Source organism: Neodiprion pinetum, chromosome 1 (assembly GCF_021155775.2).
Source record: "Neodiprion pinetum isolate iyNeoPine1 chromosome 1, iyNeoPine1.2, whole genome shotgun sequence".
Taxonomy (NCBI): domain Eukaryota; kingdom Metazoa; phylum Arthropoda; class Insecta; order Hymenoptera; family Diprionidae; genus Neodiprion; species Neodiprion pinetum.
In genome coordinates, this window is record NC_060232.1 from 21,172,122 (window position 1) to 21,275,186 (window position 103,065).

Genomic DNA, 103,065 nt, shown 5'->3' on the forward strand with positions numbered 1-103,065 from the left:
GTTTTCATATTAATCAATTCTGCCTCGCTGAGAGTATAATTTTCTTTAACTGACTGAAAGGCTTTCTGACATACTTGACACTTATTTTGCTTTCTTAATTTGCGGTACAAAAACCCAGTCACGTAATATATAATGTAATTGACCACTAAAGCTGACACATAATCATGGTCCAACCTGATAATATCTTCGCATTCCCATTCCGTTGTTTGGATAATAGAGCCTAACTTCGTCTTTAATTCCTGCAAGTAGCAAGTAACGGTTGAATTAGTGTTACACAAATTTTTGGATAATCTGTATGAAACTCAGTCCACTATAGGATAAAGGATAATCGACGGTAATTTCTCAGAATTGAAGACTTCTTTTGAACATCAAGAAAAATCACGCTTAAATACTAGTTTTTCGTCAAATTAGTAAATAACCTTTTACATCATATAATTGTAAATAATAATATACTGTAACGTTTTAAGACGTTGCAAAATAAATATGGCTTCGCAAGCTTATTTAGTGAATCAATTAAAGGCGCAAATAAAATGTTATGGAAAGACTTTAATAGCAGAGAATGTGTTTCTAGTTTAAAGTCTGAAACAAGACTGTTTTACAGTAATGTTGGTTGACGCAGCAACCTTATTCTTTTAACCCTTTCAGTCATAGTGGGACCGCTACGGTCCCACCTTTTAAAAAACCACCTCAGAGCTCTAGTATTGAACCAAAGCCTCTGAAAATACGTATCTAGGGGTTTTTTGAGTCGCTGATCACGAATATGAGGTCAGATTTTGAAAATTCAAAATGGTGGATCCGCTATAGTCGATCCAATTGGGCAATGTGACAATAAAAATTTCAATCACGTAAAATCTTACTTTATCAAGAATATTCCTTCAAATATACATTAGAAATAAATATTTCAGTTAATTTGAGATGAAATTTGAGATAATTAAAATCCGTGGTTTCTTATCATTATCATTGATATATATATGTATATGTGCGTACGTGCATCATAATAGGGATATTGAAAAAAAACAATAAATAAACACAAAAAACAAAAGAAAAAACAGAAAAAAACAACAAAAAACACACAGAAAACACAAAAAAACAGAAAAAAAACAAACAAAAAGTGGAACTAGATGCTCTCCACGTCCTCGTCGTTAGTTTCGAGTAGGGCTAAGAGAGAGACACGAATATAGACAAAGAAAGATAAGATGGCATTTGCCATCTTAGATTTAGAAATTATGAATTTATGACTTTAGATTCGTGATCAGCCATTCCAAAATCCCCTAAATGACTAAATTCAGGCCAAAATATTGAGCAGAAAGATATAAAATATAAAACTTGACGTCCACCACATCGGATCCGCCATTTTGAATTTTGAAAATCTAATGCCAGATTCGTAATTAGCGACCCCGAAAACCCCTGAATACAAAGTTTTAGAAGAATTAATAAGTATTTGGAATTTCACGTCCGCCATATTGGATCCGCCATTTTGAATTTTGAAAATCTAATGCCACATTCGTAATCAGCGACCCCGAAAACCCCTGAATACAAAGTTCTAGAAGAATTAATAAGTATTTGGAATTTCACGTCCGCCATATTGGATCCGCTATTTTGAATTTTGAAAATCTAATGCCGGATTCGTAATCAGCGACCCCGAAAACCCCCGGGTACCAATTTTCATCGAAATCGGTGCAGATGAAAAATGCATGACTGAAAGGGTTAAAAGACATAAGAGGTTTATAAAATTCTTTTATCTATGATGACTACTAAATCATTAAAAGGGGGTAAAACGGGTGATTGCACTTTTTGTAACAATACTTTAACGTACGTACAGTAACTCTTATCCTTATTTCCTTACCTCATAAGCGAATATAGCAAATATGGCACCACCCATCTATTGTCTATTTCAACTTCATTTTCACTACATATTTCTCATTCTCAATAAACATGTATGCCTTCCGCTTTCTGGTTTTCTACAACGGTACAATTGGTAGCCATTGACTGCATTTATTGTATATAGTAAAAATAATTTTGGAACTTACCTTACCTTATCTTACCGAATGAAAAATTAAATCGTCACAACATGTACAAGGTGTCTCATTTTAATCAATCCAATTAAATATCTCGAAAACCAAAAGTGAAAGTGAAAAATGTTCCAAACAAAAGTTGTAAGGTTTGAAGGGGGAAAGAAAATGAAAGTGTCCGATTTTTCGTAAGCGAACCCGCCAAGGTGTGATGAAGGTCAATTTGGTTTTTTTTCAAATGGGACAGTATATTTTTTTCACCGGCATCTGAAAGGGCATCAAATGCTGCATCAAAAAGTACTACATATTTACCACTTAAGCTTGACTGGTGTTGAGATACGAGGCGGTCAAGTCTCTCAGAGGCCACAAGGGGAACGCTGCCGCTGTGGCTCCCTTTTATTTTTTTTTCTAACTGTTTATATTTTTTTTTCTAGTTTTATCTTCAAAAAAAAGGTAAAAGAGGGCCAAGCAGGTGTGTTCACGTCATGGCCCCTGTCAGAAGCTCGCCTCTGCGAATCCTGCTTAACGTGCAAAACTCATGAACTAGACACGATGGGAACTTTCCGTCCAACTTGACCAACTCGTATCTTATCACCAGTCGAGTTTAATTGGTAAGTATTTGTATACTTTTTGTTGCAGAATTTCATGGTTTTTAGATCCCGACAAAAAAAATATCGAAAAAATCCAAGTTGACCTTTATCTGACCTTAACGGGTCCACTTACGGAAAATCTGACACTCTCATCTTTTCTCCTTGTAACGATTTTGTTTTCTCGACAATTTATGCAATCAAATAAAAAAAGACATAAACACAGAAAATCAGATACTTAAAGAAATTGAGTTTTTTGTACAACTTTTGATACTTCGATTTCTTTTTTTTACTTCTCCACTCTTTCTTAAATTAGTTATTCTAAGGTTACAGTATAAAAAGCACACTACTCAACGCAGGTCTACCGAAGTTAGCCTGAGAGTTTAAAAAAAACAAAACACATAATAAATGACAAATAACATAAAGATGTATAAATAAAAAGATAGAAACGAAGAGTGAGGAGAAAAATATCCGTAAAATAAAATTGAGACGAGAGAGGTGTTTTTAAGGGGAAATATAAATATGTACAGAGGACGGTGACGGTGTTAAAAATGAATAAAATAGATAGTGATCGAAGTCTTTCAATGCTCGGTTGTATATTTAGTTAAAATTTCTACCTGGCCAGGATTTCGCTTAGAATCACTATTGTCACACGTCTTATCTTATCGAGCTACGTAGATTTACTGACTCTTTCGACCCAAACTCATCTCTCTCTCTGCCTCTCTGTCTCTTCTCCTATTTCCAATATAAATCGTCATACCCCCTTCGAATCTCAAAACTTTCGTCTGAAGCATTTTTACATTGGATTGATTAAAATGAGACACGCTGTATATTTTATAAACCAAATTCATTAAATCAAATGATATACATTTTAATATAATGTGAAAAGAAAAAATATTATAAGGCACGAGCAGTATTTGTTCTTATAAAGAAATAATGCAAAACATACAACTAGGACAAACACTGCTTCGTAGAATTCTTTGTATCTTATACCATGAAATAAATAAATAAATAAATAAATATATACTATACTATACTATATTATGAAATTTTTATTGTTGTCTAATTTCAGTTATTATAAGATATAAATTAATTCATTGAAAAAAGGATCAAGTAAGCAAAAAAATATGGAAGTTGTTCAATATTTGGATAGTTATTGTTATATAAGTTAAATTTCAACTCCTTACTAAGATTTAGCGACTTCTCCAGCAGAGTACTAAAAATTCGCCAATTTTTCTTGGTTTTCCACATATGTGACCCGGTTGTTAATAAATACTTTATTGATAAGTAGTCGCGGTCCCTAAATTATCTTACAAGTAACGTTTTCATAAAATTTAATCTAGACTCAAACCAACTGACTTTGTTTTGTGGAGAGTAATGATTCACTGTCAGATTCATTAGTTGTTTGAACTTTTGGATGCGTATTCTGCACTGGATTTTGAGAGTATAAGAATACGGAATAACTTACAACTGCGATGGCAACAACAGTATTGACATGAATCGGAATATTAAACAAGATCCAGCAGAGGATAGCAGTAAATACGAGTTCCAACGCACTGGCAAAGGTCTTCAAAATCGAATTCAAAGTTTGCAAGAAGAAGCTTGTTATTATACCCACAGCTGCATTATTTACTATAATTAAGATGACTTTCGGCTCAGTGAAAATGCTAAGACCGGTATGTTCAAAAACGTCTGTCAGAATACCTTGGCCTATAAGAACTATAGCGTTGCAAAAAATACTATCGATGTACATGAACACATTTTGTACAAAAATGTTTATTCGAGCTCCATGACCCTTGAGTAAATATTCATTGTATACTCCGGCCAGACACGAACACAGCGCCTGAAATATGTGTAAAGTAGAATTGAGCTTCAACGACTAAAACTATGTTCTGGTAGAATCCAAAACTCAACTATCCGACGAAATACGAATCACAATTACCTTAATTGTATTTCAACGTATAGTGAAACAATAGTATAGAAATTATATCAATCCACGTGTCGATCGACAATTTCTGGACGACAATGCGGCCTACCATGCATGCTAATCAAGATGTTTTTTAGTCAAGGTATATGATACTCATGTATTCCCTTGTTGGATGAATTTTTACAACATTTTGTAACTCTATCTGTGCCTCATTTTTAAAACCATTGCAATCCTTCTCGCAACCAAATACACGGATGTCCAGCTCTTTCTATAGTTTAAGTAGTAAAATACTCTAATACATGATGAAACGTTTTAGCATTAAAATAATGTACAAAAGTTATTATTGAATAAATCAAAGTCCACCGACAACCTCGCCAATTATTAGATTTCAAATACTTTTTCCTTCAAAACATCGGTATCATATACCCTGCCGGTTCAATGTAAAAGTATTAGAAGGTAACTCAAGCATACCTGGATCAATATAAACAGGGCATTCATATTGAAATGCAAGCTCTTGAACATGCTGGAACCATATCCTATGTTGACGTGTTTGACCATACAGCCGAATGTTAAAAACATTAGTGAAATCCACTGTTTGGTTGATAACTGCTGTTTGAAGACCATCTAAATCAACAGTCAATCCAATGTTATTTTATGGAGTCATTCTTGAGGATACCACCTTACGAAAGTCTTTCAATCCGTTTATCTCAGAATTGTCATAATAAAAACATATAGCTTGCAATTAGTTTTAAAAAATTTTGTTGTTTTATTAATACAGACGTAATGATTAACCCTTCATTACGCACGTTAGCTTTCGCAGCACCTATAGGCGCGTGGGGTCTTGGGAAACCACATTTTGTTAATGCAATATTTTCATCTGCAATACAAATAAAAGGTTTTATACTGGACATTGTATTCGTCTATCCGTCTGGCAATAACGATTTACGGCTTTTATATTTCAAATTCACTGATAATCATAAATAAACAATATTTAATGTCAGAGGTCAAGAAGCCTGAAAATTTTACCACTGTATATGATATCGCGAAAAAAACTATTTCTATGTACACACATATTTTTTTAGCACAGTTGCTGAGACAAAGATATAAATAAATAAAATATTCCATGGCATTACATTTTTTTAATAAACGAATACAGTTTTTATTAACTTAGAAGAAGCACATTTTTCGACCAACGGAAATGTACATGTGATGAGAAAAACAAACTTAATAAATATTTATACATTCCCAACTTTATGTTATTAATATGATCTTCAACTTTTGTTAAAATTTAAAACGGTATGCACAAACAAATGGATGTACGTTTAGTTCTGTACCAGAAATAATACTTACTCCTGTGATTGACCACAATCAGTAACGCCGGTACACGCGAAGGGTCCGTATAGACCCCAGCGAAGTTTAGCGACTCGTAGCTGCGGAATAAATGGCAAAAACAGCATGCCAACATAGAAATGGCTGTATTGGAAAGTTCATATAGGAGGTACTGTTAATGGCAGCGCCAGCAAAAATTTTCGGAGCAGCGGAGACAAAAATTAAAGACCTGGGGTTTATACGGCCCCTACGCGCCTAATGAAGGGTTAAGAGTTACAGAGATGTTTCTCTTAGTAAATAGTTATAAGTACCTGAAAAATAATCCCCGTGATGACAACACGAAATTGGAGTAAAAGATAATACGTTGTTGGATCAAAAGCAGCCAAATTTACAAAGGCCAAATTGTTGTAGAGGCAATATAAAAATGATGGAACCATATACAGCAGAAGTACTGAAACATGCAAACAATAATCAATGTGAATATATAATTTTTGAGCTTTAACCAATTAGTTTATGATCTGCTTACCTCTTTTATATTTCCTGATTTCTTGGACAAGTGAGATAATAGAGTGACTGAAAATCATAATTACAAAATCAGTTCTTTACAACTCCAGTATCTAAATTTATATGTGCAGACGATTGAAGTAGCATATGAATATTACTTTGATTGTAATTCGAACACAGACAAACACACGCATATCTTTTTATTTACAAACAATTAAAATTTTCCAATTACGGCATTATTCTCTTTTTGCTACGGTATTCTATCCCTTTTATTTTCTGAATCCAAAATCAACTCTTGAGGGTAGAGATTCTTATCTCTTGTGTGATACTACATGGGACTTCATAGGTTGATTGTAAACATAAAATTGTAATTGGTAATAAAACACGACAGAAAAAAAAAAAAGAGAAGAAAATATTGAAGAATAAATATTTTGTTCCTTATACAGATTTATTATTTTCACGATTTCCGATTACCTCCATTTGTAATTTTTTATTGATATTTTATTTTAAAAGACATTAAAAATCATACTTATATCATGCTAATTGTAAGTCATATCATATCAGGTTTTTTTTTGAAATTTCCATAATTTTTTAAAAATCTGAAAAAATAGAAAGGATTGTTTACCTAAGACGGGACCAGGCCAAAAATTTGTGAAATAAGTAGTAGTTTTTTTGAGAATTTTTCAAAAAAAAATGAAGCACACAACCAATGTATAAAATCGGATTCCAATCTAAATGGAAAACAATCTAGTGAATAATTTTTTAATATTTTTTGCATCAAATTAATGAAAACTTTATTGAAAAACACACAATTTGAGAAAAAAGAATTCAAATTGATACAATTTTGAAAAAGTGATGAGCATTTAAAAAAAATACAAAATTTTGACATATTCACATCTCATAAGCGGCTGCACAAAAAAATTCGAAAAAATCACGGAGCTCTTTGTCACGGAGTGCAAAAAGGACAAAAAATTAGGATCAAATTAAAAATGTCAATTTCGATGGTAGGGTGGCATGGAATGCCCCATATATAGGTATACATGTTATGTACATGAAACCAACACTGCACCCCTGGATCCGCTTCCTCCCATTCGTGACCACCCGATAAATTGCAATAATTTATGTCCAACTATTATTTCTGTTATTTTTATTACATCGAAAAATTTTTTTATGAATTTGATATACACTTGGGGACAATGAATCTGACACAGCTAATTTTTTACACTAGACGGTTATGTTGGCATCACAGAGAAACCTACAGCGCCATAGTCAGCCGAGCGCGAAACAAACTCAATCTCAGTAAACATAATATAACCCATGACCGTCGAATCTAACCTTAAAATACCGCGGGGATGATGACTTGTTAGATTGACACCACTGAACTTCAAGTTCAGTGATTGACACGTAGCCTAAGGTTAGATTCGACGGCCATGGGTTACATTATGTTTATTGAAATTGAGTTTGTTTCGCGCTCGGTCGACTATGGCGCTGTAGGTTTCTCTGTGATGCCAACATAACTGTCTAGTGTAAAAAATTAGCCGTCTCAGATTCATTGTCCCCATGTGTAGACTGACACGAACGAAGACTTGGATTTGTTATGTTGTGTTTATTTTTCTTGCCTCCGTTTCGGGCAATTTTAGTTATTCTTCAATCAATGGTTCAGTGTTTAAAATAACTGCTATATAAAAAAAAATTTTTTTTAACCATACAGTATGTTATAGTACATACCGGGACAATCTCTTGAAACTATACATATAATGCGCATGCGCGAGTTTTATCGGCTGCTCGGGCAGGTTGACCACTCCGAGTTTCAGCTGTCAAACTCTGTTTCTGGCGGCGTTGTAGTTCATACGAATTTTTGAGGTTAGAATCTTAAACAGTCGAGGTAGTGACTCGGAAAGTTGATGCTAATGCTCTTTGAAAATTGGCTTTATTCGACTAAAATGAGAAATCTGTTTAAATGTTGGGTGCTTGGAAGAAAGGCAGCAGGTAGGTGCGAACACTTTATTTGATCATTTTTATTATTTCGTACATTAGAAATAACAATGGAATTTTTATCTATCAACAGGTGATACGGCTAAAATAATTACATCTCTGATATTCACTGTTATCTGCCCATTCAATTTGTCAGACGTACAAAGATCATCGCCACTTTCAAGCAACTAAGCAACTTTCTCACTCTTTTGTGATTTCAGGCGGTAATATTGAATTTTATCATTTTCGAAAGTGAGACATTAAACCGAGCGTTCAAGAAATTTAAATATCTCACTATCTGTAACGGAACTGTGAATCTTTTTTTTCTTGAAAATAGTTCAACAAAATTTACGAATAGTCGATAGTCAATGTATTTTTTCTGATTAACAAATTATTGCTACTACTATTTAAAATTTCCGAATGATTATCAGAATTTATTTCGCAAATTTTCAATGATGTTCGATTAAATAAATGAAGGGAACCTAATACTCAAATTGAAAATTCAAGTAACATTAGATTTATTAAAATGATTTCTGTATTTCATGTTAGTGCGGTTCGAAACAAAGAAAATCTAATCGAAAGCGTAGAACTCAGGAATGTAAATCACATCCTGTGACACAAGTTGAAAATCAAGTTTCTCAAAATGCGCCTCAATGTCACAATTAGCTTCAAGGACAATCATGTTTTAGAGTAATGTCAATTTTAAAGTAATGTAAAGATTGTGTCCCTTGTTCCATCAAAATAAATGAATATCTAATTTTTAACAAAGTTTACGAAGATTTTTTTCCAAATAATTTAATCCGATACAATATCTTGTTCATAGTCCTCCGAACATCACCTTCTAACAAGGATATTTGGAAAGAGTCCCTTTGTTGCAGAAACCATTATAAAATTCTTGGTTTTCAATTCGAGCTATTGAATAACTCTGTGTTTCAGGTTCCATTTTCAATCTCAAAATGGGATTTTTTTTGCTCCAGATAATGCTAACATGAAATGCAGAAATAATTGCGGTACATGGAAATTCACAAGCTTTCAGTCTTAGCGTAGGACCCTATAAAGAGTGTAAAATTGAATTTGGTTTCAAGTTATCGTGCAACTAGCTAGCCAGATGACACCGTCAACTAAGATTAAATTTAAAGACATTTTTAACTGAACTTATTTAACAGTTCTAGATTTAGATTGATTCAGTTTGCCTAGCAAAATTCAACCCTACAATCTAATTGAGGACTTGAAAAACTATTCATCTGAATTCAATGCCAAAGAGAGTAAAAGTAAGCTTCAAAATAAGATATCAAATCAAATGGTATAAAGTTTGAAAAACAATGCTGGTCAATAATAATGCTTAAATTACAATGGTGCACAGAATGATTCCTCGGTAGAATGAATTGGCAGCAACGGTTAAGTAACAAACTTATCGCTATTGGCTCGATCAAAGTAAAATGATGGAATATTCAGCCATTATGATCTGTAGTATATCCCGCTCTTCAATTTTGCCTCAACTGATGTTAAGAAGGTGGCGATGGCCTGATAAAATTCACTCTGGCACCTGATGTCTGACGAAACAACCAGGTTCGATGGTGCTAATGATTGCACCGCTCGAGAAACCAGGATCCTTGCCACCTAAACGTTTTGACCATCAGGTAAGGCATAATTGTCCTCGTGTTAATTAAAGTTTAAACTTCGAGCCTGCTGAAAAAAAAACGAATTTTATCATTGAATCCATGTTAAAATATTGTCATTGTCAAAGATCACGTAATTGGAAATTTACTTACATGCTTCCATGCCTGACAAATTTAGTCCCGCTTTGACAATGAATTATTTCGTACCTGAAAATATTAGAAGCTATTATTATCAAACAGGATCTTTCGGTATTTTTGAAGGCAAAAAAAAAGGCAGCACTTTTTGAAAGGCAACCAATGGCCAGACGAGGGGTGATCAGAAGAGTGGAGATTGGTCTCCCAGTGTTATCGGACGATTGTCTTGTAAGTTATTGTTTTGTTTCCTAATTTTTCATTAATAGCATGATTTACACTGTAATATTAACTGTTGTTCTTTTTCTCTTTTTATTCTTGGATATCTGGTGAACCCTCTTTGTTAACGGAACATTGATTATTGTACAATGGAGCTGCAAAAACTTTGTCAACTAATCAATGATGTCGGCGAGGGTTTTTGTGAGTATTGCGTCGGGTACGTTTTCTGTTAATTGCTACTCTTTGTCCTCCTAAGCTTCGTGTTTAAGATGAATAATTTCTTTATTCCTTGTTACTCATTTCTTTTATTTATTTCATGTTCATCGGCACTAATTACTGACTTCTCGAGCACTGCACCGTAACGAATCTACTCTGGAAATATCTACTGGGTCTCAACCATTCATTTATTTCTAATTTTATGTAAATAAAGAATCTGTTCACAATAAACATTGTTTTTACTTACCTACTTCTGTTTGTCCAGACTCCCACTTGTTAATGACATTTCACTTTGAATTTCAGATTTCTTCTTTCAATAAATAACACCCAATTTCTGTATCATTTGATATTTGCTTTTCCGTTAAATTCTTTATTGCGTCGGTTGAATATCTTCCGAAATCAACCACGGTATTGCTGAACGATACTATTCTTCTTAGACAATTCACGCTACGTAAAAATAAACAGCAGCATAACCTCAATCCACGGCTTTACGCGCGAGAGAATTACAGCTTTTGTTTCATTTTGTGTACGTTGGCGCCTTGCTCAGCAGATGAAAACATCACCGCGGCGCGATCTCCCCGACCAATGAGATTAAATTATTTGGCGCATGCGCGTTATATGTATAGTTTCAAGAGATTGTCCCGGTATATAGTATAGTCTTCAAGCTATGTCCTAAGTATGAACCGAACCACTTAGAGAGGAGACCACAGCTATGTGATATACCGTACTTAACTGGACTGTTCTCGAACATCAATGTCCACGATGCTTTTGTACACCTACCAACCTAATCATACCATGACTCGAGTAATATTGTGACTAATTCTGATTTGACGACGCAAGAGAAACTATTATGTGAAACGCGACTCTGACGATGAGATATGTAGGTTGTTCTGAGGTCAACAGAGCATAAAGAACACTCACGATTCTCAATAGTTCTCATCTCTGATATAGTCCAGACGAATAAGCTATAAAATTGACTGACTTCTATTCTGGAATAACGTAGTTTAGCCGATTTTTTTATAGGTTCATTAGAGACGGACGAACATATTTTCACTCACCCCCCAAAAAGTTAAGTCCGGGTTTGACCGTAACGATTGTTTAAACTTTTGAGATCCTACATTTTGTTAAATAACGTCTTTTTTATGGGTCATACACGAACAACTTTTGTTCAAACAAAAGTTGTTCGTCTCATCATTCTCGATAAAACAAGCTGTCGTGAGATCAATTTCCTTTATTTGTTTAGTTGCAAAATGCAAAACGCCGTGGATAAAAAAATTTTACATTTTTTGTTATAAATTGATGAATAAACAACGTGTGGCTTTGAAACTCATGGTACAGGTAATATGAAATGTCTTCAAAACTATCGTGCAAGGCTTTTTTGGCTGTGTTATATAGTTGTGTTATACAACAATCCGCGACAAGCCAAAATCCGTATATCGTCTGCCCTTTCTTATGTGATTGGCCCACGGGTTGTCAAAAAATCATGGAGTCAGTTCGTTACTAGTACTTTCCATAAATGAAAAAAAAATGTTTATGCTCAAAAATCACAATTTTTGGGCGAATAGAAATTTTTTGCTTTTAAACAAATAGAGATATCTCCGAGAATATTCATATTATTGTGAATTTTATGATGAATTGTACTTGCTCTTCATTTTACGAGTAATTTAAAAAAAAAAAAAACACGAATATCTTGATTAGAACCGGAGATAACGGTGTTTAAGTGTTATTTTGTTTATTGTTGTTGTAATTAATATTGAGGGGGAAAAACATATCAGCTATCTCTCAACACCCCAAGGCATCACCGTGAATTTTTTCAGATCTTTAGGTGCGTTGTATCTACTAAAAAAAAATTGCTCAAAGTTCGTCGAGCGCCGTTAGTGGGAGGAATGAAGCCGGGCGGCGTGGTGGGGGGCTCGAGGCTTCGCGCGCCCGGCTGTTCTCACCGCTCAATTAACAAATCAATAACTCCGTTAATAATTATCGTAACACATTTTTTTGAATCTGTAATTAGATTTTTAATATTTGTAATATTTTTTTTTCTTTTGGATTTTAGTCATATTCTTAGGAAATATTGCTATAAATAACTTTAGATATATAATATCTGTGAATTTTAAGATAAAATGAAATTAAAAAAAACTTAATTACGGTGGTGTGAGTATGTATTAGGGTGATTCAAAAAAATCATTATTTTATTCGAAAAAAAGTGGTAGTGAAAAAACGATTTGAAATGACGAAAAAATAATGCCTGCACGCGAAAAAATTTTTTACTTAAGATTTAGAGGTAGCGCAAGTCGATTTTATGTATTTATTTAGGGTGCCGCAGCTCTGTAAAGAGTTTCAGTCTAAAATGCAGAAATTCGACGTTCCTCGCAACCTTAACATAAATTTAGACGATATGGACAGCCTTCTTTCTAGAAATATAATCACAGCGGCCAGAGAACTGGGAATGATCTCATGGCAGGGGGGAACCTCGTTTGAAAAGTGCCGAAAAAATAAAGAATGTACTAGGATAAAGAGCCTGCTCAAAAAATCTCTAAAGATTTGTAAAAAATAAAATTTTAAAAAGCCACAGGTTGATGACTATCTAGTTCTTAAAAACCAATACAAGGAGGTATGCAAGCGCAGTGAAGAAGAATATACGGAAAAAATTATTAACGGAGTAGTGAACGCAAAAAATCCATAAAAATTTTGGAATTCGGTGAACAGGTACAGAAAAAAGCCGATGAAGGAGGCTGAGAGTATTAGTTTGAATGAATGGTGTAGTTTTTTTCAAGACTTCTACGAGGTTAACAACCCGGTAATAGCTCCGACTCCTGAGCTCACCAATGGGGTTGAGCTGTTGGATTCTCCAATAAATTCAGATGAAATTTACAAAAGTATTGCTCATTGTAAATTAAACAAGGCCCCTGGTATCAATTCGATTACAAACGAATTTCTGAAAAATCTTACTCCGAATTGGGTTTTATATATGAATGTAATATTCAATAGGATTATGGATACAGAAAAGACTCCAAACAACTGGTCCTGTATACTAACTAAAATGCTGTCTAAAAATAAAGGAGCAAATAGGGATCCAAATAATTACAGGCCAATTGCGCTTGTAAATACAATTGTCAAATGCTTTACGTTTATTCTGAATAAAAGGGTTGATGCCGGGTGCGAAATCAATAATATTCTCCCCGAATGGCAGGCGGGTTTTCGGAAAAAAAGAAGTTGCTTAGATAATATATTCTCGCTCAATTCAATAACTCAATTGCATATACAGAAGACAAGAGGCAAATTACATGCGGTTTTTGTTGACTTTAAAAGCGCATTCCTGTCTGTAGATCCTGCAAAGAAAAGGGCTTAGCTCTAAAGTTATAAAAGTTCTTCAAAGCTTGCACTCGTCGGCAAATATCAGAATTGGAAATTCAGACGGGATTTCAGACCCTATTTATATTACAAAAGGTGTATTGCAGGGTGAGATATTTTCCCCAATCCTCTTTTCAGTTTTTATTGCATTTTAGAAGATTTTCTGTTAACAAAAAAGTATATTAGAGGAGTATCAATTACTCATTTAGTAGAAATTGTGTTTCTTGCATATGCCGACGACATTGTCGTTTTGGCCGAAAGCTGTATTCATATGAAGAGAATAACTGAAGCCTTATATGAGTACTGTGTATTAAATAAGTTATCTGTAAATACCAAAAAAACAAAAGTAATTATTTTCCGAAAAGGCGGTCTCATGCATAAACATAAAGAAAAAAAAATTCATGTTCGGGGATAGCTCTGTTCAATTGGTCAAAGAATACGTTTATCTGGGGATGACCTTTTCCCAAACAGGGTCATATGAATCTCATACAAAAAAAAATAGTTTCCAAAGCCAGAGCAGCATGCTCTTCTACAATAGCGTTAATACATAGATTACAGGTGAATTCTTGGAAAGTTTACGACGATTTATTCGGGGCGCTTGTACAATCAATATTATTATACGGTACAGAGGTGTATTCATTGAGGCATCTAGATAGTGTGGAAAAGATACAATTAGGTTTTTTCAAAAAACTCTTGAATTTACCTCAATGCACACCAAGTTATGCGGTAAGAAGAGAATTGGGACTTAGTCAGTTTTCGTTCTTAGTCTTTAAGCAAGTCATAAGATGGATTAATGAAATTTTGAGAATGGAAGATGATCGATATCCGAAAATTTGTTTTCTTAGACAGCTACAATGAAGTCAGTACAAAGGTGCCCAGGATAATGCGAAATATAATTGGGTTGTATTAGTGAAGAAAATGTTCTTTGAACCAATTGACAGGCTAGACCTATGGAGTGAAACGTCACCAGGCGAAATAACGTTGCAAGAACCTGAACTATTAGAGAAATATAAGGAATACTTGAGCGATATGGATGGTGAAAAAGTAGCACAATCCTCGTCACTTATTATGTACAATTGGTTACAGGCTGAGAATCAGGTTCAAAAATATTTGAAAGTGTCAATACCTTTGAAAATATTAAAAGTTATCTGTCAATACAGGCTAGCGAACTCCTTCTACACAAGATTAATAGTCGACTCTAGGCATTACAAAATATCTAAAGGAGGATACTGTAACTATGGCAGCGAAATTATAGATTTAGGTCACCTGACTGTTTCATGTAGAGAGCTATATTATAAAAGAGTTGGACTAAAATTACCTCTCTTAGAAAATGGATCGCTTGATATACATATAATTTTCTCTCTCCCAATAGATGTTAAAATATTGAGAAAGTTTTATGCTCTTATATGTTTTGCGCTTGCTCATTATTCAGTGTACTATAGCCAATAAGCGAATTTTAGTATAAAAAATAAATTGGAACTCTGTTGTACAAATATATTGTAAAATTTCGAAAAGAAGAATACAATAGACTACTACTACTACTACTAATAAACCACTCTTCCCTCCATAGAATCACTCATAAACAGCTAAGGCACGTCTGAGGCCAATACTTCAACAAGAACGACGAGCTAATTTTAGATGAGATTTATATATTAAGCTAATACCTGTCTATTTTCTATCTTCCGTACCGCACTACAAGAACCACCTCCCAGAACATCACTTGGAAAGAACCAGATATCGCAAGGCAGAAGTCACGGACCGGGTTGACAGCGTCATACTGTCAGCCAGAGGACAGCCTATCTCAATCCAACTCCAGGTGGATGTCTGCAAGGATTGAGAACAGGGTGATGCTTGGTGCCAGGCGCAAGGTGCCAATACAGACCTCCAATGACCAGACTTATCGGCCAGGAGCCGAATCACCCAGATTAACGCTACAGCCACTTGGATGCGTCGGCGACGGATACGCGAACCGCCGACGACACTTATCACCCAGGAGCTGAACCAGCCGTATCGCCTATTTCGCCGTCAGCCATCAAGTAAGAGCATGTTCGTCTGATGCACATGCCTCATCGAAGGATCGCAGCATGGTCGCCAAACCCGAGTAGCACGGGATGGGCCATGTCAGACTGGTGAGTTTTTGATGAGTGGCCCATATGGTAATTACCACCACCAGAACGTCTCGGTACAATGGTGCCGTAGGGCGAGTACCGAGCTGCGACCAATAATTCAATATATGTCAACGAGAAAGAAGATGGACTACTGCCCAACTTACCCGTTGACCCGTTTCACGTGACCTGCTAGCCCAATTAGCGCTCACACAAGACAAGGATATGTCACGTGACAGCAGCGCGCCGAAAATCAGCCGGGATCACGAGGAGCATCCCTCGATTCGGCACATTCTACGTTCAGTGCCTACGTTTCTACCTTGTTTCTCCTGTTACTTCAACTGTTCTCTACCTTATCTTCTTTTCACATAAGTGAGGTTTTCTTTGTTATATTGTGCAGTCCGAAGTTATTTGCATCGTATCTTGACTTTATCTTTGACCTATTTTCTCTTTTATCTTTTCTCGCAGCTTGCGCTGCGTGGGCCACGTGGGCTCGTCCTTTACCTTATTTCTTATCTAATACCGCAAATAATTTCGCGACTAATTAGGTTATTTATTTCATTTGTAGTGACTATTGCTTCCTTTCCTAATTTTCCTTCGCTTATCTAATATCACTGAATCGCAGCATCTTATTATCGCTTTGCTTATGCTTCAATAGTAATTATTTCATTACCAGCTTTATTTGATTAGCTGACTATTGTTCTTTGTAGTGATTGGTAAATTAATTAGCTTATGGGGCATTCCATGCCAAACCGACCTACTATCGAAATTGACAATTTTTATTTCGTCGTAATTTTTTTATCTTTTTGTACTCTGTGAAAAAGAGCTCCATGATTTTTTTCGAATTTTTTTATCAAGCCGTTCACGAGATATGAATTTTTCAAAAATTTAGTCATTTTTTTTTAAATGCTCATAACTTTTTCAAAAATGCATCAATTTGAATTTTTTTTTAAATTGTGTGTATTTTCATGAAGTTTTCGAAAATTTGATGCAAAAAAATATCGAAAAATTATTTACTTGATTTTTTTTAATTCATAGATTAAATTCTGATTTTGAACATTGTTTGTATCTGTTACGGGGTAGATTGCGTAGGCTCCGATGAGCGGTAATCGGAGCTTACTCCACGCCCAGCCAAGGTGTTATTTGGCTATTATAGGGTCCCTTCACGTCGACTATGCACTCGCGTGCTACTACTCCCAATGCAGGAAGTGAATGGAATAGAAAGGGATCGGTATTAAGGGAAGGTAAACCATTTAAAGTATATGATTGTTTATTAGTAGTCAATGCAACGGAGTCGGTCGAGCGAAAAGGGTATGGTCTTGGTTTAGAGGGATAGGTGTCTTGCTTGAGCGCTAGGATGGATCTGCCTAGTTTAGCGGGATGTAGAAGGCAAGCTAGCCGCGAGTTACAGAAGAATCTGCTGACATGCGGACGATAAGAGTAGACTACAGAGCGTAAGGTAACTAAGAGTGTGGGAAAGGAATAAGAAGTCTGGAGGACGTAACATATCCTTCGGTTTTTTTTTGAAAAATTCTCAAAAAAACTACTTTTCATTTCACTAATTTTAAGCCTGGTCCCGTCGTGAGAAAACAATTTTTTCTATTTTTCAAAATTTTTCAAAATACTCGAATTTTTTTTTAATCAAACAACTTCAAGCATTATTTTCACTGTGTTATAGAAATTCTTATTTTCAATCTCAGTATGCAAAATAATTAGTATTTTTGAGTGATAAATGTGGGAAATATGTATTTGCTCCGGTAGCCGCTGCACAGCGCTACAGGCGCTCAGCTGTTTCCTGGCATCGCGGCCAGCTGTTTTCTAGCATTCATTTATGTTTCGAGTCACATCAAAATATTACGGTGTCGTTAGAGAAATACTAAAGAAAACATTGTTATTTATCTGTGTTATTTTCAGAAATAAGTAAAAGTCATACTTATATCAGATTATGTTAAAAAAAAATGTTCGATAATTTTGAAAAATTCTGAAAAAATAGAAAAAATTGTTTTCCCACGACGGGACCAGGCTTAAAATTTGTGAAATGGGAAGTAGTTTTTTTGAGAATTTTTCAAAAAAAATCGAAGGATCAAACAATCTTCAAAATCAGAATTTAATCTATGAATTAAAAAATATCAAGTAAATAATTTTTCGATATTTTTTTGCATCAAATTTTCGAAAACTTGAAAATGCACACAATTTGAAAAAAAAAATTCAAATTGATGCATTTTTGAAAAAATTATGAGCATTTAAAAAAAAAACATCTAAAATTTCGAAAAATTCATATCTCGTGAACGGCTTGATAAAAAAGTTCAAAAAAAAAGTCATGGAGCTCTTTTTCACAGAGTACAAAAAGATAAAAAAATTACGACAAAATCAAAATTGTCATTTTCGACGGTAGGTCGGTTTGGTATGGAATGCCCCTTATATATTCTCTCAGTTTGCCTAGGAAAAGAATGGCGGTGGGTAGTAGGGGTATATGTAAATGAGGATTTGGAGAGAAAAAAGGAGTTAATGAGAGGATGGATGGAGGAAGTTAATACGGATAGAAAAGTGATAATAGGGGGAGATTTTAATGTTAGGACAGGGACAGAAGGAGGGATAGAATATAATGAACAGGAAGAAGGGGGTAGAAAGTCGAAAGATAAAGTAGTGAATAAGGGAGGCAAAGAGCTGTGTAAATTCATCAATGAAAGAGGGTGGGCAATAGCGAATGGGTGTGTGAGGGGGGACGAAGAAGGGGAATGGATATTTGTAGGGGGGAGGGGATGTTCAGTTATAGATCTAGTATTGATTGATGAAAGAATTAAAGAAGTATAGTGGAGTTGAGAGTAGAGGAAAGGACTGAATCGAATCATATGCCAGTTGTAGTTGGGGTAGAAGTCAGGGGGTCTAAAAGTTGGAGAAGTAAGGCAGGAAGATGGGGTATAGGAAGAAGAGTGTGGACGGAGGAGGGGGCACAGAAATGTGAGGAGGAATTTAGAAAGAGGATTAGAGGAAAGGGAAGTGTAGTGGTCGAGTGGGAAAGTCTAAAGGACAGGGTGAGAAAGGCTGTCGGGGAAACGGAGAAGGTAAGAGGGAGGAGCAAACAGGCATCGGGATGGTGGGATGAAGAGTATAGGGAAGGAAAAAGAAATCTGAGGGTGTTCTTGCAGAAGTTTAGAGACGGGAAAATATACAGGGAGGTGTATTGGGAAGAAAAGAGGAAATATAGTAGACTGTGTGAAGGAAAAAAGGAAAAGGAAAGAGAAAAATGGGAAACTTGGGTAGGAAGTCTAAGGACAGAAGGACAAATCTGGGGGTGGTAAACGAAGGGAGAAAGAAAAGAAAGGGGATAAATAAGAACATAAGGATGGAGGAATAGGATTTACATTTTAGAGAAGTTTTGGGAGGTTTGAGAGAAAGGAGAAGTAGAGAAGGTAATATGGGAGAGGAGGATTAAGCGAGAAAGGAGGAGGGGGATATTACTTTACAGGAGGTCGAAGAAATCGTGAAAAAGTTGAAAGATAATAAAGCGATGGGGGAGGACGGGATACCTAATGAAGCTTGGAAGTATGGGGCGGCAGAAATTACAAGGGAGTTGTGGGGAGTGTGCCAGAGGGTATGGAGAGGAGAAGGGTGGCCAGAGGACTGGAAAGAAGGGGTGGTGGTACCAATAGTGAAAAAGGGGGAAGGGAAAAGTGTAGAAGAATATAGAGGAGTTACGTTAACACAGACGGCGTATAAAATATATGTTGGAATACTGGAAAAAAAGATAAAGGAATAGGTTGAGAGTAAAAAATTGTTGCCGGAGATTCAGGCGGGATTTAGAGCAGGAAGGGGAACGATAGATAACATACACGTGCTAAATTATCTGATAAATAGAGAAATTGCTAAAAGTAAAGGGAAAATGATAATAATGTTTGTGGATTTCAAGGCGGCTTTTGACTCGGTCGTCCGCAGGAAGTTAGTGGAAGACATGAGGAAGAGAGGGGTGAGGGAAGGGTTGGTAAGAAGATGCAAGGAGGTGCTAAAAGAAACGCGTGGAAGGGTCAGAGTGGGGAAAGAGGTAGGGGAAAAATTTTGGACGGAAAAGGGAGTAAGGCAGGGCTGCCCACTAAGTTCCTTGTTATTCGTACTGTTTCTAGCGAACTTGGAGGACGAACTAGAAAGAGGGAGGTGGGGTGGAATATGCATTGACGTACGCAGATGATGTGGCGTTGTTGGGAAAGGATGAGGATGATATGAAAGGTATGATTAGGACGTTGGAAAGGTATGTTAGTAAGAAAGGGTTGGAGGTTAATACGGGGAAAACGAGAATAATGAGGTGTAGGAAGGGGGGAGGGAGAAAAAGGAAAGTGTTTGGAAATTGGCAGGGTAGGGAAATTGAAGAGGTGGGCAAGTATAACTACGTAGGATATGTGATGAAAGTAAACGGGGATCAAGATGAGCACGTTAAGGAAAGGACTAGGAAAGGAGCAAAAGTAATGGGGCAGTTATGGGGATTAGGAAAATGAAAATTTGGGAAGGACTGGGGTAGAAGAATATGGTTGTTTGACAAGTTGGTGTGGTCTGTGATTAGTTATGGAGTTGAAATTTGGGGGTGGAAAAGAAGAAAAGAAGTAGAGGATATGCAGGAAAGATACTTAAGATGGGTTCTTGGAGTATCCATCCAGAAGGGTGGCAAGGTACATGGTTAGGGAGGAATTACAAAGGGATATGTTGGAAGAAAGAGCAGGAATGAGAGCATGGGGTTATGAAAAGAGGTTAGAGGAAGGAAAAGGCGGGGAGTTAGTGTGGAGATGTAGAATGGAAATGAGGAAAAGGGTGAGAGCGGGGAGAGGAGCAACGGGGTGGGAAGCGGAGAGACGAGACTTCTTCGAAGATAGAGGATGGGAGATGGTGGAGGTGGAGAGAAGATGGGAGATGGGTGCAATGAGAGGCGAGGATTTAGTAAAAGTAGAAAGAAGGAGGCAGGAGGAAGAGAGATGGGAAAGAATTGTAGGTTCGAGAAGCAACAAGGAATATAAGTTTTTTAAGGGAAAGGGAGTGCCAGGATATCTTAAAAAAAGGTGGAGTAAAGAAAGGTGGGGAAAGATAGCAAAATATAGACTAGGAGATGAACTGAAGGGATATAGGTTTTGGGAGAATAGAGAAAATAAGTTGTGCGGTATATGTGAGATGGAGGAGGAGACATGGGAACATGTGTAGGAGGGATGCTCGGGGCTAGGGATTGAAAGAGGCTGGCAAGAGATGAGAGGGGAAGTTTTGGGGGAGGAGGGACAAGAAGAAAGATGGCTGAAAATAATAGGGAAGTTAAGAGGGGGGGAAGCAGAGTAATAGGGAAAGTAGAAAAGTTTAGCGGAAACGGAGGTCCTTTGGCTGGAGGGTGTAGGTGTGAGTGAAGAGATAGCGGTTTTTGTATTTTTTATTTGTTTTTTGTTTTTTCCCTGCTGTGAGGATGTAAGAATCTGAGTGTGATAGAGTGAAGAGGGAGAAGGGAAGAGAAAGGAGAGGCAAAAGAAGGAAAAAAAAATGTAAAACAAAATTGTAATACATATAGTTTGTAAGTATAGAGTCCAAGTGTAGTAGTAGGTTAAAAGTGGTTGTGTAAGCGGAACGGGAGTCCGCAGATGTACCCCTGAAATTTTGGGAGTAAATAAACGTCAATATATTCTCTCAGTTTGCCTTATTCTTAGTATCTTATCTCTACCTTTCACCGTAATTTCTATTAGCTTGTCTATATCTTTTTCTTTTCTTTTTTGACTATAAGTTGCCTTAGTCCCGACTATTTTTGAGTAATTAATATCGTAAGTATACCGCGTGCGCGATCTTCCATCACTGCGCGGTGTAACACGTAGTTCTCGGAATCTGGAGTATTGCGCCGTACTGAATAACATCTTTCTTATTTACGTCTCTTCTTTATTATCGCTGGCACGTAGTTTGTCCATAGTCACTCTCGCTTGTAATATATCGCGTTATAATATCTTTTCTTGATACCTACATTGTGAATATCTGTCTCTTTTCTATATTTTACCGTTATCCCTTTTCATATCTATCGCATATATTTCAGGCTAGACACTACGTATTTCTTTATACTCTCTGTTCTTATATCTAATTCCTGAATATTTATTCGAAAGCCTTATTTCTTTAAATTTATGAATCTCTGATTAATTTTGATATTATCTGATTAACTTGTATTTCTTGCTTCCTTTTATCACTTGCAACATTTCTTACTTTTGTTTATTATTAGTAATATTTCCTGCTTCCTTTATTGTTTATAACATTCTCTGCTTTGTCTGCAAATTATATTGACTATTTTTTTCTACCGTGCTAATACTATTCTTTCGCTGTATCATTTTGTTTTCGCTTGCATTGTTAACCTAATTTAAGAACCTTAGATTGTGGATTGTATGCTAGCCTACCTTAATTCATTCTTGTGAATCTTGCTGATTGTTACTCCAAATAATAGTATCGTGAACATACGCATTTCTCTCGCTTATCACGTTTCCCTTGTCGCGTTAATCTGTTAATTCTCACTCATAACTGTTTCTCTGGCTGTATTTAAACTTCTTATATGATTTAATTTTATCTGAATTTCTTGTGTTGCTTGCTTGTAATTAATATCTCTCGCATTTTGTTAATATACTTGATACTGTTATCTTTACCAATTTTATTGTGTTTATCTATTGGATACGACCCCTCCCCTCTACCATTATCTTGTCTATACTGAGCCAGCTGTGCAAAATCGACGTAGAACCTGATCTTTTCCTTTCTTGTCTTTTCTCTAGTTATCTTATATCTAACGCTACGGCGTCTGGCGCCCAACAATAGTATCTTTATCGTTAATTATCTGGGTATTCAGATCAGTACCTGCGCTGTAGGGTAACCGGACTTTCCGCCCTCTCAACTATCTAAAAATTTATACGGTTACATTGTATATTCCAATAGCCTCATCTTCTAAGAATATTTTGAGCCCATGACCAATAAAAAATTCGAACAATTGTTGAAGTTACACGAATTTTAGTGAGCCAGTACACCTGGCCGGTCGGGTCAGGTCATATGACGCCCGTACCGCGAAGCCAAAACAGCCGCTGGTCGTGTCTTTTGGAAATTCTCCCCTACGTTCGAGGGTACAGTTAAACCGGTTATTCGATTATTAGATTATGCTCAGTCTACGTTGAGCCTTCGCGAAACTAAGACAATTTTTCCAGTCGAGAAATTTTGAAATACAATAAAATGAGCGAGAGTGGTGAGCGAGCGTTTTTGAGAAAAAGGGTGGAAGATCAAGCGCATTGTTTCATATCAACCAGCACACTAAACCAGAAAGTCAGGATGTAAACAGCGGTTCGTCTGCGAGGAAAATTAAAGTCGACAAAATCGGTTGACTTAAATATTGAGCACAGTCACGGCGGAAATGTGATTTTGAATTTCATTTCGGTTATGGCTGCGATTAGTTCATATGTCATGTGCAAAAGTGCAATAGTGATATTCGATTCTTGGAATCACACGTGAGAGGATTAGGCTTCGCATTAGTTCTGAAATGTGACATGTGAGCAAAAGTCCATAAGTTCGTGTTCCTTTTTTACTAACATCCACAGCTACGAAATAAATACCAGATTCACTCTAGAATTAGGTTGACAGGAATGAAAATTTTTGCGGGTATTATAGATCTTCCGAAATGCTGTTGTCAATCAACTTACGACAAGATTACGCGAAACGTACGAAATACAGCAGAAGTGGTTGCACATTCATATATGCAAGCAGCAGCTGAAGAAGAAAAGCGACTCACAGGAATAAACGAGAACGTCGATGAACCTGCTGAAATAATTGTCTCTGGAGACGATACTTAGAGAGAAAGAGGATTTTCGTCGCTCCAAGGTGTAGCAACTCTCATAGGAATTTTGTCTGGTGAACTTGTGGATGCTATCGTAAATTTGTCAATTTGTAAGATGTGCCAATTTTGAGAAGACAAAGAGGAAGCCGTAGAATACAATTAGTAGTATGAAGGTCATGCGTCTGAGTGCACAGCAAATCATAAATGAAGTTCAGGGAAAATGGAAGTTGATAGAATTGTTGAGATTTTTGCTAGATTTGAACAATTACACGGCATAAAGTATTTTCTATTACGTTGAAGATGGCAATATAAAAACATTGAAATTTGTAACAGAAATATGACCGTATGGAGACATAATTGTAATAAACGAAGAATGTACCGGACATGTTCAAAAATGCATAGGCACTCCGGAACACTACAAGACAAAATAAAGGTCTCGGAAGGAAAGGAAAATTGACAGCAAAATTAATCGACGACTCGACAGTGTACTACGGACTGGCTATAAGAAATAATTACTAATCCATCGCCGACATGAAGAAAAGTATGTATATGGCAATATATTATCACAAATGTTCAACTTACAGCGATCCTCAGCATGATAACTGCTCCCCTGGCGCGGAAAGTTGATGTACGTGGCGACAAGCAGAAGCCGCAGGCTCTTCGAATTCATATACCTACTCACAAGCCTGCACTCAATGCATCTGTAGCAGAAGCGATTAAACCGGTATATGAAGCCCTTAGTAGCGACGAATTATTAGAAAAGTGTTTAGGAGGCTTTACCCAAAATAATAATGAGAGTTTGAACTCCAACATTTGGGAAATCGCTCCAAAAATATTATTTAACGGAAACGTGATTGTTGAAATTGCTACATACATTTACGCTAGTATATTCAACGATGGAGCAAACATTTTTCTCCAAATCCTGCAACAGCTTAACGTCGTTATCGTACCAAGAGCGGTAGCAGCTTGTGAAGCATTGGGCGATACACATTTGTCTGTCGCACGCATCCAGGCTGAAAATGTAACAAAGGAACCAGCGTTGCTAGAAGAAATAAAAAAAAGGATGCTGAGGAAGCAAACAAAAACTCATTTGAAATATTAAAATGTGCTAGTCTTCAATAGGAGCAACGATTCATCCATGCTTCTATACACGTACTTGTATAACTCTTACAAATATTATCGTTTCTACTAACTGAAACAATTGCAATATACCGTACTGTACTACAATTTCCTGTAATATCTTGTGACCTGTTGTGAATTTGGGATAACGATTATGTTCATTGCATATCTGACTCAAAACATGCAAATTATAAAAAAAGGCATCCATTTCCGTCAAATAGAAGCCGAGAAATTCGCAATGAAAGAGCGCGCCGAGAAAATTTTTTTTGCAAAGACGGCTGCGCTCTTCCCCCACCACCGCAGCGCACGCTGCGATTTCGCGCGACGGCGTTCACTCTCTCCTGCATTCTAAATGCGAATGCGTATTATAATATTTTCAACAACTTGCACGTGGATAGGAGTTGGTTTACCGAACCGATCGGCGTTCTGCAGATTGTGCTAGCATTTATAGTTGTCTAAAAAACCAGCTCTAAAGTTAAAGGCCATTATCTCGGGATTTACCTATTGGATTTCGACTTTTTTTTTTGAAATTGTGCGTCTTGAAAACAGCTTTCTAACCGTGTACTATAAAGTAACACTTTATAGTATATAGTATAAAAATCAAAAACTGAAAAATTACCAAAAAGAGTCGCATTTTTTCGCATTCATCGTCGAATATCTCGGAAAGCATGGCTCTGAGGCAAAAAATGTACAGAGGTAAATCTGTTTAGAATTACATTTTCCGCAAGATGCACTTGGTCTTGAATGTGAATTTTCGAAATTTGATTTTTTTTTGACCATGTTCCGCCACTTTGCGCCCACGGGGACTAGGATTTTCGAAATCAGCGCATTTTTTTACATAAAAAGCACTTGGTCCCCAAGTGTGGTAAGCCAACAACCAACCCAATCCCTAATTTGACTGGAATAGTATGCCGTTCTGCGGACGTGGGCTCGCTTCGGCTACAGGAATGGGGAGCGACTTAGTGGGGGGTCGTGTAGTGGGGACCGGTTGAACGAGCACGTCAAAATGTTCCGAACGCGACACTTCTCGGCACATCTCTGGCCGCTGGCTGCTACTCGGAGCCCACAAGCTGAAAAGCAAGCGAGCGCTCCTTTCCTATCATGTGGGGGCCAAACGGATACTCTTTCTATATTCTAAAATCTCGTTCGCTGTATAGCGTCTATGCTGACCGACTAATTTTTACATATTTTGATCATTTTTGTTCTAAAATTAATCATTAGAATTTTTTTTTCGGTCGAGTCTCATGGCGCTCCTCACTCTTAGGCGCCCGGAGCGACCGCTCCAGTCCAGTCCAGTATATGAAATTCTTTGAATGTATGTTTGTTCGGATTTAACTTGACGTCTATTTGACGAGTTTTGAGGAAACTTTTTTGAAAATGCTCCTTATGATTCCAGAAGTGCTGTAAGCTATGTTACATTCGACTTTCTACACAAAATTTTGAGTTAATAATTCATTTAAGTTTTGTGCGTTCTCTACTACTTGAGCTGTCACTGAGACCAACCGTTGTCCCACCGCTCCGATCGTTATAGTGAGGGTAAGATTATTAGTATCGGGGAGGTGGAAGAAGCGGAGCTAGATCTGTAATGCTGCCGGTTACGGGCCAACACACACGAACAGGTATCCCATGCGGATCTCTGGGAGCGTCCATAAATGACGACATCTATTTTAGGGAGAGGGTAGTCAGATTATTACGAAAAATTACTGAGTGGAACTGCGTGGGGGATCAGATATGATTACGTTATATGCAAACAGCGAAATTAACAAATAAGAATTTACGTTTGATAAGAATGAATACTACTCATGATTATTTCTTCCTGGTAACAAAGGGAGTCTATTTTCGGGAGATATGAATTTGCAAAATTGGTGATTTCGAAAAATTAACGATGGAGCCAGGAATCGAACCTGGTATCTAGAGATGCTTAACCAGAGCCTTACTCTACTAGACCACCTAGCCGCCCTGACTCTGTTGTCGTTAATTCCTCTCATGACCAGTGAGTTCAAATTTGTTTTCTTGTGCTTGGTATGTGTGAATAGAAAGTTTTCGTCTCTTAAGCACCCGATGTCAGAATGTATGTAGATGAATGTTTACATGTTGAAATCTTACGCTTCCGATGGGAAGCACACGCAAGACGGTCAAAGCCGTCAAGTAAATGATATGCGGATGTGCAGTATCATTAGTTACGAAAAAATTCATTGTTGGGAGATATAAATTTAAAAAATTAGTGATTTCGAAAAATTAACGGCGGAGCCATGAATCGAACCTGGTATCTAGAGATGCTTGACCGGAGCCTTACCCCACTAGACCACTAGGAGTCTATTTTCATTTGCGGGGGCGGGAGGGGGAATCTTCATTTTATTGTTAATAATTTTTATGTAGTTTCAAGGGGTGGGGGGGATCTTTAAATTTGACAGAAGTTGGCAAAAGCCGGGGGAGGGGGAGAAAAACCCTGAAAATTCGAGTACGTAATCTATGGACGCTCCCTCTTCTGTGAATGTAATATTTTTTTTTACGACAATCTTCCAAGTAAATAAATTTTAAGGATTAAAGAAAAAATCATAACCCGGGTAACGCCGAGTATTTCTGCTTGTATTTTTATTCGTATGTAACAGTTTTGTTTCATTTTGACACCCAAGCGGTACATGAGATCACCAAGCACAGCCGAAATGCGGTAGAATGAGAGAGTGCAATGGGATAAATAACAAAAAGTACACCTGCTCCATCTCATTATCATTCTTTCCATCATTTCCGGATTAGGAACAGCGACGAGACCGAACCCGAATGACTCAAATAACATCTCGGGTGGGTATTAGAGGTGATTCGTTAACCACTCGTCGAATCAAACCTCCTAAAACCCGTAACATCGGTGACAGCGGTGGTCTTCGCGTTCCGGAACCCATGTCGCCGTAATCAAATAGCACGGTACATATTATCAAATACACGTCAATTGGCAGACAACAGGCCAACAACCACTCAAGATATTCAGAAACGACATCATATCGAACCACATTAGCATCAGCAACAGCAACAACACGCAACCTCCCGGTGTGACTACATGAACACCAAACTAGTTGACAACAAGCAAACAATCTTATCATGTCATCATCACAGCTTGATGCATACTCAGCGTATTGTCACTAGCCAAGCACGATACAACACGACTCAATCGAAAATCAAGTACGAAACCCATTGGAGCACCCATTTTCCACGAACTGGTTTTTGACGTCCATCTCTGCTTCACCGACGATTCGAGACCGGATACCGGAGACACCACTACGCACTAATCTCAGGACAACTACACCAGCAATCTACAAGCCTCGCAACTAGTCGATTGTGCGTTTTCTCATGATCTACGTTTTGCATCCACCTGTAAGTCTTAATATAATCTATCTTGCTAAATTAATCTATATTTCTCACTACCGCAAAACATCGAACACTCAAGTACGATGGCTGACACCCAAGACGATTATCATGTCATATATATTAGCCAAAGACGCCATGCAATGGGTTCCGCCCTTCGACGGGCATAACATCCCAGTAGACAACTTAGTCTTCACAATACCACACGCAAACTCACTCTTAAGACCGAACAAAAAACCAATATTCCCTAAAATGATCTTGTTCAGAATGACTGGATATTTACTAACAATATTACATGGCAAAGAGTTCATCACGATAGATGATATTATTAAAATTCTCGAACGAGCTTTCCAGACTCCTAACGATATAAGCAACATGTATATTACACTTACGGGTGGCAGCATAAAGCAAGGCTTATACGAGAGTGTTCTAGTTTTTGACGGGGAGTAGATCGATTAACAACGACATTGTTAATTACGATTATAGCCAAATATCCCCGCCACAGATTCGATGGTTGGTTGGACTACATTAACCAACAGACCCTACTGACTTTCATCAGAGGTCTTCACGATGAGCTAGAATTAAGGATAATCAGTTATAGACCGACCACATTCAGTGGCGTGATAGAAATTGATTTCGGTGAAGAACGTGAATTGATGAGGCAGCGATTGCCGAGCGCTAGTCAGCCCAGTTCGGCCAATATTTCTGCTCTGTGGCCGTTATCGGGTTTCTCTCTTCCATCTGCATCTCCGCCTCCGACATCATCTCTAACCTCAAAATAACCACTACCTATCCCCTCCCTGCAATCACGGCTTCTGCCGGCCACTGCATTCCAATTACCTCACTCTCCCTCACACTCCCATGCCGGCTACATACGCACAAGCAACATTCTAAAAGCAATCCAGTGACCAGCCTGACATACAGTAGCACTCGAAAGTATTCTGACAAAGATAGTAATTGAGTTAATTACTTGCAAGAATAAACTACAAGAATCAATAATATTATTTTTTGAAACAAATTCGATGTTCTACACAATTGTTGAAAATTAACTCTCGATTATTCGAAAATAAAGATGAAATAAAGAAAAGTAAGAAAAACGATTGATCAAAATAATAACGAATTTCATATTATTAAAATACTTTTGAGCGCTACTGTAGTTTGCCAATTTTGTAGTCATTTAGATCACTTGGCCGCGGATTTCTGCCGCATTCCCAAAGAATCCTGAACACAATGTAAACGAACCGGTCATTCACACAGAGATTGCCGATCTACCGATACTCGTACACAAGATCGGAGTTTAGAAAATAATTGTAATTACTGCAGACGGTTCGGGCATGTAACTGACGAATGTAAACCTCGTGCCTATAACAATGTTAACAGTAGTTTAATCTGCAACAATGCTCAGAGAATGACCGAGCAGTCTTCAAACTCAAATGGTGCCTGTGCGTTCTCCCAGCGACAACAACAACCAGCGTTCAGTGTACCAAATCACGTCCTCATCACAAGATCAATAGACGATACTCCACCAGAGATTCAAATTAATGCTCCAGAACTGCACGGGAATTCGACATTCGTAGTTGACGAAGATGCTGAAGTAAGTCTAGTGAAAAATAACGTCGATAGACCAGAGTACCGCGTACAACAAATAAACGACTATCCATTACCGGCAATACCAACCAGACAATTGTCACAAGCGCTAAGACCCAAACTCACACTAATGAAAACAGCCGCACGTTTCATACGATCCCGGATAACTTCCATATTCAGCAGGACTGTCCCCTCAAGGCGGTCAAACCTGCCGCAAAACAAGACCCGTTACGTTCGAACATTTCCTTTATGACTGTATCTCCGACGCTACCAGATCAGCTGAGATACTACATATACGCGACTACGACCTTGCTAACTCTAACGCAGTTGCACACCTTACATCAAGTAACTTTAAATCCTTTCACAACACATCTCAGCAAATTTTTCAAACATTAACGCTTGGCCATACCGAACTATTCTTTTTAAAGACCATTGTAAGGCTACGTTATTATGTGAAATACTAACATATCCCTGTGGAAGCAAATATTACTATGAATCATCAACAAGTGTGTAATTGACTCATTCTTTTGAATTGATCATGCTGTTACATGCTTTGATTACATGTGAAGTAGTTTTCTGTTCCGGAATACAACACAGAAATAAAATCAAAAAACTATACATCGTTACAACTGAATCAGTATGTGATACCGAAGTATTAATGTTCTGTACATGTTCTCGTCAAAAAAATTTCAGAAATTTAGGACCCCGAAGGCACCATAAATGATTTTGCATATATGTTCGCTCCTGACTGAGGAAGTTCTTACGTTGACCACCAGTGAACTCTGCCGTAGACTACAAAGATGGCGGCCACGGTGGTTCACCGTACCATAATTATCGTAGATGTAGCATAATTCTGGTGTACGTACAATGTAGCATAACGCTTGTACAATATAATGCAAATCTACGATAATTTTCGCGAGACCGAATGAAAACAACATATGCAAATTGTAAAAAAATGTATGGTATAAGTTGAAAAAGAAAGGGAGAGAGTAGACGTTCATTTTACATGTCACGAGCGCCGCATATTTACACTGTATATATCACAGATTATGTCAATTATTATTATCTTTGGAGACAAGGAAGCATAGCGTAAATATATTAGTTAGTCTATATAAAATATTTCATTATAAACAGTTCGTGGAGTAACCGAGCGCAACGGCGTAGTTGGACGGCCAGCAACGTCAGCGTCTTCGCACCCGCCAGATCCCGGGTGTAATTAACACCGGGATGAGGCGAGCGCGAGATCACGCGCTTCGAGGATGACCGTCGCGAGGCGAGCCTTTGTTCCAAAATGGTAAATTCAGCAAAAAAACCTCGCTCGCCGCCCGACGTTTCAAGGGGTGTCGGACGAGCGAGCGAGGTTAGTCCCGTTTGAGACCGTTTGAGTAACGACATCGACGGAACCCGGCTCCTTCTAAGCTACCGCGTGTAGAGCTATAAGCCCTTTTTCGACACCGACGATTAGAGTGTAGTACTCTAATCCTACACACGGCCGGAAAGGCTTCTCGCGTCGCGGTATAAGTCTTGCGAAGCTAGTAATAAGTGCAGAACGTTAAGCCACGAACTCCATAGAGCAGTGTAGTTTGTAAGCAAGTGTGAGTGTGAAGGTGTGAGCTCTTCAGCGAGTTCGAAGCCGAACCAGCGAAGAGTAAGTGAGAGAGAGAGAGTGAGTAACATTAAGATAAAGATAATTGTAAGCTGCCTTGTCTCAAAATTCTCTGCTTCTACTTCATTTGATTTTATTAAACATTTTCATTTGGCTTTCCATCAAAACATTTTGGTACGATAAATTGAAATCCTCCAACCCTATTCCCGGGGAACGCCCTGTAGAGGACGTTCACCTCCTAACCCACATAAGAAAATAAATATAAACCTCTGCGAGTACCTAGAGGGTTTTAAGTCGTCGCGTGCGAGACCGCTCCGCACGTGACATACATACAATTGCAGCAATACTAGCGAGAAACGAAGTAATGATAAGGTAATATTGTGGGAGATCTGTTCAAGCGGGACCGGGATCCCGGTCCCTCACTTGTGACACATGCCCCTAGAGGGCGATAGCCAAGATGGTACTTACCACGCCATCTGGAGGAGAACATACCTCTCTCAATATTACCTTAGTAATGAACTAATGACAGACAGCCCTTGAGCCTGTAACGTAAATAAACTTTATACCAGTAATAAAAATGGATCCCGACGAGTTAGCAGATGAAAATAATACTCCAAATTTCCGCCAAATAAAAAAGTTCTGCTCGACACCCGTAGAGTACAAAAATTCCGAGAAGCATGGACACAAGATAAAGATTTTACGGGTTAGCTGGAGTGAGACCCGGAAAACAATTTAAAAGCCAAATGCCGCTCATGTTGTACGAATTTTACCGCCGACTTGACGGTGATTCGCAATCACGCTTAATCACAGTCTCATGTGGCAAAATCGAAAGCTGTTACCAATCTACAATCGATTGGCAGCTTTATAAATCGAGCGCAAAACGTTGATCGTTCTGCCAGTACATCGGTCAAACGAGCCGAAATAAAAATGTCAGCACTCATGGTGGACCATAACATCCCATTCGGAATTATGAATCATTTGGCGGATGTTATGAAAGATTGATTCCCGGACTCAAAAATACTTGAAGATGTACAGCTAAAATCAACCAAAACTTCGGCGATAACAAAGAACGTAATTGGTGAATCTCAAAAAACGTATCTTACGAAAAAGTTGAGGTCTACAAAATTCAGTATCCTTGTAGATGAGTCTACTGACGTTTCTGCTATAAAATCACTATGCATTGTGGTTAGGTGAGTATATTATTTATAATCTCGTTGAAATTGATGACCTTGAGAAAGGTATATACCGACAAATGCATTTTTTTCATTTTTGTTTTTGAATGACCCAAACAACACGAACGTTTTAAAAACAATTATTTGTAATTTTCAGATTCTATAATGAAAACAAAGGACAAACTGTTAGCCGTTTTTGGGAACTTCGCCAAGTTTTTGAAGAAAAAAGTAATGTCGAGTCCGCGACTGCCGAAGATTTACTCAAATGTATGAAAGATTCTTTTGAAAAAAATGATGTACCGTTCGAGAATGTTATTGGCTTCGGATACGACGGACGCAGTACAATAATGGATCCCAATAATTTCGTAGCGAATAGATTCCGTACAGCCTGTCGCGGAATATTAATTTTCAAACGTATTTGCCATTCACTACATTCGTGCGCAAGTAAAGCTTGCAAGGTACTGCCCATGATGTGCGAGGATTTAGCCCAAAACTTGTATAATTTTTTCAAAGCCAGCACAAAGCGTCAATTTGAAATTCGAAAATTTCAAAGTTTTCTGGATTTATAAATCCATAAAATACTCCATCCATCGCAAACGCGATGGCTTGCGCTGGAAGCTGTCATTTTGCGCCTCTTGAAGCAGTGGAATGCACTGCGACTCTACTTTATCGACAAACAGTATTCCGAGAGACTGCACGCAATTGAGCATATTCGTGATTCTCTCAGTAATCCAATCATCAAACTTTTCTATTTGTTTCTTGAGTACATTCTGCCTAAATTCATGCGTTTAAATCAACATTTTCAATCTGAAAAATGTGTCAGTAGATAAACAAGGCCGATTCTCGATACAAACACCTTTTTTACCGACCAAGCCGCCTATCCGCGCATCCCAGACGCAAACCCTTGATGGTTACCCCCCCCTCTCGTAATATAAAACGTGCTCTGCCGACCGCTCGTCGGTAAGAAAATCTCCCAAATGACCATGATCGTTGGTAAAAAATCCTCCAAATGACCATGATCGTCGGTAAAAATCCTCCAAATGACCATGATCGTGGGTAAAAAATCCTCCAAATGACCATGATCGTTGGTAAAAAATGCCTGAAATTGCCGTGGTATTACCCTTTGTGGGATAAATTGTGCTCTTCGACGGTGTAGAAAATCATGCTCATCGAGCGGGATCGATAACTACATTACCGAGCGCACTCCGTGAATCCTCAGGCGTTCGAGCGGACCCCGTGGATCCTCGGCCGTTCGACCGAGAATCCTGGCATGTGTCAGGTTTTAAGATTTTCCAGAAGATTCTCCGGCGATCGAGAGGTTTCGAAGGCGGAGGTACGACGTTGGAAGGCTCATGCAACGGCCTTGAACGAATCTAGGCTGACAAACAATTCGTCCGACGTGTTTCGACTCGACGTTGAGCGGCATGCAGTTAAAGGATTTCAGTGCGACGTTGAATTCTGAAAGACCCGCTCTGGCCTTGAACAAATTTCAGGTCGAAAAACAATTCTCAGAATCGTCCGACGAAAACAATACTCGGAATCGTCCGACGAGTTTCGGCGTGACGGTGAGCGGTCTGCCGATACGGATTGAAGTGCGACGTTGAATTCTGGAAGGTTCTGAAATTTGTATGCGGCTGCTTCGACCCTGAACGAATGTAGGCTGACAAACAATACGTTCGACAAGTTTCGATTTGACGGCGAGCGGCCTGCGGACAACGGATTGAGGTGCGACGTTGAATTCTGGAAGGTTTTGAAATTAGTATGCAGCTGCTTCGACCCTGAACGATTCTCGGATACTTATGCTGACAAACAATCTGTTCGACAAGTTTCGATTTGACGGCTAGCGGCTTGCGGACAACGGATTGAGGTGCGACGTCGAATTTTGGAAGGTTCTGAAATAATCTCTTAACTAGCATGACAGAGGTTCTAAATTAACGGTTGATATTAATGATTAAAAATATTTTACTGAAAAAAAAACAACTTAAGATTACAGTTGTACATAGAATTCGTAATGCTAATATACGAGTGTAATTACATGTTTCTTACTCAACGATATCGTACCCATTAGGCTGATTCAAAAAAAACGGCTAATTTTTTTTTTCAAAATCCTCACATAAAAACTTCCGAGAAGGTGTGAAAAGACGCCTGTAAAAAGCAGAGCCCTTAATATTATTATTAAGAGGTAGCGCATCGGGAATTTCTATTTCCTGTTTAAATAACACAGGAATAAATTTTTTTAAATTTTGCAATTTCGTATTTTTGCAACGGCTCATTGAATTAGCGGACCAAAGCATATTTTTGTAGGAGATTCGACGCTCTACAGAAAAAGTCCTCACAAAGTTTTCGATAGTCACACTCCTTCAAAAGTTATTCGAGGTCAAAGTTGAACTTACAAAAAAATTAAATGTTTTTTTTTTCGATGATACTATGAATCTTTTCTCATTATTTTGTTATATTAGTTTATGTTTATATATAGCCCAATTGGAGTAAGATATATTTATTAAATATATTTTTATAACAAAATAATGAGAAAAGATTCATAGTATCATCGAAAAAAAAAATCATTGAATTTTTTTGTAAGTTCAACTTTGACCTCGAATAACTTTTGAAGGAGTGTGACTATCGAAAACTTTGTAAGGACTTTTTTCGTAGAGCGTCAAATTTCCTACACAAATATGCTTTGGTCCGCTAATTCAATGAGCCGTTGCAAAAATACGAAATTACAAAATTTAAAAAAATTTATTCCTGTGTTATTTAAACGGGAAATAGAAATTCCCGATGCGCAACCTCTTAATAATAATATTAAGGGCTCTGCTTTTTACAGGCGTCTTTTCACACCTTTTCGGAAGTTTTTATGTGAAGATTTTGAAAAAAAAAAATTAGCCATTTTTTTTGAATTAGCCTAGTACCCATGCTTTAGGCAATGGGAATAAATAACTGTTCGAGTGGATACCGATTGGTTTTTGTGTTTGAGTAAAAAATTTCGCAGTAACAATACGTTTTGAGCTGCACATTTTGGACATAATATAGCATGATGCGTACAGTTTGAATTCGTATCTGACATTTTATTCAATTTCTGCAACGACGGACAATCCAAATCCATCAAATCAACGACTTCCACCTTTTCACCCAAAATTTTCTGCAGCCAACTTTTCTTCTCCAAACATTTTACGTAAACTGTTGAAGCATTACGCAGCGACATAGATTCGATGGTGAAGTTAAGCTTCTCGAAAGGTAAATCACCACCTTCCCAGGATAGTCAATGATAATTCCGTGACAGCCACAAGTTTTCGCTTTTGAATGGAACGAGTAAATAATTCCAACCGTGCGGAGGTTCAAAGAGAAAAATTGACGGGTAGGTATCTTCGTCGAGTGACACAACTGCCAACTCTTTTGGTGTAAAACCGGGACCCGGTCTTCTGGATCCTTGTACGCCGACTATAAACTCCATCGTGAAAACTACTGAATCGATTGTCACAACCTTCAAGGTTTTTATACCAAAATCCTCACCCCACCACTCAACAGGTTATATTCAATTATACGATCATGTAAAATCGAGCAATAGGTAGATGTTCCAGTAGGAAATTTGTTTTTGGCCTCAAATTCGATACGAATATCTACCGGTCCAGATTTCAGAGCCTCGTTTTGTTTCGAACAGTCGATAAAAATCAGAGGTTCGAACTATAGAAATTCGCTCTTCGTCAACAGAGGCTCGGGTTCTTTGACGTAATAGGTGGCTTAAAAGTTTGCGTACATATCGTACAGTAATGCAAAGCGATTGTGACTCATGTCCAAGTTCAGGTTACCGTACGGATAATACTCGAAATTCAAGAAGAGCTTGACGTCAGTGATGTTGCAGTGATCAAAATGACTGGCATTTTTGCCGGCTTTGTTTTTTCGATTCGTTTGAAAACCGAGCATGACAAATCGTGGTTTTTCCAAATGGGTGGAGGTTTTCACAGTCCAAACGTGTTTCATGGTTACCGGTAGCAAAGGATATTCGTACAACTACCAACTGCGAAAGCTCATGGAGACAGGTGTATCTTTCTCAATGCAATTCAACAGTACGATTTTTGGTTGATCCGAGAGCTTCACATAGAGTACTAACCGATCCACCTGATCGATCGCGATTCTAAAGTCTTCGTCTTGATTTTGAACGATGGGATTTAAATCACTTTTTGATCTTGTAAGAATCAGCTCGTGTTTCGCGTTAACGATGATCTTGCGATAGTCTTCAGCGAAGCCCAATATCATGTTCAAGGGAATAACTACGTCAAAGTTGCCATCGGCATCAGTTAATTTTTTCGTTTCCTGAACATCGAGCCATCCAGCATTTTCCATAAGCCAACTTTGACCAGGGTTGAGCGGAGCGAAACCTTTCAGCAGGCTGGTCAGACCAACGTTTTTACATTTATCAATCTCTACAGCGTTTAGTTCGTACCGTACATCTTCGAACAAATGGCAGATGGCGTTATTGACTAAAGTTGTGATCGCCGCTACAGTGCCATCCGATTTCACCAATTTGCCAGAGATATGCAGCGAACTCTTGCTCGGTAATATGCATGAATCCTGATGCTGAACGGTGATTCGAATCTCATCGCTGTTGTGGAAAGTTTACGATGCGTACGGTTTGTGTGCGCGTATTTCTTGGTGGGCGATTGATACGTCAAGGACGACAGGTGTTTGAATGCTCAAGATTTCCTCCTCCATGGTACGTAGCAGGCAAGGAAACAGCAGAATCGCAGTTTTATTTGTCGACAATTCCTTTTCCAAAAAGGTGTCAGCTTGAGACCCAAAGCTATCAGGAACTCCACGTTTTGACGTATTAGCGGTTCGGGAATCGATCAATGACTGACTTGATCGAGACATGCTGACTGACTAATATAACTCGTTTTGGACAATCTGTTATAGGTATACAATACCCATCTCTTATTGCGATTTGATGTGCAGTCTCACAGTTATAACTTCTCCGCGAAAATTAACCAGATCTCCGTCTTGATCGACTAACCGGAGCTGTATGTGATCTATGGTCTTGATGGTGATCGGAAGGTGAATGACGTGCCACGGCACTTCCACGATCTTATATCCCAGCGGAACGATAGGGAAAAATTCGTGAATAGTATGCACTTTGCGCTCGTTGACGTAGGCACCCGTTGTAATGCTGCATTCGACTCGCAACGCGTTAACCTTGAGAATAGCTACAGGCATATCCGAATGGTGAGTTTGGTTAGCAGCCAATAGGCGCGGCGTAAGTCCAAGAAGCTGACCAATAGAATCCTCAGGTTCTAAATTTACGATATGGTTACATTTGATTTCGCTGCATAACGTATTGTTGTCAGGCTTTATGCTAATTTCAATGTTGGTATGTTTAACGCGTCTTGAACATACTTTTCAATATCCTCAATTTCGTAGCTGCCAGTGGATATAGCGACTTCCTTATCGGCTACGTATAGTTTATTGTGACCAACATCAACGTTAGGAATGGAATTGAAGGATAACAGTTCAACGAAACCGAGAACATAATTTTTGTTTAAAGCAAGTTCGATCGGAGGAAAATATTGGACTTCGAGAATCGAAGACGTTCCTGATATCGCTAGCGTAAACGAATCATCTATGACTGCGAGTGTTAGACTGACGTTATCAAATTACGTGTCATTTTTATATAGCTTATCGCTTAGAAATTTCAGACACAACTGTCCGCAATCGAATGTACCGTAATCCTGATATCTTTCATCGTTGTACTTAACGCTACCAACACCGAGATATTTCACGAGGTCTAACGGAGGTTGAAGATGACCGAAACTGTCGAAGTAAACTACATCGTTGCCGCGTTTCTTATATGCAACCCAGTGTGTCCCAGAGCCATCTTATCGTCGAGATTGACTACAGCTGTCTCGTTTTTCGCGGTCCGGTTTTGGGCATTTCGTTGCGCATCAAAACACCTCGGAAGTATGGAATTTTCATGATTTTTGCATACTTCAGTAAATCCCAGTTGGTCAACGCTCGGCATGGTAGCTTTAAACTTAGTTTTTTGAAAGATGAAGACCGAAACCCTTTTTATAAGGTTTGAGATGGAGACCTTTACCTAAGGCAATCGCTTCCATCGTTTTGTTATGCCGTTTGCTTTCCTCCAATTCTCGTTTAGCCGCACTCGCATCGTTTACAGCCTTTGCTATAACCGTAGCACCCCCCGCTAACGGTCCCGTAGCGCTGAGACCGGCAAAACTAGGAATGATGAGGGAGAAATCCGCCAACTTTTGAGGGTACTGGTAGAACGCGCAGTGATCTAACATTATATTTACCGCCTTCTTTTTTCACAGCTTCTCGAGCACCTTTGAGTGCAGACTTAATGCTCGTTTTCGCGTCGTAGCTCCGAATCATACGAGGTGTGTTCAAAAAGTAAGGTGACTTTTCTAATTTCACGGGCTATGTCCGTTCGATCTTCGATTTTTTTTTATGTTATGTTGGTACACTTGTCCCGAACATCTGTACACAGTTTCAAGTGTATAGCATGTTTAGTTTGTTTTTGACAGATACAAAGGTGAGACGTATTTTGGTGTGCTCGGCGATTTTTTGCTATCAAGAAAAATGGATCAAAGAATTTGCATCAAATTTTGTGTAAAAAATGGAATTAAGTGCTCCAAAACACTTGAAATGTTGACAGTGGCATACGGTGAGTCTACTCTTAGTAAAAAAAACGTTTATAAGTGGTACAAGCTCTTCCAAGATGGCCGAGAAGATGCCAATGACGAACCTCGCTCTGGACGCCCCAGCACGTCAACAACAGATGAAAACGTTGAAGCAGTGAAGAAAATTGTTTTCGAACCAACCGATATGCCAACATCCTCAGCAACTTCTCTGATAGTGATTCGACGATTTTCGAAAACAATTTTCTTCACTGCTTCAACGTTTTCATCTGTTGTTGACGTGCTGGGGCGTCCAGAGCGAGGTTCGTCATTGGCATCTTCTCGGCCATCTTGGAAGAGCTTGTACCACTTATAAACGTTTTTTTTACTAAGAGTAGACTCACCGTATGCCACTGTCAACATTTCAAGTGTTTTGGAGCACTTAATTCCATTTTTTACACAAAATTTGATGCAAATTCTTTGATCCATTTTTCTTGATAGCAAAAAATCGCCGAGCACACCAAAATACGTCTCACCTTTGTATCTGTCAAAAAAAAACTAAACATGCTATACACTTGAAACTGTGTACAGATGTTCGGGACAAGTGTACCAACATAACATAAAAAAAAATCGAAGATCGAACGGACATAGCCCGCGAAATTAGAAAAGTCACCTTACTTTTTGAACACACCTCGTAGACTGTTTTGCTACTCCTATGATTTTGTTCAAGGAAACGTTCTTTGGTTTTCGACACCCCATGCCTAACTTTGTTTTCACCTTCATCGTGTTAGCTACAGCCCAAGCGGCTGCCTTCTCACCCAAATTTGCGTCCTTTGCGAGAACCCGTTTCCAAGCTTTTTCGGCTAATGTTTTATCCACGACGCTTCTAGCTTCGAGGTTCTCACGATGTTTCGAATACGCTATATCGTGTTCCTTACACGCTGCATCGAGAGGATTGATACCGGAATCGCCTCTCGCGAGTCTTTTCGTCAACTTCGTACCAGGACCGCAGTGTTGGTAACCGGGATCATGCAACTCGATCGGGAGTTCGTTGATAATGCTATTTCCTAAACCTTTCCCACTTGATCGCTTTTCTACGGATCGCTTACGATCACGTTTGTGCACAATCATGTTCGCTCTGCGACTGAGAGCAAGTTGTTATAAACGATGCATTTATAGAAAATGCAGCCAGTCACGGTTGAGATGAGGTTCGAGACACAATCGACCAAGCTGCCCGTGATGAATTTTGACAAATTTACGCAGCAGAGTACAAAACGGAAAAAACGTCATGGCGAATTGTTGCCGAGTAATGTACGTGCGGTATTCTGCGGACCATCTAACTGTGGCAAAACCAACGCATTATTTGCGCTCATAACGCATCCAAACGGTTTGAGGTACGAAAACCTGTACGTTTACTCAAAATCTCTCAATCAACCGGAATACAAGTTTCTGAGTCAAGTGCTCAAAACTGTCGACGGTGTTGAGTATTACCCCTGTAACGAGCATGAGCACGTCGTTGCACCGAACGAGGCGCAACCTAACTCGATCATGGTATTCGATGACGTAGCGTGCGAGAAGCTGGATAACATACCCGCGTACTTTTGTATGGGTAGACATCACGATGTAGACTGTTTCTATCTTTGTCAGACGTACGCTCGAATCCCTAAGCATCTCGTGCGCGACAACACCAACTTGCTGGTCTTATTCAAACAAGACGAGATGAATCTAAGGCATGTGTACAACGATCATGTAAACACCGATATGTCGTACGTAGAGTTTAAAGACTTGTGTGCGGCATGCTGGAACGGTGACAAATATGGGTTCATAGTGATCGACAAGGATAGTGAGCTCGGGAATGGTCGGTATAGGAGGGGATTTGACAATTTTATGAACATGACAGAAGAATAAAATACACGATCTTTGAAGGCGACGAAACAGTAGCTCTCCAGAACTAGTTGTGTCAACATGCAGGAAATTCGTAAGGAAAAAGAAGTCTTGCATCGTATCGCTCAAGCGAGTAATGCGATTCGTCGTAAGCACAGAATCTTCAAGACGGGAAAAGAGTCGCTGCAGGAAAGAATGAAGGATGTCTTCAAACCTGTGGTAACCCCGCTGCAGGAATTAGCCAATATTTCTCAAGGCACGAAACTTGTCAAGGAAGAGGTGAAGGAAGAACTCAAAACTGAAACGGAAGATGAGCCGAAGACCGAAATGGAAGCAGGAGATTCATTTGCAACTGCAGAGGAAGAGGATCAAACTGTCACGGAATCGTCGGTGAGATCAGAAAATGAATATCTTGAGATGCTCAACGATAAACAAAAACAGCACGAGTTGGATACAGTGTACGAGGTATGGAGTCTTTCTACGGCCGGGCTGATAGTTGGTGACTCGCCGATAAGCTTCGAACGCGATTCCGTTCGCATAGGCGGTACGCTCTATCCAAAAACTCGGGGACTGCTGGAGCTGTTGTTTAAAAAGATGCCCAACAGCGCTCACGTTACCCGCCACGACAAGAAGAATTACTGAAATATCCTTCTCGCAACAAATGCTCACAGAAAGTACTATAGCGCCACCGAGCCTATCCGAAACGCTCAGAGCGCCAAATTCGAGCATTTGATTGCTGAACTGCTCAATATTTCTACGTCAGGCAAAGGCGTATCACCATCGTCACAGATGTCGAAGCGTACGGGCAAAGGTGTTCTGCTACCTCAGGCTTAGGTTACTCGACAGGGTGTAAAAACAGATGATATTTTCTGGGACGACGCTAACGAGCTGGTGGAACGTCTTCGTTTGCTTATACTATCTCAAGCGGCTGGGGATACAAGTCACAACAATGAAATTATGTTGATTCTCGAAAAATTACGGGAAGCCCGAGTCATTTATTAGCCAATTCTCGACGACTCAGCAATCATTCACGAGATGAGCGTCGACGTGTTCGAACGTCAGCTGAATAAAATCACAGCTACGAGCAGTCGCGGTCCTCCGGGTGTCGGATTTCAAATAACAGCGGACGGGAATTACGATGTACAGAACAAGAGACTGTGCAATGTCGCAGATCCCACAGAGCCGAACAATGCTGTAACCTTAAAAATCTCAAAATGATAATTCAATGTGCTGCAAAAACAAATCGACAACCTCGATCAAATGATCAAAGCTTTGGAGATCACCACGGAGAAAGCCTTGGATACCTTTTACACAGACTTTAAAACAGGCAGAGACCTATCGATTCGAAACGCTGAAATCATTTCTAAATTGGACACCAGACTAAGAGCGTTGGAATATGAACGAGAGAAAGCAAGCAGTGGTGACGGAACTGCATAAACCTGCACGCCGCAATTACCCGCATCGACGTGTAGACGTGCGCGGCATCGACGAGACCTGGCAGGCGGATCTTGTTGATATGATGTCGTACGCTGGACAGAACAAAGGCTACAAATACATGCTCACAAGAGCAAGTCTGGAGATGATGTTACGAAAGCAATGTAATCTGTGCTTGTCCAAGGACGGGTGCCGGAAAATTTACACGTCGACAGAGGAACGGAATTTTACAACTCGAAATTTGAATTGCTTATGTCACGCTACGGAATCAAACTTTACTCCACGTACAGTAATTTGAAGGCTTCGATCTGTGAACGTTTCAATCGTACGCTCTAAGGTAAAATGTGAACACGGTTCAGCATGCAAGGAAGCTACAAGTGGCTCGACATCTTACCCGATTTGATATCAACCTACAACAGCACGAAACATCGAACCCCATACGAATGAAACCGTCGGATGTCACCGTTGTGAACGAAAGGCTGATATTACGTCAGGCGTACGGAGGGCTTCGAGCGATACCTACCAAATCGGCAAAGTTCAAATCCGGCGACAAAGTTCGAATCAGCAAATTCAAAAATGTCTTCGAGAAATGTTACACTCCCAATTGGACGACTGAAATATTCACGATAAGTCGAGTGGAAAATACTCATCCTGGGACGTACAAGCTCAAAGACTACCGAGATCAACCCATCGCTGGTGGATTCTACGAACAAGAGCTCCTCAACGTTGAACATCCGGATATCTACCTGGTGGAGAAGGTGCTCAAGAAGCGTGGAAGAAAAATATATGTTAGATGATTAGGTTTTGACAATACACACAACAGTTGGATAAACGAATCGGACATGTAACATTGAATAAATGAATTTTTGTAAAAACGTATGTGCCTCTTTATTTTATACCCGATACATAACATGTCTGCATCTTCATTTTTCAGACAATCGACAGACATATGCATCGTTGTACAATTTTTATATTTCGGAGCGTTCTTATTCACTATCCTACATAATAATATTTTATACATCACGGTACAGTTATAAATTAAATCCTACATAGATTACAATACGGTAATTACAAAGCTAACGGGCAGGCTTGTAGCCCCACGGAAGCGTGTCGGTTGTGTTTTGAAACACGATCCGCTTGTCGTCATTCCAGCTCAGTGCCACTTTCTGCTGTTCTGCAGTGTATACCTCGTGTTTTTGACTTGATATCAAATGCTGATTTGTAGACAAATTTTCACGGTTCAAAACACATTCCAAATAATCGTTGAAAGTTAATTTTCTCAACGCTTATCCTCTGACAACTTTGGCCCGTTTACTGTCTTTCTCATCCCCCAAGACTCGGAATGCGTATAATTTAGCTCCTAATCCTACAAATTCCAACATTATTTTCCCGTTATTCTCGTCTTTCATCAAGTCGTGAACTTTTTTGTTTGCTAGAGGCATTCCATAAACATTGTCAAGCGGATAATCAGACGTATCGAACTTATGCAAGTCCTCCTGCATATGTTCCTATATGTCGGGGACGGTAAAGTTGTAAATCAAACTGTCGGTATCCGTATACATTAATTTTGCTCGGCTGCCAAATTTCTGCTTAATATAATTATAATGAGAATCATAGATATATGTTTTAGACAGATCCGGGTTGGAGAAACCTGCATACAATGGTTTATTCAACTTGACTTTCGTCTTACTCATTTCGACGATAATTATCTCTTTCTCGAAAACGGTGCAGCTGTGAAAATTAGGTATGGCTATAGTAGCTCTAGCACCGTACCATCCATCCCATTCGGTGATCAATCGAACATCTCTATACTTTCGCACGTTTTCCATTGCTTTGCCAAAAACTGCGTTGTTTATCAGTTTGTAAAAATTTTTCTCGAATTCGTTGTGAGAGTTTTTCCGCAAATCGGTATTCAAATCTATGTAATTTTTTAGCCATGGTGCTTGTCGAAATTTGAGAACTTTGTGAATTTTGAGTAATTTTAAGCCTAATTCCAAACATTGCTTCAATACGCGATAGTGAACAACGTAGTTTTTCTTGAAAAGTAGCGTGGTTGTTCATCAGTTTGTAAAAATTTTTCTCGAATTCGTTGTGAGAGTTTTTCCGCAAATCGGTATTCAAATCTACGTAATTTTTTAGCCATGGTGCTTATCGAAATTTGAGAACTTTGTGAATTTTGAGTAATTTTAAGCCTAATTCCAAACATTGCTTCAATACGCGATAGTGAACAACGTAGTTTTTCTTGAGAAGTAGCGTGGTCGTCAATTTCGGCTGTTTATTGTTCGTAGAGGTACATAGTTGGGCGGATCGAGAACGCGACATTCACCAGCGGTTCTATACCACCACTGTCTGCCGTAGGGTCTTGTATTCGAGGGGGCCACAGGGCGTGTATTGCACAAACTGTGCGCGGGAGGAGGGTCTCAATGAGAGAGCAATGTTTTCGAATCATGAAAGAATACCGTTCTCTCGCATCGATAGTCTACCGTCCTGCGTGCGATGTCGTCGTGTACAAGGAGAACTGAAATCACATCGATGTGGCGCCTGCAGACGTCTTCTGGTGTTGTACTGCCATATGGAAATGATCACCTATTACCAAGACGGCGTCTTGCGTAACTCGCATCCACGAGAGCATGTAAATCTGCAATTTGTAAGTCTTCATAATTTTAGGTTTCTTAATTTCTTTAGAAATTATATTAAATATGTGTTTTCTTTGTTTCAGATCTCTTTAATGGTCAACCAACGGCAGACAGTCTAATAGTGGTAGTATTAGTAGTGTATCATATAGTAATATTCGAATAATTTCATAGTAATAGAATAAACAGGGTTTTCAAAAAAAAAATTCGCCATCGAACGCGTGTCGCTGCGTGATGCTTCAACAATTAACGTAAAAAGTTTAGAAAAGACAATTCTGAGTGAAAAAGTTGAAGTCGTTGATTTGATGGATTTGGCTTGTCCGTCGTTGCAGAAATTGAACAAAATGTCAGATACTAATTCAAACTGTGCGCATCGTGCTATATTACATCCAAATTGTGCAGCTCAAAACGTATTGTTACTGCGAAATCTTCTGCTGAAACACATACACACAAAAGTCAATCGATGTACACTCGGACAGTTCTTCATTCCCATTGCCTAAAGCATGGGTACGATACCGTTGAGTAAGAAACATGTAATTACACTCGTATATCAGCATTACGAATTCTATGTACAACTGTAATCTTAAGTTGTTTTTTTCAGTAAAATATTTTCATCATCAATATCAACCGTTAATTCAGAACCTCTGTCCTGCTAGTTAAGAGTTTATTTCAGAACCTTCCAGAATTCGACGTCGCACCTCAATCCGTTGTCCGCAGGCCGCTAGCCGTCAAATCGAAACTTGTCAAACGCATTGTTTGTCAGCATAAGTATCCGAGAATCGTTCAGGGTCGAAGCAGCCGGATACAAAGGGTATAGCCGGGTTAATATGAGAAATCTGCCCCCGCGGCTTTTTTGACTCGCACTTAGAGGATCGATTTGGTGTCGAATAAAAATAATTCATCTAAATTTTTAGCTCTTTAACCCAAACGGTTTTCGAGATTTTCAAAAAACCTAGTTTTTTAGATTTTATTTTTATTTTTATAGTAAAATTCAGAATTAACAATAATGAATTTTTTCCTAATTCTTAGGAGTCTAAGACATGAAAAAAAAATGTGATCATGATTCGAGATGAAATTACACACCAATTTCTGAAGTTAACCCAGAAAATGCTGAAAAATTTTTACCTCTGGAGCAAATGTATTTGGGGGTAAAAGTCGCCAATTTTTTACAACGAGCCGAGATACGAGATAACAAGAATCTAAAAATAGATTTTCTAAAGGGGTGTAGTCAATTTTTGATGCCTAGCTGTCAGCAGATCAAGAATAGATTCGACTTCACTGATTCGACGTTACAGAAAATCAAGGTGTTTAAACTGTCTCTGGCGATTCTCGAAAAAACTCGGGCAACAACTCCGAGTTTATTTCCACTGATGCAAGCTCTGCCGCGTATAATTCCAGAGGAAATGCATCAAAAAGTCGATGATGAGTAGAGAATACTATCACAGTATGAATTACCGCCTCACGTGAACATTTCTGACGAGCCAGATCTATTTTGGCACAAATTATCTCAATACGAAGAAGAAGACCAATTCGGGTTTTCGTTTAAAAATTTGTCCAAATTTGTACTTGACATTTTGGCATTTCCGCATGTTAATGCTGAGTGTGAGCGCATTTTCAGTGCAGCAAATTTGGCAAAGACGAAAACGCGAAATAAATTAATAATTCCGAAACTGTATGGAATTACTTTATCCAGACAACGCATTAAAAATAACTGTGTGACATTGACCAACCAGATAAGGAAGATTATAGTAGAATGACAAAGAATATATTGTACCAAGCTAGTCAGGAAAAGCTTGCTTCATCCCAAGACGGAGAATCGGAAGATGACGTCGATATGCCGAATTAATATTAATTTTAATGGTTAAAAGAGATTATTCTATATTAAAAATTTTCAGAAATTGCAAAATGTAATTACCGTACCTACTAATGATAAAAAGTCCGATTTATTGATATTCATGGCAATAAAATGCATAAATTGACGTTGTTTGTGTTTTTTATTGAAAATAAACAAAAGTACGATAATTTTTCTTGTCAGTACCATAATTTCACGGCCCTGATACCATAATTTAGTCTGTCAAGGTTGGGAACACTGGAACAGACTCAAAAACATACACATGGTAACGTGCCGGGTAACAGGAAACCAACAAACATAAGAGCAACCCTGAAATATCTCACAAGCCGATTTACGTCGACAAAAAACAATACTTATGAAAGAGCATTACACAACAGCACATACACAAACTTATCCCAAAAACTGTGAACTCTCCATTTTTTAAATAACTTGACTCTGTTGAAATAAGTACGATACGAACACTAAACAACATCTTGCGTGAGATACGGATCCTCAAAATTATTGGCATTATTACCAAGTTACCAAGCACACTGTTGACTTTCATTTGACCAGTAGAGGTTACGTTGACCTTGGACCTTAGCACATACTTGAAAAATGAGGTAAACAATGAGAGTTCCCATTTAAAAAATCAAAGTTGATTTTAAAATGACCTTGAAGATGAGGTTCAAGGTCAAATCAAAGGTCACCATTGAATCCCGTGTTAAAAATGACCTAAGGCTCAACCTTGGTAATTTTATTTTTCACCGAACCCCGCCAGATTTCAAGGGGTTACCATACTCTTGCCTCACCCTGTATACAGGGTGACTCATTTTATTTATTCCAGTTAAATATCTCGAAATCCAAAAGTGTAAGTGAAAAATATTTCAAACAAAAGTACTATTCTATTTGAAAAAACTAAGTTGATCTTCATCTGACTTTGGCAGTTCCACGTACGGAAAATCTGATACCCTCATCTTCTTTCCCCTTTCAAACCCTACAACTTTTGTCAAAAAACATTTTTCACTCATTAAAATCTGTTTTAATCATTTTTAATACGATGTTTATACCGACTCAAAAAGTTCTTGAATTTTTTTTTCAAATTTTTTTTACCATCAGTATAATTTGAAAAAAATCGAAAAGCCAATTCCGAAAACGCTGTTTTTGAAAACCTGCGTTTTTTCGTTTCTTTTTTTTCATTCCCCGATCTGAATAGATCACGGAATCATGAAAATAATGTGATTCTGCAATCTATTTAGATCGAGCTACGTAAAAAAAAAAAAAAATTATTCCAACGCGGAAAAACTAAAAACTTCCAACAAAATAAAAATCCGGGACACTTTTGGGTCAGTAAGAACATACTACTAAAAAGCTATCAAATTCGAAGGGGGTGGGGTACATGGCCTACTAATTTGACATGGGATGCCCCATAAATATATGACGTGATTTTTCCCGCTCCTCGGTCACTCGGAGAAAATGACTGGGAACTTTCCGCGTGCACAATAAATCGGCGTCCGCGAGGTATCCTGGACCCAAAACAATATAGCGAAATTTGTTGGGCGCCTGGTGTGATCGACACGCCTCGAAATCGGTAATGCGATACACCGCGACCATATACTTGATAGCTCAATACCGCAGAGAGAGGAGGGGTAATTTTTGGGTAGAGAGAGATACGACACACGTACGCCAACACGTTATCTTACAAAGCAATAATAAAATCAATCACTATATTTTCCACCAATCCTAATCCAAAAAAAAATGAAAAAAAATAATAATTCAAACGTCGCTCTTTGCCACTCAAGGTACAAAACAAGAGAAATAATAATTCACAAGTCGCTCCTCGCGATCCAAAATACAAACGGGGGAAATAATAATTCACAATTCGCTCTTCGCGATACAAAGTCAAATACTTAGATTTAACACAGAAAAAAAAAATTTGTACAACAGAAAGAAGAAAATGAAAAAAAATTGACAAAATCTAGACGACTTCTAATACCTACGGGCGCTAATCGCCACTTAACAATAAACCACTAGGTCAAACTAAACTGAAATCGTAATCGACGCGCTAACCGCGATCGTTCCTAAATCTAGAAAATTCGTTAAGCCTACGGACGCTAATCGCCACTTTACTACTAAACAATAATTCAATACTTAAACAAAAGAGACTGTGACTCGACGCGCTATTCGCATCTCTAGCCGTTATTTTTAATGGCGCTGATCACCACGGGAATCGCCTGGCTGTTATCTAAACGCATCCGAACTTACGTCGCAGTCGCCTTTCCCGAAAAATTTGCAAGCCGTCCCGCTAATCTGAGCGTCTACGCACGATGATACGCGACCTACACGAGAGGTGACACTTTTTACATACGCAGACTCGACGAGACCCTGTGTAGCGGAATTTGGCTACACTCAATTTCAAACCGAAATCGGCTCCACTCAAAACCGTGACCTTACACGAGACTCTACAGGAACCAAATTGACTCTATGCGTTATCGCGAACACTCAGGCTACGGTCATCAACAAGGAGATCGGCAAACAAATTTCGAGTACTACTCTAACTCAACAAGGGCTTGGCCAACCGGGTGTCGGTGCGCCGATCTACTTGCACTCGAAATGCGTTCGCAAAGAATTAATAGCGCTTACCGCTTCGCAACCACACCAAGAATTCGCCAACTCCCGTTTCAGCCATGGCACACACACTTCAAGGAGGTTTTTTTTTTTGTAAATTTCTATCCCACGCGACTGTCGCGAAATGACGCCAGGACCCAAGTGTCGAGCTCCGCTAATCGGAGCCGCAATTCAAACATGCCTCGAACATAGACGCTATCCATCGTGAAAAACTCTCCTGCTCTGATTGGTGTTTTCTTTCCGAAATTCTTATAGCCTAACTTATCGCTATATTTGGTGCCCGCTGTGGCGGGATGATGATTGGCTGTCCAGTCTCCGCTATCCCGTAGTTTGACAGTGGCGTGGTGACGATTTCGCGAGGTTGCCTGACGTCAGCGTGGTGAGGGGAGGCTACGGCTCGCCGGCCACCAACGGGAATCTCGTCCGCCTTGGGTTCCCTCGCGGCAGAGCTCTGCGTTGACGCTCTCTCCGTAGCCTCGTGAGAGGCCCTCCTTTCGTCGCGATCCGTCGCGACTGTATTTCTGTAAGGTCGTTCGAATTTGCCGCCGATCCCGTGTATGATGCCGCATGTACTCGAAACCAAAAAAAAACAAAAATCCTGAAAAATCGTCTTGGCCAAACCGAAAATTGTCCCTCCTCGGAGTATCGGATGCGTCACTTTTGTCCTGGCGCTCTTTTTCGAAATGATTCGCGGTCTGATCCGCGGGATCCCTAATTTCGGGCTCCATCTAGGTTTCGGGGAGTCGTTTGGAACGCGCATCGAAAACGCCACGTTACAATATATATATATATTTATGTATATACCTCACTCTGTTATGTTTTAGTCGTATTACATATTTATTATATATTTATGTGAATATTTATACTTTTTAAACTAACACCCAACATTGATCTTGTAACAAGTAGGATAGTCAGAACATTCAAGAAGTAAGCTATGGCTAGAACCCAGCGCAACGTAACCTCGAGCGTGCTCACGGCACTAAAGTTTACAACGTAGTAATACCAGTACAGGTGCCGAGGGTATTGTGCCCCAGTTTTAATTCCTAGAATAAGGAGAAAAGTGTGCTGTAGTTTGACAGCAGAGTAAAAAGAGGGATTGTTTTGCACAGCTATCAATCCCTATAAAAACGGCCATAGAGCACGGAATCGCTCTCTTGGTTTCTATTTCCAAATTCACTAATTTGTTCTCAATACAGTTTCGTGGTTTAATCCTCTATCATCTTGCATTCTTTTACAATGCTACTCTTCCCAAATAACAAGCGAACCCCACGATTCCTTTTCTTCCATTATACTAAAAGCCCAATTGCTCGATATATTTCGAATTATTAACCGGTTGGGTGGTAGAGCTTTTGACGAGCAGCAGCTCCAAAAGTGGTACGACACAGGTTTGCGAATAAATGGCTGAATTTCATTACTCGGGGGTTTTGGGGTCGCTGAAACCGAATCCCGACTCAGAATTGGCCAATTCCTAAATCCAAGATGACGGAGCCAAGATGGCGGAGATGGAATGTCAAAAAAGATTTTGAAATGAATTTCATTACTCGGGGGTTTTTGGGGTCGCTGAAACCGAATCCGGTCTCAGAATTGGCCAATTCCTAAATCGAAGATGGCGGAGATGGAATGCCAAGAAAAAAACGATTTTGAAATGAATTTCATTACTCGGGGGTTTTCGGGGTCGCTGAAACCGAATCCGGTCTCAGAATTGGCCAATTCCTAAATCCAAGATGGCGGAGCCAAGATGGCGGACATGGAATGCCAAAAAAAAAAAGATTTTGACATGAATTTGGTTACTTCGCGGGTTTTCACGGTCGCTGAAACCGAATCCGGTGTCACAATTGGTCAAAGCCCAAATCCAAGATGGTAGGTTCAAGATGGAGCGCCCGACAAAGGCGCACACGAAATTTCAGAACCAAAACCGAAACACGAAGTTGTTCCCGACAGTCTTTTTACCCGGGTGTTTTCAAGGAAGCTGGTTATTTTCACGCCCGCTAAAAGGCGTATCCTCACTACTGTCGCTCTCACAAAAAATATACGGGACATTATCCAGTTTCATGGGGCCAATTCTGACAACGGATTCGGATTCAGCGACCCCAAAAACCCCCCAGTAACAAATTTCATGGCAAAGTCTGGGTTTTTATTTTGGCATTCCATGTCCGCCATCTTGGCTGCGCCATCTTGGATTTGGGAATTTGTCAATTCTGACACAGGATTCGGTTTCAGCAACCCAAAAAACCCCTGAGTTACAAAATTCATGGCAAAATTCGTTTTTCTTGGAATTCGATGTCCGCCATCTTGGCTGCGCCATCTTGAATTTCGGGAGTTGTCAATTCTGACACAGTAGGCAGATTTACAAAGCCCGAGAACCCTCGAGATACCATTCTTATGTACATTGTATGTAAACGATACTGTGTGACTAAAAGGACAAACTGTTTTCCATTTTCCCGCCATTTCAGAGTGTTGATAGGGCGCCCCCTATGGTCTGAACGTGAATTCTGAGTACAGATTCGGATTCAGCGGTCTGGAAAACCCCGGTATACCAATTTTCATGCAATTCTAGGGTCTCCTGCCGGAATGATTGCAAAATGTTGATATATGCTTCATCACCACTTTTGGCAAGACTTTTTTTTGTTGATATATGCTTCATTACCACTCAACGGGTTAAATAAATCCAGTTTGAGTCAAATATTTAATACATGTAAAATAAGTTACTTTGTTAAGCCCCTCATCATGACATCGGCACATCAATTCACCAAGTTCCAGTCATTCTTTAAAGGTAAGATAATTTTTATTTCAATAATCCAACAATTATCCCTTTTATGGTTTGTCTGAAAAGCGCGACTGAACATCCACTGTCCACTGCATTTCAATGCTCAGTCGGTTCATGATTGGATCTAGTGTCTAACATCTCGAATGGACGGGGAGGGCTGTAGTGACATCACAAACGAACAAATTTCGTAGGATGAAACACCGGTCTTGAAACGTCTCCAAAAAGTTTGTATGATATTATGTATTTCATTGAACTTTACTATGACTAGCATACTTGGTTTAGAACTACCTTAAAAGAATTCTAAAAAACTGTATGTGGTTTTATTAATACGTTGGTTATTATTCGAAAAACTACTAAGGGAAATGATATTAAAATTATGTAGCAAATTCTAAAAATCTAAAATCATCAAGTCAACCCGACGAAATCTTGTCGATAAAGCAAAGTTTTGAATCGATCAAATCATACTCTGGGCTTAAGATAAGAATGCAACACCATTTTTAAGGAATTTGGATCGTTTCAAAGGTTCAATTACAACGAATAAATATTTGTTTCTTGGATATGAAGGTCAATGAAACAGACGTCAATTTGTTAACGTTTCGGCCCGGGTGGGAGCGCTTCTCAGAACGAATTTTTTTTAATATGATAATCTGTCACAGAACAAGCCAAGGTTATATACAGAGAGCGAGAAGGAAGAACAAAACATATATAGAAAAAAGTAAAATAAATAAATAATTCATAAATAGATAAATGATAATTAAATTAAAAATTAAGATGAAATAATATAAAATATACAATTTAACGAATGGTTTACATAGAAAACACATCACCAAGTGAATGCGATTTAATTTAACAGAAAACGGTATTATAATCACCTGGTGCAACAATTTTTTGGATAAAAAAGCATGATGTGGAACATGCCGATGAAACAGTTTTATAGAATAAAATTATAAAATACACTATTACATTATACAGTGCAATACGGAACTCCCAAGCACACATCATGGAGCAAAATTAATGGCAAGGAAGGCACGACATTGAATTTAGATGACCGTTAGAGACGTTGACACAACAATGGTCGGACTAGAAGAAGGCTTACCGGCAAGTAGGAGACATAGATATGACCTAGGAACATAGAAGCGAAAACAGGACAATTTTGATGATAAAGTAGAGATATGCACAATAGGTAACTTAGGGGAACTAAGAATGGTGTATTACCGACGTATAGATATTACTGAGGTGTTCAATATCTTGACGCAAATTAACTGAAAGAGGATGTGCAACAATGTTACACATCTCAAGAAGAAGGCGTTTGTAATACAACGGTTCCACAGCTAAGACGCTAGCCCGTTCATAATTAAAGACATGGTCGAGTTCAATGGAATGTCTGGTTAAAGCAGTGTAATTTTCATCTAGACCATGAATGTTGCGTTTGTGCTCCTTAATTCTAGTATGTAATTGCCTACTTGTTTGCCCAATGTATATCTTGTCACAGTTTTTGCAGGGAATTTTGTAAACCACACAAGAGCGGTTGTCCAAGGGTAGACGGTATTTGCCTGAGTCAAAAAATGAGGATAAGTCATGCTTGTTTTTTCCAACAAATTGGATGTTGTACCTAGCGAAAATTCTGTTTAACGACTCAAAAAGGCCAGCGACATACGGGATAGACACAAAATTTTTTGGAATGACAGGAACGTCGCCAAGATCATTGTGGTTGGAGTCATTAGATGACAAAATCGAGAGGTGTCTATTCTGTATATGATTCTGCAACATGAGGGCAGGATAGTCGTTCTTGCGTAATGCGTCATAGATCTTGACAGATGGGCTTCCACATCCGAGTCACTGTCGAGACTAAAAAATCATCGTATTTTCCTTCTGAAGTGTAAGAAGCTGGACGTTCTCCCAACACATTTTAGGCTCCCTAAACTTATCTCGAACAAATTTCACTTTAAACTGTCACGATCCAGAACTAAATTTCGCCATTTTGTAACCAAATTTCAAAAATCCCTGCTCAATCTGGAAATCAGCGATGCACATGCGTCCATTATCAAATCGAAAGAAACCCTCTCTGCACTGGAGAATTATATCTTAGCAGAATTACCTGTTACCTTGTCACAAAAATTCTTTCACACCCAATCTATCAAACTTGAAGCGCGTTTTTCCGTTCATAAAGCGGCTAATATCAATAAGTTGGCTAAGCTTATCAATCTCAAATGGCATCGCCCAGTTCACTCAGTGTCTACCGTAGACAACAAATGGCTCCTTAACTTAAGCAACGTCCCTATACCGGACAATGTGGCGGATGTGCTTAAATTGGGACCAAAATATGGTACCCCTTTCAGAGATTCCAATTGTTAACCTCGTATCAGATTTTGAGTCCAACATCTCTCTCATCTCATAGGATCTCAGAAACCAGGCTAGGCTAGAATTTACCAATGCATTCAGGAAGTTTGACAACACCCCTACTCGCTCTATACATCACGATGGCGCCATACAATTTAAAATCAAAGAAACTTCATCTTTCCGTAAAAATAACAACGACTCAATGTTTCTAAGATCTGACAAAGGCAACACCACTGTTGTCCTTACTAATCAATTGTATTTGGAAAAAATGCTTCTCCAGCTTTCCAACACTGACACTTACAACATTGTCAGATTCGACCTCAATTGTACATTGCAATTAGACGTAAAAAAATTAACGACAAACTGGGTTAAAGCCAAATACGTTTCCGTACAACTCAAACGTTACATCGCAAAATCTGATTGTATTCCACCACGAGCCTATGGTCTGCCGAAAATCCATAAACAAGATGTACCACTTAGAATCATTGTCTCCTTCACTAATAGTCCTACTTTTAACTTGGCCAGAACTCTGAGCGAATGGATTGGGAATAACGTCGTCCCTCCTGCATTACGCGTTAAAGACAGTTTCGTTCTTGTTGAATGCATTAGTAAATTCAGCCTCCCGCCCAATTACACTCTGATCTCTCTCGATGTGGTCTCCTTGTTCACTAACGTACCTCAAGATCAGGTTATTACGATGCCGCTGACCTGGCATGTCCTATATATATTTCGTGACGTCAGAAGCGGGGAAATCGCCCGCACAAATCCTGATCAAACGGGGGTACGAATCTGGCTGGGAAAATTTTCAAAACATAGCTTGAATATAATTGTACGTCTGTATCTCAGTCACTACTATCGCAGATCACTGATAACGTCTAATAAAAATAATGATGAACTCAATAAAATCACGTCTCCTTAAACATGGCAGATCGGGCTAGCGACTTGTTGAATATTCACCGCTTGCACGATATCAGAATTTCTTTCACTTTTGCCAGGGAGATACCGACGTACAAAAACACACACGTAATCCGGGAAAACCTATAGCACCAGTCAGTTTTCCGTAAATATGGCACGATTTGTGCGGGCGATTTTCAGGTGACAGGAGCCCGTTCTGACGCACGAGAAGTCTGTAATTTAGTTCAACGTTGAACCTCCAGAAGCGCTGTAGTCGACCGAAGCGGTACCAGATGGTAACACCACATGGTAATACGCACACGTCCTATGTTTCACAAACCTTCTGCTAAAGCAACAATCTGCAGTGCCGACGAGAGCATAGGCTTTTTAGGTGGATCCGAAAAAATGTACAACTCACTCAGAATAATCGCTAGATTTTGAAATTCGTGCATATTATAAGGCATCGTTTGGAAATTGTAACATCAGTTCACAATCGCAGTAACTATTCGTAATTGCACGTAGCCCGACTGTATGTGAACGGGGCATTCCATGCGAAATCGGTCAACCCGTGGCCCCGACCAATTTCGATTCTATTGAAAATTTTACACTTTCTTGTACCTGCCAAAAGCAGTCTTTCTGAAATATTTTAGATGTTTGTCTCAACCCATCCAAACACCTTAAATTTATCAAAATATCGCACAATTTTTTTTTTAAATGCTCATGGCTTTTCCAAAACCCGATATTAAAATAACATACTGTTCTTTTTCTCGTTTTGAGTCGTAGTTCCGCAAAGAAAATTATTCTTTTTTATTTTATTGAAGGGTTTTGGGGCATTCTACATCGAGTACGCACCACTTAAATCTGCCTTTTTTCATCGATTTGATAGAAAATCATTAACAAAAACGAAGATACCTATCCATTAATTCCTGTTCGTCAAAAATGCAGATATAAATGGCGAATAATTGACATAGAATGCCCCATATACGTTCCGGATATCCTCATCTAATAGTAGCATCAATGTCCGCAAGATTGTCATACTTACAGATAATTGACCGAAAGATTAGATGCGGCAGTAAATAAAATACCGAAATTGCAGGAAACACGTATGTATAAGCGTGAGGGTTTAGGGTTGAGATAAAAAATTGTGCTCTTGAACAGACCATTATTTATTTATTGATAGCAAATTTGGGGGGGAGGGGGTGGGCCGGTTGACAATCGTCCGAGCCTGTTTTAAAGATTACCCTGATACATACACGAAATTGTTTCTGAACCGGATGTGTTAACAATACTGGAAATACGTCCCGCAAAAAATCTATGTCATTGTACATACATACAATTACTACATACAACGGTTCAAGATTCGTGGCATATATTTTACAGGGCTGATCCTTGTTAAAATTCTGATGAAGATTTGCTTGCCAATTTTTTCTGTTTTTAATTCTCAACAAATAAGGATTTCATACTTTATTTGCTTCGTTTCATTTGTCAATTACACCTAGTTCTGAATGATGCTACCAAATTTTTTTTTTACATTAGACGAACTACCTGAAAGTTACTCATTAGGTGGAAATCGTTATAAAACTACACACCGTGACTTCTCGTAGATGGTATACGCTACGGATACGCTAGCGAGTTTTGGGTTGGTTTCTGCATCGTATACGACCTACGAAAAGTCAGGGTATGTGTTACTGCTGTACATCAAAGTCCGGCACAATCCTATAAGATTTCACAGAAATTTGGAACTCTCGAAGGAATCAACTTCTTCGGATTCCAAGTACTATCCCTCACACGCCACTGTCCCCACTATCCGCGCGGCCGTCACCTCTGCGTTTCCTCGCGTACCGTCCACATCCACTTTTCGCGGCGAAGGAAGCAAACGCGAGTGTTTTGGTAATTTGCCGTGTCACAAGTTCTAATCACGTGCAAATTTTCACGCGGCTAGTGTGTATACATATATTTGTTACAAACAACAATAATCTTGTGAATGCAACAATGGATAAGTTACGTCGCACGGCTGAACCGAAAAAAAGGTTAAATTTGACGCGCCGACGAACGAATCGTTCGTTGCAATGGTAAGTGTTTTATACTGCAAATTTCTGTTATGCAATTATAGATATCATTTACAAGAATCCTGCCAAATCTGCACTTGCTATGCAGGGTGATTCGTAATTCACAGCAAATACTTGACAGGGCGAATCCTTGTCAAAATTGGAGTCGAAAGTTCCCAAGAAATTTTTCGGGAAAACGCCTTTTTTCATTCAAAGAAATGGAAATTTAATTTTTTCGGATTTCTTTTTCGATCAACCTTTTAATTTCTTGGATCATCGTCAGAATTGATATCGAAATTCCCCGGTTGATTTATAAATAATTTGTACGAAAAAGTTATCCCTCGCGGAAAAAAGCCTCAAGTTGGTGTAAATTCGTACCCCCGACTTAGATAATGCTGAATTCCCATAAGAAAAAAATTGTGGGTACGAATTTACACCCTAGTCGAGGCTTTTGTCCATGAGGGATTTTCAAGAAATATTCGAGAAATTATTTATGAAGAAATAATTTGTACTACAATTTGTGAAAAAGTTAACCAGCGAATTTTGTTCTCAATTCTGATAATGATGCAGAAAAATTTATAAAAATTAAAACTAAACTGATAATATTCAATTGAATTTCAATTATTTTTTATGAAGAACGTCGTTTTTTCGAATAATTAATCAGGAACTTTCGACTTTGATTTTGACAAGGAAACCCTATAATATATTCGTCCAGAATCCGGAATCAACTTGTAGTCCCGTTAGGTTGTTTATTTCCGGACGTAAGCAGCGAAATTATTATTGTAATTATCTTTATGACGACTGACGATAATTTGACACAGGACTAGTTAGATAAAGTAAAATTTGTGAATATCTTCAGCATTTCGGTATCAACAATGCAAGTACGTTTCACTCCGAACGACGTATCGTACAAGAGAAAAACATATAGCTATACCACTTTGTATCAAGCAACGTTTACGGAGTAGACTTTGTATAATTTCCCACTGGCAAGCCGTTTTACTTTTCAAATACATAAACAATATGTAGCATAATAAAAACAAAGTACGAAATTAATTCGTTTACGAACAAATCAGATCCTCATTATTGAATACAGATAACGTGCCAAGATAATAAAGATTCCACAAATTAAAATTGTTTCAATACAAAACGTAACGTATAGTAATTATTTTGTCTCTACAGTGAATTAAAATTGAGTCGAAGCATAATTGGAATTTAATGAATTATTCTTATGTCACAGCATAATGATGACCGCGACACGCGCTCGTAGAAAAATTAACAATGCTCCAGATAGTCCAGTCATTATAGGCGAAAAACCGACCGAACCCACGAATAATTATTTAGTGATTTTTTTTTTCACAGCTGTCTCGGGGGGATCACTGGGAGTGTAAATTCAAAATGGTGACCAAATCATGCTTATGCGTATATTCGAAAAATGGTTTTTTTTTTGGTTGAGATGGTTTTTCTTGAATAACTCGGCCGGTTTTGATTTTACAGAAAAACCGTCAGAACAAAAGTTGTATAAATTTTGATTCTCTACAAGATTAGTTCCCACAGTTTTTCTTCTAGGATCAAGGTTTTTCGAATTAAACCTGAAAAACGCGACAAATTCGAAATATTTCCATTATCTCGTTTATTTTCAACTTAATGACATAAATGAGTAGCAACAAACTTGTTGAGAATCAAATTTTGAACAACTTCGGTTCTCACCTTTTTTTCCAAAAATCAATATTTTCGGAATTTAACCCGAAAAGGAAGGATTCTCCGTCAGCTTGGCCACTTTTTTTTCGACCATCTCAGATCTGCCCTATAATTGGATACATCAAAGTACTACTAAAAGGTACTCTGTGTGAATTTTTTCAGATTTTTTAATTAATTATTTGAGAAATTGCCGTTTTTTTTTAAACGAATATACACTACCGTTCATAAGTATGGAAACACTCGCCCCAGAGTGTTCTCATTGTACTCATGATGCTCATTGTATTTCTACGAAAATGTATACCGATGAGGAGTGGGGAGGGACTTTCAGCATTTTCATAGCATAGAAAAAAAATGTAGAAAACAAGTCGTCTTGTTTACGTTTGCTTCGAAAGAGTGGCGTTCGAAAGATCGTCGTTTTGTTGACATTTGTTTCGATCGTCGTTTTGTTATACATTTTTCAAAATATTGAGTAACCAAATTGTATACGTGTTTCAAATTGTTTTTCTCTGGGTGTCCCTAAATTGCCTCCCACGGACTAGCCAGCATGATACCTCGTTAAAATCCAACCGAGAATTTCTTTTCCGGAAGCTCGTCCGACGCATAGTTTTTGAATTATAAGCGATAGCGCTAGGCCAATCAGAGTCCACCATTTCATCTAGATTTACCGCCACGGAAATTGCTGTTTTGTTCGTCTGGGTGAATTATTATTATTCGTTTACGAATTAAATATCAGCACCTCCCCTCTCTCGCTGTTGTACCCCTTCTCGGGCGCTGACCTCGGTATTGTTGCCGCGGCACACGCTGCCGGCCGCACATCCATGGGCGCACACTTGTGTGTGTAAACAGAAGCGCATCCTCAAGCATAAGGAATACAGCAGCGAGAGAGGGGAGGTGCCGATATTTAATTCGTAAACGAATAATAATAATTCACCCAGTCGAACAAAACAGCAATTTCCGTGGCGGCTAATCTAGATGAAATGGTGCACTCTCATTGGCCTAGCGCCATCGCTTATAATTCAAAAACTATGCGTCGGACGAGCTTCCGGAAAAGAAATTCTCGGTTGGATTTTAACGAGGTATTATGCTGGCTAGTCCGTGGGAGGCAATTTAGGGACACCCTGTATAATCATTTTGATTTTTCGTTAGGAGTGTGCAGAACATAAGAATTGCTGAATGCTTCGTTGCGAATACCACAATCTTATCGAAGCCTAGATTCGAATGCTCGGAGAGTTCAATTATTATTATCGTCCGGTAATTTTCTTTTCCGATAATTGGAGAAATTTACACGTGTTGACATATACCCTAAGTACGATGCAAATATGCGAGAAATTTCAAATCTTGAAGAAAATAAATATTACGACTGTTATTATTTCATCATATAAACCATAAAAAGTCAGTTGGGACGAAATTTAGGTTCTTGAGTCAGAAATATCATCCTGACAAAAAATGATCGCGTATTTTCCAAAACAATGAAAGCTTTTTCGAAGTGATATGTGAGCATAAAAAGTCAAAATCTATTTCTACGATTTTTTTTCCGGAAGCGCCGAGTCATTCAATTTTGTTGCAAAATGAGCGCGCAGTAAACTTGAAGAATTATTATCTGATCTCCGGTTCTATTTGACGTAGAAAAATTATTCACAGCACATTCGCGAGCAGAGAGGATAAGCTTTCGTAAAAACTTTGGTTTGTCCGGAAACATTGAACATTGTAATTGTTATTAACGAACGAATTGTTTAATGGTACCATTTGTTGGCGAGACTTCTACCATTTTATACATTCTGTAAAAAATCTTTCCGATTACAAATAATCCGTCGGGTTTGACGAGGAATTTCCCATTCATATTCATTCCGAATGACCTACATTAGATATCTGCTATCGGTAGTAAAATATTGAACACGGTGAAATTTAGAGTGATTCGTAAAAAATGAATATCTTAATTTCAAAAGAATTATCTCAACTTTTCAGATTATTCAAGATGATCAAAATTTCTAATCACGCTATTCCATTTCATCAGATTCGACCATTCACTTTCAACATTTTTGGGTATAGTGAGATGGCGCCGACACATGGTTGTAAGAGAACAGAAAAGGACCCATGTATTTGTATGAGTCCTTATATGATAGGGGGGGGAGGGCTCGAATTGTGTGCCAAAGTATATTTTTATCCACAAGTACTAATCATGTTATGGATTCTACGTTGAAAAGGCGAAACAACCAAATAAACACGCTTATATTGTACAGGATAATCCATCGTAACCGTTGGACGGTCGCAATGTTACATGCAGATCGACATGCCGCGAGGATATCTTCATGGAGTGGTGAACTATGTTCAAATTACATTACTTCGCAAAGGATGTTAGAAACTCCCATCAACCGGGAGAAGAAACTGTTTTGCACAACCCGCAGCTTCATAGTTACCTCGAATCTTGGATACTATTTCCTTGTATTTAATATTTCAGAGGGTATAAAAATAATCCTCAACGTCGATGTTAACAATTGTTTCATACATCCATAGTAACATGAATAAAGTGTTCCAATATTATATATAATCATTTTTTGAAACCCTTTTCATTAGTAAAATAGCTTCGAACATAAAATTATTTCATTATTGTCAGTAGAGTTGTGTGTAACAAGCGATGTACAATTTCAGAATGATTTCGATACCTATGTCGAAGAATAGTCATGCAAGGTCGTAGCGATGCTTCATAAAACGAGACCACAACGATTCGTACCCGTTTTGTTTCAATCGTATTTTTCGAACATATTTGCAAATATCTACAAATGGTGAATGGTGATATTTATGAAATCATTTTGAAAATACTTCGTGCTGTGTAAAACTAATATTGCGCGATATGTTTTAATGTATATGGGACATTCTTTTACAACCGAACACCTTTGTGATCGACACATTTTTGAATTAGCTGAAATTTTTTTTACGGGTTCTATACCGAAAAAATAGGGATACGTATTCGAGGATTTTTGATTTCACATATTTCGTAAAATAGAGGGCATCGAAAATTTGATAATTTGGTGTTTTTTTGCTTGGAAGACTCACTTTCAAAAATTCATAACGCCGGTTCTATTTGAGCTGGAAAGTTCGTTTTTTTCATCTCAAAGCTAATAAAATGAATTTTATCACAACAATTCTTTCATTAACGATTATTCCGAAATTTGTACTGTTATAAACAATTAATATGTTTCAATCGATTTTTAACAATTGCCCCAACCTCGTAGCGAGTTCTTAGCACAACCATCGTATTCTACGTCAAATTTTTCGTCCATAACGTATTTTTAATTGATGGAGAAATTATTATTACTGGAGGAAAAGAATTAATTTATCTAGCGCGGCACGTCACATCGGCGCGCGGGTTCCATTGCACGCCTCGTTATCTTGCCTTATATCGTTTTCCTCTGTAATATAAATGATTAATTTAATTTTTTCCTACAGTAATAATAATTTCTCCATCAAATAAAAATGCGTTATTGATAGATAATTTGACGTAGAATACGATGGTCGTGCTGAGAACTCGCTACGAGGTGAAGGCGATTGTTAAAATTCGATTTAAACATATTAATTATTTATAACAATATAAATTTCGGAATAATCGTAAATGAAAGAATTGTAGTATTAAAATTCATTTCATTAGCTTTGGGTTGAAAAAACAAACTTTTCAGCTCAAATAGAACCGGCGTTATGAATTTTTGAAAATTAGTCTCCATGCCAAAAAACACCAAATTATCAAATTTTCGATCCCCTCTATGGTACAAAATATGTACAATAAAAAAATCCTCGAATACGTATCCCTATTTTTTCGATATAGAGCCCGTGAAAAAATTTTAAGCTACATCAAAATTGTGTCGGTCGATTTTTATCTAAATCTGTCCGATTCGTCAGAGAATCTCCCATATTCAAGGGTGTTTCACGGAACGCGAAATTGAATTTGCTATATTCACCGTAAAACTATCAAAATAATCAGTTCGGTCGTGATGCAGTCGCTACACGCATGACGTCATCATTTGCATGCATAATTCGAGTCAGTCCTGTTGGTATGGTTACCGACTCAGATTCAGGCCCATTACCGACCGCGTTTTGTCTAATATTGTGTTGCGCTACTCCCCGGTGGAGAGTACTACCTTCGAATGGTTTGGAACCGAGGAAACTTACGCAGAGGGCGCTTCGATCGATTACAACTTTGAGATCCAGGTCAGCGACACCTTAACGCTGTCAATTACTAGTAGGTGGTCTCAACTATCCAACCATGTCCCGGTTCCACTCAGGGAGCTAATTAACGCGTTAAACATTTGTTTCAAGGCTACCATCTTTAAATTTAACAACACTAACTACGCCCAAACTTATGGTTTACCTATGGGCTCTCCGCTCTCCCCAATCTTGTCCGTTCTTGTGATGGATGATCTAGACCAATGCTGCATTCAAAAATTGGATTTCGCTCTTCCATTGTATTTTAGATATATTGACGATATAATTACAGCTGCCCCTAAAAACAAGATGGAAACTCGTCCTGAAGTTTTCAATAGTTTCCACCCTAGGTTACAATTCACCATTGAACCTGAAATTAACGGCCAAATTAGTTTTTTAGACGTTCTAATCATTAACGATAATCAGTTCATCAAAACTGACTGGTACCACAAATCTACGTGGTCACAAAGGTATCTAAATTATCGTTCGCACCATCCTAGATCATACAAGACTGGTACGATCTATTGCTTGGTGGACAGAGCCATCAGATTGTCTAGCTCAGAATTTCACAACAAAAATCTTTCCTTGATCTATGACGCATTACGCAAGAACGACTATCCTGCCCTCATGTTGCAGAATCATATACAGAAGAGACACCTCTCGATTTTGTCATCTAATGACTCCAACCACAATGATCTTGGCGACGTTCCTGTCGTTCCAAAAAATTTTGTGTTCATCACGCATGTCGCTGGCCTTTTTGAGTCGTTAAACAGAATTTTTGCTAGGTACAACATCCAATTTGTTGGAAAAAACAAGCATGACTTATCCCAATTTTTTGACTCAAGCAAAGACCGTCTACCCTTGGACAACCGCTCTTGTGTGGTTTACAAAATTCCCTGCAAAAACTGTGACAAGATATACATTGGGCAAACAAGTAGGCAATTACATACTAGAATTAAGGAGCACAAACGCAACATTCATGGCCTAGATGAAAATTACACTGCTTTAACCAGACATTCCATTGAACTAGACCATGTCTTTAATTATGAACGGGCTAGCGTCTTAGCTGTGGAACCGTTGTATTACAAACGCCTTCTTCTTGAGATGTGTAACATTGTTGCACATCCTCTTTCAGTTAATTTGCGTCAAGATATTAAACACCTCAGTAATATCTATACGTCGGTAATACACCATTCTTAGTTCCCCTAAGTTACCTATTGTGCATATCTCTACTTTATCATCAAAATTGTCCTTTTTTGGCTTCTATGTTCCTAGGTCATATCTATGTCTCCTACTTGCCGGTAAGCCTTCTTCTGGTCCGACCATTGTTGTGTCAACGCCTCTAACGGTCATCTAAATTCAATGTCGTGCCTTCCTTGCCATTAATTTTGCTCTATGATGTGTGCTTGGGAGTTCCGTATTGCACTGTATAATGTAATAGTGTATTTTATAATTTTATTCTATAAAACTGTTTCATCGGCATGTTCCACATCATGCTTTTTTATCAAAAAAATTGTGGCACCAGGTGATTATAATACCGTTTTCTGTTAAATTAAATCGCATTCACTTGGTGATGTGTTTTCTATGTAAACCATTTGTTAAATTGTATATTTTATATTATTGTATCTTTATTTTTAATTTAATTATCATTTATCTATTTATGAATTATTTATTTATTTTACTTTTTTCTATATATGTTTTGTTCTTCCTTCTCGCTCTCTGTATATAACCTTGGCTTGTCCTGTGACAGATTATCATGTTAAAAAAAGTTCGTTCTGAGGAGCGCTCCCACCCGGGCCGAAACGTTAACAAATTGACGTCTGTTTCATTGACCTTCATATCCAAGAAACAAATATTTATTCGTCATCATCGAGGTCAAGACAATCATATACGTTCAATTACAACATCAACAACGATACAAAAAAGAATGGTTTTGTGCTCACGTCACAATTGAGTTGTCTTCAAGTGACCTATGAATAATATGGCTAATGAAATTACTCAGATTCTTAGTCAGAAATTCAATCAAATAGCGATTGTAGCAAATCATAAGCATACGCGGATTACAGTTCAAGAGGTTGCGGATTACAGTTCAGGAGGTTGGTGACTAACTCTAGAGTCTAGAGGACTGCGAAAACACGAAAGTGAAACTCCAAAATTATATCTATTCACGTATCAAATGTGTGAAACTCAAAAAATTACAATAAATTTGTACTGTGAAATTTTCACAAATACTTCAGATTTCATCTTTTATCCTGCGCAATTTTGTTATAAAGGATAAGGTTGTTTTTAAATACCCTTCATTCACAGTAATAACTAATAATTCCAGTAAAAATTTAAAAAGAGTGAAAAAGACTAATAATTTAGATTATAATTTATGGCGCGTCATTCAATATTTCAAATTGTACAATTTCTAAGAAATATTGAATCATTAATATCAGTGTGTTTTTGCTCGAAAATACGCAATTTTTTTAATTAATTTGCATGACCCCCGCGAGAATTGTTTTTGGTTGATTATAACACAATACACAACTCTGTATAATCGACTTGTACAATGTGGAAAAACAAGTCAGTGAATATTCTTGCATATTATTCTTTTTGCATCAAAGATGTTTCAAAATATTTTTGGTATTTGGAAATATGTCCCATACATCCTTATGCTAAATGTTGTACTGACTTATAAATCTGATTCTAATCTTAACTCAATGTTAAAAGGCTGCTATATCTTTACTTACAGAGTTGAATGTCAATCTTTTATACTATTGTCAAAGCCCATGCAGGACTGATGTGAACATGTGGTAGTCAACGCAATTTTACATGTAGTACCGAACAAACATATCAAAAAACTCCTGTTTTATGCACACGTAAGGCCAGGAAAAGCATTCCAACAATAAATGGCAATTTAATTACAAAAATACATTTCTTGGCATCATAGCTGCATCAAAAGGAAATATTTATTCTGGTAGTTATATTCGTCATTGCACGTAGAATTGCACTGACTACAGCAATTTCACATCAGTGAGGCGTAGGCTTTGATAACAAGCAAAATAGGACATGGTCGTCTTTTTTTTTATTGCATGAATCGTTAGTATAACTATTCAAGAATATGTGGTCAAAATTTCAAAGCAAAATTCCCATTAGTTCGAATGCAATGAGCACTTAAGTGACCGCCCGTCGGTTCTGTGAAGAAGCGCACGGTAATTATAACGGAGCGGTCGCCCAGGCCCTTCTTTTCCAGCTACCTGCCTCAATACCGCTGTGCTATTGAATAATAGAATGACGCATATGAGCAAGAAGAGGGATTGCTATATGGTGCTGGAATAGCTGATTAACCGGTGAGCATTTTTTATTATTAATTACTGCCTTGAATTTCTCGTTTTTGCTACACTTTATTTCAAACGCGTTTTTCTCGAAACGACTTTTTGTTCGACTTGCGTACATTCTAGCTCAAAAAGTTATTGATCAATCGTTCTGAAATTTGGTATAGATATTCTTTATTCAATTCCACGTGATATGAACCTAATTCGGGGATTATATTGTTATTAAAATTATATGTTTTTATGCAAGAAAGATGAAAAAATATAATATAAAAACATGACATTGTGTTCAAACACCTCAAAAACATGCAATTTTCAATTTGTTTGATCAAAATTAGGTTCATATTCTTAGAAAATATGTTTTTAATGAAAAAAAAAAATCCTGATGATTACAGATAAAAATTGCGACGTCAGGGATGTACGCAAGCCAAATGCTCGGATGGCAATCGCCCATGGAATGCACGCGGTAACTCCACTATTTCCGGCGGAAATCATTTGAAAAAATTTCAAAGTGCACTTGAAAACATAAATAAAATATCCTCCAAGTTTAAACGTTTTGTGATTATTCCTTCCTGGTTAAAAAAAATCATGAAAAACAGCAAAATTTCGACCTCATAAACCGGTTTCCCCCCTTAATCATGGTAACTTCAACTTGTTATGAAGTTTAATCGATCGAAAAGTCAAGGAAATGTATGTCTTTACTTACTCTCTACAGTAAAATCCAATTGATAAAATCAGCTTTAGTATCTCCGTCATTAGTACCACAGTGACAGTATTGTACTTGTAGGAATTTTCTTCATTTTGAGACCATGTTACTAAGATTCCTGAAAAATGTGTGAAATACTAATCAATAATGACTTATAAATTGAATAATAGTAACTGACAAGTTAATTATTTTATAAGCATAAAAACACTTGGTCCCTTGAGAGCTGAAATTTTCTCAATTATCATACGTGTGTGCCTGAAATTCTGAACAACCACTGCAATGAAAATTCAAGGATTCTGTACCAAGCTAGTTTTTGTTGGCAAACTATTCAACATCCTGCATTACAGATTTATCAATTTGGATTAAAAAATTTAACGAAACGCCTATCTTGGTATAATATACTAATTAATATTTTTGGTGTAATGTGCGTTTAGAACTTCATGCACATTAGTTAATAACAAATAATGTAATCACAGGAGTGTTCTTTTTTGAAATAGAAGCCAGTTTGCAAAACAATTTTTATAATCGATTTGTTTCACGTGGTAATTAGATGATAAATTTTTAAATTAGCGTATCTTATAAAGGCGCTCTAATAACTTTCAAAAAGATTCCAGTATAAATACGAAAAATGAACAGACCGGCATTTCTATTTCCAGATAAGTGTGAATGAAATTTCGATATTCTTTGTTTTCTCCTAGTCAGGTTTGATCGTCTGAATGATGAAAATTACCATAGAATTTTAAAACGAGAATCAAAAAAATCGCCGACAACTTAGCCTCAAATAACGTACCTTGATTAACGAACAGTGTCATATAGGAAATGAATACGACGACACTCCATCGCGATGGGAAAAGCTCCTGACAATTTATATTCACCATTTTCAAACCGTGGGCATATTCAAGATTCTAGTTATTTAAGCCAGAACATTTTACAGTATCGCCTGGCACTAGCTGTTGCGAATGTGGAGAGTATCGGAAGTTGGAGCTTTCGTAGTTGCGGCTACAGAGATACAATTATCAGCGGTTGCGCCTGACGTCAACGCGGAACTGATTGTGAGTGTATGCGTTGAAAAGATTATTTTATGCGTGACTAAGATTGTTAGTAACTGAAACGGTACACTGTGTTTTACTTACATACTGTGTCACTGGTGATGCCAGATACACTTGGTTCGCACCGTTTTGCTGACAAAATTAATGCAACATTGATGCAAGATTTTTGCCCCGAGTACAGCAGCTCGTGTCTGTCAGTGTAAATATAACTAACCCCATAACCGAAGTCACGATGGACCTTCTGGTGTACAGCTAGGTAGAAGAGAGTTTAGTCGTGGGATTAAATTGCTATATGAGAAATTAATTTAGTTATTTTTACGTCTTTATATACGTAAATGCAACAAAAACTGTTATACAACCATTCTTGCACCAATCTTGTCAGCAAAACACGGTAGGTACAAAATGTGGCCAACGCTACAATTACAGTAATACAACATGCGAGTCAAACACAGTATATGACTTCACTCTACACCCTGTATGCACTGGTATAACCAGCTTGAGGCTCTATGACAAACGTAAATTAAGTGAGAGACTCCTAGATCTTTGGTGGAAACGGCTGCTGACATCTCCCAAGCAGCACATTTTGAAAAGCCGTCAGAAAGAAAGTCCAGAAGCACATCAGAAACTCGATTTTTCTGCCTGTTGAGCTTTTTTTCGCGTTTGAGATACTTGGACTTCGGTATTTGTAGATACAAATCGACCAAGGCACATTCTTTATTCGAGGAATATGTATGTATTTATGTATTTTACGAGCCGATAAGACAGCGACAAATTGTAGAACTGCTGAAAAAAATTGTTTTGCTGTTAGGCGCTTACTACTAATCTTATAAAATAATTTATTTTAACTGACATCGTAACTGTGATAAAACATTATGTTGAAGGAGTGTTACATACTAATACCGCGCAAAAGTACTTCCTATTTATACCACATTTTGCATGCACCTTATCTCATTCCATGTTCTAGAAGTACATTAATATTTTACAAATGAACTATTGTCAAACATTAAAAAAAAACATTCAGATAAATATAATGTGATGCACTAGAGAAATATAGTTATTGCGACACATGTTCCTCAACTTCTCTGAAAAATTTTTCGGATGAGAATCTACTTTTACAGGAAAAAGAATGTCCTATTTTTCGTATGAAACTTATCAACTGAATTTTTCTGTAATATTCTCAAAATTTTACTGTGTTTTTTCATTCATATTTGTGTCCTGAGACTAACAAGGAGAGTATTAGACAATCGAATCTGATGAACATATTTTCAGCCAAAAGAATGTTCCTGGAATTTTCAGTGAAATCTGTGATCCGAGGGTCAATACTCTTGTAGGCACGACACTTTTTTACACCAGTTCTGTTATCCGGTGAAGGGTAGCTAAAATCTACCTAATTTTTGATGCAGGACCCTTTTCTTAACTATCGGCACCCAAATGTTTCGACTTTTCTGTGGGCAGGAGTATCGTGTGCAATATTGCCGTGTGCATTGAAGTTTCTGTGTGCAAACGTACTGTACACTATTGCCAAAATTATTGTGTGCAAACAGGCCATGCTAACAGGCCGTGTAGGAATGGTTTACAAAAGTGCCTTGGGCTGATAGACTGTGTCCAAATGATACTCACACAAAATTGAATGTTCCGCGTTTAGAAAAATATGTCTTCTCCAACGTGTAGCATTACTTGACAACTAGTTACAAAGTAGATATGCAAGTATGAATATGCATAGAGTTGTAGAAAGGCCGTATTACATTGATGTGTATTATTATTTTATTACTCTAATTAACATATTACTTAATACTACGTCTATACCAATCATTTACATAATTGGTCAGTGACAATAACGCGCTATATACTGAATTTCTTCATAACTAAATCCTATGAGGTAATCCTTTTATGTTATGCACAATATATTTAACACAATGCAAATTGATATTTGATTAATATATTTATAATTTATAAACATTCACCTTTGGCAATTAGGATGTGCCGTATGCAATTTTGATAAAAATTTAATTTCATAAAATATTAATATTGAAACTAAGAAATCAAGTTCAAACACATGATTAAAATTATTTTACTTGTAATATTTAATTTATATCACAATTGTGAAAGTTTTGCACCTTCAATTGACACGTCAAAAAATAAACACGATAATTTATTATTATTATCACTATTATTCATTTAAGCCAAAGTCAAGTTAGTACTACATTAGATGCATGCGATTGTGTGAATTTAAATAATCAACACATATTACACAACTGAAATACAAATTCCTAAAAACTAATTCATTTTTTTCATGTCTTCAACTCCTCACTTGAAAATTAATATTAGTTTACGAATTTTACTTTTGTTGATTTTTTTTACGGCTCAATCATACCTCAAAAAAGTCGATACATTACAGCTGAAAAATCAAAAACGTAAAGATACTCTAACTCTCAATTTTCAAGGGAAGTTTTTTGAAAACTGCCGTCTTTCTGTTTCATGGAACACATTGCGTTTAAACAACATTAGATACATATATACTTCAAATCTTGAAAGATTGGACTTGCAATCTACTAAACCAGCAGGATCAATATTAGGTGACATATCTCAATGTAAAACTTAGATAGTATAGTCAGAAAACACAGAATTATTTTAAACTAATTATTTTCAGTATTTCAGTAGATATCTGATTTCGTTTGCATGACTTTGACGATGAATTTTTAATTTCGGGAGAATTCTTTGTCAATACTCGATGCCGATATCAGACAAAGCTGAGTGAGAAAGATTAGAGAAAGAGTAGGAGACTTAGACGTAAATACAATATTCGATCTTGTTTAGTTTCTTCGAACTAATTGCAAGTATCAAAGGTACATTGATTACGGATAACAAAAATGCGACCAAGGCTGAGGTAACAAATTTGAAATATTTTCAAACCTCGTCAATCAAAAGTAACCTATGAAACATGTTGAGTATCATTATACTGCTCAACATAGCCATGAAGTCAAAGGTTCTTCATTACTGATGTAATACTAGCAAATTTTGCAATCGTTCGATAACTTTCTATTACTTATTAAATAGAAATAAATATTTTAGAGTGACATCAATTCAAAAGAAAAACTCATGTTTATATTGGTATGCTTTGGTTTCGAAAGCATAGTATCAATTTGTTGTAAAATTTGCATGACATTTGGCTTTCATATTCAATTTCCCTCATACTTAAATATGAATTGATAATTTTAACATGGTTATTCCTAATTAATTCGAACAGGCATTAAATTAAAATATATATATATATATATTTTTTTTTAACCAACGGATTTTCTTTCAGTGATACGAGATACATTCAACACCGGATAAAATTCAACAAAAACTCTTAAGTAGTTTGACTATTAATCTTACATGAAACTATTATATCCCTGTAACAGATTTGTGGAAAAACTATGATATTCACACAAAATTATAAACAAATTTATAACACAAAGTCTTGCATCTTTTTTTTTATATTATGATATTACAGGTATAACAAACATAAAATATAATATTACTTTAGAAAAATGCACAATTATAATTTGTTTGCTAGCAAAATTGTTTTGAAATGCCTACAAATACAAAATGATGTTATTACATGTCAATTTCATAACTGAGGACTAAAAAGTAACTTACGCATTCGTGATTCCTCATCTTTTACGAAGAATAATAAAATAAATTCAATTTCAGCCCACAATTGTAAGGAAAATCAGCTACTAGCAAATTTAAATAATATTACATAATGATTCTTTCAATTCACAAGTAACATTTGGTAAGATTACTTTACATATCATCACATATGTTGCGTGACTGTATGATAAAGATCCAACACGAAGCATTAATCGTTTGGTAAAAATCGCATCACACACTGCAAATTATTAAACTTTGTCCAACACTTTTTTCTTTTGTAATACAGTTGAAAATGGGATGAAGTAAGTACACAAATACTTGAAACGTTGCTATTCATTACTTGGGTATGATCAACTGGTTTTCACAAATGTATATATTGTCAATTATCAAATTACACTTTATTATGGTATCAATGAATATGCACGTAAAAATCTATACATCAATTTGAATTTGAAAGATTCATAAAATTTCACAACTTTCTGGAATAAATAATAATCGATTGTTACAAATGACTCTACATAAAGTAATAATAATACCAATCATAACAGCGGTAAAATTTATCAAATAAATCATGAAACCCCCGTTATACAGTACACTGCAAACTAGACCGGCGAATGTAACTCAAGAGTCTTCAATTGTTTCAATATTTGCTCCGAAATCAATTTTGTCGCTTCACTGGCATTCGGAATAAGAAACCTATCCATATCTGAGATAAGTAATGTATCATTTTGTGTGCTACCATACTTGAATGTGATCAAGTCAGGATGTCGTTTTCTAGAAGTTATCTTAACAATACTTGATAATGGCCGTTTAACAATCACATGTGCCGCACCTTTTCTTCCTGAAATCTCTCTGAGAACAATCAGATGGGTGTCCATAACCAAAAGTTGACTGTAACATAATCCTAGATTAATTAGTTTCAGATTCTTGAGAAACTTGAAGCAGCAGAATATATTATATAGGTCATTTCACGTCATAATCCTTAGTGGCTGGACATCACCATTTAATTTCTTTATTATATTTATACGGGCGTAAACCCTTTAAACAAAAATTTACAACAATTTAGATAGCAGAATATAGAAAAGTAGAACAATGCGACTACAGATATTCGAAACAGGCAACCACAGCAATTTTTTAAAAGCGGGAGATAGACGTGTTGTCCCGTTTAATCCACGTGCTATTCGCATTAGCTAAAATGTTTAATCGCGCCGAGATGGACTTTGCCAGGTAGGTGTTAGAGAGAAATGGTGCCTAGAAAATGATGTCGTTTCTCCTAGGTGATGCACGTGTGACGTGAAGGTAAAATATCTTAAGGATAGGAGGAGAATCGATTAAGTTGTTAAAAACTTTATATAAAAATAATAGGTCTAGGTAGTCTCTATAGGAGGTCACGCTGGGGATATTTAAATATTAGCCAATCTCAGAGTAGTCTAGATCGAAATATCTCATGGGATGATCAGTTTTATACAAAGCACACCTGAGGAGCATGTGCTGTACTACCTCCAAACGGTAAACATTACCTTTACTAAGAAGGCGTCAGATGAAAGAGGCATAGAATAGGATGGTACCAACTAACGAGAAGTATTATATAATGTCCTCAGGGTAGATGGGGATTTAAGTCCTCGGCGGAACGCATAACGAACCCAAGGATTCCGGAGGCCTTGTTGATAACATAATTAACCTTTTAAGGACGGGACTGGTCGATATTTCGACCACTGGGTTGGTCGGACACTCCACGTGAGAAATTCATTGATATTATACACAAATTTCGTTTAAAATAAAAGGTCGATTTCAACGTAAAAATCCCCGTCCTTAAAACGTTAATGTGTTCATTAAATGTTAACTTTAAATCAAACAGGACCCTCAGGTCCTTGACACAGTCTGACTCTTGTAGGCGTACATCTCTTATTGCGTAGTTGCAACGAACGTTTTCCCTACCTCTATCGTAAGGAATGCTGAAGCACAACCGAGACAGGCTCCCATCAACCGCCAGAAGTACTTCGCCACCATGACTCTTACTACTAGTTTCCGCGTTCCTGTCTTTACGGTAACTAATAAAATCATTTAGAGGTAATTCAGTGTCTTGAACGGAGTCGTCGAACCAGGTTTCAGGGAAGGCTAGAATAGAATAGCAGTTTGAGAGGTCCTCAGCATGAGGTTGTGGTTTAGGTTCCTGAGCTGTGACCTGAGTCCTCTGGTATTCTAATGGACGATATGGAGCTCCGCCCCAAGAAGTTTTTCGAGCAACGATTTCTGTTGGTTTTGATTTCTGATTGTCACGAAACTTTAAAAAAATATTTTTGTAGCGCGTGTCATACATGATTTCTCGAAACCAATGCTATTCTAATAATAAGCTAAGGTCTACGGGCTAAACACATCAATCATCACCCTACCAGGTATCTCAGCCGTTGCTGACTGATACACGAATTCTCCTGCTGTATTCATTACTGTGGCTACACAATCTGAAATCAACATAAATTTGATTGACTCTATCCCAATAGTTTTCTGGTTTGATTTTCTTCCCGATCCTCTTTAGCTCATTCGCGATTCTTTCCTAGAAACTGTAGAGTGCAGCAGTCGACTCATTTCAATTGATCAAAAAACGTTTGTACGAGCTAGTAGCTTTAAAGCTTAAACCACTGTTTCACACCTTCCTATCCACTCTCTCTCAACCGTTTGGAAGCTGGCCTACATAGTGAAAAGGCTCATTATAGCCAGCCATGAGAAAATCCCCAATGACTGGACAGATTATTCAGAGTTCTATTATTCCGCCACATACTACCCTCGGTAATCGTGCAAGTTTCCCACAAAGCGTTCAGATTTGTTAAATATTGATTTCGCGGCGGTTGCCTCAGAAATGTTCAATCTGCGGTGATCAGATCATGACTTTACTTTGTGTCGGTCGGATTAGTCTTTCGCTCGGCTACCCAATTCCCGTTCTCACCTTGATTCGCGCAAGTGTGTGTGCTATCGTTGTTATTGATCTTGCCTTGGATGCAATTGTGCTCGCTCCCGTTGCAACAACAACAACTCTGACACAAATGCCTCAAACATATTTTATCTAATCAATTCCTTGCTCATTACTGTATGCAAGCGCACCTCTATATGTGGCATTGAATCTTGGCACTTCACACCTCACTCTTTATTGGGTGTTGTGGTTTCACTTATTTTATCTTTTGGAGTGCCAAAGATCACTTGCAGCCTAACTTGTTTCAGCCTTTGAGGTCGCACAATAACTTTCCATGTTTATGCCAATTTTTTTTCCTATATGATGTGTAAAATCTGTAGACGATTTAATTGACATGTTATATGTATGATTCATTGTCTACGATGTAACTTTAAAATTCTTGTCAACATTCATGCCACAATTTCTGATCTTGCCTTCCATGTCTTAAATGGACAAAAGGATAGTGACCTAAAGATGCAATTTCCGTCAGGGATCACCTTGATGATAATAATTTCGATCATTTTTAGTCAGGGCTATCAATAACAGCTATGTATTGCCTAGCCAAAGCTATCAATATAACCAAAGATGTTAAATAAATGCTGTACCATCTGCTTGTCACCTGAACAGCAATTTCATGGACATGATTAGTTTATTTTCTGATATCAGTTCTCATTGTACTATTGTTAAATTTTAGTTATATTGTTGTCTATTATTATATCTGAAAACTGTATCATAAATATAAGGACAAAGGTTCAAGAATTAATACTTCAACCCAACCCAGAAATGGTCAACGTGAAATCTGATACATTTTTTACATGATTTTCGAATGACTTGCACTCCAAACTAATATCTAACAATGTGTGAAATTGCATATTTTCAATATAACTATGATAGGCATCATATTTATATATAACCACAGACCCCTGCTATAATGCGTTGAGTCCAGAACTGTTACAAGAACACAGAAAATTCGGAGCTTTGGTCGCAAAAAATAAGAGAAAACATGGAATGGAAATGAACATTATCAATATTGAGCATCAAAATTTCAAACGTTATTTTCTTGCTCCAACGAAAAATACCATTTTCATATTTTAGACGACGTTTGGGATTAATTTGAAGTCAAACATATTAAATAATTAGCGAGAAATATGCAGTGCCCTAGTAGTTTGGTTTATTTTCAACCTTTTTGGTTTGCCTACTTCGATCAGCATTGACTTGATGGTGTTCATGTTTTATAATTTGACCAATAATTTTTTTTCCAACAAAATATTTTGCACAGCTCCGTTTGGGATTGAAGTAAATATTTTTGCAACGTTTCATCAAAATCAGTAATGGTGATGTCCAACCACTATCTAGTGTGATGTGAGATGACTTGTGTTTATGATTAAGGTAACGCATCATCCAAATCTCTTATACTAAAATAACTAAATAAGGGATTTCTATAGGTTCAATTGTACTCACACAAAACGAAAAATTCTGTATAACACATACACGCGAAAAGAAAAAGGGAAGAGTGCTTTAAATGTAATAAAGTATTCTTTTACCTTTCGTATACATAGCCGTTAACTTTTACTTCTTGACATTTGAAGGAATGCAATAATTTAGGATCTTTCAACCATTGCTGGATTGACACCACTTCGACAGGCTCTTCGCTCTCATGGTTTGTCATCGTCATATCTGAAAAAAATGCATTTATTTATAACACAAAAATTCGCTAATGAATGTCATTCATTTAGAATTCATGAGTGCATAAGTAATTGAAGAATAATGGTACTTTTAATTTTGACCAACCTAGATCATGATCTTCATCGATGCTAAATACAGGAGCATTACTTCGTAACCTTTTTGCATAATCTGCATCTTTGTTACGAATATCTGTATTGCCATTGGCGCTTGCAGATGGATTTACAATATAGTCAAAGAGTCTTCCTTTCACTTCCTGACTCTTTAGTTTCATTGCCAATCCAATTTTCCCAAGAATATCGGAGTTGTTATTTCTTATTTTAGCTGGGCTTGACTCATTCGAATTTGCTTCGGATAAATTAGCATTGCATACTAAACAGTATTGCGAATTGTGATCCACTAGATTCGTGACAACTTCATCTCCAAAATATTCATGAATTGCTACAACAAGAGAAATTCATAGGAATTTTTTAACGTTCCTAGTTTGTAAAGGAATTCGAGGTGATACGTCAGAATAAGTGAACCCATGTTTACGTTTTAGCCCCTGTTGCCGGCTCATCACAAGATAAACGACAAATGACCAGAGTGAATACTAAAGAACTAGATACATGATGAAATTCGTATTACCTTCTTACATGATACTAGCATACATAAAAACAATGATTAGATGTCACGAAAGGAAAATCATTTTGATTTAGTCATTAATTTTCTGATGATGGCCCTCAACAGGGACTGAAACGTGGACTTGGGTTCGCAAGAACCTTGCTTATCCGACCTTTGATTACCCGAGGTTCTGCATTATCCGAGACGCCCATCTCATCCGAGCACTCTGCACTAACCGAGGTATATCTTTAGATAATACAGAGAACCTTGGATAAAACGGAATAATATGCTATGCCTACGTAGGAAATACTTTTGTATCACTATTTGGTTTGAACACGTATATATTTGTAAAAGTTTCTTGCGATTATTTACATTGCAAGCTATAAACGCAATAGTTCCAATTTTGGAGTCAAGGGCAGCACTTCGTAATGGCTTCAATTGTGTATAGTGTACATATTATCCGAGATTTCACTTATCCGAGGTACGGCCTTCCCATATTACCTCAGATGAACAATGTTCTACTGCCATGGTGGCCACTTTTTTCGGGAAAAAATTAGCTGTCTTTTCCCTAACTTCCCTTGACGAGTTCAATTTTCTTTCCCCAAAGTTCTTATTGACTTCATTAGTGCTACGCATTACCAATTAAAATACCCCCAATTCTTGATTTCATTTCAGTGCAAATTTATTAGGAAACTCAACAATGTTAAGAAGAAATACATGAAAACACATCTAAATATATATATATGGGCCATTCCATGTCAAATCGACTAATGGTTGTATTCGACCCCTTTTGTTTTGGATGAAATTTGGTCAGAAGTTTTCATTCGTCATACAAAGAAGTTCTGCCAAAGGAAAAAAATTAAAAATTTTTTTTTCAAAAGTTATGCAACTTTTAAAATTTCACTATTTTTCGTGTTTTTTAAACTTATGCTTCAACGATCTTGAAAACTATTATAATTACTCCAATGATCTAAGCTAGATTTTCAAGGGGATACTCGAAGCTACCAAAAAAAAAATTTTTTGAAAAAATTTTAATATAATAAACCATTTCGTGTTTTGTACGAAAAACACAGGCAGAAAAGACAAGAAGAAAGTGAGGCTAGTTACAATAGGGTGCTCACAACGGTCAGGAAAGGATAGAGATAGAGATTCTACTAGAGATATTCAAGAGTCGTGAGATCAACGTCAATCCGACTACTGGCAGTGATATCAGCAGAGCTCGGCCTCGAGATACATCAGATGAATATCATTACGGCGTACTTAAACGACACACTAGAAGAGGATGTATATGTGAAAAAACCATACCAGTTACATGAAGTGCTGTGTAAAATAAATTCAACCAAAAAAGTTGGTTTAACGGCTAATATTAATAGAGAAAATGTGGTATGTGAGACACCCAAGCGCTGATATAAAGGTTTAAATACAGAGAGACACTGTGTACTTATAAAAGAAATCTCTGTACTGTTTAAAGCAGTTAGATGTACAATGACAGAAAAAATTTATTGAAACGTTGAATTAGTTACGTTTAGAAGCATTAGCACAAAAGCAATGTTTGTTCATGTCACAGAAACACGATAAAATTATGTTGATCGCAATATACGGAGATGACATAATTGCTACGAATGATGATGAATAGATGGATGAAATTGAAAGAAACTTGTCAAACTCATTCGAAATGAAAGATTTAGGTAAGATAGGTAGATGCTTGGGAATTGAATTCTCACACGATAAGCATCAACGCATATATGTAAAGAAAAAAATGTGTGTAGAAAAAATTTTAGAGCGATTTAATATGAGCAAATGCAAACCAGCACTGACACCCTTCGATGTAAACTGTAAATTAACAAAACCTGAAAATGTAAATAAAGACGCAATGAGTTAATACCCTTACCAAAGTTTAATCAGCGCATTTATGTGTCTAGCTGTGTCCACGAGACCAGATATTGCTTATACTGTAAACTAACTGAGCCAATTCAATACTAATTACGATATAGAGCATTGGAAGTTGCTAAGATAGTACCAAGATATTTAAAAGGCACAAATGAGTATGGATTCATGTACGAGAGAACAGAAATACCATTGATCGGTGTTGTTGATGCAGACTGGGGCGCGAATGTGGTAGACCGTAGATCGTATTCTGACTATGCATTTATATTAGCAGGTGCTCTAATATATTGGGAGGCACGAAAATAGCGGACTGTTGCATTGTCTAGCATCGAGGCGGAATACATGGCTATCAGATACCAATGACAACCATGGTGCAATTAATCTTGTAGAAAACAGTAGCTACCACCCCAAAACGAAACACGTGTATTATTAAATCTCGCAGTTATAGATTTTATGAATATTTTTACTCTTGCAATAAAATATATACTGAGACTATAGCCGAAATATATAATTTAAATGAGGAAATCCACCCTCCTACAGACAGATGTTAGAACTGGCAATAAAATCTGAAAAAATTAGGGAACTGTATTGGAATTATTTGGAACCGATTTAGGGGTGTCTGATAAAAAATTCGTCTGAGCCCTAAATAACGAACACCCTCGTACACATATGTATATTGTATGCATATTATATACGCTGCTCGGTATACTTGTAATGTTGAAAAATTTCACTTCTGCCGTGTGCGGTACCCGAATTTTTTTTTTTTTCACTAACAATATGAAAATTTTTCAATTTCTTTTCCAGCCATTTATCAGATGTTTGGTCATCTTTTTCCCTGACCAAGTTTGATATTCTGACCAATTTTTTTTTTCTCTTACGTTTCCTGATTTTCCCTGACCGTGGCCACCATGTACTGTACTTATTCTGATGAATCACCATGAGTGATGGATATATATGGGGCATTTCACAAAGAAAGGACCAAGCCAAACCGATGGGGTTGGGATTTTAAGACATATATTATTTTTTCTTACAGGTTTTGAGTTTGGAAATATACTCCTAAAGGGATTTTTTAATTGCTGCCTTCGTTTGGACAAAATCACTCTGAATCAATTTGAAAAATTTCATATTCAAGGCTAAGTTTCTAATTGAAACAATTGATATTTCAAAAAAAACATCAAGAACAAAAATGTTTTGATTTTGAGCGTAGTTTGAAGAAAAAAATATGCGGTATCATAAAAACCAGCAAAAACGAAGATAATCAATATTTTTTCGCCTCCTAAAAATACGCCATTTTTTATTTGGAAAAATCAAATCTTAAATTAATCTATGTCAAATTACGCACGTTTCAAGCCCTCACACCCCATAGAATAACGATTTTTCAATTTTTTACACAATATTTTCAATTAGAAACTTAGCCTTGAATATGAAATTTTCCAAATTCACCCAGAGTGATTCTGTTCAAACGAAGGCGGCAATTAAAAAATCCCTTTAGGAGTATATTTCCAAACTCAAAACATTTTAGAAAAAAAAATATGACTTAAATTCCCGACCCCATCGGTTTGGCTTGGTGTCGTTTCTTTGTGAAATGCCCCATATACTTATACAATATATCACTATAGTAGAAGTGATATACGTGCCTACAGTGATAAAAATGTTCATCACGTCAAAGCCTATCCCGAACATTCCAGGCATGCCCATTCATCATCTTACATTCAATACTGCAGTGAAATCAACAACTAATAAATAAACAAACCTTGATACCCTAATGACACCATACTAACATACTGTGTATGCTTCTGCAAAAAAGATGCAACAACCATGTGAGTGTAACGGTCCTCTTCTTGACGTCCGCTTCCCAGAAAGCAGAGATGTTCACCTCCGGCTTGTGAACCGACAGCCAGGGCTTGTCTTTGCGCTTGAAGTAATCCTTGAACAGCTGTTGCAAACGATGCTGGTTCTTGGAGCATCTGCGATGAATAGTGCTTTTAGATTCATTAACCAGGTGGCTAAATCAAGGCACTACATCAATTTGGTCCCTTACTAATATGATCGTTTCAAAGCAATTGCTTCAAATTACTTCAACATTCTGTAATAATCGTCAGTATAGGCATCGTTAGGTTTGAATTGTGCTATCAATCTCACTCTTTCATTTTTCAAATCACAGAAATCTTATGATCAAAGGAAACAAACAAATATTTGGAGTAAGGGCTTAGTTCAACTAAATTTGTTTTCTATATAAGTTTTTGCATGACAAAGATGTATCTGAAATTTCGATTGATCAAGATTGATCGCAGGTGGTCATTGGTGGAAAACAATAAGTTTTCTTTCATCAACCACTCCACCACCATTTTGTTTTAAAATAATTGAAGACAAAATTTTTCTTCTACTACAAGACTCATATTAACATGTGTGAAACAGAGTTTAACAAACAGAATTAAGAAATATTAATTGATTTTTCTTAAATAAATTGCAGAATTTTCTCTCTGCTTTCGTGTACACAAGGTAGTATTACCCCTTAAGCAAACTTGTAACTACAAGTAATTTACTCCTCCGACTTATTACTGAAAATTACAAATCAGTTTTAGATGATAAACTTTGAGTTTTCGATCAAGCCTGATTGGTCAAAACAAGCACACTTCATGTACATTGACTAAGATGATAAAACAAAACGTGGAATTTGGAAGATTGCAGACTTCGAATGTACTTTTAACTAAAAATATGAGTATATTCGTATAATAGAGACTTCAACACAGCATTTTTGTTTTTACCACGGTCATCTAGATAGTTCTCGAAACTCATATTATGACAGATATTAGGTGACAAACTTGCAGCAAATTTCACCAATGGCTAGCAAGATAACTATCTCTGTTTCTTATTCGTTTAGAGGCAATCGACATTCAAATATATTATGCTGCCTATCAAAATTCATTTTCGCTAATATTAAAAATTAGCAACAGTGTAGCCTCTTTGCATAAAATTCAGGGCCACTAACCTTTGATAGGCCGAGTAGTTTGCTTAAATGTGAAGCACCCTAAGCAAAATTTAACATCACTCGCAAGAATAGCAGTGATCTTCTGTGACTTCATATTGTTTGGATTTCATACTGACCACAATACTGACTCGCAATACTTCTATTGGGGATATTAGTAATAAATTTTTTCCGTTATCGGGGACACTTTCAATGAAAAAAGTTTACAGGAGTTGCGAGACCTAGTCTCAAGACCATGGTTTGTACAACACATTTTATCTCCTAGATCAAACTGAAGTTAACAACTGAACTCAGTAGCCAAGCGCAACCAAATTCTTTTTTAATAAAATAATATGGTAAAGTTTTACATTTATGATCCTATAAAAATATTACTTTTCTCTAATTTTTGAAAAAATTCTCATCAACACCCTACTGAAAATGTTTACCTATCCAATCATATAATGTTTTGAAAGAATTCAACATGTAACTTGTTAAATGATTTATTTTGTAAATTCAATGAAATATTTAAGAAATCACATAATAAATTACAAAAGTACAAATCATTAGGTACACAAGATCAAAAATCATATAATCAACTATATCATCAACTATGTGAATTTTGATGTAGTATATCTGATGATTCGGGCTTTCGTAATTTATACGAACCTGAAGCTAGCAGCCAGAATTCGCAGCCAAACGTTTCTAATGTTCATTTGAACAAGGTAATGAAGTTAAAAATCAAAATTTTGTGAAATACCTTCAACCTCCAATACTTTTGTAAAATTATGAGGATAAAACTGTCAGTATCTTTCTAATTCCAAAAAGTTTAAAAAGTTTGATTGCTAACTTTGGCTGCTAGCCTCAACTTCATACAATTTATTATGTGATTTCTTAGATATGTTATCGAATTTACAAGATAAATCATGTAATGAATTACATGCTGAATTCTTTCAAAACATTTCAAGATTTGACACATGCAAATTTTCAGTAAGGCAAGTTTCACCACTTGACTGTAATCAACAATAACAGGATTAGCTACGAGACCCAGCCGCTAGTTTCAGATTGATATTTGCTGGAAGAAGTTTTCAAATTTTTATAGTAAAATAAACATACCAGATTACAGTCCAAATGAAACGCTGTAGGTAAATGTCCAGCATTATATTGCTCAGCAGGTCTACAATCGACTAAGAAAAACCGGACGGATTCGACTGGACCGTTAACTGCAGATGGCACTTCGACAGTATTTTCGACGACTTCTTGGGCAGACACAGGTAAGCACAACGCATGAGATATCAACTTTTCATCGCCACCCTCCCCGAACATGATGGAGTACAGATCCTGTTTGAAAGAAGATGGAGTCTTCATAGCGTAGTATTGGGCCAACGAACAGAAGTCTGTAACGTCTTCAGCTTCTAAGGCACAAGGCATTGCTGCTAAAGTGTCTATTATATTCTGTTTCTCCTCATCCTTCATGCTTAAAATTTGTTCCCTGAACATAGATGTCATTAATTTATACATTGTCTCTACAGAAACATAGCTATTTAAAACGAATTATATTGTAACAAATTACATTACTTCGCAGTATGTAATAGAAATCTATCAATTCTTACCTAGCATTAACAACCATGATAAGTGATAAGAACATCATAAAGAAGGGATCCGCTTGCATAAAGTATAAATCCCACATTGTACAGACAGCTGGGAGTGAACAAACTCCAGAAAATAACGTATTTATCCATCCTTTTGTATACTCTTCTGGTGACACCCTTTTTGTATCTAAGAATGAACATAATTCTGGTTCATGATACAGCAGCAGCAATCGCAATACAGAACTATGGATAACACCTCTGAAACGGAAATTTAGTAACATGTAGAGAAAATAAAATGTAATTAGATAATTTTGAAAGTTATTACGATATTATTGAGCGGATTCACCCAGTTTTGGCAAGTTTTTGATAGTGGTAATTTAGACTGAAAATCCCCCCCCTTTTAAGGCCCCTAGGCCTTACCATTTACAAGAAACACGTTGATCAATTTTATGACATTTTCAAATTGGACTTTATTGTCGAATTTTTAGGACTTCTAATCTCTAAAAAAGAAAGATGATTGCATGTGTTTTATGAGCAAAAAAGTTTTTTAATATTTTCAATCTGTACTCGAATGTAATGATATACTTGAAAATTGACAATTCGAAAATTTGGTGATTTCAAAAAATTAACGACGGAGCCAGGAATCGAACCTGGCGTCTAGCGATGCTTAACCGGAGCTTTACTCCACTAGATCACCGAGCCACCCTGCCTCTGTTGTCGTTAATTTCTCTCATCACCAGTGAGTTCGAATTTGTTTTTCGTGTGCCTGGTATGAATGTATAAGAATTTTCGTCTCTTCAAGCACAGTATGTATATAGGAATGTAATGTGTAGATGATGTGTTTACCCTTTTGAATCCTTGCTTCTGGTGAGAAGCCACGCAAGACGGGCAAAGCCGTCTAATAAATGAAATGCGGATGTGCAAATCATTACTTACAAGAAGAATATTGTTGAAAATTGACTTAATGAATAAATTGAATCAATGATATACTGTATTACAAATGCAAAAAGTAAGTGATTTCCGATTAATAGGAAGTTTGTAGTGTGAGCCACAAAGGCAAGTGCTGCAATTACACGACTACTAGTATGAACTCAGAACGAGCAGAGGCAAGCGCTGTAATCACACAAATCAGATTACGAATCCGCACATGGGGTACATACTACTTTTGCTAATACCTGTGAAGAAAAGTTTGATTTGAGAAGCAACAAAGGTCCTACTGCCAGCACATAGAATTAGGGTTAGTCAACTTATGCCCATTGACACAATGCATAAATTGAGTAGCACAAAACTGCGCATGTGCCAAAGATAGCCCTAGTGTAGAAAATTGAGCACTCCAGTTATGCACAAACGGCAACATCGTTTTACCGTTCTGTTCAGAAATGGAGCATTTAAGGCACACTCTACAAGCTTTGAAAATGAACTCTCCAAGCAGGTATTGGAAAAATAAGTTGTTTTAATTCTGTTGGATGAAAGAGTAGACATTTTGCCATGTATCCAAAAATTTTAAGAGTGGGATGAAAATAGAATCATTATTAAATTAATAGAAATATTCCAGGAGTTTAGAATTTTTTGAATACATCCAACATATCAAAAAATTAATTGCGAAGTGATTTATTTAATGGAAAAGTAGAAACTTCAGAGTTCGTGTTGAAATTTTTAAAGTGGATCGAAAAGCGAATTTAAAAAAGCTGGCTGAAAGTTGGTGGATCGGCACATATATTCAACCAGATAACAACTTTGTTCAAATGATTTATACTCAATTCACAAGAACTGTTAAAAGCCTTCATTGAATCAAATAACATACTATATTAGTGACAGCAAAAGTAAGCGAATGCATGAAGTTATATGCAAAAATGATGCCACCTTGTGTTGTATATGCAATATGGATGGCTTCGTTACCTTGGTATGTAAACATCCCTGATCGCTTCAAACAAGTTGTAGGTTGCAGATCGAGGTAATTTGAGAGCAATCAAAGGACCCAACAATTCCAGCCAGCCGTTTCCTCGTTCATATTGTTTGCCTCTACTTTTACAGTAGAATGTTAGTATTGACTCTAGGTCGGACACAACAGAAACTTTGTCCTCATCATCGTTGCCAAGTTTAGCTGTAATGCAAAAGATAGATAATTTATGCCTTGCCTATTTAGAACAGGATAACTTGTTCGCCCATATTGCGTTTTAAACGATTTATCTAAGATAACTCACATACTTGCAATTACACTTCATAGCATTTCGACGATATACCTTGTGCACCTATTTTGAAATTAATAGTGTTACAAGACGTGTGGAATCTTAATAGTAACGATTCGCAAAGCAAGACCTAGATCAAGAGACAAGTGTAATATCTTTTTCTTCGACAACATACACTTGTTGTCTTGTCTAAACTGTTCGAAACGTAATATGGGTGCACAAGTTATCCTGTCGAAAAAAGACAAGGGATTAATTATTATCTTTTAAAAAGGTATTGTTTCAGTTCAATGTCCAATGAAAATTACATGAATCTTATTATCTAATTGGATGTTCCTTCAGTATACCAAATTTTTAATTATTACTTAATAGACCGTGGGTCTATTATACGTATAAACCAAAATAAAATTTAGGATCAATTATTTTTATAGAGAAGAATCTAGTTATTCCAGACACATTCACAGTGAAAAATGGGAGTGTACATAAGGAATCGCTGTTTAGTTTTAGTGCTGCTGAAGCTAATAGCATGATCATATGAGAGATGATATTTCAAATGGAACATGACCATTAATGTTAAGTCAGTAAAGCCAAAATAAGGAAAATGAACAACCTCTCTACATGTTAGTTACAAGTGAGTGAAAGAGGCAAATTATATTCACTTTTATGGTCCACGAACTTTAGGCAAAAAATGGGCTCATCTTCGGAAAAAGTTCAATCAAGCTAAAAATTGATATACACTTACCATTCAGCTCTCCAAATAAGGTGTGAAAAATCCCCTGAATTCGGCTGTACGCATAACTTGTGACAGGCCAAGAATGGTGAAAAAAAATTACCTTTTTCCGGTTTTTTGCGAATATCTTCGTTCTTGTTGGTCTAACGGCTATAGGGTATACTTATAAAAAAAAAAGTACGGAAAATTTTCTACAAACAAGGTGGAATAGAGTTTATCGATGACACTAATAGTTTTCACGTAATCTGACATTTAAAGTCCAATATAAATTTTGTATGCATATTTAAATGCATGTAATGATCGATATGCTGTTTCTTCTCGTTTTGATATTTTTATAGACATTCGAGTATAAATAATAGTATATTTAAGTGTACGAAATCAACGCTCCTGTTTCTTATTCTAACATTATATAGATGTTGAGGTTTACCGTATAAAAATAGTATATTCAAGTGTGCAATACTAACGTTCCTGTTTTTGATCTTCTTATTCTAACATTATAAAGATATAAAAGAGTACCGTAAAAAAATTAAGCTAGTCAGGTTAGGTATAATCTAATCTTTTCCTTCGTGAATATTTAGGAATACATAAGTAAAAAAAAAAAGGAAGGTTGTTTTTGTAACTAATTTCTGACAGTTAATTCTCTTTCAGTTTCTTCCTCTTCTCTCTCGAATTGTTTTTGATTTTCCCACGAGACTGGTAGGAAATTCCGAGATTGGTCGGAAACATCGATAGAATCGGTTTCTGGATCATCGATATTGCTTCTTTGTTGTATCGAATCTTCGATTGGAGCAGCATTCAGGCAAGATGTCTCACAATAATTGCTACAAACTACGTAACATTGGATGCCCAACTTTCGACAGCCACACAATACGCCACATCCTTTTGAACAATTACAAAAAATCATATTGAAAATACGCTCCAGGGCAGGAAGTTGCGTTGTTGTTATTGGTTCTAATATGCCGTTTTTGAATACCCATCCCCAATCTTGCAGATTCAACTGATTTCCTAACCAATACTGCACCTGGTGGTACACACGATTCAGGTGCTCGTTAGCTGTGTCAGCTGTTGGGGGTAATGAACTCAAATTTACCAACTTATTTCTGCCTGTAGCTTTCATAAAACACAGATAACGGTATGCGTTCAAGTCATCTTGCTTAACTGGAGTGCCATACACAGCTAGAAAGATTCAAACTCCACCCGAAGAAATTGATTCTCGAGAAACATCACTCTGGTTGAATATTTGTGCTGCAGCACGTAAGTCTTGATGTTTTGTGAAAAGTTTCAGAGCTGCAGTTTTTCCTTTATGAAAAAGAGCAGACATATCGCAGCCAGTGATAGTGTGTAGAAATAGAAAATGATCCCTGATGTCTTTGTGATCATTGAAACTTCAAGACGAGTAACGTTTTTGCTCGACTTTTCCCTTGGCTGGTTTGAGGAAGAAGATCGCATCATCAGTCGGAGTGCGAGCTACCAAAATTACCAAAAGATTCACGTCTTCCCCAACAACAACTGATCTATTTGTGCGTGTAGATTCCAAAGCTGTTTCAATTATTAAAACGTCAGCATCATCTTGAGTGTTTTAACAACAAAATTATTAGCTTCGGACTTGACAGACAGCATCGAAATCAATCTGCGCTAGTTGTTACTGTTTGAAAGGAATTTTTCTTGGCTCACTGTGACATTTGTCTCATCGAAGTAGGTGTCAGCAGATGAAGATTTTGCGGCTCGAAGACGTTGTTCCACAGCTTTCATGCTGTTGGTGCGATTGTTATATTCATCGAAAACTATTTTTATTACGACAATATCTTTGTACATAACCAATATACTTTGAACACATCGCATCGAAAGATTCATTCTAATGCTAAACAACCCGATGTAACAAAAATCGTCCGTCGATGACATATGTAACTTTTGAAAATCAAGTTCAGCTACCGATAGCTTAAAAACGACAAACAAAGCAGATCTATTTCCGGTACGCAGGTGCTCTTCAATAAACATTGACAGCGGGAATGGAGCTAATTCATATCGCATATAAATACGGAGCTCTCTATCCGATTTTTTCATAGCACTGATTCTCTGGAACAATAATAATGGATCAATAGGCACTGTCTGATCACGAACTTTGACCTTACTGTTGACTGTCAATAGCGGAAGTACTCTGTCGGCGTGGGAGGACTTTATATCTTTGAAATTTTAACCGATTTTCTTCTCCATCACAGCAGTGCCGATCTTCTAAGCATTGTGGCAGTTTATTTTCTCATCATCACTTATCCCTGTTGCAATAGACATAATTTGTTGAATATCGGGGAAAGGATAATGAGATTGAAACCATTGGAGTATCTTCTGTACATCTTCACGGTCTCTGTTTACGCAAGAGTCTTTTGCATCGACATGTTGTTCTCCGGTATCGAAAGAAAGTTTACAAAAGCTCTCCAGACTTTCAGAAATGGCTCGCAGTCAATAATCCAAAGATCCATTTTCTCAAACCACTTTCCTTGGTACTTCTCCCACGTGTGAAGCCTTCTCTTGATTTTGAAAATTTCATGAAATGCTGTTCGATTATCATGTTCCGCAGAAATATTTTTCCGAACGTTTTATGCAGAAGTTGTTGGTGAACTTCTTGAAGACTTCATTTTTCATGGACATTTTTAGTTTTTGTATATCTTGAATATACAAATGTGCCGATTTCGAGTATAGAAAATGCCCCGCGGCATGAAAGTATGGAAGCAGTTTTTTAATACCAGTCAAATGCGCCTTCCAACAGCCCAGTCTTTCAGCTCTAATGAATTCTTTTGCAATTGTGATCATCTCAAAATACCGTACCCACAGTTGCGCAGTTGGGTCTTTATTTTCAAATTCAGACATCTTGTTATCAAATGCTTTTTTCAACTCGCCAACTGCATTTAAACTTTTAGTCTCATCAAATGACGGCGATGCTTCGTCTAAATTCTGGAGACAAAGATTTACTAACGCACTCTGATCATCATCGAACGTGATCTCATTGAACACAATTTGAGACAATGCCACTTGGAGCAATGTATGAGCTCTGATTGCTCTGGCGTATGCGTGACCCTGCACCATCGTTGAGAATGCTCTTCAAAGATGCTTACATAGTGTTGTAATCACTTGCCGGTGTGTTAATAAATCGCAAGAAAATTATACGTGACTTGGAATATGCCTCATTATTCATTAAATACTTCACGAAGCCACTCCAACCTGGTATTTTTGGTAGGTCTTTCCACTTTCCATGCATCCATAATACATCTGTATTTCGCAGCAGTGACTTCGTCGTTACCTCATCACAATCAAGTTCTTCCACCGTGATCTTCTTTAAACCTTGCACACTACTATTTTCATAAATCTGCATCGAAACTTTGGCTACCGCTGCCATCTCTGCTGCAGTAGGTATCGTTCGTAAGCTGAAAATTTTTTAACTATCATGGATGGTATCATGTGGAGTAACGATTCGAATGATGCCCATGGAATGAAATGTACTTGCTCCGTCAAGTGTAGACACATTGTGGTCTGCATTGTCACAAACATGTTGAATGAAACAGCCGTCTTCTGGAGGAGAAATTAAAGGCTGAGGATGGAATACACTGGAAGATTCGTATAGTACTGTCTCTTTGTAAGATGCACACAAACCCAAGCACGATCAAATTTCAACTAGTCGTTTTAATCCGAATTATCTGTGCAAATAAACGAAGATTCCAATCTGGAGAGGTGAAAGAAATGATCGTGGACAAACTCCAGACATGATAGCATGGCTAATGATGGTACACTTCTTTTGTAGTGGTTCCAATTTACCTTTTTTATTTTTAATAATGATCTCCTCTATGAAAAAACAAAGAGATTTTGGAACAGAACTATTTAAATCGTCAAACATCCCCGTACTTGGAGGATAATAATCCATTTCACAGGCTGCAGAACGCATATCCTGTCGAAGAATCGCTGCAGCTGCTGTCAAAACTTCATAAAGTTCTTCATCGGCGTTATGTTTTTTGTTTTCGTACCATGTTTTATTGAGAATATTGTAGTGCGTATCTCGAAAACAAACAATAGATGGTCCCGTACTTTTCGACGAAATGACAATTCTGTCGCCATACCATTCCTGAAGCTTTGTTCTTATAGTTTTATCATCTTGTTGACAATCTTCGAGGACTCCTTTCAATTCAGTGAAGGTAAATTGGAAGCCATCATTATTTTCTATGTAGGCGAAAATATTTTCCACTGCTGCAATAATTCGACCATCCACAGGGCAACTTGTTTTTTTTCTATTGCCTGGTAAAAGAAAATGGATGAAATAATTGCTGTGATATTTTGCCTCGGCTCCAACCAAATATGTCTCGAAGATAACCCTTTTCTCAACAGCCTGGATCTGATCATCTTTTCTTTTTACGGCGATCTGCATTATGGTTTCTTTGAAGCCAATTGTTGCAACGCGCTTAATCGTTTTACGATGCTCCTTATGAATTTTCTTTTCTTTTTCCTCATCAGCCTCGTTACCGCAAAAAATATAAAATTTCTTAAAGTCGAAGGATAGTGCAAATGATCGCATCTTGCTTTTTAGAGGACTACATCCCGATGAACCAGTAGTATCCTCGATAGCACGTTTCCTTTTGAAAGCTTTAATACTGGACTGGCGAGTATAGTCTTTAAGGCAAGCCACGTGCACTTGATAAATTGCACATTACTAAACAGTGCTATTTTTCAATCATTTCTCTCATCACTAGCGGCCTTTAACTCATTTATTTCCCACTCAACTGTTACAGATTCGTTACTTACGAGAGTTTTATCACAAATACCACACAATTGGTCCATCATGAGTAATTACCTTGAAAACGCAACATAATATACATCCAGTATGGTGTAGAAACAATTTGGGACTGTGTGTCTAGACACCTCTAGAGCAGAAATAGGCATAGCAGGCATAAACCTGACCCAATCTATGCCCTGACGTCAGAGGGGAGGCGCAGCTGCTGTGGCACCGCCATACAGAACACAGGACGTAGCGGCGCAGCAATTAGAAAACTCAATCTGATGATTCACACAGTCTTTTGGTGGAAATTACTAGTTCTGTCAATAAACTCTATTCCACCGTTTTTGTAGAAAATTTTCCGCTCTTTGTTTTTTATAAGCATACTTTATAGCCGTAAGACCGACAGGAACGAAGATATTCGCAAAAAACCGAAAAAAGATATTTTTTTTCACCGTTTATGAGCTGTAACAAGTTATGCGTACAACCGAATTCCGGGGTTGTCCACACCTTATTTGGAGAGCTGAAAAGGAAGTGTATACCAATTTCTAGCTTGGTTGGACTTTTTCCGAAGTGAAATCCTAAAGTTCTTGGACTATTATAGAACAACTGCAAAACTATAAGAATCCGATTGTTCTTAGTTTTTTACCCTCAAGTTTAGCATTCTATTACTCTAGTAAAGTTCATGGGACAACTTTTTCCATAATCCTTGCAATTTTGTACAGTACTGTGCTCGTTTCGCTGTCTCTATTGCTGTAGATTCAATATTGTGACGTACAGAGGAAGTGTTAGCTACCATGGCAGGTAGAGGCACGGTGGTAGGGACATCCCCTCCGATTGCAGAGAAAATGAGAATATTCTACATATAATTTTTGGTATTAGCTCAATTCCACCTTAACCTCCTTACAAGTTTCGATATAATGATTTTGGCCTGACAAGGTGATATGCGTTTTTAGGGTCGCTGAATACGAACATGAAGTAACGGATTGTTGCATTAATGAATATAAAATCGCGAGCCAAACTGTGTGTTACAGTTCCCCAGTATAACTGGAAAACTTTCTATCACTAACAAAATTCCATAATATTCCTAGAATTTCCATATACCATGAGTTTTCCTATATGCAAAACGATCCATATGCCTGAATCAGGTTAATTGTTAATTTACTGAACTTTGAGTAAATATCATGACACTGTACAATTTTGTGCCTATAATTCCACACGAGCGTTACTTTTTCCCAAGAATTTATAACATTGTTCTGATCGTATTTCGCTACTGTATGTTAGTCATTGTCAGTAAATATGGTTGATGACTCGAACCACTGCTTTCGGCATTGTACTTTATCTTGGGCAATCAATAACTCACCAACTAGCTGTTGACAATCTTCCCTGAGAATATTTTGTTCAAGAAGATCGAAAACCTCATTGAAATGAATAAGTTGATTTCCTCGATCTGTGACATCTAAACAAGCTTGCCAGACGTCAGGTCGAAGATTCGCAGGAACTGGTTGACCCTTGCATATGGCGTAAATATCGCTGGCAGATGGTGCTTCGCTGTCAAGAAGTGCTGCTTCAAGCTCCAAAACCCTATTATGAATATTCAAATATGAGGCTAGGTGCCGCATAAATTATGCAGTATAAGTATTTATAAACAATACAGACAATAATCAAATTACTTGTTTAATAAAAAATAGTAAAATTTGGATCACAGATTTGAGTATTGGTATTGTTCATTAAATGGCAAACGGTTTTATACCTAGTAAAATAATCGTTTTCCAATCAATCAGCCAATTACTTTTTAGTGCCAATCGAAACTAAACCAAAAACAATGCCCAAAGATGTGGTAAGCTCCAAGAATAAGCAGAATTATAATTTGGAGCAAACTACGAAGTGACACTGATCAAGAGAACATTTTATAGTTTCTCAACAGGTTCTGAGGTAAATGCATGTAAAAGTTTGTATGCGGTGCTAATTTGAAACCATTATTAATACATTGGTTTTAAGAACATGTTTGTAATATGTTGCAAAGTTTGTACATTTCAATAATTATTCAATGGAATTGAACCAATGTGCAACATTTGCAAACTTCACTAAGTGGCTTCTATTACTTACAGTATGCTAATGATAAACATTTGTATGCAAATGAGCTGTCGTATAAAAATGTACACCATAAACATATTATCTGGTGGGCAAAAAAAAATATGTATGTACCATTACTTGGGACAGACAGGTAGTATTAGAACATCAGTTACGTTTACAGTATCGTGCGTTCTTTGCAAAACAGTATTTCTGTTCAAGTGCGAAATCGGCCAAATTAACAAGTACGAACCAGACATATACATGGTTTTAGACGGTTGTTTCAGGCTATGTAAATATTGTGCTCAATGTTTTCATTTTGATGGTGGGATCTCGTTGGAACTCATACATCGCATAAATTGATTCACCGCACATATCAGCGTTACACAGTGTCAGTATGAAATATAAGCACATATACGTCTAAATAAGATTAACTAATTTCTTACCAAGTGTTTTCGTCGTCTTCTAGTACCATTTCGGCAGCGTCACCAGTCGCAAATAATGAAAAAACGTATAAAATTGCCGATATTTTAATACGTGAGCTACGTTGTATAGCATGAAAAACGAATTTCAACAGACAAAATTCTCCTGCAAATATACTAATTTTCTTATCAGCTGGTGAATTTTTTTATCTTTCTATTTTTGCCTCGATTCGTTCCCTGTAATTCCTCTTGATTACGTATAGCCTAATTGTGAACCCTGCATTACAAGCAGATGGAACTTCCGTGAACCACGTCAAGGCTGGGTTTCATTATGGATAGGATGCGTTCCGAAATCAGCTACAGCGCTAAAGACTCCCTAGGACAGAGGCAGAGCTACTCACGAACTAAATAGCGCAAAAGAGATAGAATATTGTTGCCAGTACCGAGAACCAATATCGGAATGTATGTATGCATGGTGTAAGCAAAAAGGTGTGTTCTTGCGCATCACTGCCGCTTCGACCAATGAGAACCTGCCCCCACATGACGTCATTTTGAGCGCTATTTTTGAAAGCTATAAGAGAGCCATTCATTCTTACGTCCATCGAATCTTATTTGATGGGGGATATTCAAATGTTAAATAATTAGTTACAGTCGCCAAATCATTCGCATTGAGTACACGCGATATTTGTACACAACCTCGGGTATTTAATAAGATGACAATTCAAACGGAAATTGAACTTTATTGTTATATCTTTAGGATAAATCACAAAGCATAATTCGAGCTATTAAAAAAGTACTCCAAAATTTCATTTTTCAATCATTCGTTAAAGAAATTGATAAAAATTTAAACGTCATAAAATAAAGGAATCAAGGATGGGAGGGGTGTAGGTTTGAAAATTTCCATCAGAACAAAAACCAATATCACTCGTATTTGGTGTATTGTTAATAACGAATATTCGTAAGTCTTTATATTTCAAATCATTTCGTGATAGGATATTGAAGTTTTGTGTCACTTTTAAAAACAATAACAGAGGTTATGTTGTACTGTTTACGGCAGAAAACAAAGACGGAATTTTCGTCGTGACGTCATGTGGGGGCTATCGCGTGACTTTGCTACTGCGCATCTCCGTTGAGAGCACACCTTATTCGCCATAGAGCAGGGAAGCTAGCGGCAGTGTTACTAGCTCGATAATTTTGTCGCTAGATCAGGAGATTTTCAATGATGTACAGAAATTTTTTTTTGCAGTTTTGGGTGCGTTCCGAAATTAGCTCCAAGTACTGTTAGCTATCTTTTATCTCTTTTGCAGTATTGAGTTCGTGACCAGCTCTGCCTCTGTCCTAGATAGTTTTTAGCGCTGCGAGCTAATTTCGGAACGCACCCGTAGAAATGAACCTACTATGAGTGAGTTTCAGTCATGGTGAAATTAATATCCACCATGGTTTCAGTATGAGCACTCAGTGCTGTCAACAATATTTTATCTCCTTTGCGCTCCCGAATTCGTGAGTAGTTTTGCCTCGGTCCTAGAGAGTTTTTGCGCTGGCAGCTAATTTCGGAACGCATCCTATTTACACCAGCTGCTCTACTCTCGAATTGAGGATCCTAGGTATCGCATGCGAGATTTCTGAAATATCGAATGCGATATATGAATCTGTACTTTCGAGCTTCGGTTACTTAGTCGCGACTTGAATTTCTTTCGTATTCTCCAATGCCACGCAGTCGCATACGACTTGTCACAAGTAATAATGGGGAACCACACTGCCAACTCTTGCAGCTTGGTGGCAGTATCATCGTTGGTTCAAAATTCAAATTCAAGCATACAATATTACGTTAAAATTCATTTTCCTTTATGGAGGAACTTTTTTCTTCACTTGGGAAAAAGCTCCATGGCAAATTAACCTGTTTAAATTCTTCAATCCTCCAAGCAAAATAATTTTTCATTTTGGAACACCGCAATTTCGCGGCAAAATAAACCAACGACTGTGCACCACCTGCAATCAGCTTGACAACTGTGGTCCCCCATTTCCCGATGCGATAAAGCAACAGTGTTGCCGCGTGAGAGAATCTTGCAACAGCCAATAATTGCTGAGTTTATAAGAGGAATCTAGAAAACATCTTATCAACGAGTGTTCTTCGGTTCTTCCCATCAATGAATCGAGAGGAAGCGTAAAGAGTTCCAAACATCATAAGCATCATAAGCATCACCCAAAAAGTACAATAAAAAATCAAGCTTAAATTAATTAACTGTGTGAAAACTGTCAGCAATTGTGAAGAAAAGATGCGCACATATCTGAAGAACGAAAAACCTTACTTATCGGTAAGCGCCTGAAAGTGAGAATAAACATACGTGCGCGCAAAAAATATAAACATCGATCATATGTTTCGGTAAGTAAACATTAGATCCGAATATATTTTTTAATGAAAATAAATATCTAAGATATACGTTTCAAAGTATGTAATGTTGTAATATAATATTATTATCATATTAACAGTATAATGAGTCAGAAAGACCTTTGCATAACCTGTCAAAAAGACTGCAAAAGAGACGGGATAATTTTTCAAGTTCTCAATTAATGACCTTTCCTGACAAATTTCTTTTTAAGATAAGAAATATTGACATGAGGCTGTGAAGGTAGACTGAAACTCATATTTAGCTTTAAAACACGATAAATATGCTCGTGTAATAATAAGTGTTAAGTATTGATATAGCTTACAAATTATTAAAAAGTAATATATATTGTTACAAATGGTGAAATCACCCGTCTTGTCTCCTTTTAATAATCTAGTAGTCATAAGAGATAAAAGAAGTTTGTAAACCTCTTATGTCTTTAAAAAGAATAAGGTTGCTGCGTCAACCAACATTATTGTAAAAACAGTCTTGTTTCTGACTTTAAACTAGAAACACGTTTCCACCTATTGAATCTTTTTCCCAACATTTTATTTGCGCCTTTAATTTGTCTCATATAAGCTCATGAATCCTTATTAATTTTTGCAACGTCATAGAACGTTACAATACTTTATATGTTTAAAAGTATGAAAGCTTCAAGTTATGATTAAGTGTGAAAAGCTAATAAATTTTATATTCAGATAAGACATAATATTGTCCCGTTCATTATTAACTACAAACTAATATTTGTGATTTGATTGTGTTATGAGCTTCAAGTTGTTTTATATGAATATAAAAAACTTGAAAATTTTGTAACCATAGCAATGAAATATCGTCTGTCATTATTATATAACTGCATTCGAAAAAAATGTATTGCATTCTACTGAAAACGTATTGTACATCTTCTTATAGAATAAACATAAATATATATGTTGACATAATATAAATATATACGCGTGTTTAATATCTCCAAATTTAAAAACAACGTCCAATTACCCGCATGTGAAACATTTAGATTGCCCTAAGACTTAGAGCATGTACAGTATATGCTGTAAGCTCTAAGATACCTTTTTAAAATACGTCAAGATGTCTAAATATCAACTATCAGTGATGTGATAAAGTCGTCTTGAAACCATCCTACAGACAAGAAGCAACCTGCTTAAAAGAAAGAAGCAACACATAGATGGGCATTTGTTGACTATACAACGCCTATAAATTGTCGCTTTGGCTCGCAAACAGGCAACTTTTGTCTGCGAACGTCATCTGACAGATAACCACCATGACGACATCGCATTCACTGAATAGGGTCCTCAATTTGAAAATAGAGTCCCTAGGCCACTCCGTCTCTAAAATCATGACCTGAAAATATGGCAGATAGCGCTAGTGAGGGGGAAACGCTTATACATGTCGCTTTGTAACACACCCTGCACACCCCGACTGCCGAGATTGTGGGTATGTTCCGATATGCACTGCGAGCACTGCACAGTGCTCTTACTGTAGAAGAATTCGTTTTGATATGGACTGCAGTATACGGCCGCAGTACCCTAGGGAAATATATGACGTCATGAATAACCACCATATTTCTACTGCGAACACTGGAGGTTTCGAGGTAAGGTACTCTCAGTGCTTTGATCACGTGATCAACAGCGTTCAGAAATTTAACAGCTTCCACTATTGATAATTATTATTATTGAATATTGTCATTTAAAAATACCGGCCGTTAAAAACAAAAATGGAAAATTTGAATAAATTGTGTTTATTGCAATGTGAAACAAATATTATGTATGAAATGAAAGTAACGCCAAAAAATGTCGATCACAGTATACTGTACTGCGTTCCGTTTTAAGCAGTAACCAGTATAGCTAACTATAAAGGAACGGCTTCGCAGTATACTAAATTGACGACACACCTTACAGTGCTCGCAGTGTATATCGGAACATATGTATGTACACTTGGGGATAATGAATCTGAGACGGATAACTTTTTACACTAGACAGTTATGTTGGCATCACGGAGAAACCTACAGCGCTACAGTCGGCCGAGCGCAAAACTAACTAAATCTCAATAAACGTAACGTAACCCATGACCGTCGAATCATTATCCCTGCGGTATTTTACGGTTAGATTCGGCGGTCATGGGTTATGTTAGGTTTATTGAGATTGAGTTTGTTTTACGCTTGGCCAACTGTGGCGCAGTAGGCTTCTCAGTGTTGTCAGGGTCCCTAGATTATAAAGGTCAAGACACGCGTGTTCCAGTTTTTCTCACCATAACGTGGGCAAAAATTTCTGTTCGCGTTGGCCCAAAAAATATCAAACTTACATCACCGCATTAACCAGTTTTGACCAGCCCCCTGACACACGCTGCTAAAAGTGGTTCGCAAGATGTCCCTCGATTCTGCCGCCAATCTCCACCACTAGTGGCGCTAGTAGTTGTCTGAAAAGCTTGCGCGCGGTCAGCGAACGTGTCAAAAGTCTACTAGCGCCATGTAGAGGAACTAGAAAACGCGGACAAAACGCGTACAATTTTTTAGTAAGCGAGCAGTGGTGAGTGTCAGGGGGCTGGTTTTGACCAATCTTGCTCAATTTTTTAAGGTTAAGCATTCACGAATTGCGCCCTCAGTGTCCTGACGTTCACGAAATAAGTAGAAGCACGTATATATTTTGAGGTTAATCGTTGTGACAGGTCAGGAATCAGAACTACACCGGGTGCTTTCTATTTAGAGCACAGTGTGACACAGTGTACAAATTTCTATTGTAAGCGGCCAATCCGGGCAAACGAATAGACCAGAAATGTTTACACCGTGTCATATTGAGTGTTTTCCATTTACTGAATAGCTCTGTTCGTTTTAGTCACACTTTTATGCACCTTTTGCACTTTTCCTGAATCTAGCCAATGGACGGTGCCCTTTCCTATGGAAAATGTAAAAAGTGTAACTAAAACGAACAGAGCTACTCAAGTCGACTTGTGTCGCTATATCTGGTGTATTCCTATGCCCAGATTGGCCGGTTACACCAGAAATAGCGATACAAGTCGATTTGAGTCAGTGAATAGAAAGCACCCATTGTCATATGAAACTTTTGGCGCATTCTCCCTAATTTTTTTGCCCACGCGTGTCTTGACCACGGTCTTACATACAGGTCTGGTAACCAGTAGGGTGGGGAATGACTCAGATAATGAGGCAAAACCGTGGTTCTCGTCTTCGCCTTCTGCAGCGCTGCCCCCTCGGGGTGAGCCAATCATAAATCAGATCCGAACAGCTGATTTTTCGGAATCAACAATCCTGAATAACATTCAAAAATGAAGAAAGATGCGAATAAAAAATGATTGAGATGTTTGCTAGCATTCTATGGCGGGCGTGATAATTGTTTTATTTTAACGGAATCCTCAAATGTTTAAGTCAATAAAATCCATAAACATCAAGCCGAAGGCTCACAACTTTTGAGACAGTTTGAGATCTTGTGGAGATGATCCACCGTTTACACACTTTACACTGAGTTATGAACTGTCAAAAACTTCGATGAGCAGGTTATCTTATCGGTATACCAATATCAATATCTATCATACCCTGGGCCAATGGCGCCCCTAGCGGATAGATAGGAAACAAGACCGTGTGCCTCACTAACGGTGACACCCCCTACCACTCAAAAGTGCCGGAGTTACCAGACCTGTATGTAAGACCGTGGTCTTGACTTTTCTTATCTAGGGACCTTGGGCGTTGCCAACATAGCTGTCTAGTGTAAAAAATTAGCTTTTTGAGATTCATTGCCTCCAAGTGTACCTCTTTGCTGCACACCGACCTCCAAGATTACAGCTCTTTCAAAGTTTCAACACGGTTAAGCCGCGTTCCACGTCGAAGAGATAGGAGTGCAGACCTGTGTAGAAGATCGGGTGCTGCATGCAACTAAACCAACTGCTGTAGGAAGTAGGTTCATTGCTACTTCGAACAGCAGTTTTCATGTTAACATCCAGATGCTGAAGAAAACACCAAAATCAGTGACCAATCAGAGTATTCTTACTGCTGCTTCATTCAGTTGTTAGCTGCACGTGGAAAAGCAGCTTAAGCTTCTCCAAGCTCGGGGGAAGCCAGGCGATGCCTTGTGGCGACGCTAAGCCGTCCGTGTGAATTGTGAATTATTCCTGCTTCCTTTAATATTCGGATTGATTTTAACCTTAAAATTGCTATTCGTCCCAGGCGAGTAAAGACATTTATCGCGTAGTATTTCCAGAGAATGACAACAGCCAGCGGATCGGCCAGCATTACGGGCTCGTCGTTGCCGAAATGGCAACTTGCGTTGGCCGTCGGTGCGCCGGTAGCTCTCGGCCTTGGCTACATGTACTATAAGAACAGTTTGAAGCCAGTCCCAAGACGTCGAGGAGGATCAAAAGGTGGAGCCGGCAAAGAAAACGGCACCTCAAAAGACGTGGAACTATCGGTTGACAGTGACATTCTCCCGACAACGCTTTCGGCTTGCGAGTCGGAAAATGAGGTTAGAATATCCGTTTACACGTACCGCATAACTGAATTTATTAGCTCACGAACATTTCTCTTGATTCGACGATTCGAAAACAATAAAATTCTCTTACATATTTCACCGTTTGCTCTGTGTGTTTGTCTTGTGATGAGCTTACAGACAAGCGAGAAATCAGTCCAAGATCCTTAGTTCTAGAATATTGTTACTCACCTTGGATGAATGTGGAAATGCTGTTGCTATTTGCATTATTATATATAGAACTTTTGATCTAGGTTAGAAAAAATTTGGCATTTGTCATACTATTGTAAAGTTTTTATGAATTATTGTTCCTGTTGCTATCTGAAACTGCAACTCAAACATGAGGTATAAGACACAACTCTGTTGAAGCGCAGGATAATTTTGCATAATATGTATGTGACTTCCATACAGTCACTTTTACTAATTACTGTTCAAATACTTGTCTCGAATTATCTGTGTTAGTTTACTTTGTATAAGAAATAAATACAGTCAATGGTAAACGTCAAAGCTGTATCTAGCCCAGAATATTGAATCTTTTAGTCACAGTTTACTTTATATAGGGCTTCCTAATTTGAAAAACCGGAAAAATTATAGCTGATACTGTGTATAATTGCTTCAGTTGATTGAATAATGATGATAATAATTACTACCTGTGCTGCCATACTTGTAAGCATGTACCCCATAAGTGAAAAAATTGTACATGATCTCAGAGGAATAGGTTAGTAATCACTTTTATACATCTGCAGCTGTCTTGAGCTTAGAACCTTAATATATTTTTCGACAACTGTAAAGCTCCATTATGAGTTCTTGCCAATCGCTTATTTGATTATGTTATAATGTACGGCAAAATCTGAAAAAATTATGGGCGCATTTTGAAATCCCAATAGTGTTTGTATGCACAAGGAAAATCGAGAAAATTGGGATAACTAGGGAAATTTCTTACAGCAGGGAAAAGTCAGGGATTTCGAAAATAGCACTGGAATTTTGAGTCTGTCAAAGAAATAAACCGTTCTTGTACAAAGTCCTATCAATCTTGAGAAAAAAAATGTGCACTCAAAATTTTGTTTAGTCTCGTCACTTTGTACATCCTATGTATATTACCTAATACCAAATCTTTCATTTCATTTCTTATTGTAAATTGCACGCTGTTGTTTGTAAATTGATAATTAAGCAGTAACATAGTTATTAGGTAAAATTGAAGGTATTAGTGTTAATGTGTAAAAAAATTGTCATTAATCAGTGACATATTTTTTGAAATGTTACTGAATAAATGATATTGTTGGGCTAGAATACCTGGAAAGGTCAGAGAATTTCAGATTCCAAAAAGCGTACGAACCCTGCTTAAGTGAATGATAAAATTTTTTGCTGTGCTAAGAAAATCTTTTCAATAATTTTTTGCAAAATTTGAATACAGGCATGCATTTTATTTACTGTCGAAATATTTGGCATGGACACAAATAACACAATGCTGAAGTTCTAGGGTTGATGCATCTGTCTGCAACTGTCTTAGGATGTTTAATACAAAAATCCACATTCGTACAAGGGATGAAGAAAACTACATAAAACCTTACCCAAGTATAGCCGAACCGAGTTGAGGCCTCAGCTTACTTATTCAGCACCTGAACGACATGACCAGTCTTATAATTTTTATAAATTACAAACTGAAATCCTCCCATTCTGCAGTCTTCCTCCCTATGCACGGAGCTACTTTGATCGGTCCATGACATCTGAAGTCCAGAGAACCAAATTTTTCCACAGTACTCCAATCCTAATCAACCTGTTATCGTGCTTTATCGAAAAAATACTCCTCAAAAGATGTTGTAAAGCAACTATTGCTCAAATAATTTTTGCAGTGGCTATAAATTTTCTTCGCAGTCCCGAAGGGCAGTATTCCAAAAGTGAAGAAAACTTGACTCTTATCTTTTCAAAGTTTTTCTGATCTAGTTTATTATTTGCACTTGTATATCCTTGCTGAAGAGGTTCATTAGGTTGCCACACCCACTTTCAAAATATTAATTTTTTTTTTTGCTCATGAC

The 103,065-nt window shown here is 37.5% G+C and overlaps 3 protein-coding genes and 2 long non-coding RNA genes across 6 annotated transcripts in view; 3 read left to right on the forward strand and 2 right to left on the reverse strand.

The window, feature by feature from the left end:
- Positions 1-3,633: 3,633 nt before the first annotated feature.
- senju (UDP-galactose transporter senju) lies at positions 3,634-69,959 on the reverse strand. Of its 2 annotated transcripts, none has more exons than XM_046609284.2 (6): positions 68,760-69,959; positions 67,627-67,744; positions 6,382-6,428; positions 6,167-6,306; positions 4,998-5,150; positions 3,634-4,442 (listed from the first exon to the last, which is right to left on the reverse strand). In XM_046609284.2, exons 2-6 carry the CDS (start codon positions 67,674-67,676, stop codon positions 3,945-3,947), a joined length of 888 nt encoding a protein of 295 aa, XP_046465240.1. In that variant the 5' UTR covers positions 67,677-67,744; positions 68,760-69,959; the 3' UTR covers positions 3,634-3,944. The 2 variants fall into 2 exon arrangements, with proteins under 2 accessions (XP_046465240.1, XP_046465239.1); XM_046609283.2 differs by lacking the exon at positions 68,760-69,959 and adding an exon at positions 68,417-68,557.
- Positions 64,718-67,342, forward strand: LOC124210842 (uncharacterized). The gene is made up of 3 exons (XR_006881318.2): positions 64,718-65,131; positions 65,357-66,938; positions 67,316-67,342. It is a non-coding gene; the product is annotated as an uncharacterized lncRNA (long non-coding RNA).
- LOC124210844 (uncharacterized) lies at positions 68,559-70,310 on the forward strand. Its single transcript, XR_006881319.2, has 2 exons — positions 68,559-68,678; positions 69,215-70,310. It is a non-coding gene; the product is annotated as an uncharacterized lncRNA (long non-coding RNA).
- Positions 70,311-72,687: 2,377 nt separating this feature from the next.
- On the reverse strand, positions 72,688-94,464 carry TBC1D23 (TBC1 domain family member 23). The gene is made up of 9 exons (XM_046609282.2): positions 94,180-94,464; positions 93,024-93,244; positions 85,888-86,092; positions 84,010-84,246; positions 83,513-83,888; positions 81,185-81,398; positions 77,050-77,382; positions 76,803-76,935; positions 72,688-73,202 (listed from the first exon to the last, which is right to left on the reverse strand). The coding sequence occupies exons 1-9, from the start codon at positions 94,206-94,208 to the stop codon at positions 72,914-72,916; spliced, it is 2,037 nt and encodes a 678-aa protein (XP_046465238.1). The 5' UTR covers positions 94,209-94,464; the 3' UTR covers positions 72,688-72,913.
- Positions 94,465-100,600: 6,136 nt separating this feature from the next.
- Positions 100,601-103,065, forward strand: part of Tom70 (translocase of outer membrane 70) — a 13,434-nt gene continuing 10,969 nt past the window's right edge. The window contains exon 1 of the mRNA XM_046616523.2: positions 100,601-101,026. Coding sequence (XP_046472479.1) covers positions 100,769-101,026 — 258 coding nt within the window. The 5' untranslated portion in view covers positions 100,601-100,768. The remainder of the gene's footprint in view (positions 101,027-103,065) is intronic.

Coding starts and splice junctions, on each gene's coding strand:
- TBC1D23 (XM_046609282.2), bottom strand. CDS start 94,208: ATGGTACTAGAAGACGACGAAAACACTTG. Junction 93,245..94,179: donor GAAGACGACGAAAACACTTG/GTAAGAAATTAG, acceptor TATTCATAATAG/GGTTTTGGAGCTTGAAGCAG. Junction 83,889..84,009: donor ATCATGGTTGTTAATGCTAG/GTAAGAATTGAT, acceptor ATCTATGTTCAG/GGAACAAATTTTAAGCATGA.
- senju (XM_046609283.2), bottom strand. CDS start 68,504: ATGGTGAATATAAATTGTCAGGAGCTTTTCCCATCGCGATGGAGTGTC. Junction 6,429..67,626: donor ATTGGATTTTACTGTAGAGA/GTAAGTAAAGAC, acceptor TATGATTTTCAG/TCACTCTATTATCTCACTTG. Junction 6,307..6,381: donor AATCAGGAAATATAAAAGAG/GTAAGCAGATCA, acceptor TGCATGTTTCAG/TACTTCTGCTGTATATGGTT.